The following is a 118,727-nucleotide window of genomic DNA, read 5'->3' as shown; positions in this document are numbered from 1 at the left end:
AAATATTTTAGCATCATCATTTTGGCGCCGTCTGTGGGAACGATGCAAACCAGATCACGTAGCCAACAAGATCCTCCTGAGGCGTCTGCTCGGAGAGAAAAGGACACAGCAAATGACCTCCCACCTCGTGGAGGCTCTGGCTTGCCACCTCCTCCACATCCCATGGATCCGCCTCGCGAGGTTCAGGTGATCCCCCTTGGGGACCAACCACTCGCCGATCCACCGCTCCCTGCTCCTCGAATGGTTCAAATAACCGAGGATGCGCTTCAACGCATGATAGCAGAAACTTCAACTCGCGCTGCCATAGAGGCCGTGACCCAATATATCGCCACGAGGGGAGCAAATGCTCCCAACGCGATACCAGCACCTGCTCCACATGTGGAGCCACCTATGGCACCACCGCCGTCGACTCCCTGGGGGCTTACATATGCCCCCAAAATATTTCACTCGCCAAGGGTTATCGACTCCCTGGGGGCTTACATCTGCCCCCAAAATATTTCGCTCGCCAAGGGTTATCGACTCCCTGGGGGCTTACATCGCCCCCAAAATATTTCGTTCGCCAAGGGTTATCGACTCCCTGGGGGCTTACATCTGCTCCCAAAATATTTCGTTCGCCAAGGGTTATCGACTCCCTGGGGGTCACATCGCCCCAAAACATTTCATTCGTCATAGCAGGAGCCAACGCTCCTCCTCGTGAGGCCCCACTGGGTCCTCAACATGATCAATTTCTACTTACTTCTCGAACGGTTCAGATAACCAAAGAAGACCTTCAGCGTATGATCACGGAAGATTCAACTCGTGCTGCCACTGAATCAGTGGCACCATATATCGCCAAGGTGGGGCATCTCACCCCAGTGGTTCGTGATCGCCTCATCCTAAATGGGGGGCTATCCCATCCTAAAGTTGGGCATCACATCTCAAGGGTGGTACATCCACTTACCTTTCAACCCCAAGGAGTTTCACATCCCATCAAGTGTTTCACGTCCCTACTTCAAAAACAGAAAAAATGGTATGACGCGCACGCGCGAACCAATGGCACAACCATGCGCATCCACCTCAGACCATAGGTCTCGAACGCCTCATCCTACAGTGGGCAGTTATCCCCATCCTAAGGTTGGGCATCACCCTTACCTTTCAACCCTAAGTGGGTTCACATCTCATCTCAAGGAACGAGGATAATCTCCCTACTCAAAAAATAGAACATCCCCAAGGGGGTGCACATCCGATCTCAAGGAACGAGGATAATCTCCCTACTCAAAAAATAGAACATCCCCAAGGGGGTGCACATCCGATCTCAAAGAACGAGGATAATCTCCCTACTCAAAAAATAGAACATCCCCAAGGGGGTGCACATCCGATCTCAAGGAACGAGGATAATCTCCCTACTCAAAAAATAGAACACCCCCAAGGGGATGCACATCCGATCTCAAGGAACGAGGATAATCTCTCTACTCAAAAAATAGAACATCCCCAAGGGGGTGCACATCCGATCTCAAGGAACGAGGATAATCTCCCTACTCAAAAAATAGAACATCCCCAAGGGGGCGCACATCCGATCTCAAGGAACGAGGATAATCTCCCTACTCAAAAAATAGAACATCCCCAAGGGGTGCACATTCCATCTCAAGGAACGAGGGTAATATCCTATTCAAAAAATAAAACATCCCCAAGGAGGTGAATATCAACCAAATAAAAAAAAAAATAGAAGAAAAAAGAAGAGAATGAAAAAAGAGAAGAAGAAAGAAGAAGAAAAAAGACACAAGAAAAAGAAAAAGAAAAAAGAGAAGAAGAAAGAAGAAGAAAAAAGAAGGAGATAAAATAAAATAAAAAAATAAAAAATATATATATATATATATATATATTTTAGCCAAGCCGCGCGCCCCCCGAGCCGGCCAAGCCGCCGCGCGCGCGCCCCTCCAAGCCAGCTGTGCGCGCGCGCACCGAGAGGAAAAAAAAAAAAAAAAAAAAGGAGGCGCGCGTGCACCGCACGCGCGCGTGGCAGACACGCGTGACGCGCGCGCGTGCACAGCACGCGCGCTTCAGCAAAAAAAAAAAAAAAAAAAAAAAAAAAAAAAAAAGAGAAGAGGCGCGCGTGCATCGCACGCGCGCGTGGCCGACACGCGCCTGACGCGCGCGCGTGCACAGCACGCGCGCATAAAAAAAAAAAAAAAAAAAAAAAAAAAAAAAAAAATTGGAGCGCGCGCGCTTTCCAAGGAGCCCTTGGACTGCGTGCTCCCATCAACTCGCGCTCAACTTTCAACGTCATCCACCAAATTGCGCGTAGATTTTGACTCGCTTCTCCAAATCGCACGAGAATTTCAACGCGCTCCACCAAATTGCGCGAGCTCTTTAACGCACCTACCAAATTGCGTTCGCTATCAAATAAAAAAAAAAAAAAAAAAAAAATTATTTCTCCACACCATGCCAACGATTAACGCAAGACTACAACACCGATCTACTCTCGACAAGATCCGGTACCCTTTTCAACGTGGCTCCCACATCCTCTCGAGAGTGGGGGGCTTGCGAGACAACTCCCACGAGGAGCCAACTCGCGCAGTAATACAACCCGCAGCGAGACAACTCCCACGAGGAGACAGCTCGCTCGGTCCTACAACCTCTTACAAGGAAACTCCCACGAGGAGCCAACTCCCTACGAAACCATAGCGAGTTAACTCCCACGAGGAGACTACTCGCTCTGTCCTATAACCCGTTGCGAGGCAACTCCCACGAGGAGCCAACTCCCTCGGGTCTCAACGCCATAGCGAGATAACTCCCACGAGGAGCAAACTCGCTCGGCCCTACACACTCGTTGCGAGACAACTCCCACGAGGAGCCAACTCGCTCGGAACTACAACCCGTAGCGAGACAACTCCCACGAGGAGATAACTCGCTCCGTCCTACAACCCGCAGCGAGACAACTCCCACGAGGAGCCAACTCCCTCGGGTCTACGAAACCATAGCGAGATAACTCCCACGAGGAGATCATTCGCTCCGTCCTATAGCCCGTTGTGGGACAACTCCCACGAGGAGCTAACCCCCTCTAGTCTCAAAACTACAGCGAGACAACTCCCACGAGGAGTCCACTCGCTCAATCCTACAGCCCGTTGCGAGGCAACTCCCACGAGGAGCCAACTCGCTCGGTCCTACGAACTCATAGCGAGATAACTCCTACGAGGAGACCACTCGCTCCATCCTACGACCCGCAGCGGGGAAACTCCCCCGAGGAGCCAACTCGCTCGGTCCTACGAACCCACAGCGAGATAACTCCTACGAGGAGACCACTCGCTCCATCCTACGACCCGCAGCGAGGAAACTCCCACGAGGAGCCAACTCGCTCGGTCCTACGAACCCACAGCGAGATAATTCCTATGAGGAGACCACTCGCTCCATCCTACGATCCGCAGCGAGGAAACTCCCACGAGGAGCCAACTCGCTCGGTCCTACGAACCCACAGCGAGATAACTCCTACGAGGAGACCACTCGCTCCATCCTATGATCCGCAGCGAGATTACTCCCACGAGGAGCCAACTCGCTCGGTACTACAACCTACAGCGAGATAACTCCCACGAGGAGACAACTCGCTCGGTATCCCAACCCGCAGCGGGACAACTCCCACGAGGAGCTAACTCGCTCGATATTACAAATCCGTTGCAAGGCAACTCCCACGTACAACCACCTCGCTCGATAATAAGACTCGCTGCGAAACAACTCCCACGAGGAGACAACTCGCTCAGAGCAACCTCAATCCACACGCGCCTAAATCGCGCATCATCCAATGCTCCTACAACTTCGCTCAAGACAACTCCCATGAGGAGACAACTCGCCCGAAATTCACCATATAATCGCAAGCTCAAGTTAGCACGATTACAATCCTAGAAGCACTTAGAGATATTATGAGAATCTATATAGCCTGGCCAGCTTGATTACTCAAATTTATCTACTTGTTTTCGATGGGTCATTCATTAAAACGTGGCCACGGTCCAAACATACTTAAGACCCACGAGGTCTAACAAGGGGCACGACCCCCATATAAAAAAAAAAAAATCTTGAGAGCCTGATCCCCTCCTCAAGTACATCACGCAGAAAGCTATATGTAAACACATACAAGCAACGCGTCAAAACATTGAAAATGTCGAAAAATAACAACTCCCACGAGGAGAATACTAGCTCCGTGCTACTACATTATCGTGAGACAACTTCCACGAAGACGTAACTCGATCAACTCGATTACCCCAGAGACAACTCGCACGAGGAGATTACTTGATCCGTGCTACTACATTATCGCGAGACAACTCCCACGAGGAGATAACTCGATCAACACTATTACCCCGCGACAAGATAGCTCCCACGAGGAGATAAATCGCTACTACATCGTCGCGGGACAAAACCGACGACTCGATTAATTTATATTGCGGCAACTTTGTCGCGCTATGCGCCAACGCGCATTCACACCCCTCCGACACACGCTCCAACGCGTTTTCGCATACCATTAGGCCATACGCCAATGATCGACTTCTCCAATTTTTACTCTCGACACGATTTGAGACCCATCACAACATGGCCCCCACATCGACTCGAGAGTGGGGGGCTTAATGATATGCCTAATTGGGCCAACCCAATGGGCCTACAATTTCTTTACCTACTGGGCTACGAGTCCAATATCGAAGACTAATATCACCGAGGCCCAAACACCTTCAAGTAAGGCTTGGGCCCAACAAAGCAAACCCAACCCAATAAACGACATATAAATAGAGGTTTTCCTCATTTTATTAAGGTATGTCCTATTAACTGAGCAATACAAAAACGCGTATTCTCTGGACTATTTCTATGATCAGCACGTCTGACTTGAGCGTCGGAGGGGTTTCCGCCGGATCAACCCCCGGCTTAGTTCATGTGTTCTATGATCGCAGGTACCTCAGGATCATCAAGTTGTCAAGCTACTGATCTGCTTTGCTCTCCCAGTTCATTTTCTACACAACCCCAGGTGATAAATATTTTAGCATCATCAATCGGAAGTTTCGAAATTAATTCGGATCAGATCCAATCCAAAAAAAAATTGAAAAAAATTGGAAATCGGAATTCTGGAAATCATAATACTTTTTTTTTCCAAAATTGGGAATTTTCGGTTCGGAACTGGCGGAAATCGAAAATTTCATCCAACTTTCAGCCCTAACCATTTATAAAATTAAATAATTTACTAGATAACTATTAATAAAAAAAGGTACCCGAAGTGGAAATCAAGCCAATTTTTTTTTTATAATTAAAGTGAAAAATTAAGCTTAATTTCGTTCAGAAAAAAATAAAAACCCAAAATTCAGAAATCAGAATTATTTTTTGAAAATGGGGATTCATTCGAAAATCCATAATAACATTGATATTATTTCATTTTTTTAAATTGCGTTCGTAATTATGTTTGGAAATAAAAATGTATCCGAAATATAAATCTCTTATATATTCCAATTTCGATTTAAAAAACAAATATTGGAATTCTCAGAATTGGATTTTTTTGTTGCATTTTCCACCTACTATTACCAAAGTTCTTTAATTGGCTCATGGAAGCAAGTTTCTCTAATACCCCCTAACTTCCTCAATACCTCCAAACTAACCCCTAAGTTATCCATTTTGCCATTTTGCCCCTATCACCCACTCTTCGAAGGTCTAATAAGCCCAAAGTCTCAGTGAAGACCAGCCACACTACATACGGGTACTGCTTCACTCTTCGACCACCCACAAATTCCTACAATGGCAGCCCCGAAATCCGTCGCAGTTTTCTTCGCCGTGCTGAATCTGATCTCAATTCTGCCGTTTATCGCGTTCTCCTTCTCCCCCGATCAACCGACGGATCGCAAAATTCTGGTTCTGCTCGACGATCTATCCCTCAAATCGTCGCATTCCATTTTCTTCGCCACGCTCCAATCACGCGGATTCGACCTAGATTTCAAGCTCGCCGACGATCCCTCCATCGCCGTCAAGCGATACGGCCAGTACTTGTACGATGGCCTCGTTCTCTTCTCTCCTTCTGCCGATCGTAAGTTAATTTTATTAAATTTATGTTTTTTTTAAAGCGTTTATGCGGAATCTGAATTAATCATTAGGTGATTTTACTTTGAAATCCGTCAATTTTTTTTTATTTTTTTTTAATTGATGGTTGAGAGATTTGTCTAGGGTTTGGTGGGTCGTTGAATATTGAGGGGGTTTTGGATTTCGTTGACTCGGGGCATGACTTGATTTTGGCCGGGGATTCAAATGCATCTGATTTGATCCGTAACATTGCTGCTGAATGCGGCGTCGAATTTGATGAGGTTGGTTACATTTTTTTTCATTCATTTTTTTCTGATTATTCTCCTCTCAGATGTCATTTCATTTTCTTATTGAAGATGAATCCTATTTTAAGAAATTGAGGCTTTGAGATTGAAATGTTGCCTTCCAGTGTAAAATTTCTTTCGGAAAAATTGCAATTTTTTGTGAATATAGTAAATGCTGTGAGGTTTAGATATAGATAATCCGTACGCGCGCTCCCAAGTTCATGAGGGGAAACTTCACAAGATTGGTTTTTTCTTGTGACCAGTTTATTGTTCGAAGACCAATCAATACTCAATAGTTCATAATCTGTTTTGTTTATCTACTTTTTAATGGCAGCATTCCATTTGTTATGCAGTAAATTTGGTTACTTATTACTCTTTTGAAGCTGTACTTTTTCGTGGAATGAATGATTTGTTCTCTCTGTCGCCATAATCGGCAAGTGGCAACAAACAGAGTCAGACGGCACAGAAACAACACTGTTAAATTGCTCAGTTAAAAAAATGTCTGTATGTTTATAAGTGGATATATATATATATCTCCTTCTAGAGCCAGTGTAAAATAACAAAAGCTCTGTAATTGATTCCTCGTAGTTATAAAAAATTCCTTCATAGATTTCTTTGATAGTTATCCAGTTTTGATGCCCTATCTTTTGGCACTTGCTTTTTCCATCAATATATTTTGACGACGTTTTCTGTTTTGCAGGATACCTCTGCAATGGTCATTGATCATGCTGGTTATGCTGTCTCAGAAACTGAGGGAGACCATACATTGATTGCTTCCGATGAGTTTATTCAATCTGATGTTATCCTGGGAAGTAAAAAGCTCGAGGTATGTCATGGATAAGTGTATTATACAAATAATATTGCATATGTTTGGGATCATGTTTGATTCATCATGTAGATTCATGTGTCTCAACATTGATAAAAATATTGTATTCCATGATTTGGCACGGCGAGGGTAAAAAAATCACTTTTTTTTGTGAATTTTACATTGGCATCAGACTTAACAAACTTACTTCTGTTAGTGATGCAACCTTGTTGTTTGTTAAACAGGCCCCTGTGCTTTTCAAAGGAATTGGGCATTCATTGAACCCCGAAAATAGCTTGGTAATGTGCAAGATAATAATATTACTGCTGTAGCTTTTCTACGCAACAAGGCGTGGATACTTTTGCATGATGCTGTCTTTATTGTCTTATTTTTTCCCTTTCTTCTTCTCTTTCTGATTTGTAGGTCTTGAAGGTTCTTTCTGCATCTTCATCTGCTTATTCTGCTAATCCAACTTCAAAGTTGTCGAACCCACCATCCCTTACTGGCACATCTATCTCATTAGTTTCAGTCGTACAGGTTTGTGGTTGTTTTCATTCACTGCTGTTCTACATGTATTCTCGTAAATTATCAACTACTTTGACTTTCAGATTCCAATAGATACCTAGAGGATTATATACTTTCCACTTTTGGAAAAGGATTTGCATAGGTTTCAGTTGGCTGTCTTAGAAATTGAAACAGAGTATAAATGATTAGTCAGTGAATTAATAGTAAAAAAATATAATCCTACAATTTGAATTTGCTATGACTACATTGAAATTAAAGTAGTTTGAAGGGGCAGGTTGTCAATTGTAATAACTGACGTCTGCTTTTGATCCACTTTTAGAAGCCTAAGGTTCCGAACTATTTGCCATATCTTTCACATTCTATTCAGGCCGAACCTTTTTCTCTCACAAAAAAATGAATAATATTACATACTTTTCATGTTCTTATTAAACATTGTGAATTATGTTACATCCATCGGTGCCATTAACTTTGTAGCCAGTCAGTGCAATATCTTCTGGTTAAACTGTATCAAAGTATGATATCTATTTGCTTTGTCATTTATTCCAGATTTGGTTGAATATTACGGTGATAATGAAATGCTTTCTGTGACAATCATGTTTTGATGATATTAGTATATCTTATCATTTTAAGAGTGTCGAGTGACAATCCCTATAATTCCTGTTATGTGTTGATGACATTGTTATAAATCGCAGGCTAGGAATAATGCAAGAATTATGATCTCTGGATCGTTGGGCCTGTTTAGCAACAGGTACGCTGTGGCTGAGAAAGCTTATTTTATTAATATTTCCTGGTCAAATCTTTTAGGAAATGACTCCTTACACCACTTGACACCAGAAAAGAGAACTTTCTTACCATAGTGCTTGTTTGTTTTTCTTCACCAGGTTATTCAGATCAGGAGTGCAGAAGATTGGGAGCCTGAATAAGTGAGTGGATATATACGACAAATGTCATTTAGCACGCATTCCATTTATTAAACTGAATTGTTGTTTCCTGTTGAGTTATCATTGTTTTTTCGTTTACAAGGAAAGGATAATATGCTGTTAGTAGCTCAGAGTAATATTATCTTTTTTGTGTGTATGAAAGTACTGTGCTTACATCACAGATCCAATCATTTTACTTAGGTGAATTCGTTTTGCTTTTTTTCTTTGGGTTAGATAGTAACGGGCCATATTAAATGTGTGCACAGATATGAAAAATCTGGCAATGAGCAATTTGTCACTGAACTTAGCAAATGGATCTTCCATGAAAGAGGTCATCTGAAGGTGATCTATTTCTTTTAGTGTTTCTTCAACTTGTTTATTATTTTCTCTATTCTTCAAATGCTTGAATTAATAGATTATTTAATTTCTTAGGCTGTCCACCTGAAACACAACAAGGTTGGCGAAACAGAAGAGCCTTCAATTTACAGGATCAACGATGACCTGGTAATCCCTCCGCCCATACACACACACACACAAATGGAAAGAAAGAAATCATATATATGAAAATACGAGCGAAATAGAGCGTCCGTTTCTTTTTTCTTCTGAAACCATGATATAATTGCAGGAATTTTCTGTGGAAATATTTGAATGGTCTGGCACTAGTTGGGTACCATATGTTGCGAATGACGTTCAAGTGCAATTCTACATGATGAGCCCCTATGTCTTGAAAACGTTATCAACCAATCAAAAGGTGTTGTTTCATTTCTATGTGCATTGAACATTTATTTATCGACACCTGGCTCCTCACTTCCATGTATGTGTTTTTTGAATTTGCTAGGGGCTTTATCACACTTCATTTAAGGTACCAGATGTTTACGGGGTTTTCCAGTTTAAGGTCGAGTATCAGAGGCTCGGATACACTACCTTATCTCTGTCAAAACAGGTAAACATTCATTCCTGTGTTAGTTTTCACAAATTTTGTTAGCCGAGCCAATGGATAATACTATTCTTGCTCGATTTATAATGTTTTCCCAGTGATATTTTGGGTAAAAAACACGTTTGCATATAAACATGCGTCGTTCCTAAAAGGAAGTTCGAATGTAGAGAACAGACTTTCCTTGGTACAAAATGAGAAGGGAATATTAGTCTAAAAGAAGTTGTTGTATGATCTTGTTGCAGATTCCCGTACGACCCTTCAAACACAATGAATATGAGAGATTTATAACAACGGCTTTCCCTTATTATGGAGCTTCATTCTCTACGGTATTCTCTCTCTCTCTCTCTCTCTCTCTCTCTCTCTCTCTCGGGAATAATGCTGACATCATGGCCATAAGTTTGAATCTAATCACAAGAATTCATGATTGTCTTTGCAGATGGCTGGATTCTTCATCTTCAGCATTGTTTACCTATACAACAAGTGAAAATTAGACTCGTGAAGGAACAAACTGATCGATTGGAACACCATTTTTACCGTTTTGCCTTGCTCATTTTTGTCAGGATTTCTCTCACATTTACTCGGTTTTTAACTTAATAGATATGATTCCTGCATAAGTTGACTATGGCTGTAATTGGAACAGACAGTTTTGAATGGTAAAGAATTAGACAATTACAATTATGTCCAAAAAAGTTGGATAGTTTTCAGTATGAATATTATGTACAATATTGTTTCTCTCTCATGCTTGAATTTGTGAAGTTCAATGCAGACGAGACGACAACAATCCCGACTTACCCGAATGTTCTTTACAATTTTTTTACAGGCCGGGTTTTCTTTTCTTTTTTTTTTTTTTTTTTTTTTTGGGTGGCGGTCGAGAAATTGGTTGCCAAAGTACCATCCACTGTCACGAATACGAAACTTGCTCTGCTTACGAAACATTTGTAGGATCTTTTCGAAATCTTACACTTCTAATTTGTAACTTTTTAGACAAAGTTAATCTCCCAGTTTAAATTAAAAAAAAAAAGATGAAAAAAAAAGAAATGAAGCTTTGTTCTATCCAAGTGGTGGAAATTTGATAGCAATTAGTCGTTATATTTGATCTTTCTGAAAGTTTGAAAGTTGACAAAGCGTGGATGTTGAATGGAATTAAATTATTGAATTTTATTTTTCTCAAAATCATATCTGGTTGAATAGAAAATCAATGCAATAATACAGCAATAATAAATTATTTAAAATGATTAAATATGGAAAATTAAGTGGTGAAAAATCTACCATAAAAATATGGGCATAAAAATTATGGGGGTGTCAAGTTCAACCGAAACACATGCAAACTCTATAAATTAAATGTATTTTACAATATAATCTACCTTTTGAATAAAATTATTTGTGAATATTTTCTTCCGTATTCTTCTTGGAGAGTTCAAATCGCAATTGGAGTCTTCGTCGTTATCGATATTTGTGTTGCTAATTGTTATAGAAATGTAAGCACTATTGCAGGACATATTATATTATTTTAATAGAAAATAAAAAATAGTCGAATACTTCCTCGATTATTTTACAGTAAAATCATCGTTCGTCATTATACACCGGGAAACAACACTTAAGCAAGCTACTCCATGTTGCACCGCCGGTTATTACTGAAACCTATCCCGGAAATTTGGAATAAAGAAAATAAATTATAATAATAATAATAATATTAATATGAAATGTGCCTTCAATACCTAACTATTAAGATGGTCCATAATTTCAACAATAGGAATTTGTTAGGCACATGTAATAATAATATTATAAGGTGAAATGTAGATAATATAGTTGAATACTAGTCATCTTTTAAATTGAAGACCAAAAATTGGAAGTCGACGAAACTCAATTTTTTTTTCTTCCCAAACCCTACTTCAACTCAATTGTAGTGATTACTCGTGCAGTCATACCTTGAAAATACTACAAGCCTACAACAATAAAATTATTAAAAGAAATTAATTGCACTTTGCCCCCTCACTGTTTCTGCAATTCGAGAGAATACCCCTATTTATTTCTTATCATTCTTTTATTTCTAATTCAATTCGATTTATATCTTCTTCTTCTTTTGGGTCTGAAATAGCAACCAACCTCACAGAATAGCAACTAATTTATGTTCTACCAAAATCAATAATGTGGTTGGTAAGAGCTTTTAAGGAGTAAAAGAGATGTATGTAATATTTTTTTTTTCCTTTTTCTTTTTCTTGTCTTTATTGTAGTCCTTCAAGGGCATAATAATCAAAATAATAAAAAAAAAAATTAAAAAGTAAAAAAAAAAAAAAAAAAAAAAAAAAAAAAAAACAGTATTCCAAGCATTATGACAAAATTAAAAAAGACCTTAAAATGAGAACAATAAAAAGAGAGTGGGTGTACTTTCTTAATTGGATAGAGTAAATGGTACAAAATGGAATTAAAAGAAAAGGTGAAGTGTTGAAAGGAGCTCCTCCTCTAACTTGCAAGAAAATTGGCCAAAACCATGACTTAGTGATATAAGAAGAATGCCAACGTGTTCTGCAAGTGGTGATCCAACGGTTGTAGCAACTGAGTCTGTATCAATTAACTCGGATTTAAATTCTCTTGTCAACGATCGTTAGATGACGCTTGTCACATATGATTAATCTAGAGTGATTTACGTACCTCTCGTGTAATTCATCTGCTATTAAACAATATTGTGATTTAATTATTGACAAAAAACAATATGCATATTGATGACTATTTCACACACTAATGTCAACCAAAATCCGGCCAGTTGTTAGTAATAAGTAATAACTAATAAGTAATCAAATCACAAACCCATTAATTTAATTAATTAAAATTTTCATTTATATTTATTGTTTTTTGTCAAAAAAAAAAAAAAAGATTCCCTTAATTAAGTGCATGACATCAGCACGTGAATCAGCATAGAACTGTTTTCATTACCCCAATTAAACAACACTCTTCATCCTTAGTTTCTCACTCCTCTCTCTCTCTCTCTCCTACTTTCTCTCTCTAACTCAAAAAAACACACACACACACACACACACACAGTGATTTACAGTGCATACTTTCCGGCAAGAATGAGCCTCCTCAGCCCTATTACAACATGGTCACAAACAAAACCCTCAAAAAATGTCAACATCACCAAATCCAAATCGGCCCCCTTTGCGCCGCCCCCCAATTCTTTCTTTTTCTCGAAACCCCCCGCCGCCAAACAGCCCCTTAGTTTCTCAATCTCGGCCGCCATTGCCACCAGAGAACACAAGGAGGAGGAAGAAGACGATCTCAGGAAAACCACCTTCTCTCCGCCGTTCAATTTCAAGAAATACATGCTCGCGAAGGCGGCCGCCGTCAACGCCGCGCTGGAAGCCGCAGTGTTCATGAGGGATCCCGTCAGAATCCACGAGTCGATGCGGTACTCCCTCCTCGCCGGAGGGAAACGGGTCCGGCCGATGCTCTGCATCGCCGCCTGCGAGCTCGTCGGGGGTTCCGAATCCGCCGCGATGCCGGCGGCTTGCGCCGTCGAGATGATCCACACGATGTCGCTCATCCACGACGACCTCCCCTGTATGGACAACGACGACCTCCGCCGTGGGAAGCCCACCAACCACAAGGTCTACGGCGAGGACGTGGCCGTACTCGCCGGCGACGCGCTTCTGGCATTCGCCTTCGAACACATAGTCGCCGCCACGAAAGGCGTGCCGCCGGAGAAAATTATCAGGGTCGTCGGAGAATTAGCCAAGTGCGTCGGCTCGGAGGGGCTCGTGGCCGGACAGGTGGTGGATATCTCGTCGGAGGGGTCGTCGGAGGTGGGGTTGGATCTTCTGGAGTATATCCATATCCATAAAACCGGCGTCCTTTTGGAGGGGGCGGTGGTTATGGGGGCGGTTATCGGCGGTGCCGGAGACGAAGATGTGGAAAGATTAAGGAAGTTTGCGAGGTGTATCGGGCTGTTGTTTCAGGTCGTTGACGATATTCTTGACGTCACGAAGTCGTCGGAGGAGCTCGGGAAAACCGCCGGAAAAGATTTGGTGGCGGATAAAACGACTTATCCGAAGCTTCTTGGACTCGAGAAATCGAGAGAGATGGCGGAGAGATTGAACACGGAGGCGAAAGAGCAGCTTTTCGGATTTGATCCGATTAAATCTGCTCCCTTGATTGCTCTTGCTAATTACATTGCTTACAGGGAGAATTGAAAATTTGAATTTTTTTTAGTTTTATTATAAAGTTTATACTGTATATACTAATTAAATTCAAGAAAATCATGATTCTTGAATGCACAACAATGTTTGAATTATCTAGATGAAAAGCTCTGTTTTGGGCCTTTTGGCCCCCTCCAGACACACTTCATTTTAGTATAAAATTGAGAAATTGTTCGTATTTTGTTGTAGGGCAAATTTCACTTTTCCCTCATTGTAGTGAAGGGGTGGAGTTTTTGTAATTTCAGATCTTCGACCAAACGGGTTAAAGTCATAGGTTTGAGATTTTCAAGTGCACAACGGGAAATTGATGCGATCGAGAATAAAAATAGTGAAATGACATCGAGCCAAAGTAAAGGGGAAAATTGGAATTTGTATTATGTTTATGTTTTTTAATTGGGTTAATTAGTAGAAAAAAAGTAGTGTACCGAATTTCTTCTGTTTAATTTTGCACTACCCTATTTTGTCAAAATTAAGGGTTTACTCCCACTTAAATTGGAAAAGCAAACAAAAATTCCTTGCAAAGTTAGGAAGAAAAACAAGAAGGTCAATTAGGTTAGTTTTATTTGTTTATTATGTCTGAGAAAGGGGTGATGTAGTTTTCTTGTCCTTTTCGTTCCTTTCCCTTTTCTTGTGTGAATATTATATAGGCTATATTAGGAGATAAGACTAAATTATGACATAGCTCCTCTTGGTTGTTAATGTATATCTTTTAATAGAATTGGTAATAGGTTTTAAGGGTAAATTATTATCAAGGTCTGTCAGATGAGTTAAATTATGAAAAAATCTCTTATCATTGGATAATTATAACCACAATTTTCAGCTATGAATCTTTTTATACGTCTATCATTGCGGTGTCAAATCTAGTAGAACTTTTTAGATTATGTGGAATATTCTTTAACATGTATCCGTTTATCCCATTCAAGCTCCACATTTTGAAATAAGATAATAATTGGCTTGTAAATATCAGATTGTGGTGCATCATAAACAATATTTTAGCACAAAACGAGTACAAATTAGAGATTATTCTACGGAATCTAGAAAATTATATTGAATTTGACACCATAAGAGTGGACATGTAAGAAAATTTATAGTTAGAAGCGACTCTAATTACCAAAAAATGAGGATTTTTATCCGTAATTTAGTAGTTTATGCCAAGTCTATGGAGCTGCATTTTTGGTCAAAAAATTGGCAGCTAGTCTACCTACATAACTAAGTTTGATTCTCCAGCCATCGGTATTACCTTCAATAATAATTTTTTTTTAATGTCAATTGTAACTTGTAAGCATGTATTAATTGTAATCAAAAGGAAGAGTTCGACGTAAGGAATCCAATGGTGTTTGAATCGTCGAATTTCGCTCATCAGATCTAAAGTTACGCCTTCAAGAAGCAAAATCGCCCCAAGACGTTTTATAAAAAAATGGTAGTCAACTATAAACATTGGGTAGTCAACTAAAATTTGCTCGATGAAATGTGACGGTCAACTATAAGTTTTTCATCAATTAATGTTATTGTTTTCAGTTTAACATCGAGATTACGGTGTTGCTAAATGGAATCCCAAGGACATGACGATTCCACTAAATTTGACAAATAAATTCAAATCTGAAATTACTTAGTAGCTCAACAATGAATATCTACGCGAATATTCTGCTAAAGATTCCGATCAAACGCATATCTGCTTCTTCTTCAACCTTACTTCATCCCCCAAATCACAGCTTCATCAAATCATTCTTCATTTCAAATCACACAGTAACGGTATCTCGATTCAGTTCACACTCTTCCGCCTCCAATCGTCAAACAAATGGATTCGATTTCAAGGCGTACATGCTCGAAAAGGTAACCGCCGTTAACCAGGCTCTGGATTCGGCACTTCCACTCGCAAACCCCATCGGAATCCACGAAGCGATGCGGTACTCCCTCTTGTCCGGCGGCAAACGGATCTGCCCCATCGTCTGCCTGGCGGCGTGCCGCCTCGTCAGCGGCGACGAATCCGCCGCGATGCCGTCCGCCTGCGCCCTCGAGATGATCCACGCCATGTCTCTGATGCACGACGACCTCCCCTGTATGGACGACGACGGCCTCCGCCGCGGCCGCCCCTCCTGCCACGTCGTCTTCGGCGAACGCGCCGCCGTTCTCGCCGGGTACGCGCTACTCGCCCGCGCGTTCGAGCACATCGCCACCGCCACGCAGGGGACGGCGCCGCCGGGGAGAATCGTCCGTGTCGTCGGCGAAATAGCGCGGCTGATCGGACCGGAGGGGGTCGTCGGCGGACAGGTCGCCGACTTGAAATGCGGCGGCGGAGGCGTGGAGCAGCTGGAGTACATCCACCTGCACAAGACGGCGGCGTCGGTGGAGGCGTCGGCGGTGGCGGGGGCGGTGCTGGGCGGCGCGTGCGAGGAGGAGATCGATAGGCTGAGGAAGTACTCGAGATGTACAGGGCTGATGTTTCAGGTGGTGGACGATATTCTAGATCTGACGAAAAGTTCAGAGGAATTGGGGAAGACGAGTGGGAAGGATAAAGTGGCGGATAAAATGACTTATCCGAAGCTGATTGGGATTGATAAATCGAGGGATTATGCTCACAAGTTGAATAAAGAGGCTCAAGAACAACTCCTAGGGTTTAATCCTGAAAAGGCTGCTCCATTGATTGAGCTAGCCAATTACATTGTTCACAGGCAAAACTGATCGGCCTTCATCTTCTCCCCCTAATTTTTTTTTTTTTTAATATAATCATTGTGTTTTAACTTAATTAGAATCGCATAAAACAAATGTTTAATAATAAAAATGTTCTCAAAATAGTAAGATTAATTGTTGATATGTAATACAAAGAAGTAGAAAATATTAAAAAAAAAAAACCTATTTTGTAGGGTGTAAAAGATGAAATAAGATCTTGAATTTGGTCCATATAATCGGTCTGATCCATATAATCGGTCTTATTGTGTTTGATACCAACCGTCCAAAATGCGTGTAACCCATCCAATCTGCAAAATAGATGGGCCGGGCCGGCTTCCAGCTTAGTAACAATGTTTATTTATTCGATTTGGGCCTTTTAACTATAAGCAGTGTCAAAGGACTTGGGTTTTGAATCAGCAACCCACTTCGGTAAATTTCAAATTAATTGTACCCATAAATTAAAAAAAATAATCGCCGTTGCCGGGGATCGAACCCGGGTCACCCGCGTGACAGGCGGGAATACTTACCACTATACTACAACGACTTTGTTGATAAATTTCTTTCATTAACTTATATTATATCCGTTTTTGAAGAAACAAGAAAATGCATTGAAGGCTAGAGTATTTTTACATGTGTTAATGGACTTTGTTGAACCCCCAGTCCAATTTTTCTAGTTCCAAAGCCCCAAGAGTTGATATAATAAACTTCAATTCTTAGATGGTTAGTTCCAAGTTCATACTGCCAGTCAATGTTACGAAAAATTAAAAAGAATTGACTGGAAAATTTGAATTTCTATTTGAAAATATTTGATTTACTTGAAACCATCGTAGTTAATTTTTACGATTACGATACAATAATTCATAAACCAATGAAATTAAGCTAGAAACGGAGACTATTAAACTCTAAAGTTGACCACAAGTGAACACATAATGCGGCGGTCAAATGTCATAGCAGAATAAACAAAGTCTTTGAGAGCAACGAATGAATTTAATAATACTATGAATTATGATGATTCAGTTTTGAAGTTATATTTAATTATGCACATGGGATGGTTAATTTGAAATTAATATTATTGGTCAATGTTCTCTCACAAACCAATATATACAAGGTCCAAACAAGAATCACGTGCACATATTAATAAAGATAGAACTCCAATACTTGGACGGTTGGACCAAGTTAGTGCCTTCATTCGATAATACCGTACCAAACAACGGTACTGGAATTTCATGTTTTCCAAATATTTGTATCGTTCAGTTACTAGACATCAATGCCATATACTGTATCAAATATTGGAATGAATACCAAATCAAATTTTGACACGTATTGAATTTTGAATTCGATTCGAACGATTTACAAGAAACCAGTCCACATTTGCCCCATCCTCGAACGTGAAACACCGTCACCGTCCATAACACCAACCTCAAAATATAGCTTAGCTTAAAGCACACATTTTTTTCATTTTATTTTTCTTTTCCCACACACCATTATTTCAATATTATTGAACACCTACCTACCACTACCAAAAATCAATCACACCCCACATCATTCCCACTAACTATAAATATACTATATATGTTTACCATCTTTTTCCCCACACAATTATTACACACACACATACATTCTCAAATAGTGTCTGCATAATTCCCACACCTTTTATAAATTACAACTCTTGCCACTCAAAGTAGCATCATCAAGAACTCAAAAAAGATAAATCAAGAATCAATGGCTACTTCATCAGCATCCGCCATTTTCAAGGCCAGTCGTCTTTCTACTTCTTCCGCCAAGCTACCGCCGTCCACCACCACCGCCGCCGCCGTGGCCCAGAAGCTGCTTTCTTTCCGACCACTCGTAAAAAACCCTCTCATTCCTCAACCTCTTAAATTCTCCGCCGCTCAAAGATCTCATTTCTCCTGCAAGAGCGCCCAGATCACCGACCCATCAGACACAAGATCCTGTATGTATATATATTTCTTGTTCGATCTAATCTATGTTAATTAAATTTGTCTTAGAATTGTTTAATTGGGTTTCAGCTAAAATTCAAGAACTGAATGTATATGAAATCAACGAGCGTGATCGTGGCAGCCCGGCTTATCTCCGGTTGAGCCAGAAAACCGTCAATTCCCTCGGCGATCTTGTCCCTTTCAGCAATAAGGTAAGCTGACAATTTATAAAAAAAAAAAAAAAAAAAAAAAAAAAAAAAAACTGATTTTTTTTATTTTTTATTACAGGTGTACACAGGGGACATGAAGAAACGGGCCGGAATAACCGCCGGAATATGCGTTCTGATAAAGAACGAGCCGGAGAAGAAGGGCGACCGTTACGAGGCGATCTACAGCTTCTACTTCGGAGACTACGGCCACATCGCCGTGCAGGGGCCGTACCTCACGTACGAGGACACGTGTCTGGCGGTGACAGGTGGATCTGGAATATTCGAGGGGGCGTACGGACAGGTGAAGCTGCAGCAGATTATCTTCCCTTTCAAGCTGTTCTACACTTTCTACTTGAAGGGGATACCTGACCTTCCGTCGGAGCTTCTGGGAGAGCCCGTGCCGCCGTCTCCGGCGGTGGAGCCGTCGCCTGCGGCAAAGGCGTGTGAGCCCGGAGCCACACTCGCGAATTTTACCGATTAGGAAAATTGAATTTAATTTGGTTGTGGGGGAAAGAGTTGATAATGATACGCACTCTACCTCTTTTGGTTGTGTAATAAAAGTTTTTGTGGGGGTTGATAGTGATGACTTGTGATAATAACTAATTAATAGGGAAAATTGCACATCACTTCTATAAATTTCTAGTTTTTGCGCTTTACCCCTAATTTTTTTAAAGTGAATGTCCCTCTTCAAAATGTTATTATTGTTTGCACATTAACCCGATAGCAAAAATCCGATGGATTATTTATTGAGATTTAAATTCCAATTAAAATCCAATTTTATGATTATAACTCTAATTAGCCCAAATTTTATTTCTTCCGACAGATCAACCACATTGACCTCCTAGTCTTGGACGTTGACTTAAAAAAAACATTTTTTTAACTCTTTACGGTAATGTTATTGTGTCAATATTATTAATACTGTCTCACACAATAATATTGTAGGCTGAGACAATAATATTACTGCCTCATACAGGAAAACTACTATGTTGATTGTTAAAAAAATGAAGAAAAAAATTAACGCCGGAGACCGAGAAAATATAACATTGGAAAAACAAATATATTTTCAGAAAATTGTCAAAATATTGGTTAATGTGATATCTTTGTTAAAATTTGGGGTCAATGTGCATTATTTGTTAAGTTGAGACACTGTGAATGAAATTAATGTAAATTATATTGTAAGAGATATTTTGAAGGGAATTGCTTTTTGCGGTTTGAAAATTGCTATTTGCGGTTTCTAACAAAACCCCAAAAAAAAAAACACTTTATTTCACTAAAACCTCAAAACTGCTCAAAAAAATCCAAAAACACCCCCAAAACGCGTAAAAGCCCAACTTGGGCGTCCATTCATGCAGTGCACGCCCAAGTTGGGCGTGCAAGCTGCATTTGGGCGCCCGAGTTGGGCGTCCGGTGCAAAAAAAAAGTTTTTTTTTTTTTTGCGTTCGTACACGCCTTGGGCGCCCATCTTGGGCGTTCGAACATCTTTTTGCGAAAAAAAAAAAAGCCCTACAAATCGATTTGTAGGGCTTTTTAACATGAAATTGGTTCCGTAATCGACCTACCCAATGCATATTACACATAAAAGAGTCGAAATTACATCAAAAAATCGAAGCCCAACCCTTCTTCAAGCTTGATTTCGAATTTTCGATTTTTTTTTTTTTTTTTTGCTATTTGCAGTTTTGGGGGATTTTTTGATATTTTTAAAAGTTTTGAGGGATTTTGTTATAAACCGCGAATAGCAATTTTGTGACCGCAAATAGCATTTCATTATTTTGAATTAGAGACATGGGGATAAACTATGAGTGCAAATAAGTCCTCTTCTTTGGGATTATATGAAATATGCCCCAATTAATTTCCATCTAATGTAAAACTCCAAAGTCAAACTTCAACCGTACCTTTCTTCCACCCTTTGTCTTCTCTTCTTCAAACCCAGAAACCCCTCTCTCTCTCTCTCTCTAAAACCGCCGGAAAATCCGTTTCCGGCGAACGATTAGACACTATTCTAATTCCAAATCCAAATTCCCTTATTCCAAATTTGGATTCCAATTGATTATGTCAACATCTTCTTCCCCATTATTCGAAGCCTATCAGCTCAGCCTCCCCAAACCCCTCCACACTCCATCCCCACAAATCTCCTCCTTTCTCTACGACCCCTTCTCCGCCACCCTAGCCCTCCGTCACACCGACTCTTCTTTCTCTCTCTACCCTTCTTTTTCTCCCCTTTCTCTCTCCTCTCTTCCGCCCCCCAAATCCCTAGTTCCCTCCCCCACCTCCTCCGCCGCCTTCCTTCACCTCCGGACAACCTCCAATTCCTCCGCCGCCACCACCACTCTCTTCCTAACCTCCTCCCCTCTCCTCCGCCCCACCTCCTCCACCCTCATCCGCTTCTACATTCTGCGCGACGGCCGTTTCGGCAAAATCAGAGTTGTTTCCAATCACAGGGACTTGGAGTTTGATCGGAGCAAGTGCGGGGTTGTTTTCAAGGTTAATCATGGGGTTTATATGGCGTTGTCGGGGGGAATTAACGTGTTCACGTTGTACTCGGTTTCGAGTTCCAAAATTTGGTTGTTTGCAGCGAGATTGATTGCCGATGATGAGGGTGGCGGAGGAGAAGCTTTGAAGCTCATGAAGTGTGCGGTGATCGATTGTTGTTCGCCGGTATTTACAATTAGGGTTATGTTTCGTGTTCTGATTCTCGGTGAAGAGAATGGGGTTAGGATTTTCCCAATGCAGCCGCTGGTTAAAGGTAGTCATAGGAAGGAGAAGAAAAATAACGGCAAACGATACAATTCGAAAAATGTGTTACCTAAGGGTGAAAAAACTGAAAAGCATTCTGATTCTGGTGAGTTGTGAGTTGTATGATGCGCTTAAATTTGTTTCAAATGTCTTATTTTAATGAAGAGAGTATGTTTGTTCAAATACATATGTTTAGTTCATATTGTCAAGATTAATTACATGTAAACAACGTATATATGAAATTCCTTTATCGTATGCACACATTTGTTTTAAGCAATTAGAGAACTGACAATAATCCTTTAACCGTAGGAATCTGTTAATGCTTATGGAAGCTGATGATTTTCTAGATTTACTAGACACGTAAACCCTTGGGCGCATATTTTCTTTTCCTGACATTGAAACATTTATTACAGCCCTTCTGCCTCTTCGACGTGTGTTATTCTATTTTTGAAATCTCTGAAAATGGTTACTTTGCGATTTGCTACAGCTGTTGATTGTGCATTCTAACTTGCAGAGAAATCGAGGTCCGTGAAATTGAGACAAGATTCCAGAGATGTGGGTGCATATTATGTGTCTTTCGAGGATAATAAGGATGAAGAAAGGATTGGGAGGTCGGTGAAGGCAATTTCTATCGAGGCATTATCTTCAAACTGCTTTGCAGTCTTGGACAATGTTGGAGATGTACACCTTTTGTCCCTTTCTTATTCTGTCCAAGGATTAAATAACCGTTGCCTTATGAAGCGGTCAACTCAGACCATGAAAGTTCTAAAGCTGTCGGTTTTTCACGATGCTTCTACAGGTAAATATTCTATTGAAAATTTTGATAGTTCAACTCACCAATTTACTGTCTATAAGATTAAGTTTCCTAATTTTGCCTCCAATTTGCAGTGACACAAACTATTTGGATGTCAGATGGATGCCATAGTGTGCACTTGATGATGGTCTCTGACATGGATACTTCCCCTGATAAAACTGAAAAGAAAGACACCACGGAAAAACTTATACAAACTTCAGGTTCGTACCGTTCTCCATAGAGTTTGAGTCTTGATTGCATGCAGAATATGTTAGTGTCCTTGAAATAGAAATTTGTTTCAGGAAGGATTAATTGTTTTTATGGCCTCGTTTTTTGTATCTTGGCGATGCATTCTGGTTGTAACTTGATTTATTTTCGGCTCTTGTTCAGTGGACAATGGGTGGTTATACAAAGTCTGATCCATTTGTTGGAACTTATGGGTTGTATCCGCACTAAACTCTTTAATTTTGTGAAACCAACACGCAGCCAATCAAAAACTCATTTAAGTAGTATGATACTTTCTCATGTCTCTGTTATATGTTAATGAAACAATTGAGACTTTGTGAATAAACGTAATCTTATGCTTAGTTAGGCCTGATCCCTTATTCCAACGTGCATAGTGTTCCTACTGTTTATTTGCAACTGTAATTGCATCTATCGAATTGAAAGTTTCTTTAAAAAGGTCGCTGATCCTTCTATGCAAACGCAAACACTGTATGAGATTGATTTTTTCGTAATACCTGTAAGAAACAAACTAGATTTGGATTTTTGTCTCTTAGTTTCTTCCTCTTATGTTGGATGAATAGTTATTGCAGTTGCAGCTTCTAAATCCAAATCTAGTTCCTTACCTTATTATTTCTCCGACATCGCCTTTTGTAACTGGTTATATTTGATGCTCTGCTTTATAACCTGAATTTAAGTGGTTCACACTCTTGGAGGTCAAGAGACGATGATGATCATCAGACAATTTTGCTAAAACTCGTCTTATGTTTCTCAAGGGCGTTATATTGTTTCTCTACCGAATTAATTTGATTATTCTGCTTCTATTATTTGTGTTTTACACACTCAACCTAAATACTGTTGCTCCATTTTTCTGTGTAGTCACACAAGCAATTTTTGCCAGTGAAAAGATCCAAGATATTGTACCTTTGGCTGCTAATGCTGTACTGATTCTCGGACAAGGTATGCTAGTCCTGATTTATTTGATTCCTGTAAGTAAATTTTTGCATGACACGTACTGATGAGTTCCCACTGAAATCACTAATATCCCCTTCCTCTCTGAGAAGATAATACTTCGGGTTCTTTATAAACAAGATTTTATTTAATTTGCTATAATTATTAGTATGAAATCTTTTGTTCCATTTCTGTGACAAATATTCTGCTTCTCTTTTGCAGGAAGCATGTTCGCTTACACGATTTCATAAAACTACTTGATGTTTCTTTTTTCGAAATTGGGTAAGTTTGTTGCATTTGAAAGTTCTTTGAAAATGGCAATTGCATCATTCTTGCCAATACACATTAAAATAGTTTGCGCATATGCTATGCATAATCACTAACTGAGAAGTTTGTTTTTCCATAGGTCAAATTTTGTTCTGGAACCCGATTAAATGGTGTATGCCACTTAAACTGGTCCTCAACAAATTTCCCTGTGGCAAAAGTAAGTTTATTTTTTCTCTAATATCTATAAAATTTTCATCTCCGATGTCGTCTGCTCATTCAGAAATGGTGTTAGTTCTTTTAGGATTCGTTTACTTTGATAGACGTTTTAACTAGATGAGGTCAAGTTTTGCAATTTTTAGTGATTGTGTTGTATCATTAATTTCTTTTGCAGGCATCTGATACATCTTACTTTGGTTCGATCGAAGAACACTACGCTCCGATGTAAGAAATCTTTTGTTAATGAATTTTGGGTGGAATCTGAAATATCGGGTCCTCTAAAAGATCAAGTCAATTGTTTTACAACCCGAAATCTGCTGCATGGGCCCGTTTTGCAAATGCCGGTGTGAAACTATACATGGAAGTCCATGTGTGGGCCCTTTGCTTACCGGTTTGTAATGTATCCCCGTTCTGCAACTATCGAGCTTATGTTGAACTTTTAGTTCTAAATGCAGCGAAGTTCAATCAGCCTGAAGGTCAATAGGTCTATCGCAGATTTGTTAAATGTGACAAGTTAATGCGGAGGATCTCCGTTTTTCGTTCCAAGCTAAATGAGATATAATAGGAAGTTGTGTGGAGGTGTTCTCTATATTTTGTGGGAGGAGATAAGGAATATGCAGAAAGGAACATATATATATATATATATATATATATATATATATATATATATATATATATATATATATATATATATATATATTATCAAAATCATGTTCTGAAAATTATGTATCACAAAGCAGGATTTGTTCGACCCTACACCCGGTGAAAAACACCGGGTGGGTCTTCTGCTGCCACGTGTCTCTTTTTTGTATTTTATAATAGATTTCCCGCTAGGGTTTACCTTTAGGGGTTTTAGAAAAATAAAAAAAAGAACACGTGGCAGCAGAAGACCCATCCGGTGTTTTTCACCGGGTGTAGGGTCGAAGGAACCCACAAAGCAGTACTCCTAGAGGAAAATACTTGTGATTTTTAATAAATATATTTCTATTTATTCGTTCTATATATAAGAGTTTTTATGAGACCCCCACTTTGTTAGGTAATATATATGTGGGCCTGCAACTCATTTTAAAAGGGTATATATGTAATATGTTGTTACTCATATTCAAAATCTGCCATTTATTACACAACACACAGAAACAATATAATTAATTATTAGGGGCTAAAACATGAGACAAAAGACATAAAAGTACTGGATATCAGTATTCAATACAAACAAACTTTGCAATGCACAAGGACCACTCTACATAAATTTGAAACTATAGGGTACATAATTACTTCTTATTTTTTACCGTAATAATCCATATCGTATAGTAACAAAACGGGTGCTTGTTATATAGTGTACGCATTAATTCTCTCTTACAATTACGAACGTTGAACATTCGTACGTCTTGAATATCAATTACTATTATTAATAATATATAAAGAGTACATAAAGTTATTTGGGGGCTCTTACAAAAATCGGGGTTTCTAGGCGACCGCCTCTCTCGCCTTTCAGAATCGGACATGGGTTGGTGAAATTGTTGATGGTGATGCATTGTGGCATTTGAAATTGAATTAGAAAAAAAAGAAAAAAGAAAAAAAAAACATTCCCTCTCTCCATAGTATCTGCTGCATGCATGCATGCATGTCCAGTAATTGTCCTCATGCCCCCACACATTATATTGTCTTCAATTAAACCCCAGCTTCAAATTAATTTGCCCATTCATTACTGCCTGATGGGTACCTATCACATTCACCAACTTGTATTTTATATTTTCTCCTTTTTCTTTCTTTTTCTTATTTTTTTTTTTTAATTCTAAAAGATAATGCGGTAATGTTTGTCTTGTTTTGTCTCGTCGTAGGACATATTTCTGTCATAACAATAATAATAATAATAATAATAATAATAATAATAATAAAAATAATAATAATAATAATAATAATAATAATAATAATAATAATAATAATAATAATAATAATAATAATAATAATAATAATAATAATAATAATAATAATAATAATAATAAATAATAATAATTAAAGTCTCCCCTGATTCAGTATATGCCAATGGGACCATTGAATAATAAAGAAAATGTCAGCATAAAAAGTTAATGAAAAAAGAATATGCAGTCAGTATTTTAAAGTTTGAATTATTCAATCTTTTTTCCTTCACAAAAAAACAGCTTTCAACCATCTTTCTGCTGACTCTGCAAAATCACTCAAAATTCAAATTTTTCCCTCCCACCCCTATATATATATATATATATATATATATATATATATATATAGCATAGCCAAAATGAAGCTACAATGTTAAAAATAAAATAATATATTTATATATATACACACACACACACACTGAACATATAATTTCACATCACAATAATGAATACCACGGACGAGCAATCCTCTCTCGATTCGGGCCTGAAAGCTGGTGGATGGTCCCTCAAGGCCCGAATAAGCCGCGAAAACACGAATTCAAGAAGATTTTCATCGTCGAGCTTGAAGACCTCGAACATAATAGCCATTTCCAGCACTGCTTCTTCTCCTGGCTACACATTTAGAGGTATAACTACTAATCAATCAATTAACACAACACACACACACACACAGTCAAGGTGTTCTAGAAAAAGTTTTAATTTTTTTTCACGAAATATTCTTGCAGATGAAATAGACCCTTCAACATATTCATTCACCACTGCCCTTAAAGGTAAAGAATTTTAATATTATTACATCAAAAAAAAAAAAGTGATCTTGTTTTTTTCGATTTCTTGGTGCAAATTGAATATTCTCTTGTTTTTTTATTTTTTGGGCACGTGCAGCATTGCAGGCGAAAACTGTGTACACGTGGGAATACTTATCATCGGATGGAGGATTAACACTAAACTCAAAGTGGAACGAAGCAGAGAAATACATATGTAACCCTCTCTCAGGGGAAGTTCCATTGGAGTGTTTATCAGCAAAAACACTTAGTGGCAGATCCGTAATTAACAACAACAATATTATTACTACAAGCAGAATTACTATGTCTGCTCCACTCATAATATATCCTCCTCCTCATTTATTTCACCCCAAATCTCCAATCGCTTCTAAACATCATCATGAAAATCAAGTCAAATTCACAATCCAAGGTACACATTTAATTTATTCATATATACATATATATGTATATGTATATGTAATATGTGTAATTTTTTTTTCCTGAATAATGTAGAAGAAAAGAGGAGAGCAACTAGAGATGTGGGAATTCAGAGCACGCCGCCGCGGCCGGCTGAGAAAATGAGCTCCGGCGGCGGCGGCAGCCCTAGTCCAGCTCCGGCGACACCCTCGATCGAAGAAAGATCGATGAAGCGAAATACCAAGAGTACAGAAACTGAAGAAGATTCATCGTCACCTGCTTCCAGTGAAAAACAGAAATCATCCCTGCAGGCAGAGGTAATTCTTTTTTTTTTTTTGATTTAAAATGTTGATTAAATAATCCACAAGTTATATTTGAGGCCACGTGAGAAGAGCACGTGTACGTTCGTTCATGTGACGTCACCTCGCTGTGTTGATGAATGATGCTGTAATTAAGGTGTTGTTCTTTTCCTCCATGCACAGAGCAATATTCAGTTATGTGTATTAATATCGGATATGGGAGAAAGAGGAGAGAGAGAAAGAAGAGAAGAAAGAGGAGAGAGAAAAAGAAACGAAGAGAGAGGAGAGAGAAAGAAAGGAGGGATGATTATTATTTGCTGCATGTGGAGCCGACGACGATGTCGTCGAGGATGCCTATCATCGTTCAAGGGTTTGTGGCAGCAGAAATCAAAACAAAACAACAACACCAATAATAATAATAATAATAATAATAATAATCCCTCGTCACCTACATTTCTACGCCATTTTAATGCTTGCTATAAACAATAAAATAGAAAGTTTATTTTCTCCATTTTGATGTGTTATGGATATTGTACCACATTTTTTTTTCCTTTTCGAATTAATTAACACTTTTGAAAAGAACACATTTTTCAGAAGTGAATAACTAATTGCAATTTTGCTCCGTGAAAAATTGGAAAAAAATGAAAATCGAAATGTAAAAAGTTGGAAGGAAAAACTTGTTCCAAAATCATAAATACTGGAATTTGACCAAATTCAAAATTTATGCTTTGTTTTTAGGGTAAATTCCACTTTACCCCTCGTACTCTGCCTAAGAATCACTTTATCCCCTTGTACTCTCAATTTCATCGATTTACCCCCTTGTACTTGTACAATTTCCCAATACAACCCTCTCCTTCAACTTTTGTCGATTTTGACTCTGATGCCGTTTGGTCAACTCTGTAAATTACAAAATTGTCACTGCCTATAATGCGTCGTTTCTTCTCCGTCAATATTGTGGTTTCTTCTTCTCCCACCACTTCCCTTCCAAGATATCCCCAAATTGAAGCTCTAACTTAGCAAAAATCAAGACCCAAAAATTGATCGATTTCACCCAGTGCAAAGAAAAAAATATATGAATGTGTAAAACTTTCTATTTTCTAAACTCGAGAGTCAAAATAAAAAAAAGTCAATATTTACGTCAATATTTTGACTTTTGACCAAACAACGTCAGAGTCAAAATCGAAAAAAAATTGACGGAGAGGGATGTATTGGGAAATTGTATAAGTACAAGGGGGTAAATCGGTGAAATTGAGAGTACGAGGGGGTAAAGTGATTCTCGGGCAGAGTATGAGGGAGTAAAGTGGAATTTACCATTGTTTTTAATGAACCTATATAATATATCTATTCGGCCCGCCACAATAAAAAATAATATGTATAATTGGGCCAACCCAATGAGCTTATAATTTATTTATCTACACGAGCCCAATATTGAAGATGACTATCATCGAGGCCCAATCACCTTCAAATAAGGTTTGGGCCCAACAATCTCATCTAAGATATAAATAACGATATAATTCATTTATTAAAGGAACGCCTTATTATCTAAATAAGACTACGAGTCATATTCTCTCAACTATTTTTACTATCCGCACGTCTGACTTGAGCGTCGGAGGGATTTCTGTCGGATCAACCCCCGACCTAGTTTACGTGTTCTATGATCGCATGTATCTCAAGGTCATCAAACTCGTGAGCCAGTGATCCACTATGTTCTTCCAGCTCATCATACATCAACTATCAAAGGTAATCTATTTTTAACATCAACATTTTGGCGTCGTTTGTGGGAAGGCATACATAATCACGTAGCGCGCATGATGGCCTTGAGACATTTGCCCAGGTGGAGTGTGACACTGCTAACGACCTCCCATCTCGTGAAGGCTCGGGATCCACCACGAGACCTTCATCGGGTGTCCCACTAGATCCTCCACAAGACCTTCTACTTGCTCCTCGAACGGTTCAGATAACCGATTAGGATCTTCAGCATATGACCGCGGAAAGCTTCAACTCGTGCTACCACTGAAGCAGTGGCACAACTCGTGGAATCCACCTTAGACCATAGGTCTCAAATTTAACAACCCACCCCAGGATGGACATCTCATCCCAAAGGTTCGTGATCGCCTCATGCTAAATTGGTGGTTATCCCACCCCAAGCTTGGATATCTCATCCCAAGGGTTCGTGATCGCCTCATTCTAAGGTGAGGGGTTATCCCACCCCAAGGTTGGACATCTCATCCCAAGGGTTCGTGATCGTCTCATCTTAAGTTGGAGGCCTATCCCACCCCAAGGTTGGGCATCTCACCCTAAGGGTTCGTGTTCTTGATCGCCTCATCCTAAGTTGGGGGCTATCCCACCCCAAGGTTGGACATCTCATCCCAATGGATTGTGATCGTCTCATCCAAAGTTGGGGGTTATCCCACCTTAAGGTTGGGCATCTCATCCTAATGGTTGAAAATCACCCTTACTTTTTAACCCCAAGGGGGTTCACATCTCATCTCAAGAGTCGGATATGGTCTCCCTACTAAAAAATTAGAACATCTCCCAAGGGGTGGACATCAACCACCTAAAAAAAAAAACAAAGAAAAACGCAAGGCAATAGAACACACCAATCGCGCGTTCCCTCGGTTCGCGCTCCCAGGCAAAAGAAAAAAAAAGAAACAAAACAGAGAAAAACACGAGGCAATAGAACACGCCAATCGCGTGTTCCCTCGGTTCGCGCTCGCAGGCAAAAGAAAAAAAAAAGAAAAGGAAAAAAAATTTGGAAACGCACGGAAAATCACGGGCGCGTAGAGGGCACGCGCCGATAGCGAGGCCCCTCGGTCCACGCGCGCAGAAAACACAAAAAAAAAAAACTCTGAAAAACACGCACGTGGTGGCCACGCGCCCACCGTTTAGCGTGCTGCCTCTCTTCTTCGTGCGTGTTGTGCACGCGCCCGCGGACCCTTCCCCCGCGTGCTGATCACACGCCCCGCGTCTACCTCGAAAGTTAAATCGTGTGGTCACTCACCCCCTCCCCTCCATCAATCACGCGGATCATCTCATCCCCCAACCCCCCATCAATCAAATCGCAAGGGTCACCCACCCTTGTCCCCTCCATCAATCAATCGCGCGGTAAACCCCCCTCCCCTCCATCAGTCGCGCGTTCAGCCCCCACCTCCCTCCATCCGTGCGCGAATTCCACCATGTTCTACCAAATCGCGCGCATATTTCATTTCGCTTCACCAAATCGCTCGAAAATTTCAATGCGCTCCACCAAATTGCTCAATCTCTCCGATGTGCGCCAAATCGCACGCGCTCTTAAACGGATAAATAAAAATTATTATTTTTTCACGCCACGCCAACGATTAACGGAACACTACAACATCGATCTACTCTTGACACGATTCGGTACCCTTCTCGACTTATCTCCCACATTGAATCGAGAGTTGGGGGCTTGCGAGACAACTCCCACGAGGAGACAATTCGCTCGGTCCTACGAATCCGTTGCGAGAGAACTCCCACGAGGAGCCAACTCCCTCAGTACTACGAACCCGCAGCTAGACAAGTCCCACGAGGAGCCAACTCGCTCGGTTCTATAACCCGTTGCGAGAGCCAACTCCCTCGGTACTACGGACCCGTAGCGAGACAACTCCCACAAGGAGCCGAGACAACTCCCACGAGGAGCCAACTCCCTCGGTACTGCGAACCCGTAGCGAGACAACTCCCACGAGGAGCCACGATTAACGGAACACTACAACATCGATCTACTCTCGACACGATTCGGTACCCTTCTCGACTTATCTCCCACATTGAATCGAGAGTTGGGGGCTTGCGAGACAACTCCCACGAGGAGACAATTCGCTCGGTCCTACGAATCCGTTGCGAGAGAACTCCCATGAGGAGCCAACTCCCTCAGTACTACGAACCCGCAGCTAGACAAGTCCCACGAGGAGCCAACTCGCTCGGTTCTATAACCCGTTGCGAGAGCCAACTCCCTCGGTACTACGGACCCGTAGTGAGACAAATCCCACAAGGAACCGAGACAACTCCCACGAGGAGCCAACTCCCTCGGTACTGCGAACCCGTAGCGAGACAACTCCCACGAGGAGCCAACTCGCTCGGTACTACAACCCATTGCGAGGCAACTCCCACGAGGAGCCAACTCCCTCGGTACTATGACCCGCAGCGAGACAACTCCACGATGAGCCAACTCGCTCGACACTACAAATTCGTAACAAGGGGCACGATCCAACGAGGAGCCACCTCGCTCGGTAATAAGACTCGCCGCGAGACAACTCCAACGAGGAGACTACTCGCTCAGAGCGACCTCAATCCGCACACTTCTCAGTCTCGCGTCATCCAACGCTCCTACAACTTCGCTGCGAGACAACTCTCTTGAGGAGACAACTCGCTCGCAATTCACTACACAATCACAAGCTCAAGTTAGCACAATTACAACCTTATAAACACTTAGAGATATTAAGAGAGTCTATATAGCCTGGCCAGCTTGATTACTCAAATTTCTTTACTTGTTTTCGACGGGTCCTTCATTATAATGTGGCCACGGTCCAAACATACTTACGACCCACGAGGTCTAACAAGGGGCACGATCCCCATCAAAAAAAATCTTGAGAGCCTGATCCACTCATCAAGTACATCACGCACAAGGCTATATGAAAACACATACAAGCAACGCGTCAAAACATTGACAACGTCAATAAATAACTACTCCCACGAGGAGATAACAACACCGACGACTCAAGTAACTTACATCGTGACAACTTGGTCGCGCTACGCGCCAACGCGCCTTCACGCCGCTCCGACACACGCTCCATCGCGTTTTCGCCCATACGCCAACGAGCTACTACGACAATTTTTACTCTTTACACGATCTGTCACCCATTTCAACATGGCCCCCACATCGACTCGAGAGTGGGGGGCTTAATGACATGCCTAATTGGGCCAACCCAATGGGCTTACAATTTATTTACCTACTGGGTCACGAGCCCAATATTGAAGACCACTATCACCGATGCCCAATCACCTTCAAATAAGGTTCGGGCCCAACAATCTCCTCTAAGGTATAAATAACGATATAATTCATTTATTAAAGGGACGCTTTATTATCTAAATAAAATTACGAGTCACATTCTCTCAACTATTTCTACTATCCGCACGTCTGACTTGAGCATCGGAGGAGTTTCCGCCGGATCAACCCCCGACCTAGTTTACTTGTTCTATGATCGCAAGTATCTCAAAGTCATCAAGCTCGTGAGCCAGTGATCCACTCTACTCTTCCAGCTCATCCTACATCAACAATCAAAGGTGATCTATTTTTAAAAACAAACAATTCGTCATATTTGGTAAGATGTAAACAAGGTGAGCTCGCTAGAATTTTCGAACTTGATGAGCTCGAATTCATTGGGTTGCTAAGCTCGAGCTCAAAATCGAGTCGAATCTGTTGAGCTCGAGCTCAACTCGCGTTTTTAATATGATTATCAAAAATTTAAAACTAATTTTAAAAATTTTGTATGTATTTATTTAATTTTTTTTATTAATTATCATGCATATTATTTATATTGAAAACAAATATAGCTTGCGAGTCGGCTAGTAAGCTCACGAACATTTAAAAATGTGCTTGAGCTCGGCTTTTGTCGAGTCAACTCATCGAGCACACAATATCAATGAAAAAATTGCATCAACGTCTGTGAAATCGTTGGATCGAAACAATGTGATGTCATCGTTCAGCAAAAAATTACTAACCAACATATTGATGTGAAGAAGACATGGCTTACGGCCTCGCAATCTGCATAGGTGGCCATTGATTTGCTCTTATGTAAAATGGCTTTAGAAACAAAGGAAGGAACTTGTCGCCGACGACAAGAAAATAAGAAGAACACGATTATGGCAATTACGAAAGAGAAGAACAACGACGTTCAATGGCATGCCAGTATAAGTACATTTGTCATATGTAATATTTCAAGATTCATTCAAACAATTGGACAACTTTTTCGACTTTTGAGACCCTGCACCTGCACCTGACGAATGTGAATACGATTACGTAAATAAATATGTGGACGCGTGTAAGAGTGAGTGATTACAAAACACATTGTGGTGAAATTACACATGATAAGCCCACCTTTTTCTTTGCTACAATCAAAACTAATTTGTTTTTCATAAAAGATGCGATTAAATCAGAGACTAATTTTTTTTGTAATAAATAACCAAAAAAGAAAAAAAAAAAAAAAAAAGTTAGAAGAGAACACAAGGGCCACGTCATCATTAAAGATTATTGCAGGTTGAGTGGCCATAGTTACTTCCCCCTTCCCTCCAATCTCCCAACTGACACTACACCAATCATCTCCTTTCCCCAATTCACACACTTGATTACCAGACGGCGGCAGTAACCAATGAAATCGACGGCGGCGATGGTGGGAGGAGACCTAGTTCTCCGGTCACCGTTTTCTAGCGCTTCCGGCTGTACCTGTATTCTCTCTCTCAAACGACAGTCGTTAGCTTCTCTAGGGTCTCTCCGACCCAATTCCTGCACAAACTTTGCCCCCAACCGTCACGCTCCATGTTTGCCAATAACCCATCTTAAAAATCGCATCCATAAGCTCAGCAGACTCGTCCCCCGCGCCGCCGAGTCAACTCAGCCGTCCTCCATCGCCGCCACATCTGCCGACAAGCCCACCGTCCCCGACAACGAGTTCTCGCTCGCCAAAGTACGAATTCCTTCTATTCGAAACATTCTCTGGTTTTTGTATATTTGTGGGATTTTGTTAATCTACATCTGATCTAGGTTTTCTTTTTTTAATTTTTTTTTTTAATTTACTGTGTTGGGATTTTTTACCTTAATTAGTTAACACAAATGTTTTTAATAAAGGGAAAAATACAGTTTTGGTCCCTGAGTTTGCATCAATTACAGAGTTGGTCCATCTTCACAAAAAACACATTTTGGTGCCTCGTATTTAAAAAAATTCAACACTTTTTGCCGTTTCCGTCAAATTTCCGTTATTACTGACGAAATCGAGCGTTAGCCCATTGCTGTCAGTTCTTAACTGACAGAGTAACGGTAAATTGACGAAAATGACAAGAAGTGTTCAACTGTTGAAACATGAGGGACCAAATGTGTTTTTTTGTGAACATGGAGGACCAAATGTGAAATCAGTGCAAACTTGAGGGATGAAAACTGTAATTTTCCCTTTTAAGAAACATAGGACTTTGAGATGATGTTCTCTCCTTGTTTATTTTAGTGCTAATGTTATATTTAAGATTTTTTTATGCAATACAAAAAAAAAAAAAAAAAAAAAAAAAAAAACTGAGATTTTAACCAATTTATGTTCATAATTACTGATATTTGATGAATTATCCAGGTTTCGTTCGGCGTCATTGGATTAAGTGTCGGCGTCTCACTTCTCTCGTAAGTGTGTGCGTATATATATGTATATATATACCTTGTGTTATTCATGATCTTTTTGCACTATTTAGAAGGTTTAATGAATATGGATCGTATCTACAGTATCAACCGTATTTACAAAAAAACCAGTTTCTATGTTGTAGTAATTTTTCGTGTGTTCGGTCAATAGATTTCATAATGTGCTTGTGTTGATGAAACAGTCAAATGTGTGACTCGATTATCAAACTAGACCAAAATTTCAAATATCGCTTGTATTTTTACAGGTATGGTTTCGGAGCTTATTTCAATATTCTCCCGGGATCTGAATGGTCAGCATTGATGTTGACCTATGGATTTCCTCTAGCAATTATCGGCATGGCTCTCAAGGTTAGAAGATATACCGGCTAATCATTAAAAAAAAAAAAAAAAAACTATTATTATTATTCGATGATTGTTTATTATATCCTCGATTGTGATGCGTTCATCTTTGTTTCGTTTTTTCTAGTATGCAGAACTTAAGCCTGTACCCTGCTTGACCTATTCAGATGCCGAGGCCCTCAGAGAAAAATGTTCGACTCCAATTCTTACACAGGTACATTTCATGTTTACGCCTCGTATTTATCTTGCACAATATTTCGACGTTTGGTTCAATGCTGCTGCATAGGTTTTTATTTATAAACTAATTATGGTTTTTGACATTTTTCATCTTGTTTGTTAGGTCAGAAATGATGTCACGAGATACCGTTACGGAGACGAGCAGCACTTGGAGGAAGCCCTAAAGCGAATATTCCAATATGGCCTGGTATATTCCAATATCGACTTAAATCCATGAATAAATAAATAAATAAAAAATATGTATTGAAAACTTAATTTTATATTCAACTACGTAGGGTGGAGGTATTCCGCGAAGGAGTGCTCCTATGCTTCAAAGGATTCGCGAAGAAGTATAATCCTTTTTTTTTTTTCTTTTTCTATAATATTGTGTTATATTTATCTATGTGGAAAGATTATGAATATTTATTTGTATTTATTAAGGTTACGGAGGATGGTAAATACTCTGTGGTGTTGGTGTTTGAGGCAAAAGCTCTCGAGTTTTCCGATTTCAAACGAAGAGAGGTCAGACTACTCAATTTTTAACACTTTCAATGGATCAATTACCTATAATCAATTACGTAATTCTATGAATGTTTTTTTTTTTACATTTGTAGGCGAAATTTACGTCTTTCTTTGGGCCGGGGATCACTGCAGAAATCGGCAAGTCTTCGATAATTTGAGCGCAGAGTTGAGTTGTGACTTTTTTGATTCTATATGTCGAAGCTAGTATTTCAGACTAACATTGTTTGAATGTGTTTTTTTATATGCAGCGGAGGGAGAAAAGAACATATACGAGGTCAAGCTAATTTCGAATACAACGCTGTAGGCACGTAATTTATCTACAAGGCTTTATGTGGCCGAAAATCGAATAGCATATACATATGTAAAATATATCCATGTGTTTTTGTGACTCAAAATTGTATAGTCGAAACAGTTTTGTTTGTTTTTTCTTTTTTTCGGGTGCGTAATGAAGGGCCTGCAACCAACCATATAGGTGCATTGGGTAAGCCTCTATTCTCGTATAATAGCTTGTAAATCATACGAGAACCGTAAACCACACTAGACTAACCATGTATGACGCATGTTTACTTGCTTCAACCGTTAGGTCATCCTTTGTGAAACACAGTTTTTATTCTTCATTACAGCAGCATCATCAGATGTCTTATAACTTGCGATTATAAACATCAAATTTACTCATTTAGGAATTAAGAGTGTTCCTTCATTAAAATAGAAATTTCGGTATGCCAAAATCTCATAATGTTAAAAGTTCATCCAAATTTTTCGAAGATTTGTAGAAAATTAACGGTGATTTTTTAAAAATTTGTATTAAACTTCTTGAAAATGATTTTTTATAAAACAAAATATGGTAATGATCAATGAAATTTTGAAAATTAGCAGAAAAGTTCGATATGGTAAACTCAAAGCCTCGTGCATACCTCGTACTATCCACATGACGCGCCAGGATTATTCCAGTATTTTTATCTATACTATATATATATATATATATATATATATATATATATATATATATATATATATATATATATATATATATATCTTATATATAAAAGAAAGAAACGATGGGCAACCCTAAAAAATTCTAATGGTATTTCTGTAATTATTTAATTTTAATATTTTTTCTGTACTAATTTTTAACAATTATCAATCTCCTATTTTTCATCAATATATATCAAATCTTAATAGATAAAGATAGAAATTCGATTTGTTAAATCTAAACCTATATATTTGGATTATAAATCTTAATATGTAAGATTTCAAAAAACTAATGTTATATAAAATATGAATAATACTACATTATAAAATTTTACTATGTTAATGTACTATATTTTCTTATTATGTATTAAATTAATTTTTTTTTACTTTTGAAATAATATCCCGTGCATCGCACGGGGGAAAATGCTAGTATATATAAAATGATGAAAAGGGTGGTGATTTCTTCCCTTTTATATAGTGACTATTATACCCTTATGTTACTCAATTGTATTACTAAATGACTATGGTCAATTGAGTGATTAACAATTCAAATAATAAATAGATCAAATTACATTTATTATTCTCTACAAAGAAAACATTAAAGAAGTTCATTTAATTTAGTCAATTTATTAATACGAAAATTTTATTTACTAAAAAATAATCATCATAATATAAATTATGTAGTACTTAATAACACGTATGGATTTCATGATTAAACTCGAAGCTTAACTAATTACAATTGTTATTTTTTATCTTTTAAGCCAAATAAAAAATAAAACAAATATTTTATTAACGATAGAATGTAGTTTCTTTTACCCTTTTTTTAATATGTTGATTTAAGTTATTTCATTTTTAACTTTCTAGCCAAAAAAGAAAAAAAATTTATGAAATAAAATGTAATTTCATTTTCCATTTTTTTATTAAAAAAAATCCATCACTAGATAGAATGTAATTTCATTTTCCTTTTATTTAAATATATTAATCCAAAACAATCAAGATTCAATGTTAATTTCATTTTTATTTACTTCTCATACTTGGGGCCTGAATAATTAAAATTATTATTTATAATATTAATATCATATGTTTATATATATATATATATATATATATATATATATATATATATATATATATATATATATATATATATATATATATATATATATATATATATATATATATATATATATATATATATGCATAGTAACTTAAGAGAATAAAGAAAAAATACTATAAACATATATTGAAATTCAGAAAATATTCGGTAATTATTATTCAATTTATTTTTATTTGTGATATAGTAAATTTTCTACTTACTATACTCGATTTTTTTTTATATTCAATTGTTCATTAAAAATCTCATTGCATTCTAAACGTAAGGTTCTATATTATTTTAAATATATTAACTACATTATTTATAAAAAAAAATTGAAACAATTTTAAAATAATTATCTCTAAAAGGGTGAAATATTTTTGAGAACTCTACATACAGATTTAAAACCGTTTAAATTAGAATGGATATTTGGGTCATTTTTCACCGCTAAAAAACTATTTTGTTTGACGCCTTATTCTGTTATAATCTATTTAACTTTTATCAGCAATGATTTTTTATTCCCCAAATGTTCCACATGTTTCAGTTTAATTTCTTGTAATATATTATTTAACTTTATGGAAAATTGAGATTTTTGAATTATTTTTTACATTACACCCGAATCAAAATAAGAAGTTTTTGAAATTATATATTTTTTTTTACTGTACTATAAAACACATACATAAATCATCAATTGTGTTTTGAAATTTTTAATACAAATAAAATAATTAAAAAATGTGAAGTAGAAAATAAAATATAAATAAGAAAAGATATTTTTTTAAAGTTAAAATATCTTACTACATTGATTTTTTGGTTAAAGTCTCACACAACATTATGTAGGGTGCATGCATTCTGCTGTGATGTATGCAATTTGTGGGTGAACTTTGTTAATTTTAAAAATTTTGAGTTCAAAATGTCAATTAGTTTCCGTTTTGATGTGCAAAACGCAATTCACTCCACTATAAAGAAGAAATGCATAAAATATATAATGAGTTCCAATAAAATAAATGCCAAAAACATAACTAAGAAGCAAGTAAATGTCATTCAAATTTTTGATAACAAAAATGATGAGTAAAAATTGTAATAATTGCACGAAAAGGTAAGAAAATAACAGGGTCATAAATATACATAGGCAAAACCGTATGAAATTATTTATTTATTTTACTATTAATGAATAAATAAATTTGAATTATATTCTATTCCAAATAATTATCAATGTCACAAAATATTACTCTAATAACAATATAACTATCATATATAGATTATGGTTGATGGAAAAAAAAAAAAAAAAAAAACGACGTGTGCAACTCACGCGAACTTTTCTAGTTTAGTATAAAATTTTGGAGCAACTTTATAAAGCGAATGAATCGATCAACATTTATCGACAATGATAAATCAGATATCTATCTTTACTGCTAATAAAAGTTACACCTAATGTAATTACACTTTTAGCCAATTTCTTAAAAAAAATGTGAAAAAAAAAAGATAATAAAATCTTAAGAAAACATACAAAGTTTACTTAGCAACCTCAATAAAAAAAAAAAAAAAAAAAAAAAAAAAGGTATCGAGAAATTTAGCTAGTTGCATTTTTTTCTTTCAAATCATATGCGACAAACTCGATCTATAATGTATTGACAGTACGTACGATTGGAATTCTGGCCATTTAACTTCATGCTCTCCATCAAATAGGTTATTTGATATATTTTTTAGAAAAAAATGTAAATAGTAAAAAAAATTAAAAAAAAATAAAAAATAAAAAAAGAAAAAGAAAAAAAGAGGATAACTAAAATTTAATCATGGACCAGTAGAAGTGGTCCAGGATTTCACGTCCGGATTCCATGGGCCCAATTTAAAATCAACGTAAGAGAAAAAAACAATGGTCGTTCTTCCTCCTTCATATGTACACGTGTCAATCTAGGAGTGGGACAACGAGGATAAGGTACAATGGCAAGAGCAAGAGAGCAGCAGTGCGTCTCTTTAAACGGAGTAGGAGTAGTACCAACTGGATTGGAAGCTTACATTTATTAATGGAAGTACAACCCAAAGCTGCACACTTTGTCCTCAGCTCTACTTTCACTTGTCTTCTTCTTCTTCTTCTATAGACAAAGGTACAAAGGTGGGGGCTTACTGTAATTGCTAACTCTTAATTGCTTACTGTAGCAATAATATATTGTCTAGACTTTTGTTTATTTTTTATTTGGAGGTTGACTAGGTGTTTGATGAAATGCCTCAATGAACTTATATGATTAAATTCGGTGTGATTTACATTGTATGATGAAATGGTGTTTTCTTGTTAGAGTTTTGGCTGGAGTGTTGTTGGTGTACCTTATATGTAGTGTATTGACTGACTGTATGTTATTTCGAATTCGTAGTCACTCTCTTGCTGGAAAGTGAAAGTTCTATTCGACCGAAAACAATAAAATAGAAAGTTTTGTTCTTTCTAGGTTGTTTGTAAGAGTACTTGTAGTTTGGGTTAGTCAGAATTTATATAGATATTTTTAATAAGGTTGTCTTCGACTTCGACTAAAAACTCATTTGTGTGCTGAATTCATTGTTTTTCGTAGTAATCGAGGTGGAGAGAAAATTTAGGTTGCGATTATTGTCTTATAAGATTCGATGACTTCTGTTTTCTGATTCTAATTTTCTCGCTAATTCACCTTAATAATTGATAGCAATTGAATTATATACTTTTAGTGTCGTTATCTGGACGTAGTACGTATATTTGTAACTTCAACAGCTTAATGCTTCTTCATGCTGTGTTCGTTCCAGGTACACATGGCGACAGTTGCAAGCAGCCATAAATTGATCTGCACAGGTAATAAATAATCTCGTAATTACGAGGCGTATCAAAAGAAACAAGACGAGCTTATCTCCGACTTTTGACCACACTCACCTTAAATCAATGATTTGTTTTTTTCTCAACTTGTCAGGCAAGAGAGAGCACGTATCGTCATATCACGCAATCACCTCTTTTAACCGGAGCCCGCAAAAGGGAAAACTTTGCATGATTGCCAAAACAACGAACTCGACTGAGAAACATCTGAATTCTTTAAATTCTTATCTCGTAAAACTCCGTAACGATGCCAAGCAGCGTTCGTCCAAGATTCTAAACCAGCGGACAGAATCGATTGATGAAAATGATCTAGCCAAAGTAGATAATGGTCTGAGATCTCTAGAGAATTATCTTGACAAAGTTAAAGGTATTCACAAATATTATCATTAAAAATAAAAATAATGCCGACTCTTGATCTTGATCTATCTGACGACATTTTTCTTCCCTTGATTTCAGTTGCGGAGTCGGAAAAATACATTGAAAAAGATTTACTGGCATCAATAAACACTTCAGCTGAAAAGGACCAAGGAAGTGGAAGGGAGAGATCGTCTGAAAATTATTATATGGAGTTAAAACCCGAGGTTGCCGAGGAAAATAAATCTGCTGAAGAATCCTCGGATTTCTACTTAATGTAATAACTTCTCTTTTTGAATACATTTCTGTTTTACTTAAAGTAAATAAGGCTTATTCAACTTATGTTTTCTATTGTTGATTCTGTTGCAGAGGTGTATTGGCTTCTATAAACATAGCAGTTTTTTTGTTCGAGATAGCTACTCCAGTGAAGAACACTAATTTGGAGCTATTTTCACTCCCTATGCTTTACGGAGCAAAGATAAATAACTTGATTCTAACGGGAGAATGGTGGAGGCTAGTCACACCTATGTTTCTGGTACAAGATCAGTCACTCTGGTTCGTACTTCAATACCGTAATTAGGGAATGCAGGACATCCTTTTTTCTGCAAATTAAAAATAAAAAATAAAAAATTATATTGTTTTATGAAGGGCAATACTGAATACTGGTAAAAAGGATTTCTTTTGTTATTTATGTCAAGGCTGGGGTTTGAAATTTCTAAATGCTTGAAATAAAACAAGTGCAAATACGTAAGCATATAGGTTGCTGTTTATCTTTTATCTTTGTCTTTTCAGTATATAGCATGAGTTTGTGTAAATTAGTTACACGAAACATATGAACTTGTGTGTACTCATTAAGCTTTTTTTTTCTCGTTTGGTTACAGCATTCGGGGGTGTTTCACATAGCCCTAGGTAGCTGGATTCTCTTCACTTTTGGGCATCAAGTATCTCGACAGTATGGCTCGTTCACTTTTCTATTGATATATATTCTCGGTGGCATTTCTGGTAATTTGATCAGCTTCCTCCACACCCCTGACCCAACTGTTGGTGGCACGGTATGCTTTACTGACCTATTAAACAAGACAATGTCGACAGATAATATTATTTTTTTTCTTTTTATCGATTCATTATTGCAACATACATCCTTGTGAATTGAGAATCTTATATGTGTGATCGACCGATGAATTAATCTGTCATTGGTCGAACGATAGGTTCTTATTGATGTACTTGTTATTAATTCAGGGACCGGTGTTTGCAATAATTGGTGCTTGGCTTATCTACCAAGTTCAAAACAAAGATGTTATTGCAAGAGACGATTCCTCGGAAAGAATGTTTCAGAATGCAATCATCGCAACAGCTCTGAGCTTCGTTCTCAGCACTTTCGGTCCAATCGATGACTGGTAATTAGTTATAACTAAGAAGCGAGCGTAGCCATTCCCCCTTTAATTTGGTCAATTGAATTTTACGTTCGTGCAATTATATCAAATCTAAATCTTGTGATTGCATTTTCTCCACTGACTATATGGTGTATATTTCTTTTTCAGGGCCCACTTTGCCTCGGCTTTTACCGGTGTAGCCTATGGATTTGTGACGTGTCCAACCCTACAAGTGAAGGATGCATCTCAAGAAACGGGTCGAGAAGAAAGAATCACGCTCGTTAGACGATACACAGATCCATGCAAGTCACTAATGTACTTCTTTCTCTTCCTCTTAGTATTGAGCTCTTTGCTTTTTGTTATTGAACCTCCAATTGATCTGTGAGAGTATATGGAGTCGGTGTTTTTTCTTCTTTTGTTCGTTTACACACATCCATGTGGGTGTGTGTGACAAATGAAGAGTGATCCATCCACTAAGTGGTGTATATAGGTAACTAGCCATCACAATAATCAGGAGATAGTAATTGTATGTTTTATATTGAATGCATTATTATTGTTATATAATAATATATATCATATTTTTGCTATTTTTATTTTATTTTGAAATTTGAAGTATATTTCTGTCATAATCAATGATGTCAAGATCTGTTTGGGAATTGCCATATCAATTTATTTAATATTGTCATATCAATCGTTTAGTGTTGCTTGATTGAGTTAGGTTCAAACATTCTAAAAATAGTGCCAAGTGACACTAATGCACGTACATATCCATACGAGGTTTTGTAGATGTTACACCCGATGAAATATAAATATAACGAGTAATTTTGTACCATAGATCTACACATATAACACACACACACACACCTATGTGGATGTGTGTTTAGTAGGTGGTTATTTGTAGATTTATGGTGTAACACTACCCAGTACTTTTCATCAGGTGTAGCATCTCATAGACCCGTAAGATGTATATTCGCTACAAACTTTCGCCATAGGTGTTAGGGAATAATATATTGAACAATTAATGTTACAACTGATTATTTACATCAATCGTAAATATGATTCACGTAATCATCCACTAAGCACATGTACATAAGAGTGTGTGATTATGTGTAGATCACCTGTTCGAAGGAATTCACCAATGAATGTAAATAACCAGGCTATGTTGGGGTTTATTTGAAATTAGGTTAAATTTGAAAATAAAATTAGATTTGTGAATCGGGTAATATAAAATGATGATGACATGGCAAGCTAACCGTTGAACCAACACCTGTATGGGTTAAGTCTACTACAAGCAACCACGTACACCAACTATTTCATTCATATAATTGCCACCCCATCACACACACACACACACACACACACACACACACACACACACACATACCTATACATACATAAATCATGATACGAATGTAGAGAGAGAAAGTGAAAAGGCATAAATATTGCAGAGAGATGAAATGAGGACAATTAATTAATTATATATACAGTACATTAACACACAGTCGCAAACAACACGCACCGCACACACACACACAGAGAGAGAGAGGGAGAGAGAGAGAGAGGGGAGAGAGAGAGAGAGAGAGAGAGAGAGAGAGAGAGAGAGAGAGAGAGAGAGAGATTTGTAGAGAAAGTTATAATTATATGAGCGATTGATAAATAAAGCGAGAGATGGGAAATGGAAGGGGAGGAAGAAGGCTGATGGGACCACTGCTGGCGGTGAACTCGGTGGTTTATCTGATACTACTCGGCCTCTCCGCTTGGTCTCTCGACAAATATATCGACGGCCACCAAAATCATCCTCGTACCTACTCTCTCTCTCTCTCTCTCTCTCTAAATTTTAGTAATTCTTACTTTTGCTTTTGCAAATAAATAATCAGCTTTAAGCCAAAATATAAAATATGAGTTTTTTTTTTTTCTCATAATCTATTTTTAAGTGTTTGTGAAATGAACTTTTGATTTTGCTTTATTTTTTCTTAAAGTAAGCAATTTTATAATTTGTTAAACAGCCGTGAATATGCTTTTTCTATTTAAGTTTATTTTACGATAAATTTGCAAACACCCCCAACTTTTATAAATAAACTTTTATAAATAAGCGCTTACAGTCAACTTTACTCACAATTTATAATTTTTGCTTTTAAATAAGCTTTTGCAAACACCACTAAATTATATATATCACTATTTTTATATTCGTTTTATTAATTAAGACTTTTAAATCTAAAATTAATTAATTTATCGAATTTATTTTGACCAAATTTTAAATTGTTAGGGTCTAATTAATTTATATAAGTTGCTTCTTTGAGTCATTCCGGTGGATTTAATTTCATATTGTATGATTGATTTGAATTTCAATTTTCTTTTTCAAAATCTTCTTAATTAGCTCATGAAAATCAAGGATATGTACTACGTTTCTTCATACATATAGACAAATTCATGTTAAAATCATAACACCACAAAAAAGGATTATAATTGCTATTCTCTTCGCAAAATTTCTTGCGAAAAAGTGAAGGATAAAACACGTTGAAAGTTCGTAGTGGGACCTTGGGGAGATTGCTTAACGATGACAAAAGTTTGTGTAGATGAAGTGCTGTACACTAGTGTTTTATTCTAATTATTATTGTAAACTTATAAATAAATATGCTACAACATATGTAAGTTGATGATATTATCTTTATACACGTCGTCGCGCGCGTGCATTGATGATTTTGAAACATAACCGTGGTCGTCTCTCTTGTTTGTAAAATTCAGCATGCATGTACTTTTATATATAGATGTAATTATTAATAGAAATAGATTAATTATTCATAATAGTTATGTTATGAATTATTATGACACTCTCTATTTAATTTACACCAGATTTGGGCGGAAACCCGTCGACGGTCTTCCTACTCGTATACGCACTGATTGCGGGGATAATAGGTCTTTGCTCTGTGATTTTGGGTTTCGCCCATCTTCGTGTATGGAATAATACGACTCTTGCTAGTGCTGCCACGTCAGCAATTATTTCATGGGCTGTAACTGCACTTGCTTTCGGGTACTTGCAATTTCCCAACTTTTCTTTTTTGTCCCTCGTCATTTAATCAAATCTTTCATGATATATATCTATCCTCGATACAGGCTTGTTTGCAAGCAGATCACAATGGGAGGACATAGGGGCAAACGATTGGTAATTAGACATACATTGCAATACTATTTTATTTATTTTTTCGTATTTAGTATCTACGAATGAATAGTGTAAAAAAACATTGCAGCAAACATTGGAGGCATTTATCGCAATATCGGGAGTGAGCCAGCTGTTGTATTTGCTGCTTCTGCACGCCGGCATTTTTAGCAGCAGATACGGACCAACTTATAATGGCTAGTAGCATTTCAAACTAGACAATCACTTGTCAAACTTAATTTTCTTTTTCTTTTTTTCGGGTTTTTTCTTTTTCTTTTTCTTTTGTGGCTCAAGTCATAATATATATACTCGGTGAAATTGGCACTTTTTGCGTGTGTAAATTCAAGGACGACTTCTCATAAACAAAAAAAAAATCGAGGATATTTTGCTGCCTAGCTATAAAGTCATGAATGTCGATTCTGTCACATGCTCCAAATGATTTCTCGGAACGATATACATGTGTGTGTGTGTAGATGAAGTGGATAAGATTTTACTAAAAGTTCGAAAATTTAACGTAAGAAAAGTTCGAAAGTTACAAACTGCAATCCTCAGTTTGCTTAGTCTAAATTAACATTCAGACAGACACTTGCAAGAGAACATAAACAACATAAGCTAACTACTTGGAAAATGAATCCAAGTCCCTCCAACCTTTGATTTTTCTAGAGGGCTGCTTTCGTTGTCCAAAGTTTATAAGAGCTGCTCCGATTCATGACCACGCCATTCCATAACCGCCAATGTATGGCGGCCCCCACACGCAACGAGCGTAGAGCACCAACGCCCTTCTGCAGCGCTGCTTTCAGTAAAATCCTTTGGAGGTGGGATGTTTATGGGCACTTCTGCTGGATGACCCGTCGTCTGCTTTCTTCCATACCCTAAACGACCATGGTCCCCTCTTCCAAACTACCAAAAATATTTAAACAATTCGATAGAAATAAAAATGAAAATCTCGAGAATATAAAAAATATATGGTCGGTGGTTCTTATGTGTTACTTTTTGGATTCACATAAAAGTTCCGAAAAACTTGACGAAATAGTTTTAAAAAAAATAAACATACAGAAGCATGGAAACGGTTGCAAAATATAACGAGGAAAGACCATTTATCAATGTTGTTAGATCCGGACCGAACCGGCCGGTCGGACCAGTTCGACCGTGACCCGGAAAAAACACGGTGGTCCGGTCTGACATCTAAAACCGGAAAAATTGAAAACCGGGGTCAAATGACCAAAATTCGGTTCGACCGGGTAAAACCCGAGAACCGACGAGTCAGTCAAGGAACCCGGTTTTCGGCCGAAACGTCTCGAATCACCGCTGAGTTGGTTATTTGTGGCTAAATTCGAGCGAACATTCACAAACTTAGGAGTGGATGTCCGGATTTAGTCATGAGTGGTCGAAAGATTGTCGGATATGATCATGGGTGATTGAATAGGGGTGGCCGATTGCCGGATTTGAAGAACAAAAAATGGAAAAATATAGAGTATAAACAGTAAAATATAGTAAAAAGTGAGTTGAAATAGATAAAAGTGAAAATAATAAGTGAGAGATTAAAAATATAAAGAAAATAATATTTTTAAAATATTAAAATTAATAAAATAATGACATATTAGGAAAAATCAAAAACCCGGTTGAACCGGTTCGACCCTATAAACCCATGACCCAAATTGTCGTCCGGTTCTATAGCCGATCCGGTTCTGAAAACATTGCCATTTATTCTTAGTGTATGTTCAATTTGAGAGAGAGAGAGAGAGAGAGAGAGAGAGAGAGGAAAAGTTCCGAAAAACTTGACGAAATAGTTTTAAAAAAGTTAAACATACAGAAGCATGGAAACGGTTGCAAAATATAACGAGGAAAGACCATTTATTCTTATAGTGTATGTTCAATTTGAGAGAGAGAGAGAGAGAGAGAGAGAGAGAGAGAGAGAGAGAGAGAGAGAGAGAGAGAGAGAGAGAGAGAGAGAGAGAGAGAGAGAGAGAGAGAGAGAGAGAGAGAGAGAGCACTCACCGAGTATATGCGGCCATCTCGTGTTAATGCAACGGAGTGAGTGCCTCCACAAGAAACCTGCACACGAATAAGAGAAACTATAACTGGACTCGTCTTTCACATTTACCAGAAATTCGTAATTGCTAGTCATAAACGACCAACGGCTAGAAAGAATAATCGAGAGGATGGAAAGCATCAATAGAAGTGGAAACGACAAAGTTCATCACATAACAGCTACAAAATATTATAAATATTTAACAGGAATTATTTGCTCGCTATTTTTTACGGGATTTTATTACCACCGGATGGATACATTCAATGAACTTGAATTCTTGTCTGGAAAATTAAGGGAAGCTCTATGTTTTACGCAGTGTTGAGGTTTGTTGTGAGTAACTAATGTAATAAGAAATTCATGCAACAGCGACGAAATACGCTTGTATGAGAATAGTGAATTAAATAAATATAGCACACCTGCACGATTTCCTCGCCTACAAGAAGTTGAACCCTTTGAGGAACCATTTTGCTGCTCTTGTCGTCTCCAAATCCAAGCCTGCCATGCTCACCTCTGCCCCAGCCATACACCTTAAAAGGAAGATACGAATATCAATATAGAATCACATTATATATATATATATATATATATATATATATATATATATATATATATATATATATATATATATATATATATATATATATATATATATATATATATATATATTAACAAAAATACAATGCCAATTATATCTTCCCGAAATATAAAGTGTGTAAAACTCCAGTGCAACAAGCAAACTGAAAATATCACACCTTTTCAAGAATTATATATATTATGATGGAAATCCTAAACTGAAATAAAAGGGACAAGATCAGGTTGTAATAAGATAGGATTTCTCGACCAAATTAAATTTAGGTAAAAAAGATACACATTTCAGTCATTGCATATCCGAAGAGAAGATACAAAATCATTCTTCGGAAAAATGGAAGATACGGAGGAGCTTAAATAGGCACAACAGCATATAATTAGAGCAGTGCAAAAACCTAAAATTTCAATAATGACACTAAAAAGGCCCTACTTGTTTCTGACGTAACAAATATATTAGGTAACATAGAATATTGAAATGAAGTTGATGTAAAATTTCTCATTTAAAAATTACGAACATGTAACAAGACTGATAATGGATAAATAAACTGCGTTTGACTTTGAAACGCATCCAAATCATTGCTAAATACAGTTCTTTGCATAAATAAAATCCCAAGTTCGTGTTTGAATAACATAAGAGCGATTGAAGACGAGAAATTATTTTAAATAATAAATACCTCCCCGTCATCAGTCAGAGCAGTAGAATGCCATCCTCCTGCAGCAATATCAACCTGCACATAATAGTTGTTCAGGATTCTACACAGTGAATCTTTGCATGTTTTCTGTCATTTACAACGAGCTAAATATGCATACACGTACCACATAAATCACGGGGCAGTACTTTTCTAATCAAACAATCAATAAAGGAAGGAGATAAATAAATTGCTCGGATTGAAAACCAACATTTTGCAACAGGAAAATTAATACAAGATAATATGTCATAAAAGGCGAAGACAAACCAAATTAAGATCAGAAAGCCCCTGAACAGCAATAGGTTGTGAGCGAGGCTGTGTATCACCGGTTCCAAGTTGGCCATACTCGTTGCTTCCCCATGCCATAACAGTTCCATCATCGAGAAGTGCCAAATTGTGAAAAGCTCCAACTGCAATCACTTTTACCCTATCAAGACCTTGCACTCGAACTGGAGTTGAAATTTGCTTTCTGTAACAAAAATAAAATACGTGTACAAGATATAAGCAACCGGCGTCACCTACTAAAAGGTGATCGATAAGTATAATATTTCAGACATCAATCCGTACGAACATACATGTCCCCAGGTGGCCATGGTTGACCCCATGTCCAAACGTGTCCTTCCCGAGTTAGAACAACCGAGTGTGTGCCACCAGCAGCTACCTATAATAGTGTTAGAAAGTTATAAAAAGATGCATGTGCAATATTAAATTAAAAGAGACGAGGAGACTTATGAAATGATGCTACTTCCTCGTTGACTATATTCAGTTCTTAACCATGATCGAACTAAATTTAGTTTTGTGTACATGCAAGTTCAAGAACTTGAATTTTCAAGAAACTTAATTACCCGAAATCCCATCAAAGAGGAAAAGAAGTTTTTAATGCACATGGTAGTTCTCGTCTGAATACCTGACGAACTGTAAGTTTTGGCACACATCTCTGTGGAATGGCAATATCTCTTCTAACCGGTCTGCTTGAATCATCTTTACGCTCAGGCTCTTCGCCGCACTGCCCATACTCATTTCCACCTGCACCACGATACGTCTCATTCTTCGTAAACATTTATAACCTCGTTGAGTTTTTTTTTTAACAACTAACCAAAATCAAGTCCAAGGTTTCCACATATTGTTTACAAAATAATTCGTCTTGTAAGAAGTTAATTTTTATTCCAATTTATTTACGAATTTACCCCACGCATAGGCACGGCCTTGATCATCAACAGCCAAGCAATGCCAACCACCAATTGCAGCCTGGGATTAGAACAAAGATAATAAAAGATGGCAACAAACAAAACTTATTCTTACACCAACTTCTAGATAAAAACGGAATCTTTCAAAAGCCGAAAAAATCGAATACCTGGACAATTTTGACATTGGCAAGAGCCTTAACTTGACTAGGAACATTTTCGGTTTTGGTTTCCGGCGGGTGCCCTAGTGTCCCTCTTTGATTCCATCCCCATGTAAACAGCTAAATTTCAAAAAACAAAATTAACAATAATAATAATAATAAACAAACACAAAATTATAAACCAAGAACAAATGTAGTTAAGATTGATAAAAAAAAAAATTGGGAAAAAAAAGGTGAAAACCTTGCCGTCATCACAAATGGCGAGGGAATTGCGGCTGCCGGCGACGACGGAACGGACGTTTTCAGAGCGGAGGGCGGTGATTGTGCAGACCCATTCTCTCTCTTCATTGTTCCCAATCCCTAGTTGCCCATCTTCCCCTGAACCCCTGAAAAACCAGTGAGAGCACAGAGTTTAAAATTAAAAAAAAAAAATTAAAAAAAAAATCAGAGTATGATTAGCAGTGTGAGTGAGTGAGATGAGTGTTGACGGAGGAGACCATGCAATAACGGCGGTCTTGGAGGCCATTAACACTCAACAGTAGTAGGGGGGGTGATTCTGCCGCCACTGTTTTTGCTGCTACTGCAATTTTATTTAATCAGTCGGAAAAAAAGAAAAAGTGAGGTTAATTAATAATATCAATATGGATATATATAAAGTATAAATTAATTAATTAATTAATTATATGTTTGTTTAGTATAATAATTAGTGGTTTTAAAAGGTGAAGAGATGGTGCGAATCTGATTCGAAATAAAGTTTGGTGTATCAGCCCATTTCATTATGTATGTGTTGTGTTGATTTTTGGGTATGCTGTCAACAAAATCAAATATTGCAAACGGGCCTAGTTGCTCATTTTCTAATTACGTTTTTATATACTCCGTGTGTTTTGACTTCGAATCTGATTTTGACATGTTTTTATTTTGATTTTGGCGAAATTTGAAACACGAAAACTCTAGTCGTTTGGGTTAGTTTTCTAATTCAACTTAAATCCGCTAGATTGGATGCCGTGTGACAAAGTTATGCATGAATGAGTCACATTTTGAATTTTAGATAACACAGTATTAAAGTTGTGGGCAGCATCCATTGATTCATGTATATCTTTCTCGTCCGACATCCAATTTTGGTGATTCAAGTTGGATTAGAAAACTAACTCAGAATACTACAAATTCTATTTTTCAGGTTCGGCAAAATTTAGAATAAAAAATGATTAAAATCACATTTAAAGTCGAAACGGTATTATTAAAGCTCGGAAGACGTTTATCACATCCCTTTACGAAATTTTATATATAAAAGGGGTTTTTTGCAAAAACCACCCTTGTGTAATCTCAAATTGCTGAAAAACACCTTGTGTTAACAAAATTAGCAAATACCCCCCTATGAAAATTAGTCAAAGGCAATAAAGCCCATGCTAGCCGAATGTGTGTAGCACGCGCGAAATGTGCGAATGGGTATGTATTTTTTGACGTGAAAAGACTCAAATACCCTTTAAATTAGAAATTTAAAAAATTATAAATTTACCCCATAATTTTAATCAGATCCAAAATGAAGTTTTCAAAATTTTCAATTCAATCCCCAATATTTCTAAAAAGCCATCTTCTCCAATCAACCCAAAACCACACCCCAAAACCTGAATTTCCTTCTCCACCACACACCTACAGCCATCAATAGGTTCTCCCACCATCAAATAATCCATTACGAATCAACAAACAAAAGAAAAGTTGAAATTCAATTCAAGCAAAAAATGAAATGCATTTGCAATTCCATTACGGACCGTATATTTGTGTGTGTGTAAGACCCACCATTAGAGCACGTGGAGGGGAGCTTGAACAGACAAGATAAACTTCTTCAGCCTCCTAACTCTAAACAATGGCCTCTTCCCTCCGTCAGATCCACCAGTTTTTTTCTTTTCTTTTTTTTTTCTTTTTTTTTTCTTTTCCACAATACAAAGAGGCCAAATGAAATTTAACAACTAGAATTTTTTTTTCAAAACGAACAAGAGTTATCTTTTCTTTGTTCTTTGTTCCTGAGGTGGTCTGTCATCTTCAACTCCATTGCTGCCCCCAAAGTGCATTTTTTTCAAACTTTTCTTTTTTCTTTCCCCGATTTTTTGTGTTCTAGTGTGGGAGTATTTGGTTTGTTCTAACTAGGGGTGGTTTCGTCATTACATGTAAGTCAACACTCAATTTAAATGTAAGGGGCAGTGTACTTTGCAAAACAAAATATAGGGAGATTTTTGCTAATTTTTTTAACACACGGGTCTTTTTGGTCATTCGAAATTACACAGGGGGTTATATGCAATTAGCTCTATATAAAAGTAATAAAACGCTAAATCAATCTAAGAAATTTCTATTGGTATTTTCTTAATTTTTCTTTTCTCTACCAATTTGTTAAAATTAAATTATCCACTACCTAAGAGGCAATTTTCTTTTTTCTTCTAATTTATGTTTCTTATCAATAGCATTCACAAAATCCGTATATATGTATTAATGTATATGTATATGCAAAATATGTATAGATCTATACGACAGAGCTAGCATAGAACAAACTGCAGTAGATTAGGCATACAAAAGAGACGAAGTGATAAATTAGAGATGATATTATTATTATCCATTTCAATATAAGGTGAGCACACCCCCATTCTTAAATAAAATAAATAGAAAACAACATGAGATTTCGAACATCACACCTCTCGTGAGTCGTGAAACGAAACATTTTTTTATCGCCACTCCACGCTTTCTAACGGGCAGCAATCACACACTTTTAAGGAATAATAAACGATAATAAATAGTCCGAAACCGTAAAAAAAAAGAAGAATCACCACATTCGTTCGTACCAATCAAATCTTTGCCTAAGACGACTTATATATTGAAACAACAAAACGAAGAGCACATTTGCTAGAATACAAATTCATCATTGTCGTCACTCGCCTTTGGAGGTTTCCTTAATCTCGTCGCCACCATCATCCTAGGACCAAATCAAAACGACCAACATAATTAACAGTTAGAAACGGTGAAATTGTGTCTAAAATAGAAAAGGAATGTAATTTACGGGTTTAAAAGAATACAATGCGAAATAGAAAACGATACCAATCGTCACGTGGAACCAAAAACACAAGCAGCAATTAAATGCAAGTCTAGTTTTAGATATAATACCGCTATGTCAGAAGTCCAGAGAGTTAAATTGTCTCGGAGAAGTTGCATGATCAATGTGCTGTCCTTGTATGATTCCTCACCCAACGTATCTAGCTCAGAGATGGCCTCGTCGAAAGCCTGAAAAGGTGCACCCAGTTCCATAAGTGAAGAAATGCAAGACGAGCCCAAACAACGAAAAAATTAACCGAAATTCTCGACATGGAAAATAAGAAAAAAGAAGCCATTCAATACGTAAAGCTTTTATATCATACAAATATCAACATTGTCGAATTCTAGCAAGGTACAACTCGACATTCAACTCTTGAGAAAGTGTGAAATCATAAGATCTAAAATAAAACAGCCAAATATGAAGCCACGTTGAAAAAATAAAGAGCTAATATCTTGATCAAGTTTTGGGTCATAAAACTTACAATTGTATCAGCTCGTATTCTACGATTTATCTTAACAACACATGTAAAAATGCCATAGGCTCTAGCTAGAAAATAGGAAAAAATGCATGCTTTTGAAACTTGAACTCTTAATTCATAAGACCAAAAAACATGCTCAAAACAAAATCAGTAAACCAAGACAATAGATGACAGGAAAGATCAAAGTAGACAAAACTGGAAACTAACAACATCAACGGGTGTAAATAGGACTAGAGAATCAGCTCAAAAAGAAAATAAAACACAAAGATAAGATCCTTAACATACCTGCTTTGCAAGGGCACAAGCTCGATCGGGCGAGTTAAGGATTTCATAATAGAAAACTGAAAAGTTGAGCGCAAGTCCAAGCCTAATCGGGTGAGTGGGTGCCAATTCAGCCAACGCAATATCCTGCATTTTTTTAAAAAAAGGCAGAGACAACTCAGAAGACACAATAACGAACACGTGCCCTAAATAAATATCCAAAAAATTCAAAATCGACACTGACCTGCGCAGACTTGTAAGCAAGCAAAGTGCTCTCAGCAGCTTCCTTCCTCTCAGCTCCGGTCTTGAACTCAGCCAAGTACCTATAGTAATCACCCTTCATCTTCAAATAAAACACCTTCGACTCGGCAGAAGCCGCAGAAGGAACAAGATGACTGTTGAGAAGGCTCAAAATCCCGTCGCAGATCTTGCTGAGCTCAGCCTCGATCTTGCCTCGGTACTCCTTGATAATGTTCACGTGATCCTCGTTCCCACGGCTCTCTTCCTTCTGCTCGATGGAAGAGATTATCCTCCACGAAGCCCTCCTTGCACCAATCACATTCTTGTACGCCACGGAGAGGAGGTTCCTCTCTTCGACTGTTAGCTCGTCACCGTGAATTGTCTTTACGACCTTCTCCATAAACTCGACCATTTCCTCGTACCGTTCGGCCTGCTCAGACAGCTTTGCCAGGTAGACATTTTCCTCGCGCGATGGGTCAGCTGATGGAGACATGCTTTTATGTGATTAATAAGATTTAACCTGCAATGATAAAACCATTATTTTACGATGTTACTATCTTCGAGCTTAAATCGATCCACACATTACATTCTGGGTACAAACAACGATTTTAAGATTCGATTATTTTACGATTAAATATAAGCAAAACGAAACAGATAATGTACAGTTCAAAAACAAAAAAAAAAGAAGTCTTTAATCCTTCAATCTCTCTAGTTTCCATAACTCTTCTATTTCCATACTTCGATCTTTAAAAAATACTAAAAAAAAAAATTAAAAAAAAAATTTATAACTGCATAACAAAAGCAGAGACTACAGATATAATCAATCATTAACTAAAAGGAATCCATTCCCAACTAAATATGCTTAGATCTACGATTTAAAATCCACCAAAAATCAACAACAGAAACTGAAAAAATAGTAGTCATAGTTAGCAGATCTAAATCCAAGTTCCAAACGCTATGCTAAAAATTAAATTAAATTAAATAAGAAAAAAAAAAAAGTCGTCCAGCTTCGAAATTGATGAAAGAGAGAGAGAGAGAGAGTTACCTGGTTTGGAGTTGAATTATGAGTTGGGAGAAAATGGCTTTTGAAAGTGAAGAGGGAGAGAGAGAGAGAGAGAGAGAGGGGTTTAAATAAATAAATAATGGGGGAAGAAGGAAGTGCTGCCGGCCAATGGGGATGTGAGAAGTGGTGGGTTTGTGGCGGAGAAAATCAATGGTGACACGCTGGCACTGACTCCTCCAAGCCCTTTTTCGTCATTTCACTACCTCCTGTATCGATGTGCCTCCTCCACTATTCATCACTCCATACTTGGGTCAATAATTATTATTAATTCCCCTCCCATTTCATTTTTCAATTTTATTTTCATTTAATTTCTAAAGCATCACCAAAACTTTAATTTATCGACTATGTTTTGTGTTTGATATTCGAGTACACGTCTTCATGGGTCATTTTGCATTTTTTAAAAGTTCGATTGAATATCGAATTTTTAATTACAATTTTGGTCCCTATATTATACACATTTTTTATTTTGGTCCTGAAACTTTTTCTTGCACGAAATTGGTTCTCAAATAACCAATTTTTTTACAATTTTCGACCACCGTTTGAAAGTGTTGTTAATTTGGACGGAAAAGTCACATGCGAGACATGTAATCATGCACTTTTACCCGTTGTCTTACCTATATTTTTTATTTAGCTTCAATTTAACTTCATTATTATAAATTCGTCCAAAAAAATCAAATCCTAAAAAAATTGTTCCGAATGCCCCAGCCCCGCCCCGCCCCGTCTCCCCTTTTCACATTCGCCGTCGAGCCATCAACTATACATACGTGTCAATTTTTTTTTTTTATTGAAATGAATTTTAGTTGATTTATTTTTTGGCAATTTAATTTATAATTGAAATAGAATTAAAATTTTATTAGAGAATAATAAAATTACAATAAAAACTATATGATTAGAAAGATCGATTTTCTTGTATTAACGACTAAAAACAATATTTTTGAAATTATAATACATGTTTAATTATTTTTTACATATTAATAATTAAAAATAATGAAATAAAATATATTTATAAAATATGAAAAACTCTTTAATAAAATTTGGTATAATCAAATTAGTTATAGTGTTTTCGATTAAAAAAAATTAAAATAAAGAAATAAATAATATTTGCGAAGAAAATATAATGTGCTAATTCCTAGAAACCCTCACGTGGTATTTTTGTCATTGCGCATTTTTAGTACATTTCTCGAAATTAATTTTATTTGGACGAAATTGTAAAAATAAAGTGACATTAAGATTAAATTAACAATATAGATTTAGAGAAGGGGTTAATGTGCATTGTCACGTGTCCCCCACATGATGATTTTTTCCTCCAAACTAACCGCAATTTCAATCGGTGGACGAAAATTGTAAAGAAAAAAACTGGTTACTCAAGGACTAATTTTGTGCCAGAATAAAGTTTATGGACCGAATATGGTGTATAATATAAGGACCAAAACAGTAATTATCTCGGATTTAAGAAATGTTAGGAGAGTCGTGTCACCACCTAACTATATGTTGTGTGCACCACTGTCTGAAACTAATAGTCCGTTAGAACACTAACATAATAATTACCGATACTACAAGGACCTTAAAGTTATTTTAGCATACCTTGGGGGTATAAATGTAATTTACCCTATAAAAAAAGACCGCAGAGACTTGAAATGCACGCGCCCGCAGTACAGTACGCTTCTGGTTGAAGGAGAGAGTGGAAGAAAAATTGTACTCCGTATTGAGCAAACTACTGTACTATATAGGCCAAAATACACACACACAAGTGTGAGTGAAGGGTTTAGAGAATCGAACTGTGAATCCGCAAAATGGGATACGTACAAGAAGCCAGAGAGAATCACGTCAAGAAGAAGGTCGAAGAAGGTAAAAATGTTTTCGATTAAATTCAAATTCCCAAAACCCCCATTAAACCCTATTTATTCATTGTGTTTCATCGGCTTAAATTAATTATGCTTATTATATGTATGGGTGCATTGCTGACTGAATCACAATCGCTTTATCTTTTGTTCTCATCGTTAAATCATGTACTCTAGACATAAATCTCAATTCTAAGAAAGCAATTGGGGAAGAATGTGATGCGTTTTGATCGAAAGGTGCCCTAAATTGCTGCGAATTTCATCTAATTTATTACTGGTATTTGGGTATTCATTGGCAAGAAAAATGATTTTTTTTGATTGTTTTTCGGTTTTTTTAATGTTTGAGACTGCATGTAAGGAAATGTTTCAGTCAAATGTGGCAATGAACCTTTTCAATTTGTTTTCGATTGCCTGAATCTGTATCAAATTCGAAATATTTTATGTACTTGGTCTGTATAATAATGTAATACCATTGAAAAAGAATTGTCTGTGTATAATATTGCTATTTACTATTTGAATCTTTATTTTCTTTTATAATCTTCTTGAGAAGTATTACAGTCTAACATCTCGATTGAGGTGGAGAGAACTTAATTAAAAGACTCTCTCTCTCTCTCTCTCTCTCTCTCTCTCTCTCTCTCTCTCTCTCTCTCTCTCTCTCTCTCTCTCTCTCTCTCTCTCTCTCTCTCTCTCTCTCTCTCTCTCTCTCTCTCTCTCTCTCTCTCTCTCTCTTGCCCTTGTTGAGATGCGACACTTGTAGGTTCTTTCGTGCTTATGCTTTATTAGTATTTTTCTTTGGAGTTCTGCTTTCGTTCTTCATCATATTATCTACTTCTTATCCATACAGTAGTTTTTTCGGCTATGTCTTCTGTTAATGAGAATCGAATTATAGTTTATGCTAAGGGTAGAGATGGCAAAGATCAGATATTTTGATAGTTTATGCAATTGTTTGGGGCGTTTTGAATTTACTAATTTTAGGATGCTAATAATTGTTCATCAAAATATCAGCTTTGCGCAGTAAAATGAAGCATAAGGCTTTGAAAGAATGTGAGTACTACACGACCAGATATGCCGAATGTGCTATGGGCAGAACACTCTCTGTTGTTTGGAAATGTCGCAAACAAGCTAATGAACTGAATGAGTGCCTCCATCAATTGTAAGTTTTCATCTTATTACTTTCTTTCAGTTTACTTTCTTCAGATTTTACTCCGTTCATAATAAGCCTTACATTTTCTGTCCCAATGTTTGATCTAATTACTTGCTTAAGTTTTTTTATTTTTTGTATTTTTTTTTGCTTTTCGTTTTTATGGGTCGGGGGAGGGAGGTACAACACTCGGATGCTCATCGAAATGTTCTGAGAAAATCCGTTTTGTTATATTCTTATTTGATATCCATGAATGAAAAATATTTTCCCAAATTCCCCAACTCAGTAGCTAAGGGAGCGAAAATTGGTATATTTCTGTGCCCGTTTCCAAGTCGTCTCTTTTCCAAATGAAAAATAAAGTAGTGAATGGAAAAAAATACAACTTACCTCAACTTATTGAAAAGATCTTATAAACTCCTATATCTTGTAAAATGTTAATTCGTAAGTGTTTGGAGATAATAAGATCACAGACCTCGTATTAGAAATGACAATTTTGTGGTCAAAATTATGAAAAAGGAGTTTATTAAGACCTTAAAAGTAAGAAAATAAAATTAAATCTTTCACACAGCTTATGGTTTTCAAGATCTGCGCAGTTTTAAAAAATGTGTATCTCTCACAGGCAAAATTAGCAATACTGTTAGGTCATGATTTTACGAAACCATTCAGTGAAGCTAATATGAATTAAATATCACAGCCGATTTGTTCTGCAGATGCGTACACACCTATAGATTTACAAACCCTATATTCCCTGGTTCTTATAAAGAATGCAATTGAATATATATGATACAGTTAGTTACTTCTAAGTTCCTTTAATCCCACCCGAACAAAGGTAACTTAAAAAAGCAAATTTAAATAATTAATAGGTGAAAAAAAAGATAAGAATGATATAAAATGCTGGCACGGGTAGCTCTCTTATTTATATGGTAATTCGTCAATGCGGCAATTGTTGAGCTGCTAACCTTCTTATTACAAATTATAAATGGGTTAATAGCATTTCGCCACCTGGACTTTGCTCGTTTTTGCACTTTGCCACCTTAACTAAAAAAAGTTGCAAGTGCCCACCCAAACTCAGTTTTTTGACGCACATAACCACCTAAGGGGAATATTCCGGCGAATATTCTCATTTTTCAAGGCACGCGCGATGCACATGCGAAAGTACAAGGGTTTTTTCGTCTTTTCACCAGAAAATATCATAAGGGGGTGAAATTGAAAGTACCATGGACTCAATTGAATTTAATTTGAAACTTTCACAAATTTGAAATTAATTGAAGCTTTGTGGCTTCATCTTCCATGGGATAAAAACACCCTTTTCCGCCGGCGGCGCTGATAAAGGAAAACACCACCGTTGTTGACAAGTATTCTGATCATCACACAATGAAAACAAATTACCGGTGGTTGGGCCGCTCCTTTTTCACCTTTCCTTCCTCTTTTTCCTGTTGCAAATGATTACCGTCGGAGCTCAGACGCGTCCGCCGCCGACCGACCAGTACCCTTACGCGGCGAGGTTCAGCCCTTCCATGGCGATCATCATAGTCGTCCTGATAGCCGCCCTCTTCTTCATGGGATTCTTCTCAATCTATATCCGCCACTGCTCAGACTCCTCCGGCGCCGGGGGGAGCGTCCGCCGCGCCATCTCCATGCGTGCCCGCAGGACTGCGGCGGCGCGTGGCTTGGACCGCTCTGTCATCGTCACCTTCCCAACTTTCTCCTACTCTGAGGTGAAAGACCACAAGATCGGGAAATCCGACTCTGCCCTTTGATCAAATCAGATTGTCTTCTTCAAAAAAAATCCCCAATTCGTAACCCAGAAAATGAAATTGAAAATGGTAGCCGTTGCCTCCATAGCCAATTCGTTGAAGAATCTAAAGCTTCAAAACACAACTCCACATTTGTTCAGATTCCAGAGCATTCGAACCCTCCTTCTGCAGTCAGCAGCTTCCGAGTCTGTCAAACTGCACCAACTCACCGATTCAATTAAATTTCAAATTTGTTAAAGTTTCAAATTAAGTTCAATTGAGTCCCTGGTACTTTCAATTTCACCCTCTTATGATATTTTGAGGTGAAAAGACGAAAAAACCCTTGTACTTTCGCTGTGCATCGCGCGTGCGTTGAAAAATGAGAATATTCGCCGGAATATTCCCCTTAGGTGGTTATGTGCGTCAAAAAACTGAGTTTGGGTGGGCACTTGCAACTTTTTTTAGTTAAGGTGGCAAAGTGCAAAAACGGGCAAAGTCCAGGTGGCGAAATGCTATTAACCCAATTATAAATAGTATTTAGTTTCGATTTAATTATATATCCACTGATAATTGGAATGTGTGTAATATTGTATATGGGATGTTTGAAAAGTTCAGCTCTTGTGGTGAGTGATCTGTTAATTTATTCTGCGGCCAATTCAATGTTCTTGTATATGAAAAACGTGTAGAAATATTTCTAGGGTTTGTTTGATGGGAAACTTATGGTTGCATTGGATATGTGTTTAGCCTATCTCTAAACTTGTTTTCTCTTCTTCCTTTTTTTTTTTTTTTTTTTGTAGCACAAACGACTCGGTATTGGAGAAGATGAAGAAAGAATACATGCTTCAAGAGGAAGGAAAAGGGTCGTCTTTAAGCCTTTGAGTTCATTCTTCGGGATGAATGCGTGAAGAAAAATGTGCAAAATAAATGCGAGAAAATCGGGAATATGTCGTGTTATTTTGTGGCGTAAATGTTTTAGTAGATCAATTTTTATTGCGATTCGGCATCACAAAATGTTCTTACTAGTTTTATTAACAGCCTCAATCTTGTGCTTATTATATCTTCAATGCCTTATTAAGAGAAAATGATGGATGTCAATTATTATGGATATTATAACTTTGTCTTTCCTTTCATGGTTATTTTACTCAATATTGTGCAACTTTTCATTTTAGCCTTGTTTTTCTTTCATTTTGTTTGTAATGTATTTTTTATTTTATCTAATATCTTTGGATTTACTAATTCAATGAAAATTTGTTAAATTAAAAAGGTGGGGATTGCCCATATATGTATACAATATCATATTATTTATTTTAATATTAAATTAATGTCAAAAAATCAAGCAATATTTATTTACTTTTTTTTTATTATATATATATTTTTTTATTTTTATCTGAAGTTTCATTTAAACTTATAAATCTATAATTTTGGGCAAAAGTGATTTTTGTTGGGGTTTTTCGTTTCGGTTTCGGTTTCGATTTTAATTTAGATTTATAGCCGCTTTAGTGTTTGATTTTAAAGGAAAATGGTCAAATAATAGGAGTGAAACTATTCCAACCAATTTAAGCATTTATTTTGTGTCCTTGTTACCAAACACCACCGCTCCGCTCAGATCCCCACTAAAATAAAACCACCACCAGTGACCACCGCCAATTCCGAGTAACCGGACTTGCCATTTCTACACCCACGGCCGTACACTTGCTCGGAAAAAAAATGGCGAGGAACTTCGTTAGAGAGAACGTGCAATTGTCGAGATTCGGCGTGCTGGTGGCGCAACTCGAATCAATCGTGGCTTCCGCCGCTCACAAGCCGCCGGACCCACTTCTCTGCTTCGACCTTCTATCTGATCTCATCTCCGCCATTCAAGAGGAGCCCAAGGTATTGAAATTTGCGTGTTTTCTCTCTCTCCTCTGTCTCACTCACTCATGTTCAGTTATTCTATAACGAATGTCGCGGCGGCAGAGGTTTTGTTTTGGTTTATATGGTGATCTTCGTGAATGGTCGGGCTTAACCATGCCTTTCAACGAACTTCATTTTACTGTTTGGTATCTATATAGTTTAAGTTTCATGCCTGATATTAATTGCAGAGGGAAATTTGGCAACATTCTGATTCTCAATTTGAAGTTCATTTTGATGATTCCTGGGAAATTGTTTTAGTTTTAATTGGTTCAAAAGAAAGTAAAAGATCCACACAGTCCAGTTTTCGTCATTCGGTCGTTCGGCATTGGTTTCTGTATAACGACATCTAGGATGTTAGTTGGAGCATTTATTTGGGAATGCGAGTTGTGCAATTTTTTTCTGGATGATGTTGGCGATGCTGCTGTAATTTTTATTATCTTCATTTGGATTATGGTCTTTTACTGGAGTAACTAGTAATAATTTCCATTTTCTTCTGTATGACGAATTATTGTTCGGTCCATTTACTTTGCCGAGTTTTCCTTTCTTTCTGGTATGTCGGAAAAATGTAAAAAAATTCTGATCACAAGTTTACGAATTTTAGGACTCCATTCTGCTGTGGCAAAGAAAATGTGAGGATACACTCTATTCTTTACTGGTGCTTGGAGCTCGTAGGCCTGTGCGTCATTTAGCATCAGTTGCAATGGCAAAACTTATATTGAAGGGTGATGGGATTTCGATATACTCTAGAGCAAGCAGCCTTCAGGGGTTCCTTTCTGATGGCAAGAAGAGTGAGGCTCAGAAAGTTGCCGGTTCGTACACGTATAGTATCTTACAGACTGTCGATATTATTTACTGTTAATTGTTCCAAGTATCTTTGAGATTGTTTTTGTTCAATGAGGCTTTAGATGTTTCTTGGAGCAATTAACATCTGTCAATCTGGTTTCATTAGGTTAATTATTGTTCTTCTACAGTTGCTGCTTTCACTAGTGTTTGTCCATTGAATGACACTCTGCCACTTTCTACCATATATCATAGGCTGCTTAAAGATGGCTTGTTTCTTTTTAATTGTATAAGTCTATACAGGGTAACATCTTATACTTGACTATTTTGGATTCTGATGTATTATCAAGGGTGAGGATAATACTGTCATTTGTTGCATGATTACTCTCTTCTATTATTTTCGTCAGGAGTACGGTGTACTTCCCTCACAATTACAATTATGCTTATTTGTTGAACAATATATGTGTGTATACAGATAAAATCTTCCTTTAGCTCTTGATAACTGAAATTTGAGAATAAGGGGAAAGGACCCGAAGAAACTTCACTCAGAATTGTGCCAAAACTTGATACAGAACATGTAATTAGAAATATACTTGGTGTAGGATAGCAAAACTGATTAGTTTTCTTTATAAAGTGAAAGGAGGGATGGTGAATACTACACACAGGGCTTGTGAAACTTAAAAGGGAAAGCATCTTCATAGGTATAATATATGAGAATTTGATTAATTGCTTTGGCGAGGATGAACTGCAGTTACTGTTCTATGAGCTTTCCAATAGAACATATATCAAATCGAGTATAAAGGGTTTTCCTTTCATGAGAAATTTCCTTCTTAATCTGATTTCTAGATGCCTCAAAATTTTGTAGATGTTATGATAGATTAATAACTGAGAATTTAAAGTTCACATTTCCTGGAAGCCACACACGAAACGGATTATTTAGCCTATAGAGTGGCTTCCGGAAAAGGAAAAAAAAAAGAAAAAAAAAATCTATAATGTGCTATGCGTTGAGTTGGCTGATGTATTTTCCAACCTGATGTCCTGGATTTCGAATCTGAAAGAAACCCAATACTCCCCTATAAAAATAATTATGGTTGCCTACAAAATAATTATGGTTGCCTACAAAATATTTATGGTTGCCTATAAGCATAGATTTCATAATCATTAGCAAGCTGCTTTTTCTATCTTGCAAACTAATTTTCTAAAAACAAGGCACCTTATAGCTTCTTTCTTCTCTGCATGTGTGCTTGTTGAGGGTTTAAAGTCATTGGCAACAATTGACTTTATCCTTTTGCTGCTTGCGCAGGTGCTGCTCAATGTTTGGGAGAATTGTATCGATATTTTGGGAGACGAATTGTTTCTGGATTACTTGAAACAACTAATATTGTTGGGAAGCTACTCAAATTTACTGAGGTATTCAAATTCCTATATCATCGTGTATTTACTCAATTTTCTCCCCTTTGACACATTATTCTTTTATTCTAGTAGATTACCCCCAGTTTATCTCTTATGTTAAATGATTGAGGCCACGAGAATGAATATCTAATGATTTAACAGAAGACTGGGATCATAAAATTCTAAAAAAGATCTGGTAAATTAGTATAATTTTGTGTAAGCTTGGAGGTTACCTTTCGCATATGAAGTATATCAGGTTGTTTTCTTTTTCATCCCATTAGTGAAAGTTGGTTTAACAACGCGATACAAATCAAAATGTCCCCCTCAAATCATAGATCCTTTATATGTGACTGCTCTATTGGCTGATAATGCAGTTCATAAAGTCTATTAAGGGAATATTGTGCATTCAGATTTCTGTTAACAAAATGTTGTAAACAGAGCTCGACATAAATTTCACCCCTCTGATTATTCTCAAAATGAATTTATGAAGATGTACACACACACACACACACACACACACACACATATCAAATATGTATATATCCTAGTCTAATGACCAGTTGCCTTAGGATTTTGTGAGACAAGAGGCTTTGCACATGCTTTGCAATGCTTTGGAGGGTTCTGAAGGGAGTGCTGCTTCTGCAGCATATGTGGAGGCGTTCCGCATAATCATGCGAACAGGAGTTGGAGATAAATCTTTGAGTGTCAGAATAGCTGCTGCAAGATGTCTGAAGGCATTTGCAAATATTGGAGGGCCAGGCTTAGGGATTGGAGAACTAGAGAGTTGCTTGTCTTATTGTGTCAAGGTTCTTAAGTTTTCATGTTCCATCTGTGCTTCTAGGTATCACCAAAACCCTCCTATTGTAGATATTAATAGTTATCGTTCAAATTATTCTGTCACAGGTCCTTGAAGACCCAGTTAAATCTGTGAGGGATGCTTTTGCTGAAGCTTTAGGAGCAATGCTGGCTCTTGGAATGAATCCTGAGGCACAGGTATGATTTTATCTTTTCAAGTCGCTGTAATCTATGCTATGTTAATCTGAAGCTTTATCATCATGTATTAGGTCCAACCAAAGGGAAAAGGTCATGCTACTCCTAAGAAGCTAGAAGGGGGTCTGCAGAAGCACTTTGCTAACCCATTTACAAAAGGTGCAATTAAGTGCAAAATCAGGCATTTTGCTACTATTAGCTTGTTAGTATACGTGTTTGATAATAAAAATTAGAGATGACTGTTTGTCGTTTTTATAAACTATGCAGCGAATTTCCTCACATTCTGCATATTTTAACGGATACTGTAGCTGGTGTTGAAGTGGATCATGATTCCCTAGACATCAGGTGTTACGCCAGTGAATTTTCGCATTTAATGTTAGGAAAATAAGTCAACATGTTACAGATCAATTAGGAAATATGTGGAATATGAACCGAGTGAAGGTGTAAAGAACAATGAACAAGAAAGGTCTTAAATGATGCTTAAAGTAAGAAAAGAACTCATGAGTTTTTATTGTTTTGTTAAAATAAAATTGAAGCCTGATAAATATGATGTGAGAACTTAGAACCATAAAATTTAAAATAGACCTACATAGATACGTAGTTCAGAAGAGAATGAATCCATCTAGCATAAAAACAGGTCTCGAGGTTATTCATGGAAAATTAATGTAAAAGATTTGGAGCAGATTAGAGGTATAGGAATTATTAGACTTTTGTCCTTTTCCCCTAATTTGCTGGTTTAGTGTATTGGTATTCAATTGGTCATCAGAAATTTAGGTGGTTTAAACCTTTATGTTTTGCTACCTTTTCACATTGCTAAGTTTTATTTCAGCCCATACTTCTGATCAGTGGTTAACTTGCAGTTGGCGGACCTCGTTTGAAGGACAGGAGGGTTGGCATCTCCTTGTCATGGGTCTGCTTTTTACAGGTAGTGAACAAGTTGAACATGATTCATGTTTTCTCTTTCCACGAATAGAAAAGGATATACCTAGTCGTAATGAGATGTTTTGGTATTAACTATTAACAGTGACATGTTTGATTTGTTTCACGCTCGATGAATTTGTTGTATTATTAAATATAGAGAGATGGAAAGATATTTGTTCTTGAACTCGTTTCTGCAGTTAGTTGTTGGGTCTCCGTAATTTCCTTCTTTTTTGTTCTGGACAAAAAAAATCCCTTTTTCCTTTTCCTTTTCTCATATAATAGTCACCATGACAAGCTACCTGTGGTGCAACAGTAGGGTTGTCCACTCAGTCCAAAATGCTGAAACTTCTCAGTTTCTGCAAGCTATGGCAGTGTAACAGGACTTTTCTTCCATGGGCGATTATGAAGTCATGTATGAAAATTTATGACACTCTGTTGAGTGAGAAAATAAAAGATATGCCCACGACTCCTCACTCTCTGTTGATATGTCAAACACATTTTGACCACAAATATGCTCCTTTCTGTTTTATCAAATATATCAGCCTCTGCTGATATGTTGACGCCTTTTGATTACAAATATAACCCCTTATGTTTTTTCAAATATATTTACTTTCCACTACGAAACACGAGCAAAAAATAAAGTCCAAGATTGAAATACAATAGATGTAAGAATTGGTGCAAAACTATTAAAAATAAAAAAAAATTGTATGAAAAAGTGATTTCAGTGATGTTTTTTACCTTGTAATTAATTATTGACTAGTGAATTATTAAACTTAATTTCTGTGTCCTAATTGTTTATTTTAACTTTTCATTTTTGATTATTTTCACATCATGTATCTGCAGGCTATGTGTTTAAAGTATCTCCATCCAGATATCGAACTGCAAAACTACGCTTTACAAGTTATGGACATGCTTCGGTCAGATACATTGGTTGATGCTCAAGCACTGGTATTTTCTTTTAACTCATGTAGTTCTTGTGATGCTAGTTTTGGCATTACAATTAGTGAACATAGCTTTTCACTCTGCTTATAGTTACATTCTATTTCCTTACAATCAGGTATAGAGTCTCAACTTGAATAGATAAGCGAAAAAGAATATCATGCAAAAAAGATTAGCAAATGAAACCTGGCTCTGTGGTCTAAGAATTGCTCACACGCGGCTTGATATAGAGTAACAAATGAACTGTAGTGGTTTTTCATATATAACCCCCCCCCCCCCCCCCCCCCCCCCCCCCCCCCCCAAAAAAAAACAAAAAAAAAACAAAAAAGAAAGAAAAAGGAGAAAAGCTAAAAAATAACGCATGAGTACCGTATCACATAACAAGTGGTTCTGAGTGAACTATACCTATTAACCCTGAAACTATAAACATAAATAAACAATGAGCAACTGTTTAAGTATTTGTCTGGAAGTACACGCGTTAATCAAATTTATTTGCAAAAACCAAAATACTCCTTGGGTGCACTGAATTCATCCATTTCTCTTAATGTGAAAGTAATCTATATATGTGAGCAAAGTAGGTTACGCATATTAAGCATGAGTGGTTTCGAATTTGGCTTGACAATTACTCACCTCTAAGCTCTGGGACTTCTTTGGTAGATATGAAGTAACAAATGAACTTAATATCATATCACGGTACGACTTTAAGCAATATCGGAACTCATGAGGATCTATTAATTATCCAGTTGTAAACACTGATGGTCCTGTTCTGTAGAAACTTCTTTTCCAATGGGTGGAAGTTAAACATTTTCTTATAACGTAATCACCAATCACTACAGAAGATTCTATATGATTTATTGGAAGAGCTGAGTTTGTAGGTTTCAATGTTTCTCAATTATGTAATCCAGTCTAATGATGGAATTCTTGGTATTCATCTACAAATTTAGCTATTATTGTCTTATGAGTAAGTGTTTTCTTGTACATCTGCCGGCATCTACGAAATTAAGCTCCTGATATGTTTCTTCTCCCTCGTTTGAAGGCCTGTGTACTATATATCTTGCGAGTTGGTATAACTGATCAAATGAGTGAACCAACTCAGAGAGGCTTTTCGGTTTTTCTTGCGAAGCAGGTATGGTACACGGTCCAACCAAGGTTTAATATCTTAATTGGCTGTTTCATTATTGGTGACTTAAGATTAACAATTTCTGCAGCTTGTATCTTCTGATTCCACCCCTTCCATGCAAGTAGCTGCTTTACGAACTCTTTCATATGTTTTGAGAACACTTGGAGAGGTGATTTTGCTTATATTGCTTTACATAGTTTCACGATGGTTCACTTGTATGTTCAGGCTTGTTACTCATTGGTCAAAGCTAAATAATTACATAGTTTCTGGGATTGCGTTGCTTAAAATGGATTTCATTGCAAATATACCTTACACGAATAATGCTTCAATTTTTCAACTACAGGTTCCACTTGAATTCAAGGAAGTCGTTGATGACACAGTTGTTGCGGCACTTTCTCATCATTCGCCACTAGTAAACTTTTTACAGAATTATTTTACTTTTAATTTTTAGAATGATTATGTTATAGCCATACAACTAGTTAGCAGAGCATGCAAAACTTTGTTACTTCACCACGGGCTATAGATAGTGTGGCAAAATTTGAGAAATTTTAACCATCATTACTCATTCAATATATATATCAACTATTATAACCATGCTACTGGGCTCCATTTATTTGGTGACTTCGAGATATTCATTTCTGGGATGTCAAAGTGTTTGTTTGAGTTATCACATCTTGATTAAGGTTTGGAAATATGTATGTTATGTAGGATTTAAGTGTCAGCTTCGTGTGATCTTTAGCTGCCTGGATGTCTCTCAATGTTATGGGCCCTAGCTGTTTTGTTCTTGTTGCTCTGGCTGTAGAAGCGCTTGAACAGACTAAGGATAATTTTTCACTGGAGTTTGTGTTGAAACTACTTCCTCTTGGCCAAGAAGAGATGTAGTTAATGGTGCCAGTGTATTTAATAGGGTTAGGTTCACTCTACCGCCTTTAATGGGGTTTGTGTTAGGTTCTTTCCAATAGCTAGACAACATGTCGCATTATATTTCTTTGCGAGCCCCTTCCATGGATAACAAGGGAAAACAATTTGTTAGGCAAAGTTTTTGCAAAGCAATGGGAATAGTTTCTAAGAAGATAATAGTTAAAATTCAGCTTAGCAACTTTAAGTGCTCTTTCTGATGTATCCAATTCTTCATATTCATACTCGGTCTCTTCCCTTGTGAACCATGAAGTGCAATTTTTGGTTAGGTAAGAGTTGAAGCCGCCTTGACACTTCGTGCATTGGGTGAGATTGATCCCTCCCGTGTTGGTGGCCTGATTTCTTATGCAGTCACAATGCTTAGTGCTGCAAAAGAAAATGTTTCATTTGAGAAGGTAAACTTAGCACATTGACCCGGACACTTTCTTGTTCCTTTTACATATTTTTTTGTTATGATTTCACCTTCTACACGTGCAAGTGAATGTAAGCAAACGTGGTTGTGTGTGGTGTATGTGTGTGTTGGGAGTTGTGGGGGGGGGGGGGGGGTGCGCTTAATTAGAAGGCCGCTTATATTAAAAATAGCACTGTTGAGTAAGTGCTCCATAGTTATTTAATTTAATGGAGAATCGTAACTGTGTCGAAGTTGAACAGATGAAGTTAAACTTTCAGTAGGTTGAAGACAAACTAATGTCAACACTTAGTAAAATGTGATCTGCAGTTCTCGACGGGGGCCATAAATCATTTCTCCTTGCTTTCTCCCCTTCCCAAGTTGATGGATACACCCCACTTGTTGCATTTGAGTGGCCATATACGTTCATGATCAAATTGGAAGTCCTAAACATCATGTTTTCTTTTTTCTCATATATATTGAACATGGTCAGATTAAAACATTACTCAGTAACAATTTCTTGATAAGTTGACCCTACCAATACATTTCAACTAAACTAAGGAAAAATTGAAACCTTTTAGGAGATCCTGATATTCGGTGCCATGTTCCATGTTCAATTTAAAAGAAGAAGGTTCATTCAATCAGGAGGCAAAAATTATTTGTTGCATCATTTTTTGTAACACCTAAGTAAGAGGGATTCATTTATTTAAACTAAAATTTTGATGTTAACAAACTTCTGTTATTGCTGGTCATTTTGAATTCTTGAAGGAGATGGCTAATACACCACTGCATTTTTATCTTATCTTCTGATGTCATTTTCGTAAAAAGTAATTTTATTTTTTCTTGTACTTTTAATAATCAATTAAAAGAAGCATATAGAATGATGCATAAATTACTTAGAATTTTATCCTTTCTCGTTTGCTCAGTACATTATCTTCCTTTGTTTCCTGTGGGTGGTTAGTATTATTGGTTATGATTAAGTACATGTATGTAGTTTTCTCGAACTTGAAAAATAGCGAATGCATGGTAAATTTGTGTGCTGTAATTTATATGTATAAATCAGTCATGAAATCTTCTCTTCTGGAAGTCATTTTTACGTTTTAGATATCCAGGGATCTAATTTTAAAAGAGAGCTTGAATCTCTACATGGGCAAGCAGCAGTTTTGGCTTCACTAGTTTCTATATCACGGAAGTTACCTCTTGGATATCCAACCAGGTAGGGTGCTTATCTTCTATTTTCAGCGTCTTGTGCTTTATCATAATTATTACTGTTGTGAAGCGCACCATTTGCGGAAACATATGTTTCCCCAAGTGTAACCTCATAATGTTACATAAAGGCATGTTTGCATTCAATGTGAAAATGAAATCAAGTTAGCAGCAAAGGTTCTCCGTTCCTTTCTAAAATTCTAGTGTTTATTGCAACCTTCATTGATTTCCTGTATGTGTTGGGTGCAGATTGCCCAAATCTATGCTTGATGTTTGCAAGAACCTGTTGACGGAATATAGCAGGAACACCGCAGCAGCTGCTGTAGAAAAAGAAGCTGGATGGAACCTTCTGTCTTCACTGTTGACTTCTGTGTCAAAGGAGGTAAATGTTTATTGTTCTATAGTTAGTGGTTGATTTCCATCACGGTTTCTCAGGAGTTAGTTTTGATGCTTGCAGGAGCTCAACGACCAAGTTTTTGATATTCTTGCTTTATGGGCTTCCACATTTAGTGGGCATCCGAAACACCATATAGATCAAGCACAAGATCTCACATCAGAAATATGGTTAGTTGAGTGATGTTCATTTTAACTCCATCTTCTACATTTGAACTGCAATTTTTTGGCTTCCAACTATTCAATGTACTGCAGTTCCACATTTAGAGAAAAATCTGCCAGATATTTGTATTTCAAGTGGAGATAACTTGCAACTTGGTGAGTGTAATTGGGCGATCAACTATATTTTCAAAACAAAGAAAAGTAAAAGAAACACACAGCAAAACAAAAAAGTGGAAGTGATACTGTGAAGAGTTAATAAAGTCTACGAGAAGGCTTTACATACCTTGTATCATAAATTATTTATTCATGTCAACACCTTGAACCCAGTATTTCAATTGTTTTTTGGTGTATTTATTAATTCATAACTTAACCTGAGAGTGGACACGGTATTTATATTCTAGCCAATTCGCAACCTACAGATTCAGATGTCCTTTAATAAGAGGGAAACGGAGAAATAATTACAGTAGTCTGCAAACGTCATGACAAAACTTAGACTGTTATGGGTGATTTGCAGCTATTCTTGTTTTCGAGAGAAGAAAAAAGCAGTTGATGCAGGAATGGGTAGTGGAAAGATGAAAGATGAAGCTGCTTGAGAGGATGAGGTGTTATAGCTGTATAAAGGGTGATGGGGTGGAGGCTCAGAGTCGGTGGTTGAGGTTGCCTTTGGGGGTGCTGATAGACCCATCAGTGAATTTGGCAGGAAGGAGTGTGCCTTGAAGTTTTGGGTGGCAGTAGGGGGAGAGTGAGGAAATGGGAGGTGTGTTTCTTTTCCTAACCTATTAGAGAACAGATTACCTTAGAGACCGGTCTGTGAGGATTTGGCTTGGCTTGGCTTGGCGCATAATGATTTCCAACAGTAGTTTGGTTTTTCTGTCTGGGTAGAGTTGAGATGTTGAAGGGATACATCATTTCTTTTAGGATTTTGTGGGGCCTCTGATCCCGGTCCTATTGTTGTAGGAAACAAAAAGGTATCATTGACTCAAGCAAAGTGGCAGCCATGATTTTTGCTCCTTTTATTACCCATTAGGGTGCATATTCTTTTACAAGTACAACAGAATAATAATTTAGTTCCTGTTCACCTTTATGCTATTTTCGTGCTTAAATGTTCTGAAAAGAAACTAATCAATCACCAGCTATAGTATATACTCTATAAGTAAGTAGTTTCATGCATCATATGTAGAATGGAGAAGTAATGTTTCACCATTATAACTTCTAAGTTGCATTTTCGTTGAGTTTTTGTTTCTTCTTTATCACAACATCACTTTCTATATCGATTAGTAGCTGCAACTACTGATTTTGTTACCCTTATTCATTTTCTGGATTGCTCAAAGCTCTCATATGGTATCAATTTTACTTACGATATTAATTTTTCTTCTGTAGCGTATGGTCTGCTGCCATTGATGCGCTTACTTCATATGTAAAATGTTTTGTTTCTTCTGACTCGGTGAACAGAGGAATCTTGCTGCAGCCAGTTCTTTTTTACCTGAACAGGTAAAAATATTTCCTTATGTTTTCTGTATTTTGGCTTTGAAAATTCTATTAGGTTATAGTTTCTTTTCCCTTCCATCTAGAGTAGGCTTGTTGATATTTTTAAATTTCAATTTGTATGAACTAGGGCTCTGTCCTATATATCACAACTAGCAGGCAAAGAACAAGCTGGAGTAAAGTCTTCAAAGGACTTATTTGTCATCCGGGTGTTGTTAGCATATGAAGCGCTTTCAGACCCATCATTGTACAAAAGTGACCATGCGCTGATTATTCAGATATGCAGTACTCCTTTTAGGTAAGCATTGAAATGCCTGTATTGTGTGTAGTTGTGCACGTGTTTTCAAGAAAACTGAACTTCTACTGCATGTAAGATACGATGTTGTACACATTCTTTTCTTTCTTTTATGAACTTAGTTCATGTTGTTTTAAACTTTATGACAGGGAAGCTTCATGTAAGATACGATGTTGTACACATTCTTTTCTTTCTTCTATGAACTTAGTTCATGTTGTTTTAAACTTTATGACAGGGAAGCTTCCAGATGTGAAGAAAGCTCTTGTCTAAGGATGTTGTTAGACAAGAGAGATGCCTGGTTAGGTCCTTGGATTCCTGGAAGGTGTAGTCTTTTTACTCATCCCGTTTCTTGTCAAGTGATTGTTCATACTCTTGTCTGTAAAACATATTCCATTCTCAGTTGCCATTAGCCTCATTCCTGATTGTAGTTAAAGGGTCATTTCTTAATCTTCTCCTTTGCAATTCTAATTCTATATGATTGTGTAGGGATTGGTTTGAAGATGAACTTCGCTCTTTTCAAGGGGGAACCGATGGTGTGTTGACATGTGTATGGGAAAATGAGCCTCCTAGTTTTCCTCAGGTAAAGTGCATTACCATGCCTTAACGGAGTTTACATTCCACTTTGGCTAGTAACCTGTCAAAACTTGCATTTTGTTAATTCTGACATTAATGCATGTAATTAATAATGAAGCCTGAAACTATAAGCAAGATGCTGGTAAATCAGATGCTCCTCTTCTTTGGAACTATGTTTGCTTCTCAGGTAGGTGATGTTATTAGTGTATGTCATGCAAATTTTGGTTGCTGGTTGACATAGAAGGGTCTGAATGTTTCAGCTCATTTTCTATGTTCTCCCAGGATAGTCGTGGGATGCTTTCATTTCTTGGCATGACTGATCAGTGTCTAAAAGCTGGAAAAAAACAAGCTTGGCATGCAGCCAGTGTTACCAATATATGTGTGGGGTTACTAGCCGGGCTGAAGGTTAGGTTTTAATTAATTTTCAGTTATGCTACCGAGAATTTCCGCTCTAACAATTCACATCACTCGGTGTTTCTTCCAGACTTTACTTGCTCAACGTCCTGAACGCCTGGGAATGGAGATACTAAGTGCTGCTCAGGCAATTTTCCAGGTTCTGAGCTGCTTTTATTATTAAATTTGTCAAAAATCTGACCCGCCCTTTCTTTTTCTTCCTGAACGCTAAATCTTGTGATCATGACAGAGTATTTTGGCTGAAGGAGACATTTGTGCATCACAACGTAGAGCATCATCAGAAGGGCTTGGTTTATTAGCAAGGCTGGGAAATGATACATTTACAGCCAGATTGGTTAGTGGTTTGATATTCTTCTATTTATTAACTGTGGTTTGCTTTTCCCCCCTTTTCCCCTTATTAAGGAGCTACGGGGTAGGGATCTAATTCTTGTAAAGAAATTTGATTCTAACTTTAGTTTTCCTTGGTGCAAGTACTTCAGATATTCTGCCTGAATTCCTTCGCAGACTAGTCTTTTTATATTTCTACTGCTATTCTTTGCCCTTCTTTACTGCACATGTATGTTGAAGTGGAAACTTAGTTGAAAAACTGCTTTAGGCGGCAAAACTCCCTGTTCTTTCCTTATTCTTTTATTAAGAAATAAATAAAATTATCCTAATAAATGACCTACAAGACTCGAACCCAATGAGAATTGAACCCTTTACCTAATACTACCCTCCCCACCCCAATGCCTCTCAGGCAAGGCCTTTACAGTTGCTTTTTCCTTATTCCTTGGGAAATCTCTGTTATCATTTTGACTGATTCTTTGTGCACAGACAAGACAATTTCTTGGTGATGTAACTGGCGCTACAGATTCCAACTATGCTGGATCAATTGCTCTTGCTCTTGGCTGCATTCATTGCAGGTAACCTTGAGACTTGCAATTGACATGTAACTGAAATGCAGCTTGAGCATGCAAAATTTCTCTCTCACTCACAGACACACACACCCAGACGCATGCATAATAATATAATATGCTTCTGAGGTCGGTTGTATTGCATAAACAAATTCATATGTACCAATTTACACCAAATTTCAAGTCATTTTTCGAGTATAAGAATCCTGTTGTAGTCTAGGAGCTGTTGTTGGGTTGCCCCTCCTTCCCTTACACTTTTAAAATAGTTTCATAACAAGCAACTAAAGAATGGGGTGTCAGTATATGACCCAACAATTTAACAGAATCTGCGTTTTTTACGTTCAACAACTTCAAATGATTCTATTTTATATGGTCCTCTCTCATTGTGGCTTATGCAAGTCGGTCTCTTCTCTATTTTCTTACTCTACATGTTGATTATCTTCATTGTTCTTCTGTAGAAGTACTCAATCATCTTATACTTGCTAATGTTTAAAAGATGTTTGATTGATTTGGCTATAGATTTACAACCAGTCAGATTTCTAAGCAACCTATGCATCACTAATTAGCTACCACGGGAAATCATAAATGATAATTGACTATTACAAAGTCATAAATCGATAATTTGTGACGTATTTAATACACTATGTATTCTAAAACAGCTATTTTATCCTGGCTTCAGAAAGTTCATTTTTTCCTATTAGTACTACATTTGTCTTCCACCTCAACAAAATGGGTTCTTCTACTTTTCAAGAGCTAGTGATTGATCTCGATGGTGTCCCCTCAGTGATTTATGTAGAGTTTTCTTTTCTGTATATTGTCTGCAGTGCAGGAGGAATGGCGTTGTCAAGCTTAGTTCCTAATACAGTAAATGCTGTATCTTCGCTTGCTAAAAGTTCGATATCGAATTTACAGATTTGGTCCTTGCATGGACTTCTTTTGACCATTGAAGCGGCAGGCTTGTCTTATGTATCTCAAGTTCAGGTATTGATGGGCTTGCAGCCCCTTGTAAATAAGTTTTTTGTTTAACTTTCAGTAATTTTCATAGTTCCTGTAAGTTAGATGATTTAAATGTCTAATCTGATGGAATAGCAAAGATGTATTTCAGAGAGATTTAAAATTTTCCTTAGGTTAAAATTGTAGAAATATTTATGTTGTTGCCATATATGCTTTTGGTTTTCTTCATGTTGCGAGTTTAAGATGCATCCTTATAGATTGTGCAAATTCCTGGTGGTTTTTTATGAATGATTTATGGTTTTCAAATACAAGAGCAGATGGTGTGAAGTTCCGTCATATATTTTTGAAATATATATATAAATTGGAGAGAGAGAGAGTGTCTTTACTAATTCAGATCTTTCATGTGTAGCCTCTTCGTGAAATCATATTAAGTTGTTTCTGTGTGCCGTTCTTTGGAGCCCATATTCTGTAGTTGTGTGCTTAGTTGCATAGTATTTCTACTTAGTTCTCTTGGATTGGAAGTACTCTATGATAATTACGTTGCGCGTTAAATTACTAAACATACCCTTGAGGCTTGTTTTTATTTACTAACTCCTCCCCTAAGTAGTTGCAGATCGAAATTGAGGCAATGTTAGGGGATATTACTATTAGTCACTTACAAACTTAATTGGTTCTTTTCACCAATAGTTCAAATCTCAAGGTTAATTTTGAATTTTACCCTTTTTATGAAGTTAAGTATGTTATGCTTTCTGTTATTGCAGGCAACACTTGGACTGGTAATGGAAATCATCATGTCAGAAGAGAGTGGTTTGGTTGACATGCAGCAGGCAGTGGGCCGCCTTATTAATGCTATTGTTGCTATTATAGGTCCTGAACTTTCCCCTGGGAGCATTTTTTTCTCGCGCTGCAAGGTTTGGTTCTTCCCTTTTTCTGCTATTTTCAGATGATTGTAACAATAGTGTGGAAATGTTGAACATATAGGATTGAAAAATACTATTCTGATATCTGTCCACAGTGTTTTGATGATTTTATGATTTTGTGAAGAGGTGTATATATTTGTCCTTTGTAAACAATGTGAACTATCTCAATTGCTATTTTTAAGCTATTTGAGTACACTGAAAGATATTTTTCAAAGACTTGATTTCAATAAATGATTTTTTATTGAATAATCGTAGTTCTAGTACGCGAATTCGATGAGACTCTATATCGACTCTAAGTGATATTTGAAAAATAGGTTAAACAAACTCATTTTTTGGTGATTTAATATAGCAGAGAATGTAGAAGTAGAAAATAAAAATATAGCCACTACAACAGTTAGTTTCGGAGTTGCTTTTCCTCTGTAATAATATTTTTAACTGTTCTGTTATTATCATTCAAAACATCATTTAAGCCAAACCATTTCTGATTCTATCTGTAGGCATGTTTCTAGCTCTCATTCTAGTCTGTTGCCTAATTTGTTGAATGTTGCCTAATTGATGCCATTTATGTGTAGTCGGCTGTTGCAGAGATCAGCTCGTGCCAAGAAACAGCAACCCTTCTCGAGTATGTAGATTCTATAATATATTTACGTTACTTTCTGTTTGTAGGCATAGGAACTGCATGTTTATGTTTTTCTAGTGGATTGTTTTTTAGTGTTGCCTGAAGCTGATTGTTTTTATATTACAGCTGGTATATCAACTGTAACAAAATTGCATGAGTTTACTTTTTGCTTGTCATTTTGATAGGAGTGCGCGCTTTACACAACAGCTTGTTCTTTTTGCACCACAAGCAGTTACTGTGCATTCTCATGTGCTAACTCTCCTCCCCACTCTTTTCTCAAGACAGGTATGCTTTTACAGTTTGATATATTGGTCGTAGATAAGTTTTATGGTTTCTATAACAGGTTCGGTTTTATTTGTGTCAGCCGAGTCTGAGGCATCTTGCTCTGTCCACTTTGCGACACCTTATAGAAAAAGATCCGGTTAGTACCTATGAAGCGTCATTTTTCTGAACAGTCTATTTTTGGTATATGTATATATATTCTGTTACTGTAAGCAATGTGATGGAGGACACTTCTGAGCATTGTTTAATTAATTTGATATTTAAAACCTCTTTTCATGGAATAATCGAAAAGGTTGAAAAGTCACTTAAGAACATCTGATGGCAGCATATCTACATATATCTACCTGTCCAGAATTTCTGTGGTGAATATTTATATTAACGTGTCAAACACTCAAATTGCAAAAAAGGAGTAGAGAAGCTGTGTGTGTATGTATGTGCTACATTATACTAAATACTCGGTGAATAATTCTTTTATTTTTTGTCAAGAGTTTTGAAATCCAATGTAGTTGCATATGAGGACTTCTCATCCTCCTTTTCCTGGCGTCCCTTATTATCTTAGAGCAAGTTCATGATTTATATACGATCTCCTAGTAGCATATGCTGATGATGAAATTACAGGTTCCCATTATTGATGAAGAAATAGAAGAAACCTTGTTCCACATGTTGGATGAGGAAACTGATACAGAGTAAGTTATTTGTAATGCTGGTTTTATTCTTTGAATGAAAGTGTTGCAATGAAAGGCTTTTCATGCATCTTATCATTTTCATGTAATACACTTAGGAATTAATTATTTCTTAATGTAGGAACATTATTAGTAAGTTATTTGGTGTGTTCTCGGTAGCAAGTTAATTAGGTCAGAGAGTTTCTAATCCTTGGAACTTCATTAAATGCAGTTTTTGATTATGTCGTATGTTTAAGAATTAGTTGGAACATCTCTTGTTATTGATTTCACTCAAATATGAATTCACCTTGTTATTATTGTAGGCATTAAGCAAATTCAAAAATTCCACTTCATTTTTCCAATAAATTCTAAATATTTATGGGTTCTATAATTTAATGGTGAATCTCAAATATGGGGTTTCGGATATATACTGTTTGGGAGGTTTCATCACTTTGATTTTACAAAACATTGCCTTATGATAGCACATAATATCTTTGACTCTTACATGTTTTCTCAGGATTGGCAATTTAGCACGAACCACGATTGTGAGATTGCTTTATGCATCATGCCCTTCACATCCATCCCATTGGCTGTCGATATGCCGCAATATGGTAACTTTCTTACCTGCCTAATACAATATGGATCTGTAATATAGTATTTGTAATTATTTCCAACCTTCTTTCACATGGCTTCTCAATATTCACGGGCTGCAAAATTGGCCAGTAGTTGAATAGTTATCATTAGATTCAGAGAGGAATTGGGTTGAGCTTACTTGCATATCCTTTAGTCCACTGGTTGAACATGTTTTATATACATCTACATGTAGGGTCAATGGGATTCTTCTTTAAAATTGACAGGGCAGTTGCATCTTACTTGACTTCCTATTTGCAATTTCCGTATTGGCATGGGATTTTCAGCCTAAAATTTTAGTTTGCTAGGACTATTGTTATATCACACAGATGTGATCTGTATGTGATTATTTTGGTTGCTGATTTATATGAAAAATGTTTAGATTCTTTCTACATCATCAAGACTTAATGCAAGCAAGAGTAATAATATTGTGAGTGATTCTTCAAATGGTCTGGATGGTGAAAAAAGATTGGATATTGAGGAAGATGATGAGAATATGGTCTCTAGCTCCAAAAGTTCGGCAATCCGCAGTCATACGCTTGACTACTCCAGTCCTAACATTTCAAGGGATAAGCACCTTAGATATCGAACAAGAGTTTTTGCTGCTGAGTATGTACCTTACTTTTTACAGTTCAGCTAAGTTAATTCATTTTATTCACTTATATGTTCTTTCCATAATTGTTGCTACTCCTTTCTGCAAGCAGGTTCAGTTATTATCTTCTATATCCATATATTTTCTTTCGTCTAAACTATTGCTTGTACTTCTAGTTATTAATTAAGCTTGTAGAGATTAAATTATGAGTTTGTTAGTGTATTTCTATCTTTTGAGACTGACTATATCCTTAAGTGGGTTAAATAATTTTTTTAGAGGTTGGCAATGAGATTAAAACTCAGGAGCTCTTGTTTGTCCTGGCTCTGATTCAACACCATGTTGAATGACCAGTTCATCCAAAAGCTTAAGCTTACGTTAATGATGTTTATCATTTAATATTTAGTAATTTTTAAAATGAGTTGCAATTGTCTCATGAGTTATGTAACCGTAGCTTACTAGGTCAAGGAAAATATCCCTTTCCGTATGCTGCAATAAGTATGACTAAAATGTGATTGAAATCTAGGTGCTTGAAGCATCTTCCTGAAGCTGTTGGGGACAGTCTTGCTCACTTTGACCTCTCATTGGCAAGGGAACGACCTGCTAAGGGGCATCTTTCTGGAGACTGGCTGGTTCTTCAATTGCAAGAGCTTATTTCTCTTGCTTATCAGGTGTTGAATATAGAATAACAATCTTTTTATAGAAAGTTCTTTTCTTTTTTAATCAAGAAATAACGCAAGATTTCTAATATTTTCATGTCATATCTTGTAGATAAGCACCATTCAGTTTGAAAAAATGCAGCCAATTGGTGTTTCACTTCTATGTACTATTATGGACAAGGTACATCTCCGACACTTCAACATTTATGTAATCAAACTGAGCTTCGAATCTTGACTAGTGAAAAGTGCATAAAACTTATTAGTTTGCACTGTGTTTTGTCAGAAGTTTTAACCTGAAGTGTTATGTATTTTGTTCTATGTATTATTAGTTTGCAGCAATTCCGGATCCCGAGCTTCCTGATCACCTCCTTCTGGAACAGTATCAGGTTTGCTACCATACTTGCTTTAACTTTTGTCTCTCATGCAAACTTTGTCACATGTATATCCGTTTGATGGTTATATTATTCTCTTTTGAAAATCGTAATGCCTCATTGCAATATATATTGTTATTAGTAGTCAACTTATTGTGGATTTTGAATTTACTCAATCTAGGCCCAACTGGTGTCCGCTGTCCGAAGTGCATTGGACTCATTTTCAGGCCCAATTTTGCTGGAAGCAGGCCTGCAGCTAGCCACTAAAGTAAATAATGCATGCAGATATTTGGTTTTGTTTTTCTAATGTGAATTGACATTTATTACTTCAGATGTTCTGACATAATGGAATTGTAGATGCTGACTAGTGGGATCATCAGTCGAGATCAAGCTGCAGTCAAGAGAATATTTTCATTGATTTCACGTCCACTAGATGACTTCAATGGCCTTTACTATCCATCATATGCCGAATGGGTCTCATGCAAGGTGAATTTGCGTTTGAGCAAATTATATAGTTGTGTCATAGAAATGGTTACTTTAAATGGGTTCCCTGCTTAGTATGAAGAACAAAATGCTAAAAAGTATTTTATGCAAAAACTCTCAAGTAAAATTCTTCTATCTAGAAAGTCCTAAAATCAAAATATTCATACCAATTTGTCCAATTACTCTACTTCCAAATTTATTTTTTGCTTGTGAGATTAAAATACTTTTTATTAAATGTAATTAAGATACTATAATTGGATATTTTCCTTAAATGAAGACTATTCTAATTAAGATTCGAATAATTTATTGTGGTCTTTTTCGAAATATATACAAGAAATTAATCTCGTGTTTATAAAATGTAAATATTATCATAGTCTTCTTACTTGGTTCTTACTATATTGAATATTCTCCATCTAAAGGATTTCCCTTTTTTTGTTTTTTTTTTCAATGTATTGGATAATTTAGTATGATTCTAAGACGTTTTGGTTAAAAGAATTTTATTTGGGGTTTTTTGGATACTAATTATTTTCCACTAGGACTTTTTGGTCTTCCCCCGTAATATTAATTGATTTTATATCAGTAGTGATGAAATCTAGAAGCAGCTTCAAATGGCCCATATTTTCATCTTTTGGTAATTGCAGATCAAAGTTAGGCTTCTCACTGTTCATGCTTCTCTCAAGTGTTATATATTTGCTATCTTAAGGCGGGAAAGTGATGATATTCCTGATGAGTATCAGGCTCTACTGCCATTGTTTGCTAAGAGTTCAAGAATTCTGGGGACGTATTGGATCTCATTTCTGAAGGACTACAGCATTCTTCGATTCCACCAACATTTGGGAAATGTGAGCTTGACATTCTCTTTCTTCATTCCATGATACCTTCTTCAACTGAAAGTGTATCAATCGCAAGGGAAAAATTGTAGCCTTGATTGCTAAACATTTGCTTCTTTTTTTTGTGTGACATACAGTGGAAACCATTTCTTGATGGAATTCAATCATCGGTAATTTCAGTTGAATTGCAGCCATGTCTAGAAGAAGCTTGGCCTGTGATTCTGCAAGCACTTGTGTTGGATGCAGTACCTAATAATTCTGATGTAAATGAATCTTCTCCAACAGACAGATCAAAAAATATTCCTACTTCTGGATACAGCATGGTGGAGTTGCGATTAGATGATTTTCAGTTCCTATGGGGTTTTTTCCTTCTGGTACTATTTCAGGAGCAAGATATTGCTCTCAGTGAACATATTATACCAGTGTGTTGCATCAAATCCAAGTTCAGTAACGAAATTCCAGTTGACGATTTGAATTCCTCATCTTTTAAGTTATACAACATTTTCTTCCCCGTGTTTCAATTTATGTCCACCAAAAGATTCTTCACTTCTGGATTTCTTACTTTGGATGCCTGCAGAGAACTACTGCAGGTACGTATGAATACATGATTCATGTCTTGCAGTAGAGTTATTAGAGTATTACACCAGGCAATGTTTGGGGCATATTTTCATTTGTTTGAGAAAGATGTTTTGGGGGAAGAATTTCTTTATTCATTCATTTTTTATTGTGGATGCAGGTCTTTTCATACTTAATTTTCAGAGAAGATACATGGGATTATCTTGCAGTCTATTTTCTATCCCAGGTAATGATCGTGATACTTAATTGTTTGAACTAATCCAGCCTTTCATATGAACCAATGATGTATAATGCTTAGAAAATGAATTCTATTGAAAAAGTATCTAGCTTGTAATAATGCCAAAAAAATTGGCATGCCACAAAACGATGGTGAAACTATGTGTTGATTATTGGATTATGTAAAAGGACATTCTCTTATCTAATCTACTCTGTTCTTCTCGTCAGTTAAAAACCAATTCTTCGGCTTGAGAGCTTAATTTTGAGAGGTTTTAATATAAATTGTTCACAGATACTTGAAATTACGGTTGAAACTTTGGACTAGAAACTGGAACCTGATTGAAGGGTTATACTGTTTATTCTGATTTCTGATGTCAAACAGGATGCAGCCACAGATGTTTGAATTTTTTTGGTTCTTCGGTTTCAGGGGATTTTATTATGCATCTGGTTTTGATCACTAATTTCTTAGCTGTACCAGCAGGTTGTTCAGAACTGTCCAAATGATTTCCTCGAGGTGGAGAAGTTTGCATATTTGACAACGGAACTGTGTTTGACTTCTCTTTTCAAACTTCTATCAAGGTACCTTTATATTTCATTATAATCTTTTCAAGTTCTCGGAGAATTAATGGCTTGAAATAATTGACTTTGCTTGGAATTCAGTGGCAGCGTGAATTCTCAACATCCTTCAGGCGGGGAAAAGATTATTTCCGTGGCACTTACCGCTGCTTCAACACTGTTGCAACGCTTTGAATCTCAGGTAGATAAGCTCATTTGTGATGATCAAAGTGTACCTAAACTAGTATTTGGGTCATTATAGTTCTTGCACTTCCGTTTACATATACGTCAATGCACTGAAAGCCACCATCTTGTGTTGTGCTTCTTACCTTTCTGTCACATTCTCATTATAAACTCCGGTTGATGCAGATGCAGCTAAAGTTCTCGTTGCCTTTTCTGTTGATTGGTTACAAGTACGTTGGAGAAGCATCAACTGAGATATCCCTTTCAGAAATAAATGTCTTTGTTCAATCTATTGCTTCTTTGTTAGAGAGACTTGGTAAGTACTTCAAGAACATTTTGAAAAACACTCTCCACCTCTTGTATTTCCTTGTTTGCTTGTTCATCTACTCCCCAAAACTCCAGTATCTGCATTATAATTTCTTCTTTCCTTCTAGTCATTATAGGAGGGCAAGTCATCCGATTAATAACCTCCCCTGATACTATATTAACCTACACAAGGTGTACATTGCATAAACATGTAATATAAAAATCCAAATAGCTTAATTTCGAGGTTGGAGTATGTCGAGTATAATATGCCAGAAGTTTTCTGTATTGAGACTACGAAGAGATTACTTATGTTAGAAATTATAATAAAAGATCAAACCTCTGCCTCAAGTGAATTTTGATTGGACCCACCGAAAATAAAGAAACTCTGGTATCATGGTTATATTTTGAAAAATCTCTTTACATTCTTTCAGTATGTAGATGAACGTGTAATATTTGTTCTCCCATAATCGAGCAAGTATTGGTCTTCTAAATAGTTTGAACTAGGCTCTGTCTAGATTCTGTATCTGCCTTAATATGACCATCCTGCTAACTATGTTATGGGGTTCGATATGCAATTTTTACATAGTATGCATCAGGGTGATGGTTGCTTTTATTACAGGAAATGTTGGACTTGGAGCTGATGGCGCTACCCAATTGGTATCAACAACCAGAGCTTGCCTAAATGCAACAACTAGTCTGACTAATGATTGCGTCCAGGCAATTCATCAACTGAGTGATAAGAAGTCCAACTTGCTCAAGATACTGCTCCTAAAACTTGCCTACTCTATTGAACAACTCTTTTCATATGCTACTCTAGCTTTTGCATTTGAAGGTCCTGGAGAGAGCCAAGAAAGTAATCCCGTTTTATATAAAGTGTTGCATCTTAGCATTCAGTGTATCCAAGCTGTGCTTACTGATTCCAACCTACAGGTGACCATTTGCTAAAATCTCTCCATCTTGAGTATACATATAAAAATAAATAAAGGAAAAAAAAAAAGAGTGTACATATTCAGAAAAGTAAGAAGAAGTTTATGTGCAGATTCAAGCAGTTGCCTTGCAAGTTCTGAAAGTCAGGCTACAAAAAGGAATTGGTACAGAATCTCTTCCGTTCTTAATTTTTTATGTTGGGGAGCTTGTTGAAGATTTGTTCATGATAGTCCAGAATAATTTAGAGGTAACAGTTGACATAGTAAATAATTTAGAGGTAACAGTTGACATAGTAAATCTCCCCCCCAAAACTCTCACTGAAATCACATCCTAAATGCTGCTACGTGATTTTGATTACAGAACCCCATTAGCAGAGAAGCAGTTGCTATTATTGGGGAATGTCTAAAAATTTTGATGCTTCTGCTAACATTGTCGAAAGGAAATGATCATCAGAAGGGGCTAATACATCTGCTTTTGGAAGCTATTCTCATGATTTTTTTGATGTCTGATGGTTCTCTTTCTCAAGTAATGCCGACACTATAGTTATCAAGCTGTTTTCTATTTGTATTCTTAACATATACTAACTGTTAAGTTTAATTGCAGGCAGCTAACGATTTACAAAGCATTGCTGTAAAGTTTGTTTCTCAACTTGTTCAAATTCCTAGCGCAGCAGCTTCTGTCAAGGATATTCTATTAGCCATGCCAGCTACACAAAGACAGCAGCTTCAGGTTCTTTTGTTTCCTCTCATTTAAAATTTGCTGGTGAATTAATCAAAGATTCAAGTTTTATGATCAGTCCATGAACCAGAATTACTATTATGATGGTGTCTGCAAATTTGTTCTTTTTTTAAAGTAAGTGACCTCAGTAATCGCAACTATTTTGTACTTGGCTGGACACAATGTTCTAAGTGCTATAAAGCTTTTTCATGCTTCTTACCTTTAATGAAGTTTTCAATCTTTTATACCTAACACAAACACAGTATTATTGGTCGCAAAGCCACAAAACCTTTGAAATAGATATATCTAGATAATTGGCATAATCACCCTTGTTATTGTTTTTAGTCTTACTATTGTTGCTTATTGTTATTATTATTGTTTTTTGGTTTCACACTTGTCTTGTTCTTAGCACTATCATTCTAGTTCCTATCATTCTGTTTCGATCTTTGTTTACATAGTACATTTGATTTACTGAGTTGCTTGATGCAAAACGATTGAATATTCCTTTTCAGCAACTAGGAACTTGAGATTTGATTTCCCGTTTTCAATTTTCATGCTTTCAGGACATAATCCGCGCTTCAGTAGTTCAAGACAAGAACCCAAAACTAATGTCATCCTCTGGACCAGCCTTAGTGATAAAGTTACCTTCGCAGACAGACGAGATCCGAGAGAAAAATACCCTTCCATTAGAACCTCCAAACAAGCCTAACAACACTATTGAAGAAGAAGAAGAAGACGAAGAAGAAGAAGAGGAGGAAGATGATTGGGACACTTTCCAGTCTTTTCCAGCCTCGGGAAACGAAACTGCCCCACCTCCAGATAATAGTAGCTGTGACAATAATGACAAAGAACACTCTTCTTCCCCACCTCTTAGCAATAAGGAAAGTACAAGGATTGAAAGCCACGAGCTCGGTGAAGGTGCTCACATGGTTTCAGGCCTTGAAGAGGACGAGTTATTTTCCGATACTCAGTCAGATCAGTTTGCGAAAGAAGAACACATTGAACCTTTCGACAACTATTTAAAGCAAAAAGAGATGGTATCAAACGATGAGAATAACGAGTCTCTGTCAGATGTTCAACATTTACCCAGCACAGAAGTAGATAATGGCCAATCATCTGATGCGAATGACACTGGAACTTCTGATGACTTTGAGCAAAGGTTAGAAGTTTCTGCCGAGTATGCCGAGTCACCTAAAGAGCAGCACAATAGTGAAGGTACAGATATTATTAACCATGGCAATATCTTAGAAGACAATGAAAAAGAAAGGCCTTTGGTGTCAACAAATGATGCTGAAGTGACCTCCATCAGCGAGGATTCTGATTTGGGAAGAACTGGCAATAGACCCGAGCAATCCAGTTTGTCCAGTACAGTTGATTTAGAAAACGAGAAAAAAAATATTCCAGGCAATGCCAATACTGATGAATTAGAAGATGATAACAAAAAGTCGCCCGACAATTAGTATACATAATCAGTACCAGATTTTTCTGAAATCACAAGTTTGGTTGTGGCTAATGGCATAATGATGTGGTAAGTTTGTATGGTTAATATACTGGTGATAGTGAACTGACTCTATGATATCGAAAAAAGTTCAGATGTTCAGAATTTGGAGTGCATTTTTTCTAGCTTTTCTCTTATTCTGCTAGAGGGAGGAGGTACTCTTTTAAGGGAGGAAGTAATGGCCTTAGATGCTCTGTATTTTCCCCGACTCGTTTTTTGGCTGATGGTAGTGCAATTTGTGACTGGTATTTGCAAGATAATTTGTGAGGTGAATTGTCTATGCTAGAAATTTGCGTCATATGTATAAATTATCGAGCTTGGTTGAAAAGTTCTCCTGAATGGCTCGTTTTTTTTCTTCTTTTTTAGTTGAGTGTGGAATCACAATTGTGTATCTATTTGGTATTTATGCATGTAGACAGGTCGTCATATGTATAAATTATCGAGCTTGGTTGAAAAGTTCTCCTGAATGGCTCGTTTTTTTTCTTCTTTTTTAGTTGAGTGTGGAATCACAATTGTTTATCTATTTGGTATTTATGCATGTAGACGGGTCGACTTCAATTTGTTTGTAGAAGTTTTTGAGCATTTTATTTTCTAAAAAAATCGACTTAAGTAGCAATAAAATGGAATTTTGTACACATAACTATCTAATTCAAAAAGTCGATCAAAAAAGTCGGTTAGCTAAAAACTGTAAAAGTTGAGGCAACGTCATATTTCACCATTTTATGAAGTCAATTTGTGTTTCACTTTGGATGGCCAAGGTATAAAACCAATCTGAGAGTGTAACAAAAACTGCAGGAATCTTGCAACTGGCTAAACTAATGCAAGTCCAACCATTAAAAAATGTACGCTACACTGCGTTCTGTAACGAAAACCAATCAAAACGAGAAATACTTTTAAGGAGAAAGTGTATTGTATATTTTTCAAAAACTATATCTCATGTTAAAAATGATAATTTTTTGGAAGGCAAAATATATTATATATTTGACATTATAAAACCGAGAAAAGTTAAATTGCAAGTATTAAAGTAGATGTTGCTTCAGTCGTCAAACTCGTGCATATGATCTAATAGGTAGTTGGCAGCAAGCTCCTCATTCTTGTTGCATGCGAAGAATACTTCCAATACCAAAGCTCGGTCGAAACCCATTGCTTCAAGCTGCAAGTTAAAATACAGTGTTATTGATTTAGGCATAATTCACTTTATAATCTCTGTTATGTTATGTACTGCTTGACCTAAATGTTGCCAAAATCAAATAGCTACATGCAAATTGGAAAACGAACAATCTTAGAAATGGTTATATAGTGAAAACTTTTCATGGTATTCCGGAGACTTATATCAAATTAATGAAATATACTATGAAATGAGGTTTTCTTTTTCTTTCCCCTTGCCAACTCCGCATTTCATACACGACATGAGGCCATTTTACATTAATTTTGGTTGCTATGTTCGCATATTGCTGAGTTTTCTGATAACTCTTATGGCATGTAAGAGTTGCTAATTAGTATACGATGGGGCATAACTTAATTATCAAATTCATTACCATATTCAATTTTCATAGACAAGAAATGGGCAATATGGGGCAAACGAAACACTTACTCGCTCGATTGCTTCTCGCTCTTCCGCTGTAACAGCAACAGACTGTGGCATTGCTTCAGCAAGTTGACCTAATACGTTCCTAGAGATATCACGGTGGTCAGAAGATTTATAGAGAGATGAGCTTGGAAAAAACCAACAAAATAAGATGCAGATAATCCAAATTTCTCACCCATCCCCCTCGACAGGTTCGTTTATGAGCCGTAGGAAGTCAGCCTGATGGTCTTGAATCAATCGTACTAGTTGTGGATTTTGCTTTCCCAACTCTTGAAGCATAGGCTGCAAATATGAAAAAATGTCAATATTACAAGCAAAGATTAGTTGGCACACTCCTTAGAGATACAAAAATAAATTGCATGGTGAATTAAGTACCTGCAAGATTTGAGGATTGGCTTGCACCACGGCACGCAGTGCTTGAAACTGATGAAGAACATTTTATCTAATTAACAAATAAAATAAGATATCAAACCAATATAATTTCTTATAGGAAACACGTGTTTAGAACCTGTTGACTATTGCGAAGAAAGTCTAAGTTGTTGCCGCCACCTGCATTGGATCCCATGCTTGGTAGACCCTGGCCCGAGAAAGATACGAAAATTAAAATTGCATATTTTTCACAACGAATATTTTTTTTATTCTTTAACAAAGTGATTGATATCATAGACGAAATTCCCACCTGTGGAAAAAGATCTAAAGGATTAGAATTGGGTCCACCAGAAGGTACTGCTGGCTGTGTATCCTGGACTGGAGTCGTCGCAGGCTGCCCACCTGGAGGAGGTTGAGCCACAGGAGGGACTTCTGCTTGTTCTGGAATACCCTGAAAAATTAAACCCTTCACTTATAAACTAATGCTATAATTTTAGCTATATCTCAAAATTATCAAATTTAAACTTGCAAGTCATATGTTTCAGCTCTTTGGAAATTGAAAGTGCAGCAAAAGTACTCAGGCAAAATTCGGCAAAGATTATCACAGATGTTGGAGGCTCACAGAATAGAGATATTCAACAGCTCTCTCTGGGTTGTTAAATGCAGCCCGTAGAGCTCGAACAACTGTATCTCGATCCCAACTTCCTCCACCCATATCTATAATCTGTTGAATTGTCCCCTCCAAGTTAGTTCCAGCAACAAGATTTGACGCGGCTTCGCTGTACACATCTGTTGAGCTGTTTGAACAAAAATAAATCGACATATGAATATATTATAATATGCAGTGGAAGGGTAAATACTCCTGTCCGCATCACAGATAATAAACTGATAAAGTATACTAACGCAGTAAGAGTAGGCACAGGAACTGGAGCAGATGGAGCAGGTTGTGGGCTGCAAATGCAATAAATAAAAATTATAGATAATAAGAACAAACAAGTGAGGGAAGAATCTCATAACCACAAGCCAAAAACTATGCAATAAGATGAGCTCACATTGTAATAGTTGATCCAGGTGCCGAAACAGCTGCTGCTACTGGCTGTGCTGGCAGAGGTGTATCGTTTGCAGGTTGGATCTACAAAATTAAATAAACCAATACACATAATTTACAATATAAATCTCAAGATCAATATCTTACACCTAATCTACTAATCCTAAAAGAAACATTTATACACAGATGCCAATTTGAAAGCACACATACAATGATTGGATAAAGTTTAGCTTCTGATGGCAATCAAATAGAAGTTAATGAATCCTTTAGAAAATAATTTTTTGAGATCTAACAGTAAAAGAGGTCTATATTCATAAAATACGCCTTCTCGTCAAGGAAAAAAAATTAATTATATGCTGCAAAGTCCTCCAAGCAGCTTTCATCATGTGCAACCATAGCTGGTTTAGTTAAGTACAAAAGCGAACGGGCACACACTGCATCCACATATTGTACTTTGCCAAGACTAAAGTAGATGTATATAATAATGCAATAAGTAAGCCAGCATAGAAAGAACTGCCTCACTGAAACTGAATGTATGACATATAATCATTGCCATCGAGAAAATTATCAGAATCAGGAAGTAGAACTTTTGGGAATAAATATGCTTCGGACATACATAGTATACCTAAGGCTTTATTACAATTTGATAAACGGCAGGACTTCCCATTTTTTCTTCTTCTTTCCTAATTTATTTCTCTAATTTTGTTTGCCTGAACTGAGATTGTTACAAGCATATCAAAAGGGCTCACCTTACTCGATGGTGCAGCCGATGCAGTTCCACTTGACGAGGCTTTGTTCTACAAGAGTTTCACAATGCAGACACAGTCAGCAACATAAAAATATGCTGGATCTACATTATGTTTTTTTTTTTTGGTCAGTGTAAGAAACATTTATCTGCTTGAGGATGGACATAAGCCAAGGAATGATAAAGCAAGTCGGGATTATATACTATTTCACATCAGGTGATATAGGTATTTTCCTGCCATCATATATTTCTGTTAATGTGAGGCACATTTTAACACCTTGTCCAAATTGCAAATCATTATCGACAAAATCTTCATTCAATAAAAAATCACTTAGAAGAAAATGGTAGGAGAAGCACATTTTCAAGATGACAAGACAGCATATTACCTTGGACAACATAACCACGACAAAACTTTTTTCGGCGACTTTGTTCTCCTCAAGAGTGGTTTCATCCTTCAGAACTTTCCCTTGATGGATAAGCATCTGTTGAGCAGCTGGGTAAACATCAGATCCCTGAACAGTTTCTACATTCTTCTTCACATCTGCAACCTAAAATAATCAAGATAGATGATGAGAGTACTTAAAATAATATATATTTGAATTAGATATAAAATAATGGCAGATAGATGAAAATGGAATCTTGCTGACTACTCCTCTTCAAGAGAGCTTGTAAGTAGTTCTGCACAAATCCACGGGCAGGCAAATATAAATGAACTACATGCAGACTATTTATTTGATACAAGGGACCAAATTCCCATGCAAGTATGGATAAGAGTTGAAACACGAAGTTTCTGGTATCTTTATTTTTTACCTGCCAATAATATTGTCGTGATTCAGTGGTGTCAATTTATGATTTGGATTAATCGTTACAAAAGTAAGATACTGCTTTGAGCAATCCGTAACGAAAACAGAAGTATTTAATTGGGGATGAAAAATTACATTTAAAAATGGCTAAAGAACATCAAATAGAAAAGATATCTTCCAGGAAAACAAAATTGAATTAAATGAGACTGGTGCATTCACAGGCCAGATTTACGGGTTCCGAAATGCAATAAGAAAATGAGTCAAGTATCATACAAGATCCATAAAGATTTTTTCGTTGAAGCAATCTGCAAATATTGCGGTTAAGATTATCAAAAAGTAAGTCTATGAAACAAACATTTTAACTATGGAATTGGTGAAGTATACGATAATTTCTTCCAAACGTTATCTATGATATATTTTTGGGACTAATGAAATATTTCAAACCTAACACTATGACTAGGGTGCAAAGCTACTACCGATTTTGATTTTAGACGCACCTCTTCATCATCTCATACCCTATCTTTTATTTTTATTTTTTATTGCATGCTTGTGAAATCAACAATCTACGAATGATACGGCAAAAGAATTATAGTTAACCAAAGACCGAAAGCAGTCGGCACCAGTTTCTCCCTCATTCTTACTCTTCAGAAATTCAAGAACTAATATCAATTGCTTTAAAGTTTGGACAATATACAAGAAATTTTAAGCAGCACTAAATGGTATAATAACTCCAACATATGATACATACATTCTACACTATCTACCAATTAGAAAATTTCACATTCAAATTCCCAGGCAGAATGAAATTGCCTTTCTGAAAGGAAAAAATTAACTCCAATTGGTATAATAACAAATTCGAGAGAGAGAGAGAGAGAGAGAGAGAGAGAGAGAGAGAGAGAGAAATCTCAACGAACACCGAAAACGGGACAATTGATAAACCCTAATCACACTCCATTCACTACGTTTAAGCAATCCAATTCAAACACATGAGAAAAAAAACAAATGCAGATAAGATGTACAGAGAGAGTGAAAAAAAAGGTGAAATGGGGAATCCTTACGGTGTCTTCGGGTTTCACTTCGATCTCGAAGTGCGTGCCCTTCAGAGTCTTCACGAAAATCTTCATACTATTGCTTGATATTGTGCTTCTTTTGGTCCGTAATTTTCCACCGGAAAAACGCGTGTCCGATCTCCGGCCGCCGCCGACGGTGTGTGTGGGATGTGAAGAAGAAAAGTGACAACAGAGCCAGCTAGCCTGTCGCCGTTTATATAGGTTAGAGACACGTAATAATTAGGTAACAAATCACAACCAATAAACATTAGACACGTATGCAAATATTTGTTTTTAAGTGGGGTTAAATACATATTGCACTATTGTACTATCAATGTCACATATACCCCTGGATTATAAAATACGACAAATTGACCCCTCAACTTAACCGTAAACCCTCAGATCTCTAGCACCGTTAGTTTATGCAGCGTAGTTACTATTTTACTCTTACATTTATATGTTATATATAGTATTTTTGAATTTATTACTTCACCATTTTTTTTTAGTAGCTGCACACCGGTTGCATCGACAAGTGATTCTTGAAAACTATGCCGTGTAGTGTTTGTATGTAAAAAATGAAATACATGAATTTTGAGTTATAACTACGGAAACGTTTGAAATCGACAATTTATGAGCTGAAAATGAAATTATAAAATTTCAAAAATTTAAAAAGAATTTAAAATGCCATTTATAATAAAAGAAATTCATAAACTTTGGGTGATATTGGGAACAAAATTGCAAAATTTTATAAATTTAAAAGGAAATTATAAATAATTTTCATGATATAATATTTTCTTCCATAAAATTTGAGTGAAATTTTTAGGTTGTCGAAAATAAAATTAGAAAATAAACATGAAAATAATTGGGAGTAAATTGAGTACAAGAGAGAAAAGAAAAAGAAATAGAGGCACACCTTTTATAAACAATCACGAGGGTATTTTAATTCGAAATTATCCAACATGATCAGTCAACTTTGAAAATGGACTGATTCTTTAACATGACTTAACGGCATTGAACCACTTTATCGCATTTTGTATTAATTATGCGACGTTTGGTATGTATTAATTACAAATATTCGAACATGATAAAGAAAATTGCGCATTCCATCTTTCATTAAGAATATTTGTGTATTTAATTGCAACATATAAGTCAAAATTCATGTTTATTGTCGTGGATTTTTTTTAATCTTCATATTAAATGAAAATTTGATTGTTGATCAATACACTTATATGAGTCAACGTATAAATTTTATTTTTTAGATTATGTAGCTTAAATAATAAATTAAGTCAAATTTGATTTATTTTTTCCATAGAATATTTAAATATCATTAAATATAACAATTTGCGAAATAATTGAAACTATTAGTAGATTCTGTTCACTTGGATTTACTAAAATGGGGTGGTCGACCAAAACGACCAAATTCTCAATATTGACATTTATCGTCAATGACGTTCTATCTTCTTCAATTAGTATCTTTTACCGTCGAACAAGCCTTTAGTATGGGTAGCAACATCTTCAATGAAATGAGATCGTTACTACATGCGGAGATCCCCTTTTTTTTTTTTTTTTTTTTTTTTTAGTTTTTAAAAGTATAACTAATTCCTTCAAAAAGTAAAAAAATATTTTTTTTAAGTATTTTTAAAAATTGACTTAAAAAATAAGTATTTTCAAGTGTCTACAATAATTTTCTCAAAATTTTTTGCAAGTGTTTAAAAGTTTTCAAGTGTTTTTTTCAGTACCTCCTAAACCCGAACGGATCAAGTGGTTTGAAACCGGACCAGAACCGAATCGTGACCATGTCTAGGAATGAACAACTAGAAATACAAAACTATTGTAATGGGATTTAAGGTGAATAATAAAAGTAAAATGAATTAAGTGACAAAATTATCCTCCTTAAACTTTTAATATTTACCAAAAAAAATATATTGGGGCAATGTGCAATGACATTTATATTTTGAAGGGGTGATGTGATCTCCTTTTTCATATTTATAGGGGGTTTAGTGCAAAACCTTAATTCGTAGAGGGAGTGAGGTGCTATTATGCCAAGTAAAATTCTTCGTCTCTCCCCGATCCCCATCCCCGACTCTCTTTGGCAGTGGTAGTTACCCTCCGCCGCCCTCCGCCGACGATGCCTCAATCCACCGGAGGAACCAAGAGAGGATAAGCCTGCGGCTTCCGCAACAACCACCAGCTCAACCACAGCCGCACCGGAGAAATCAACCACCGCGGCGCCGCCGCACCGCTTCACCCAATTCCCCCCCCCCCCCCCCCCCCATAACGCCGCCGCATACCGTGGCCAATCGCTACGAGTGCAGTGTATTCGGTAGCCGGTAATTCCTTGCCAAGAAACTGTCTTTTCACAAATAATTTTACTGACCGGTTAATCTTATGAACCAATCACCCATGTGATTCTGGAATTACTTTGATTTCATTTTCCTTTACATTTTCATTTTTCTCGTTTCAAAATCCAGGAACCAAACGGAGCCTTACTGCAAATAACAATGGAGAACAGGAAGAAGAAGAAGATCGGCCCAAACAATCCAACAAAAACTGTATCTAAACCGGAACCCGAACCCGAACCAAACGCCGATATATGGTCATTCATCACCGAAAGAAGCACGAAATCATGGTTCCTGTGCATAAGCCTCTTCGCCGTTTTGATTCGCCTCGCAGTTTCGCTCCACCCCTACTCCGGCGCCCAAACGCCGCCGAAATTCGGGGATTACGAGGCGCAGCGCCATTGGATGGAGATTACGGTCAACCTTCCGGTCAAGGAATGGTATCGCAACAGCAGCTCAAATGATCTCGGATACTGGGGCCTCGATTACCCCCCTCTGACTGGGTACCAGAGTTATCTCCATGGAACTTTATTGAAATTCTTCGATCCTGCATCGGTTGCGCTCTTCACTTCTCGTGGATATGAGTCCTACCTTGGGTATGCTGATTATTCGAGTATTCACCTAATTTTGTGCTCCTTGATTGAAATGTGGATCATTATTGAGCGTTATACTGTATTTTTTTTAGAATTATCTTTTGTCGTGACGATTGAAGCGTCTGTTCACCATACTCTCCAAATTTAAGATTGTTTTTCAATTGCCCGAACTTAGCAGCTTGCGTAGGCATATCTACCTGAAATGATTCAATGAGCTGATGCAATATATTGGAATGTCGTGAGATTTTGTCCTTGCTACCAAAGAAATACGAATTGTATTTGAATATTTAGGGACTTCAAATTTCTCAATTCATCGGGAGCTCAAGAAACAATGTATACCTAATTGCTCTCCATTTTGTGATCTTTTCGTGTAGGAAGCTGTTGATGAGGTGGACGGTTCTGATGTCTGATTTGATGATATTTTTTCCTGCAGTGCTTTATTTTGTAACCGTGTATTACTCTGGGAAACCCGCTGGGGACAGAAGCAGCATGGCCTGGCACACTATAATGATTTTGTTGAACCCGTGTCTCATTTTGATTGATCATGGTCATTTTCAGGTATACAATGACTTGTACAATGAATTTTGTTATTTTGTCGAACTTATGATTTATTAATGTTTTTTTTTTCGTTTCTTTCTTTTATGGCGCTCTTTTGATTTCTCCTTTGTTTTGTTGTCAGTACAATTGCATTAGTTTGGGGTTAACCGTTGCAGCTGTTGCTGCAATTTTATCAGATAGAGACCTTGTTGGCTCCCTTCTGTTCTGCCTTGCTCTTAACCACAAACAGGTACTTTTCTATCCATGATGTCGTATTTTGTTCTATTATTGTGTGAAATAAAATTTTGCTGTACAATGGGATTATGAACTTTCTTAACGCGTAACTTGTCTCAACTGCTGGACCCCAAATCATAAACCATAGGAACGAGCATTATGCTCGCATCATTATCAGGTGTCTTAAAAGTTAAAAATAATATTTTGTCAATTAATTAAGGGATGATTCTGAAACACCTGAACATGAAGCAACCATGTCTCATATCTCAACCAGCAACTTACATAATGTAGACCGCTGACTTTTGCTCAAGCGGGATACATCTTAATTTATGATATTTTTTTTCAATATTTTGTTTATTATTTAGGTCACGTCGCTAAAAAATAGTTCCATTTAATTTAGTGTTGTATGGTGCGTACATCATTTCCTTTTCTTCTTTGCCTTTCAGATGAGTGCGTATTATGCACCTGCTTTTTTTGCCTATCTTTTCGGCAAGTGTCTGAGGCGCCAAAATCCGATCCTTGAGGTCTCGAAACTAGGTTTGGTGGTATTAGGGACCTTTGCTCTAGTTTGGTGGCCATATCTTCATTCCGTGGATGGTGTTTTGGAGGTACGTAGCTAATGTGTGCTCCATTGTTCCTTTTCCTATTCTTTAATCTTCAGTGCACTATAAAATTTACTGCAGAATGTAAAATTAGCTCTTCATTTTTTCAGTTTCGTTGGCGTATATACCCCTCGGATTCAGTTGTTAATGATCAGTCTCAATTGTATTAATTAGGAGATTTCTTTGCTTTGGCAACTTACATGGAGGTGATAAACATTATGTTTTAGGTTGTCAGTTACACCGTTGAAATATATGATGGGTATGGCCTATTGTTTGGCTTTTAAGATGGGAAGATGTTACGGAAGGACTTCCATTTTACAATCTTTAATGAATTTTTTTAGCTGATGTTAAATGGAATGCAACTATGCAAGTCGTGTCAGATTTCTTTAGATTGACGAGTTTCATTTTTCCCTTTCTTAAAATATTTGCGCGTGTTTGGCGAATCAGTTCTCAAATTGATTCTTGGAACAGGTTCTTTCTCGCTTAGCTCCATTCGAGAGAGGTATATACGAGGATTACGTGGCAAATTTTTGGTGCACCACTTCAATCGCCGTGAAGTGGAAGAGACTGTTCACCACGCAGTCGATGAAGCTTCTCAGCCTTACTGCAACCGTCTCCACTTGTCTTCCTTCTATGATTCAACTTATTCGGTCACCCACCAGACGTGGTTTTCTGCTTGGATTGATTAACTGCTCTTTATCATTTTATCTATTCTCATTCCAAGGTATTATAAACTACTAGCATCTTCAACTAAATCCGTCGTTTTTTCCTCCTTTTTTTTATTTTAATTCTCTGCAAATTGTGTTTAAATTTTACAGTTCACGAGAAATCGATCCTGCTTCCCATTCTGCCGGCGAGCTTATTAGCCTTCGAAGAACCGTTTGTTTTCCAGTGGCTGATATATTATGCTTTGCTATCAATGTTCCCTCTCTTAAGGCGTGACGATTTGGTACTTCCATATGCTGCTCTATACGCCCTTTTCGTACTTCTGTACTATGCGCCCCGTGGAAGAAAGGATGATGCGAAAAAGACTCTTTCCTTTTATTCCATTTTACAAGTAGTTGCTTTTGCCTGCTCTCTTTTCCTACATATCATCTACTTAAATATCACCCCTCCCGATAAATATCCTTTCCTCTTCGAAGCGGTGATTATGATTTTCTGCTTCTCTCAGTTTGTACTGATATCGATATATCTAAATACGAGACAGTGGGCACTAACTAAAAATTCCAGTCGACCGGACACCAAAAAGAAGAGACTCTGACTAGGGCCGGATTATTTTTCTAACTTTATTTCCGGTAATATTGTTATGATCTGAGTAATGGTAGGAAAAAAAGATTGTACTCATTTATGATCTTTTTCATGATATGCATGAATTAGTTACATGTGAGCTCATGCTTTGCTCGGTTATGTTGACTTAATGACGACTTAGTTTTTTTTTCCGGTTTCTTTTTTCTTTTCTTTTTTGTTTTTTTTGGGGATTTTCTTGTGTACACTTTCGACCGGTCAATTTGCTCGACATCTGATTGGCAAAATATTATGCATTGGGGGTGAGGACTGAGGAGTGCATCTTTTTCTAACAGTTAATTTTCAGTATGGGAAGTTATTATGAAGCCAAACCACATTGTTTATTACACATGTTAAGATCTCACCGTACATGTGTATTAAATTTCGCAGAGTTTATTTCGATATCTTATAAGTTTTTTCAAGATACAAATATTCTTTTCGGGTTTTATAAGTTTCTTTCTTTCTTTCTTTTTTTTTTTTTTTTAAATATCGCGAAGACTTCATAAATTTAACAATTGGAGAAAGATCACTAAGATGAAATGCTATATCTTATTACAACACTCATCATAGTCGACAAAATAAACTCAAGCTCGAGCTCGAGCCTGCAAAAACAGGCGAGCTCGGTTCGAGCTCGACTCGTTCACAGCCGTACGCATGATTGTATATATTCATTTAATTAGGGTTAAACATTGGAAGTTTGTAAAAAAAGGGTTAGAACACAATTATAGTGATGCCATCTTTATCTTTGATTTTTCAAATTTTATTTTAATTTTCGGTCACGTAGAGTAGTTGGGAGTTGGAAAATTGGCACACCTCCATATTTATTAAATAAATCAACTTCACATTAAATTGCAATAGAGAGTTGGTGCCGTGTTATTGATGACCACTCAATTCATATGCAAATCGATCATCAACTTGCTCACAAACAATTGTACCTTGGGTTAATTTTTATATATACTAAAAAATATCACTTGAAAACATTTCTTTTTAATTTCCTTTTAGTGTTAACAAACAATTTAATTATGTGGTCCAATTGTCATTTACGCGTGTTAGTTAGGCTAATCACTAATATAAACACAAGCACATGCATGTATACATGCAGTAAATTCACACTGTCGAACCACATATATAATTGTTCATTACATTTTTTTTTTTTGTACAAATGGGACTCGTACTTGAAAGGGAGATTGTGACTTTAGACTCTATATTCACCACTATCATTTTCATCAATAAAATGATGATTTAATTCGTTCGGAAAAAAAAAATATATACACGTACACACACACACTCGAAACATTACAAATATATATGTATGTATATATACACGTGTAGTTGGGTGAGTAACTTTTGTTTGTTCTTTAATGACTGAGTCATTATTTTTTATTATGCAACTATATATATTTAGATGGTGGTGTGATAAACTCTAATTATGCGTGGTCAGTGGCGCGCGGAGCCAGCATAAGGGCAGAAGGACTGTCGCCTCCTAACAGTTCTCGAATTTCTATTTTTTTATATAAAAATTTTAAAATACATCCGTGTATAATTAGTAGCATTGATATCCCTTACAAAAAAAAAAAAAAAAAATTCCTTCGGCCCCGCGAACTTAAAATTCGGCCAATAATAGTATGTGCGGTTGGTCTTAAAGTGGGAAACATCACAACATTTGATATATGTAAATTGAGACCACACAATTTTTTTATTTTTTTTTTGTTTTTTTTTTTGGGCAATGTAATTTTTGGAAATATGTAATTTAATTTTCCGGTGGGTGGGGTCGGGAATTTATAGGAATTATTTATTAGTCACCACTTAACTAACAACCACCCCAACCCGACGGGCTAAACCATTCCATGGAGTTTGTTTACAACTCTCTTTCTCGTGAGCAATAAATTTGATATAATCCAACTTAAAAGAAAAAAAAAAAAAACTTTAAAAAAATAAAAAGAAACTAAATAATTTTCAATTACCCAAATTTTGATTCAATTTTCTATATATTAATATGGAGCAATTTTATTTTGGAATCAAAGAAATATAAATAATAATAATAATAATAATAATAATAATAATAATAATAATAATAATAATAATAATAATAATAATAATAATAATAATAATAATAATAATAATAATAATAATAATAATAATAATAATAATAATAATAATAATAATAATAATAAAGTCACATGACAACGATACAATTATACAAACTTATATCTTTCAAAAGAAAAAAAAAAAAAAAAAAAGATTTCCAAAACAATTTGAAAAGTACAATCAATTGGAATATGAATTGATTTTTAAGTATAGAAGCTCGGGGTTTATTGCATTTGGCACCAATGTGCATGTATTGTATATCAAATTGCCAAAAGTATTTTCAATGTTACTAATATTTGCAGAAACGGTCTTATTTTTGAACTACATCATGCATTTGGAAACTCATCAAAATACACGATTTATACAAATGTCTAATGATTTATTGAGGTTCTATTATTAGTGAGAACCCCCCAATACATTAGGATATATTATAATGGATCCGCTGCCTTTTTCAATAATAGTGAAACCCCCCTTAATTGTTTAATTAAATTAATATTTATATAATTATTACGTGTTATACCTGTATTATCCTTAATTAACACATAAAACCCTAACCACATCCTTTTTACCCAACATCCGTTGTATCGTCAAATATTATCTCCATCTCTTCTTCTCTTCTTCTCTAACTAGAAGTCTGCAGCGTCGGAGGCGGCGACAAGGAGAGGAAGAAGGCGGCACCACATCTCGACAACGATGAGGGAAGAACCCCACAACAGCACTGCCGCCGCTATTCCTCCATAACACCTCCGCCTGACTTCCACTCCTCCAATTCAGATCTGCACTGTCGTTGTCATCTCATATCTTCCATGCCCGCGATTTTAGGATTTCGTTTGGTTGAAGATTGGATTAACATGTTTTTTTATTCGTTCTAGGATTTCTCTCCATTGTCCAGTTCCAGGGATGATGTGAGGAGGGCCATTCTAATTGATTTTGCGGCAATGATTCGTCTTGATCTAATGCTTGGATCTTGTTAATTGAGGAGCAATTTTCTGAATTTTTTATTTGACGATTTTTTATGTTGGGTATGTTACACAACAATATAGTTGTTTTCGTTATTCTGCTATTTTGTTTATAGTTGTTTTCGAGAGTTTTTAGTTGATTTCGACATTTTTAGTTGATTTTTGGTTTTTTTGGTAGTTGATTTTAATTTTTTATTGCTTTTTTCAATAATATGATCTGCTGGAAAAATAAAATCGAAAAAAATTGAATTAGAAAAATGAAAAAAAAATTGTACTTCATTTATTTTTAGTTGTTTTCGACGATTTTTAGTTGATTTCAATTTTTATAGTTGTTTTCAATAATATGTAGTAATTTGTCGATTTGGTAAATCAGTTGGGAAAAAAAACCGAAAAAATGAATTAGAAAAATTGAAAAAATAATAGTTGATTTTGCAAATAATTTAGTTGTTTACGGAAATATTATATTTGATTAGGGAAATAAACGAACAAAAAAAGTAATATTTTCAGTAATTTGTAGTTGATTATGGAAATAGTTGATTTCGGAAATAGTTGATTTCAGAAATAGTTGATTTAAAAAAAATATAATTATTTTCAGAAATTTTATAATCGATTTCAAATAAAAAAACTGAAAAAAATTCAAAATTGAAATAAAAAATAAAATTAAAATAAATATTTTTAAATAAATAAACGAATATTATAATTAAAAAAAAAATAGGCATTAAAGTAATTGAGAGTGAATAATAAGGAATGAATGGTAAATTTGACAATAAAAAAAAAAGTTGGATCTATCACTAATAAAAGAAAAGGGGTTGGACCCAATGGAGTTATTAAATGAGTTATCAAATCTCTTAACTACCACTTGACTCCTAAAATTTAAAACAATTGTTCCCCAAAGGGATTATTAAAATGGGTTTGTATTTTGATTATTCACCACTTTGAATCTAAAAATACTTCCTGCAGATTGAGTTATCAAAACAATAATCACTTAACCAACCAATCACAAATTGACATGTGGCGATTACATATAAAATTATCAAAAAACTTCCAATTGATAATAAAATTTGATTACCATGGTTGGAGTATATGAGTTTTAAATGTATTTTAAAATATTATCTTAAATATCAAATGAGCATTTGATAATCCAATTTTGATATTTAGCATTGGAGTTGCTCTAACTATAAACAATTTGAAATCATGAGGCTAATGTGCATGTCTATTTTGACCAAATTATATAGTATTTGGAGCAAAGAGGTTCTCACGAGACCAAGAAAATTAGGCAACACAAAAAAAAAAACGATCTCTTGATAATTTCTTTTAGAAATATGTAGGAAGATTTATATAATATTCATAAAAAACTCTCTATTGTAATTGTACTGACCATATTTATTCACACCACCATAATTAAGGAGATGGTAAAGTATAATATGAGTAAGATTCCGATTAGAGTAAAAAAACACTTTGCCCCTAAATCATGATTTATTTTGCACTTTAGCCCAAACAATTTTTTTTTTTTTTTTTTTTTTTTACATTTTTACCTAAAACTTGTTTTTTTTGCATGGTGCCCTAAAAATGGTATTTTCCAGCAATTTTTACCGGAATCTTACACACATGCCACTCACGTTAGTTTAGCAGGGCTCATACTATAAAAGATAAAGTTTAATGTGATCGAGATAAGACTAACTAAGATGATACGTTATCAACAAAATGAAAAAGAAAAAGAAAAAGAAAAGTATAAATAGAGCCTCGTCCGATCACAATACCCCTTGACAATGCTTCGCAGTCAATTGTTTGAATTAAAACATTCATACCGGTGCAAATTTCCTATCGAAATTTAGCATTTTGATTTAATAGTAAGGTATAACTATAACTTGGAAGAAATGGATCAACGATAAGGTATTGGACGATATTTATATATACTTACATGACTAATCAACAAAGTTCATAAACTAGAATTAGAATTACCAATATATATATATATATATATTGCATTCAGCACATACAAGCACGCACGATATTTGATTGTAGGCCGCCCATATACGGGACTCCCAACATGAACAATTGATGCTAAAATTATAATTATATAATCTTTTAAATCAAACTCTTCATCAGTTCCATAGCATATGGAAGTGGACTATTATGTTTTAAAAAACTCTGGTATTATTTATTATTATTTTAATTAAAGAAATTAACATAAAGTGGTATGGAGGTTAGCATTAAGCACAAAAACAACTCCAGCTAAGAGAGCGTTGTGTGACGTGGACTTTCTCATTAAATCTTCTCACCTGCCTTCATTAATTCATTTCTCCTCACATTTCACTCTTTAAATCCCTTCACTTTCTCCGCCATCTCCCTCTCTATTCCTCCACCACCACATCACCACCGCCCGCCGCCGCAAATAAAATAAAAAATGCCAGAAACAACGGCGGCACCACCACCACCACTAAAGCTCAAGTACGTAAAACTCGTGTACCAATATCTGGTCAACCACATTCTCACCCTTGCGTTAATCCCACTCCTCCTCTCACTCCTCCGGGTGGGCCCCACCGAGATCCTCTCTCTCTACAACTCCCTCCACCTCAACCCGGTCCAGATCCTCTGCTCCGCGTTCCTCGCCGTGTTAATCTCGACCGTCTATTTCATGTCCAAACCCCGATCAATCTACCTCGTCGATTACTCCTGCTACAAACCCCCGGTCACGTGCCGCGTGCCCTTCTCAACCTTCATGGAACATTCCAGACTCATCCTCAACCAAAACCCTAAGAGCGTCGACTTCCAGATGCGCATTCTAGAACGCTCCGGCCTCGGCGAGGAAACCTGCCTCCCTCCGGCCATCCACTACATCCCTCCCACCCCCACCATGGAGGCGGCGCGTGGCGAAGCCGAGCTCGTCATCTTCTCCTCCATCGATTCCCTAATGCACAAGACCGGAATCAAACCCAAAGACATCGACATACTTATAGTCAACTGCAGCCTGTTTTCTCCCACGCCGTCGCTCTCCGCCATGGTGGTTAATAAGTACAAACTCAGGAGCAATATCAAGAGCTACAATCTCTCCGGCATGGGCTGCAGCGCCGGCTTAATCTCCATCGATTTAGCTCGGGATTTGCTCCAGGTTCACCCGAATTCGAACGCGCTGGTTGTCAGTACAGAAATCATCACCCCGAATTACTACCAGGGTTCCGAGAGGGCAATGCTTCTGCCGAACTGTTTGTTCCGGATGGGCGGCGCCGCCGTACTCCTCTCCAACAAACGCCGCGACGCCGCCAGGGCGAAGTACAGGCTCGTCCACGTGGTCCGCACGCACAAGGGCGCCGACGACAAGGCGTACACGTGCGTGTACGAGCAGGAGGATCCGCAGGGGAAGGTCGGGATAAACCTGTCCAAGGATCTGATGGTGATCGCCGGAGAAGCGCTGAAGTCGAACATCACCACCATAGGGCCGCTGGTCCTGCCGGCGTCGGAGCAGCTCCTGTTCCTGCTAACCCTAATCGGGCGGAAGATATTCAACCCCAAGTGGAAGGCCTACATACCGGACTTCAAGCTGGCGTTCGAGCACTTCTGCATACACGCCGGAGGGAGGGCGGTGATCGACGAGCTGCAGAGGAACCTCCAGCTGTCGGCGGAGCACGTCGAAGCTTCCCGAATGACGCTCCACCGCTTCGGGAACACGTCGTCCTCTTCGCTGTGGTATGAATTAGGGTATATAGAGGCGAAGGGGAGGATGAAGAAGGGAGATAGGGTTTGGCAGATTGCTTTCGGGAGTGGGTTTAAGTGTAACAGCGCCGTGTGGAAGTGCAACCGGACGATCAAAACTCCGGCCGACGGACCCTGGACCGACTGCATTCATAGGTATCCGGTGCATATTCCTGAAATTGTCAAGCTCTGATATATATATACAATATATATAGATACATATAAATGTATGTATTATAAGTTCAGCAAAAGATGCAGCGGCGCGTGAATTACATGGAGGGTGGCCGGTTAATTAGTTAATTTCAAGAACTTGTGTATATTGTTTTGTTAATCATGAGGAATTTGACTGATGTGAGATAAAACTGTAATTATATATATATATATATATATATATATATATATATATATATATATATATATATATATATATATATATATATGAAAAAGAGGCTGAACCAACCAAGGAAGCAATATATATATATATATATATATATATAGTATCGGTCAAAATCAAGAATGAAAGAATGAAGAGTAGGTTTTACTGTTGTTGTTGGAATTGAAGGCAGTAGTTGGATTATTTGTTTGTGTAAATGTATTCTTTTGAGGTTAAATACTATGTGCTTGTAATAAATATAAATAAATGAAAGCTCTAGAAGTTGCTGCAGTGGTTGTGGGCTTGTAGTACTCTTGTCTTTGAATATTTATTAATTTGTGCATTAATTAATTAATTAGCAAACTAAAATATTTTTTTAATTAATTAGATGATTAGATCTCAACCATAGATCCAGCTACATATAATTACACATACACCCTTGTGTATATATGTATTGTATTTAGTGGGTAGTTATTTAATAAAATCTATGTACGATTCAAATCCACTCGGTGTAAATAACCAGATGTAGCATCTAATCTCTCGCCTTTAAGTGATGATTTACATTTTTTGTGATCTCTCCCATTTATTGCATGGTATAAAGTCTAATTTATTGTTAAGATATGTATTTATAAGGTGGGATAAGCTATAATTTTTATATGAATACATAGGTAGTAGAAAAAAAAAAATATTATGGGGGGCACAAACCCCCCATCTTGCCCTTGAAACCGTGCGCCGCTGTGAATCGATGAACCGTGAGATATCAGTAACTTTTAATATAATCTTATATCAGTCAAATTCCTCTTAATTAATTTATGCCAGCCTAGGAGTAAATCAATGCACACAAACCAATTAAGTGGACTGGTATTCTTTCTTTTTATCCTTCTAATTTTAAAGTGGAGTTTCGTGATTAGATATTTCATGATAATTAAACATCATTATATATAAATGACTATAGGAATTCTCATTATTAATTTGGCATGAAATAAAGAATAATATTGATATTATAAATACAATTTTCGATAAAGAATTTTTGGACTTAAGTTTCGCAAAATCGGATCGAAAAATTGGAATCTCATAAAATTAATTAGTGCATGCTGGGAAATGTGCCATGACTTTTATAGTGCATTTAACACGTACAAGCTTTCACGACATGTGATCGTCGTCGGATACCTTAATCCGAGACTCTGCACTGGGATAAATAGAGCGAAACATCCGGCTGAAAATCTCCTTCTCAACAATTGCACATATAAATGGTATTTTGGAGGTTGTTGCTTTTAATTTTCATACTACTTTATTTAATTCAATGGGCTGTCTGTGTGTTTGAAGTCTCAACTAGCCCAAGTTAGGATTATTTCAATATTATTGATCATCAATACTTATTGGGCCTCAGGTAACAGTCTTAAGAATCAAAATGTGCAACGAGTAGTCCATTTCGGTCGCATGGGTATTTTGTTTCGAAAGAATATATATCCGCAACGATCGTTGTCATTTTCGTTGCACTAAAAAAATGTTTCTTATCTGCTGCGACGAATGGGATTATTTCACAGCAAGTTTTTCGACAATCGGTTTACGAAATCATCGAGATACCATCTATCTCTTGTGACGATTTTGTCAAATTAATATTGATTCCATTCTTTAATTGATCTTAAGTACCATGATTAGTCCAAATCTTTTTTTTTTTTTTTTTTTATTACTAATAAGTATCATACTTTTATTTTGTTTATTTGAATAAAGTGTCAATTCATGGCTTTCAACTTTTATCTTCCTCATGAAAGATTTTGTCATTACAAAATCTTTTTTTCCTTTTTTCTTTTTTCTCAAAGACTTATGGGACTTTGCCTTTCCAAAATTAAAGGATCTTGATTTTGTAAGCCATTAATGGCGCTTAATTCTTTATCAACTCTATCTTTATTTTTCATGATTATTTTAGATGCCCTTAATAAATAAGTTATATGATTCTTAATCAATTAGGAACAATAGGTAAATTTACGCTGCTCGTATAATAGTTTGCAAACTGCATGAGAGACGTAAAACCACGCTAGGCTAACCATGTGTGACAAGATCGATCTAGCGACCGTTGTAATGAGATTCGAACTTAGGCCAATTGACACAATTCTTAATAAAAATACAAATAAAAGATTCACTAATAAGATTTTAGGGTAAATAAAGAACTCCAAATTGTAATTTTTGGAATGCAATGCCTCAAATGTTGAAAAGGCAACACCTATTTTTATTATTAATTTTTTTTTTTTTATGGTGAAAAAGATTAATATGAAAATGCGTGTTACCATTTTTTCATATTAATGGAAAACATATGCGATTGAATATGTATTATTTTCAATTTTAATCGAGTGTGTGTCTAAACACCGCTACATATATTAATGGCCGGTGACTGATTTTTCACCTATTATTTTTTAATAACTAAATATTGTAAATTAACTATTAATTTCTCATTCATAAAAAAAAATTAAAAAAAAAAAAATCAATCTTATATATAAAACGAAGATATTTTGACCTGTAACCCTAAAACCTAAACCTAAGGGCATTTTAGTCATTTTCCTATTTTAATAGTTTGTTTTTAAAATTATTCTCAATAAAGAAAATAAAAAAAGTAACCATCCACTTTGTAAAGAACTAAGTTCAATACACGGCCAAAGTAAAAAAAAAAAAAAAAAAAAATCCTTATTTCATGGGCTATGGATACCAAAGTAAATTGAATAACCACATGATAAACAAATAAATAAATTGCAAAAAAAAAAAAAAAAAACTAAAAGTTAAAAGGTAATTATTTCTTTAAACTTTTCTCCAGTAAAAACTAAAATCACGATGTTTCTTCTCCTCTTTAACTACCCACTAACTCATCATCACACCATGATCTTAACCCATTATCAATTTCATTGCTCTATTTAAACCGCCGAGAACTCCACAAAAAATCACAATTTTTTTTTGCCAAACCTCTTCTTCTTGCTCATTTAAAATTTTGTTCTTCTTCTTCCTCAAAAATTATTTTCAACGTAGCCAATTGTTTTCTACATGTAAACAATACAATATTTGTTATTTAGATTTATTTATATCAGATTTTTAAATTTCACATCACCAATAGTTGCTAAAGATTTTGATTTTTTTTTTGTACAACTCATGCATAATTTCCGTGCATCATGACTCCCGTATGACAGTCATATGCCTTCACATAATCTTCATCTCTTTTATTATTTGGTTGACCATGGTATTTTTGGTTTCATTAAATTTGTGCCATTTATTTTTTTATTTTATAAACTCATTATCTTTTATCACTTCAGGGGTTACCGTCTGTTAACGTTGGAATTATTGCAACATTGGTCGCATTGCTTGGCAAGGTGTTCCAACGTCTTCGCGGGAGACCTTGAGTTGAAACAGATTTCACTACAGTACAATCTACTAATGTATTTGTGAAAGAAGAATCTGATTCAAATTTCTCACGGAATCGGTCAGATTGTAAGGAAATCTCAGTGAACAAGTTTTTTTTAAGCTGCATATATTGTGACCACTGTTTGGAGCGTGCCAGAACGTATGAGTTGGTGCGTTGCACGCATTGCAATCTCACCGCAATGCACCCACAATGTGTAAAAACAATGGTGGCGGGTCCAGTACTTGATTTTGATAATCCCGATTGGAGATGGGTCTGTAAAATTTGCGCAGTTAGATTTGCTCTTTTGTATCAATTGTTTTCTACTGGAACACACAATTGAAGTGTTTTTTTATTATTGTTATGAAATGTGTTTTTTTATTATTATATTTTCATCACCGATGTAAATAGTTTGAGTAATGCAATTTTAATGTTTTCTTAGACAACAAACATCAGATATCCGTTTTCTTTTCTCCATTTATTATTGTCCAGCGACTTATTATTTACATAATTTTATTATTTTTTTTCTTTTTCCTTTTAATTACATATTTATTAGATAAAAATTCGAAGAGTTCTCTTAATAATTTTATATGCATATTACTATATAGGCATATAAATTCTGATGTTACATAATATAATATAATTTGATTAATATAATATATTTAATTTCGTTAATATAATATATTAACTCCGCTAATTCATCTTCCATTATTACTAAGAATTTTATAAATAAAATGTATACGAGTTATCGGGGTCCGAAGAATGCATTCTAAACATGAACAACTTTAATTTTTAAGAAATTAAAATTTTCATGAATTTTGAAAAATCAAATAAAAAACCTTTATAGTTACAAAAAAAAAAAATTACGGGTGTTTATAATTAAATAAGAGTTAATTTTTAAGAAATCAAATACTGACATTTTAAATAAACTTCTATATTCTGACGATAACTCCTATTCTTAATAAAATTTGATTTCTTAAAAAATAAAGTTCGGTAATCTAATTTTGAAAAAAACAGATTAAATAGGTTTATAATTAAAAAAAAAATTAGTGTCATAAAAATAAGTTGCCGTACATAAATTAAATTTGATGTCCAATTGTAACTACCCATACCCCCACTATAGCACACGTAACCTCCATAGCACCCCACTACTTCACTATATGGTGATTTTCATTAATTTACATAAATTAAATTTGATGCCCAATTGTAACTACCCATACCCTCCACTATAGCATACGTAACCTCTACAGCACCCCACTAATTCACTATATGGTGGTTTTTATTAATTTATTTATTCGGATAATTATATTTGCATAGTTGTTTTTTAGAGAATAAATTTACTATCCACTCTCCCACTACTTAGGTAGTTACCATGTGTAAAACAACCGAAACATTGGCTTTTTCTATATATATGCATACATATTTCATTCTCACACTGTCATTCACTTTTTAATCTGTATATCCTGAAACTTTTGTAGGATTTCTATAATGGCTCCGATCCCAATATCACAAACATTGTTGACCTTAGTCCCACTACAATGGCTTGGAGAGTTATTGTACGAGTAATGTTGTTGTGGTTTGTTCCGCATTATGACAACAAAGATGTAATTGTTAATTAGTCTTGATATGCTGTTCATGGATTCCAAGGTTATATGCAAAACGTTTTTTTTAATGTATTTATTTATTTTAATTACGACTACAAAATATTGTATATTGTTGATAATTTATATATAAATTATATATACTTATGGTAGGGCGGCAAGGTATATGCCAGCATTAAAAAGCAACATATGAATACGTTCAAAGCTATACTGAAGGAAGGAAAAACATATATGTTTTGTAACTTCATCGTTAGTCCAAACAGCGGGAACACTCGAATCACTGGCCATCGCTACAAAATTACAAGCATTGGATCAACCACCATCACATCATTCGGTGCAGAAGAAATTCCTAACGTTAGCTTTGACTTTATGGAGTTTAAACAAATTCAGAACAACAACAAAGATGATTGGTTAATAGGTAAAATTGTAATTTTCAGTCTCTTATTTATTTTCACTCGGTTACAGTGAAATCAATCAATGTACTGTTTCTTAGATGTAATTGGGCATGTGGTTGAGACAAATCCCACAAAGGAGATAGCCATCAACGGAAGGACCAATAAATTACTTGATGTAGTTCTTCAAGACTTGGAGTAAGAATGATTGTATAATTCATTATATATAATTGTAATAGTTTTATCTAAAAGCAAATTTTCTAACCAACTTCATCATTCGTCTTTTAATTATATGTTGAATTTTATTCTTCTTTGTTTTTACGTGGGCAGTGACAACAAAATTAATTGTGCTTTGTGCAACTCATATGCTGATAAATTGGATGGTTTCTTCGTCAATCACGACCCACAAAGTCCCGTTATCATTATATTGCAACTTTGCAAAATAAAGAGTTTTAAAGGTAGATATAGTTATTTGGTCCAAGTAGGTTTCGCCTTTACGTCTTACTTATTTTCATAATAAACATGTCAATATAATATATATTAAATTATACCACAGGTAAAAAGAATATTTCTTCTCACTATCACGGATCAAATCTGCTCATAAACCCAAACTTGAAAGAGGCTCTTAACTATAGGGACAGGTAGTTTGTTTCTCCTTTCTTTTTCACCAATTATATTTAATATGTAATTTCGTCTAATATCATAATTATTATTGTTTTCATCTTCAACATACATATAGACTTTTGCAAGGAGATGAATCTCTCACTCAAACAGTATCTCAAATTTCAAGTGAACACTCAGTGTCCGTGAATGACGAGTTTCTTTCCGTTGAGAAATTGAGTATTGCCGAACTGGTAGATACACTGGATGTAAGTCGTTTAATATATGCTAACATTATATTTGTTCAACGATTCATATAACATATGGATACAAAATTAATTTATATTATTATTTTAGGATTGTACCGTGGTTTTACTTGCCACAATCTTCGAAATCGATTTGGAAAAGAAATGGTGGTATATTTCGTGCAAAAATTGTATGAAGAAAGTCATACCAAATGGTTCCAAATATTTCTGTGAGAGGTGTGATACGGATATGCCTACTATACCTCGGTAAATTATAATATATTTAGGCTGTAAATTTATTTTTTTATTATTAATCTATGTATATTAATAAAATTGAAGGAAAATCTTACGTGTTTGTATTCAGATATAGGATTGAGGTTACCATCGTTGATAGCACATCATCTACTTCTTTAGTGCTATTTGATGGAATGGTCAAACAATTTATCGGCAAAAGTGTAAGCGAGTTAGTTGGAAATATGAAAAAGGTGATAATTTTCTATCATACATTAAATATTTACCATCGTTTTTCAAATTATTTATATTTTGATCATTAAATTATTATTGGATCATTTTGTAGGAACAACTGAGCAACACGCTTCCTGTTGAGTTTCAGATGTTGGTTAATAAAGAATTTTTATTTAAAATACAAATCAGTGAAATGAATGTCAAGAAGAATTGGTCGCTTTACACCGTTAAGACGATGACAAACGATGAAGAAAAGATACAAAAATTTAAGAGTGGAATGAAGGTGGGTAAGAAAAAATATACATCCCATTTTTTTACAATCTACAATTATATTATTAATCTATTTTTGTTGCAGGCACTCGACGAAGAAGATGATCAAGTTATTGGAAATTTTATTCAGCAGGAAGATGAAAATTCAAGTGTATTACTCTATCTAAAATTTTGTTATATAAATATACACATAAGCTTTTGTTTATTTGTCTCCCTCTGTGATATATATTATAAGTCATGTTTTCCGTTGTCGGCGAGCATAAATTCCTCACATTTGTGGCAGCATTGTGAAGTTTTAATATTAACAAAAAATATGAGACTTTCTTCAACAAGTTCTAAAATTGAGGAACTGAAGAACTTCTCAAATTGGGTGTTAAGTATAGGCGATGGTACTAATGGTGATGACAATGATGGAGTTATGGACATTGAGATACCTGATGATTTGCTCATACAATCATCAGGTAACCATTTAGCGTCTATTGCTGAAGAAACTTACCCAAATTTGCTTGATAATATCATGTATTCTGAATACTTACAACAGCGAGCTATATTGGCACCTACTAATGAAATTGTTGAGAAGGTTAACGATTACATGCTGTCTTTGGTTCCGGAAGAGGAAAAAGTTTATCTTAGTTTCGATAGTCCATGTACGGCGAATGAGAGTGTCGACTCACATCATGACATTCATACTCCAGAGTTTTTGAATACTATTACATCTTCAGGTCTGTCAAACCATGAATTAAAGCTGAAAAGAGGTGTTCCTGTTATGTTATTGAGGAATATAGACCAGTCCAATGGGTTTTGTAATGGTACAAAATTGACCATAACTCGGTTGGGAAATCGCTTTTTGGAAGCAAAAATAATATCAGGCTCTAATATCGGACAAAAGGTCTTCATTCCAAGATTGTCGTTAACACCGTCAGACAGTAGGATTCCGTTTCACTTTCAGATGAGACAATTTCCCATTGTTCTTTCCTTCGCTATGACAATAAATAAAAGCCAAGGTCAATCCCTCCAAAATGTTGGTCTATATCTTGAAAAGTCTGTTTTCTCTCACGAACAACTATATGTAGCTATTTCGAGGGTTACCAGTCGAAAATGTTTGAAGATACTTATAGTTGACAAAGAAGGAAATACTTCAAAAAATACAACAAACGTTGTTTATAAAGAAGTATTTCAAAATTTAAGGTATTTTTTATTTACAGTTTCTCACATTAGTTCTTATGTAAGCCTTACATTCTACTGTGCATAATGTGTTCTTATTATTTCGCAGAGTGTGAAGATGCAATATCATAAAAATGAATGCATTGCCACAAAGAATGAGCTGTCACACAACATCAAAGGTTATTGTTTTCCATACATTTGTTTCACATTTTTTCTTTCAATAATTTTTTTGTGTTATTTGAACTCATATATGATGCTATTGGGAATTGTTAATCTATAGTAATGACTTGGGTACCGGTGAAGTGCACGCATCTTCTGAGCGGTTAAAGTGCGATTTTTAAGGGTTTTTTTACATGAATATTTTTAAGTGTAAAACAGCAAATGTATATTATATTTGTGACAATTTGTGGTTTATTGCTCCGATTTAATAACTGTGTTGTTATTGTGTCATTTCATTGAAATATATAACCCCGTGCAACGCACGGGTTCGGTTACTAGTTAACATAAATAGTCGATTAAAATATGGAGACTGTGGAACTGTAGCATAGAAATAACCCGATTGGACAGCGTGAATTGGGCTTATTACAATTTTTGACTGAAATGTGACAAAGTCAAAAGTACATATTGGTAGAGAAATTTGTATGACAAGCCGCATGAATCAAGCACGTTTCTTTCCTTTTTTTTTTCTAAAAGCGTGAGACAATTATGATTCAAGATTTTGAAGAATGATTTAGGAGCTTTTGATAATTATGGTCCTCACTTCTCACTACTTTTGAACTTTGACGCGATCAATTTAACACATTTTTTCGTTTAATAATTTATAAGTTTAGCTCGAGCTCGAATTCGATTGGAAAATAATAATATAATATGTATATTAAAAAAAATTCAAACTACTAGAGCTCAATTAATGTTCGACTCGATAAAAGCTTGTTCAAGTTCGACGACTTAAATGTGTATCGAAATCAATGTGAAACTCAGTACAAATTCAAACTAAGTTGAACAAACATATATTCATTTTAGATTTTCTTTGTTAAACACATGTATGAATAGTATAACATTTCAAAATAATTAGAATCCAATTCAAAGAAACCAACCAAAATAGTGTTACTAAATACTATATATATTATTCCCCCCCTAGGATCTTACTAGAAACAATTTTAAAGGAACTGTAGTTAATTTAAAAAAATCACGGATTGTTGAGTTACCATACCAAACTCTACTAAAATCATTTGCTTACCAAATAAATTAAATTGTAAATAAATTTACCTTCCATAAATACACACTCTCTCTGATTTTATTTTTGGTAACGAAGGAACCCGTAGCCAATCGTATAAGTGCACTGAGTAAACCTACATCCTCATATACTAACGTCCAAATTATACGAGATGCGTAAACAACACTAGGCGAACCATATGTGGCAAGTTTTACCTAGCGCGTTGATAATAGGATTCGAAGTTAGCCAATTAACACAAGTTCACTTCCTCGAGCAGCTAATTAAATAGTAGTATTTTAAGTATATATGAATATAAATAGTGATTTTTATCTTCCCGAGTCATAGAATGAAGAATTAGGTGAACCTCATATTGTGCTGCCATTAACTCATTAACCCCTTGCCTTACACTAAAGGCCACGTTCTGTTCTTGCACTGCTTAATAAAAATTAAAAAATTAGAAAACAAAATCAAAATTGCAGATTTTTATTTCATCCTTATTATTATATTTTAATTTTGTCGAATTTCAAAAGAGAAACATAGTAAAAAAGAAGATTTCCTTTAACTGCTGGTACTTTTCATTTCAAATAAATGCAATTGTTAGTGTTGGAAAGAAGTAATTAATGCTAATTAATTAATTGTCACATAATTAATTAAAAAAATTAATTAGGAAATCCAACCTTCTCATCATGGGTTGGCGCACACAGTAAATTACCACTATAAATATCCCCCCTCTCCCCTTCCCCCACACCCACCACACACACACACACACACACACACACACAATAACACACTATAGTGTGTGTCTTTCATTTTCTCAAAAAAAAAAAAAAAAATAGTAATCACTATACATATATATAGAGACTTACACACATGGAAGTGGTGGTTATGATGATGTCGGTATTGGTGGTGGTGATGTGCGGGGGGGTGGCGTACATGGTGGCGAGAGGCGGGTACGAAACGGTGTGGTGTTACTGGATAACACCGCGGCGGATAAAGAGAATAATGGAGGAGCAAGGTGTGCGTGGGCCGAAACCCCGCTTTTTAGTCGGAAACATTTTGGACATGGCTACATTGGTCGCTAAATCCACCTCTCACGACATGGATTCCGTCAACCACGACGTCGTTTCCCGCCTCCTCCCCCACTTCGTCTCCTGGTCCCAATCCTACGGTAATTAAATTCATTCATTCAATTCATTGTAATTATTAATAATTAATGAAACACCGGAAAGAAGAATTGATGGTGCTACGTACGTACAGGAAAGAGGTTTATATATTGGAACGGAGTTGAGCCGAGGCTGTGCTTGACGGAGACGGAGCTGATAAAAGAGCTTCTGTCAAAGCACAGCGCGATTTCCGGCAAGTCGTGGATGCAGCAGCAGGGGTCAAAGCATTTCATCGGACGTGGACTTTTGATGGCTAACGGCGACGACTGGTATCATCAGAGACACATCGTCGCTCCTGCATTCATGGGCGACAAGCTCAAGGTATTTTTATTTATTTATTTCTCTCTCTCTCTCTCTCTCTCTACTTGTTTCTCTCTCTCTCTACTTGTTTCTCCGTCCATGCACATAATTAATGGTGGTGGGGGGTGGGGGCAGAGTTATGCAGGGTACATGGTGGAATGCACGAGGCAGATGATGGAATCTTTGGGGAAGGCGGTGGAGAAGGGGCAAACGGAGTTCGAGATCGGAGAACACATGACACGTTTGACGGCGGATATTATTTCCAGGACTGAATTTGATTCTAATTACGAAAAGGGGAAGCAGATTTTCCATCTCCTCACTCTTCTTCAGCATCTCTGCGCACGTGCCACCCGCCATTTATGCTTCCCCGGCAGCAGGTATAATTTATTTTTATATATATTTAATTAGTATATATATGTGTGTGTGTGGGAATATTATATATATTGAATATATTTTGTTGAAATTAATAACAGGTTTTTGCCGAGCAAGTACAACAGAGAGATAAAGTCGCTGAAAGGGGAGGTGGAGAGGCTGCTGATGGAGATAATACAGAGCCGCCAGGACTGCGTTGAGATCGGCCGGAGTAGCTCTTACGGCGACGATTTGCTCGGAATGCTGCTCAACGAAATGCAGAAGAAGAAATCCGGCGACGGCTTCAGCTTGAATCTGCAGCTTATTATGGACGAGTGCAAGACTTTCTTCTTCGCCGGCCACGAAACCACCGCCCTTCTGCTGACGTGGACTGTCATGCTCCTCGCCACCAATCCCTCTTGGCAGGACAAAGTCAGGGCGGAGGTCAAACAAGTTTGCGGCGGCGCTCCGCCTTCACCCGATCACCTCTCCAAGCTCACTACGGTAATAATTTTATTTTTTCTTTTTAATATTCAATTTACTATTTTAAATTTATAAATATATTAGTTCCCAAAACTACCGTGTCTTTTTTTTTTCATTTTTGATCCTATATAATTTAGTGTTTATTTATTATTTATATATATACGATTAATGATTTACGTCTAGTTTTATCGTTACACGAAAATGTGTGTGTCGAGATATTTTTAATATTAAAAACACTTCAAATATGAAAATTATAAACTAATTCAACCACTAAGATATTCTCGAAAAATCGAATTTTTTTTTTTTTTTTTTTTTTTTATCGAAATCGAAATGTGAATAAAATAGCCATCGACAGCTCACCTCTTGTTTTTGTTTTCTTGTTCTAATTAATTAAGGGTTTGTTTTGGGGTTTAGATATGAATATAGTTAATGTGACAATAAAGCATCTTGCATACCATGAGCTGGATTTCTATATTATCACTCATTAATTATTATTATTATTATTATTATTATTATTATTTTGTTTAAACTTTTAATTTTAATTTTTAATTTTTAATTTTTGTTAGGTATCATTCACAATTGCATAAAATATTTGAAGTCTATATTTTACAATGATGACTATGAGCACTACTTATCAACACTACTTTGATTGGATTTAACATTTGATATAACTATTACAAAACTCCAATATCATCATAGGGATATTCAATTAGTATCTATCTTTGTACTTTAAGAATATTTAAATTGTCCTAGCACATTTTGTTTTTATATTTTTATTTAATGATAATATGGACCCTACTTGTAAGATGCCCATTGATATATTAATCATCAATTTTTTTTAAAAGTATCTTCTATCAGATGAGCTGGTCATTCAACATAGTACTGATTTAGTGTAGTTTACGCGATTTCCTGAATTTTATAAAATAAAAAAAATTATCATAATTATCTAATTATTATCTTATGCTATTGCAGCTAAATATGGTGATAAATGAGTCACTAAGGCTATATCCACCGGCTTCACTTCTTCCTCGAATGGCATTCGAGGATTTTAAATTGGGCGATCTCCACATTCCAAAGGGTCTCTCAATATGGATACCGGTTCTCGCGATTCACCACAGTGAAGAAATATGGGGCAAAGATGTGAACGAGTTCAACCCGGATCGATTCGGATCCAGATCATCCGGGTCGGGTCGCCATTTTATACCGTTTGCTGCTGGCCCAAGGAACTGCGTGGGCCAGGCATTCGCGCTCATGGAAGCCAAAATTATCTTAGCCATGTTGATATCGAAATTCAGCTTCGAAATCTCCGAAAATTACCGTCATGCCCCCGTGATTGTCCTCACTATGAAGCCCAAGTACGGAGTTCAAATCAGATTGAAACCGTTGGCAAAATAATCCATGATAATTAAAATTTTGGCGAAAATTCGGAAATTTTTGTTTTGATTTTGAAATAGAGGTAGTGATGAGGTTGAGTTTTTCAATCAAGAACTACAAATTAGAGTATAGTAGTTTTGGCTTTTATTTTTTAAATTTTGATTTTCATGGGAAGAGATAGAGATGGGGAGAGGTGATATGACAAAGCCTATATAATATGTACAAGTTCCATAATAAATAAAAATGAGAGTGCACTTTGATTAATTTAATTAGTTTTATGTATATGGTGATTTTGCTTTTTGGGCTTATTATAAACTAGCTAAATTAAATAAAAATAAAATATATCATGATTGAGTTGTCATCATTGTGGATAAGCCCAAAATGCTCACATAAACCATTTAAATATGAAAATTTAATAATAAATATATAAGGTGAAAAATGCCCTCTGTTTTTCCGAGACGAACGAATCGGATTCATCCATACAGGTGAACTGAGTAAATCTACACGTTTGTATAATACTTTTATAATCATACGAGAGACGGAACCGCAATATACTAATAATGTGTAATAAGTTCGACCTAGGGATCGTTGACAACCGAATTCGAATCTGAAATGTTATTTTTTTTATGGTTTTATATCATGCACAATGATTGTTTGATTATTCTATCATTTAATTTTCCCCTCAAACTCCATTTATTAAACAATTTTCTTTGGCTTTGGCTTTCAGTTTGAGGAAGAGGGCAACTAGGCAGCTGGCCTGGCCTATATTATTTAACATTTTCTGAAACCAGGATAAAATTAAAACCTTGGCCTATATTATATTTTACATTTTATTC

The 118,727-nt window shown here is 36.2% G+C and overlaps 18 protein-coding genes and 1 non-coding gene across 24 annotated transcripts; 15 read left to right on the top strand and 4 right to left on the bottom strand.

Annotated features, from left to right (window-relative positions):
* Window positions 1–5,363: 5,363 nt before the first annotated feature.
* DGL1 (dolichyl-diphosphooligosaccharide-protein glycosyltransferase 48kDa subunit family protein) lies at window positions 5,364–10,106 on the top strand. Its single transcript, XM_088821723.1, has 13 exons — window positions 5,364–6,028; window positions 6,166–6,302; window positions 7,006–7,131; window positions 7,356–7,409; window positions 7,534–7,647; window positions 8,328–8,383; window positions 8,517–8,558; window positions 8,822–8,897; window positions 8,988–9,059; window positions 9,181–9,306; window positions 9,394–9,498; window positions 9,735–9,818; window positions 9,929–10,106. Exons 1-13 carry the CDS (start codon window positions 5,743–5,745, stop codon window positions 9,974–9,976), a joined length of 1,326 nt encoding a protein of 441 aa, XP_088677849.1. The 5' UTR covers window positions 5,364–5,742; the 3' UTR covers window positions 9,977–10,106.
* A 2,253-nt stretch (window positions 10,107–12,359) lies between these two features.
* On the top strand, window positions 12,360–13,866 carry LOC105974444 (geranylgeranyl pyrophosphate synthase, chloroplastic). Its single transcript, XM_012999553.2, has one exon. The coding sequence runs from the start codon at window positions 12,564–12,566 to the stop codon at window positions 13,677–13,679; it is 1,116 nt and encodes a 371-aa protein (XP_012855007.1). The 5' UTR covers window positions 12,360–12,563; the 3' UTR covers window positions 13,680–13,866.
* A 1,148-nt stretch (window positions 13,867–15,014) lies between these two features.
* On the top strand, window positions 15,015–16,497 carry LOC105974436 (geranylfarnesyl diphosphate synthase, chloroplastic). The gene has a single exon (XM_012999541.2). It carries the CDS (start codon window positions 15,309–15,311, stop codon window positions 16,365–16,367), a length of 1,059 nt encoding a protein of 352 aa, XP_012854995.2. The 5' UTR covers window positions 15,015–15,308; the 3' UTR covers window positions 16,368–16,497.
* A 330-nt stretch (window positions 16,498–16,827) lies between these two features.
* Window positions 16,828–16,899, bottom strand: TRNAD-GUC (transfer RNA aspartic acid (anticodon GUC)). The gene has a single exon. It is a non-coding gene; the product is annotated as a tRNA-Asp (tRNA).
* A 971-nt stretch (window positions 16,900–17,870) lies between these two features.
* Window positions 17,871–19,197, top strand: LOC105974425 (allene oxide cyclase, chloroplastic). The gene is made up of 3 exons (XM_012999530.2): window positions 17,871–18,309; window positions 18,386–18,507; window positions 18,584–19,197. The coding sequence occupies exons 1-3, from the start codon at window positions 18,078–18,080 to the stop codon at window positions 18,983–18,985; spliced, it is 756 nt and encodes a 251-aa protein (XP_012854984.2). The 5' UTR covers window positions 17,871–18,077; the 3' UTR covers window positions 18,986–19,197.
* Window positions 19,198–20,393: 1,196 nt separating this feature from the next.
* LOC105974374 (uncharacterized) lies at window positions 20,394–23,493 on the top strand. Its single transcript, XM_088821718.1, has 5 exons — window positions 20,394–21,343; window positions 21,752–22,036; window positions 22,126–22,251; window positions 23,132–23,212; window positions 23,426–23,493. Exons 1-5 carry the CDS (start codon window positions 20,554–20,556, stop codon window positions 23,452–23,454), a joined length of 1,311 nt encoding a protein of 436 aa, XP_088677844.1. The 5' UTR covers window positions 20,394–20,553; the 3' UTR covers window positions 23,455–23,493.
* A 2,343-nt stretch (window positions 23,494–25,836) lies between these two features.
* Window positions 25,837–27,592, top strand: LOC105974404 (uncharacterized). Its single transcript, XM_088821093.1, has 5 exons — window positions 25,837–26,231; window positions 26,331–26,375; window positions 26,488–26,796; window positions 26,880–27,100; window positions 27,266–27,592. The coding sequence occupies exons 1-5, from the start codon at window positions 26,051–26,053 to the stop codon at window positions 27,569–27,571; spliced, it is 1,062 nt and encodes a 353-aa protein (XP_088677219.1). The 5' UTR covers window positions 25,837–26,050; the 3' UTR covers window positions 27,572–27,592.
* A 5,677-nt stretch (window positions 27,593–33,269) lies between these two features.
* Window positions 33,270–35,991, top strand: APE1 (acclimation of photosynthesis to environment). The gene is made up of 9 exons (XM_012999517.2): window positions 33,270–33,780; window positions 34,432–34,478; window positions 34,739–34,841; window positions 34,960–35,046; window positions 35,173–35,256; window positions 35,345–35,398; window positions 35,490–35,570; window positions 35,663–35,708; window positions 35,819–35,991. The coding sequence occupies exons 1-9, from the start codon at window positions 33,466–33,468 to the stop codon at window positions 35,872–35,874; spliced, it is 873 nt and encodes a 290-aa protein (XP_012854971.2). The 5' UTR covers window positions 33,270–33,465; the 3' UTR covers window positions 35,875–35,991.
* A 3,568-nt stretch (window positions 35,992–39,559) lies between these two features.
* On the top strand, window positions 39,560–42,779 carry LOC105974390 (Rhomboid-related intramembrane serine protease family protein). 2 transcript variants are annotated; one of them, XM_012999486.2, is made up of 8 exons: window positions 39,560–39,740; window positions 40,402–40,447; window positions 40,563–40,832; window positions 40,922–41,096; window positions 41,189–41,354; window positions 41,701–41,871; window positions 42,059–42,216; window positions 42,361–42,779. In XM_012999486.2, exons 2-8 carry the CDS (start codon window positions 40,408–40,410, stop codon window positions 42,575–42,577), a joined length of 1,197 nt encoding a protein of 398 aa, XP_012854940.2. In that variant the 5' UTR covers window positions 39,560–39,740; window positions 40,402–40,407; the 3' UTR covers window positions 42,578–42,779. The 2 variants fall into 2 exon arrangements, with proteins under 2 accessions (XP_012854940.2, XP_088677843.1); XM_088821717.1 differs by having other exon boundaries at window positions 39,560–39,748.
* A 935-nt stretch (window positions 42,780–43,714) lies between these two features.
* LOC105974365 (membrane protein PM19L) lies at window positions 43,715–45,673 on the top strand. The gene is made up of 4 exons (XM_012999454.2): window positions 43,715–43,993; window positions 45,046–45,223; window positions 45,307–45,355; window positions 45,441–45,673. The coding sequence occupies exons 1-4, from the start codon at window positions 43,861–43,863 to the stop codon at window positions 45,549–45,551; spliced, it is 471 nt and encodes a 156-aa protein (XP_012854908.2). The 5' UTR covers window positions 43,715–43,860; the 3' UTR covers window positions 45,552–45,673.
* Window positions 45,674–45,837: 164 nt separating this feature from the next.
* Window positions 45,838–50,667, bottom strand: LOC105974348 (ultraviolet-B receptor UVR8). The gene is made up of 11 exons (XM_012999434.2): window positions 50,501–50,667; window positions 50,245–50,389; window positions 50,013–50,123; window positions 49,846–49,906; window positions 49,566–49,684; window positions 49,234–49,319; window positions 48,926–49,127; window positions 48,644–48,697; window positions 47,798–47,908; window positions 47,348–47,404; window positions 45,838–46,249 (listed from the first exon to the last, which is right to left on the bottom strand). Exons 1-11 carry the CDS (start codon window positions 50,527–50,529, stop codon window positions 46,037–46,039), a joined length of 1,188 nt encoding a protein of 395 aa, XP_012854888.2. The 5' UTR covers window positions 50,530–50,667; the 3' UTR covers window positions 45,838–46,036.
* A 1,909-nt stretch (window positions 50,668–52,576) lies between these two features.
* On the bottom strand, window positions 52,577–55,402 carry LOC105974329 (14-3-3-like protein A). The gene is made up of 5 exons (XM_012999412.2): window positions 55,107–55,402; window positions 54,066–54,581; window positions 53,846–53,968; window positions 53,154–53,270; window positions 52,577–52,965 (listed from the first exon to the last, which is right to left on the bottom strand). Exons 2-5 carry the CDS (start codon window positions 54,552–54,554, stop codon window positions 52,921–52,923), a joined length of 774 nt encoding a protein of 257 aa, XP_012854866.1. The 5' UTR covers window positions 54,555–54,581; window positions 55,107–55,402; the 3' UTR covers window positions 52,577–52,920.
* Window positions 55,403–56,751: 1,349 nt separating this feature from the next.
* LOC105974339 (Cytochrome c oxidase biogenesis protein Cmc1-like protein) lies at window positions 56,752–61,010 on the top strand. The gene is made up of 3 exons (XM_012999423.2): window positions 56,752–56,972; window positions 57,971–58,118; window positions 60,640–61,010. Exons 1-3 carry the CDS (start codon window positions 56,918–56,920, stop codon window positions 60,719–60,721), a joined length of 285 nt encoding a protein of 94 aa, XP_012854877.1. The 5' UTR covers window positions 56,752–56,917; the 3' UTR covers window positions 60,722–61,010.
* A 273-nt stretch (window positions 61,011–61,283) lies between these two features.
* Window positions 61,284–87,045, top strand: SWEETIE (HEAT repeat-containing protein). The gene is made up of 48 exons (XM_012999399.2): window positions 61,284–61,714; window positions 62,337–62,544; window positions 63,819–63,925; window positions 64,477–64,713; window positions 64,811–64,900; window positions 64,972–65,056; window positions 65,758–65,822; window positions 66,662–66,766; window positions 67,794–67,883; window positions 67,966–68,046; window positions 68,221–68,289; window positions 69,065–69,190; window positions 70,296–70,399; window positions 70,639–70,771; window positions 70,847–70,953; window positions 72,325–72,435; window positions 72,560–72,727; window positions 72,960–73,046; window positions 73,211–73,304; window positions 73,416–73,484; window positions 73,580–73,702; window positions 73,782–73,850; window positions 73,941–74,045; window positions 74,525–74,613; window positions 75,429–75,585; window positions 76,320–76,469; window positions 77,051–77,100; window positions 77,283–77,382; window positions 77,462–77,518; window positions 77,998–78,065; window positions 78,559–78,652; window positions 79,054–79,280; window positions 79,787–79,931; window positions 80,032–80,100; window positions 80,249–80,305; window positions 80,472–80,558; window positions 80,648–80,776; window positions 81,415–81,615; window positions 81,741–82,193; window positions 82,340–82,405; window positions 82,877–82,974; window positions 83,056–83,152; window positions 83,320–83,449; window positions 84,059–84,369; window positions 84,479–84,613; window positions 84,727–84,891; window positions 84,970–85,095; window positions 85,647–87,045. The coding sequence occupies exons 1-48, from the start codon at window positions 61,550–61,552 to the stop codon at window positions 86,541–86,543; spliced, it is 6,756 nt and encodes a 2,251-aa protein (XP_012854853.2). The 5' UTR covers window positions 61,284–61,549; the 3' UTR covers window positions 86,544–87,045.
* Window positions 87,046–87,459: 414 nt separating this feature from the next.
* On the bottom strand, window positions 87,460–92,446 carry LOC105974309 (ubiquitin receptor RAD23c). 4 transcript variants are annotated; one of them, XM_012999379.2, is made up of 12 exons: window positions 92,193–92,446; window positions 90,718–90,879; window positions 90,336–90,383; window positions 89,591–89,670; window positions 89,442–89,489; window positions 89,161–89,335; window positions 88,849–88,989; window positions 88,678–88,746; window positions 88,545–88,592; window positions 88,345–88,451; window positions 88,176–88,254; window positions 87,460–87,734 (listed from the first exon to the last, which is right to left on the bottom strand). In XM_012999379.2, the coding sequence occupies exons 1-12, from the start codon at window positions 92,256–92,258 to the stop codon at window positions 87,618–87,620; spliced, it is 1,140 nt and encodes a 379-aa protein (XP_012854833.1). In that variant the 5' UTR covers window positions 92,259–92,446; the 3' UTR covers window positions 87,460–87,617. The 4 variants fall into 4 exon arrangements, with proteins under 4 accessions (XP_012854833.1, XP_088677842.1, XP_012854841.1 ...); XM_088821716.1 differs by having other exon boundaries at window positions 88,678–88,989; window positions 92,193–92,389; XM_012999387.2 differs by lacking the exon at window positions 90,336–90,383 and having other exon boundaries at window positions 92,193–92,387.
* A 1,555-nt stretch (window positions 92,447–94,001) lies between these two features.
* LOC105974281 (ALG6, ALG8 glycosyltransferase family) lies at window positions 94,002–97,925 on the top strand. 2 transcript variants are annotated; one of them, XM_012999349.2, is made up of 7 exons: window positions 94,002–94,513; window positions 94,655–95,118; window positions 95,490–95,673; window positions 95,795–95,902; window positions 96,333–96,494; window positions 96,960–97,212; window positions 97,307–97,925. In XM_012999349.2, the coding sequence occupies exons 2-7, from the start codon at window positions 94,685–94,687 to the stop codon at window positions 97,747–97,749; spliced, it is 1,584 nt and encodes a 527-aa protein (XP_012854803.2). In that variant the 5' UTR covers window positions 94,002–94,513; window positions 94,655–94,684; the 3' UTR covers window positions 97,750–97,925. The 2 variants fall into 2 exon arrangements, with proteins under 2 accessions (XP_012854803.2, XP_012854810.2); XM_012999356.2 differs by having other exon boundaries at window positions 94,199–94,513; window positions 94,655–95,135; window positions 95,549–95,673.
* A 5,039-nt stretch (window positions 97,926–102,964) lies between these two features.
* LOC105974299 (3-ketoacyl-CoA synthase 6) lies at window positions 102,965–104,874 on the top strand. Its single transcript, XM_012999368.2, has one exon. It carries the CDS (start codon window positions 103,227–103,229, stop codon window positions 104,703–104,705), a length of 1,479 nt encoding a protein of 492 aa, XP_012854822.2. The 5' UTR covers window positions 102,965–103,226; the 3' UTR covers window positions 104,706–104,874.
* Window positions 104,875–108,496: 3,622 nt separating this feature from the next.
* Window positions 108,497–113,123, top strand: LOC105973332 (uncharacterized). Its single transcript, XM_088821105.1, has 11 exons — window positions 108,497–108,544; window positions 109,749–109,846; window positions 110,594–110,721; window positions 110,820–110,904; window positions 111,003–111,132; window positions 111,221–111,375; window positions 111,473–111,593; window positions 111,686–111,856; window positions 111,929–111,994; window positions 112,127–113,031; window positions 113,117–113,123. Exons 1-11 carry the CDS (start codon window positions 108,497–108,499, stop codon window positions 113,121–113,123), a joined length of 1,914 nt encoding a protein of 637 aa, XP_088677231.1.
* Window positions 113,124–114,848: 1,725 nt separating this feature from the next.
* On the top strand, window positions 114,849–118,155 carry LOC105974271 (cytokinin hydroxylase). The gene is made up of 5 exons (XM_012999337.2): window positions 114,849–115,388; window positions 115,478–115,704; window positions 115,819–116,060; window positions 116,157–116,538; window positions 117,490–118,155. Exons 1-5 carry the CDS (start codon window positions 115,091–115,093, stop codon window positions 117,910–117,912), a joined length of 1,572 nt encoding a protein of 523 aa, XP_012854791.2. The 5' UTR covers window positions 114,849–115,090; the 3' UTR covers window positions 117,913–118,155.
* Window positions 118,156–118,727: the final 572 nt, after the last annotated feature.

The sequence above is a fragment of the Erythranthe guttata genome, chromosome 8 (genome assembly GCF_056151865.1).
Source record: "Erythranthe guttata isolate IM_541 chromosome 8, IM_541, whole genome shotgun sequence".
Classification (NCBI taxonomy): Eukaryota; Viridiplantae; Streptophyta; class Magnoliopsida; order Lamiales; family Phrymaceae; genus Erythranthe; species Erythranthe guttata.
This window is presented reverse-complemented; position numbering and strand designations above follow the sequence as displayed.

What these genes read in the sequence shown, in the direction of transcription:
- DGL1 (XM_088821723.1), top strand. Translation starts at nt 5,743, where the DNA reads ATGGCAGCCCCGAAATCCGTCGCAGTTTTCTTCGCCGTGCTGAATCTG. An exon ending in TGGGAAGTAAAAAGCTCGAG is followed by an intron (nt 7,132 to 7,355) that starts GTATGTCATGGA and finishes TTTGTTAAACAG; the next exon opens with GCCCCTGTGCTTTTCAAAGG. An exon ending in CCTTATCTCTGTCAAAACAG is followed by an intron (nt 9,499 to 9,734) that starts GTAAACATTCAT and finishes ATCTTGTTGCAG; the next exon opens with ATTCCCGTACGACCCTTCAA.
- LOC105974444 (XM_012999553.2), top strand. Translation starts at nt 12,564, where the DNA reads ATGAGCCTCCTCAGCCCTATTACAACATGGTCACAAACAAAACCCTCA.
- LOC105974436 (XM_012999541.2), top strand. Translation starts at nt 15,309, where the DNA reads ATGAATATCTACGCGAATATTCTGCTAAAGATTCCGATCAAACGCATA.
- LOC105974425 (XM_012999530.2), top strand. Translation starts at nt 18,078, where the DNA reads ATGGCTACTTCATCAGCATCCGCCATTTTCAAGGCCAGTCGTCTTTCT. An exon ending in CCCATCAGACACAAGATCCT is followed by an intron (nt 18,310 to 18,385) that starts GTATGTATATAT and finishes ATTGGGTTTCAG; the next exon opens with CTAAAATTCAAGAACTGAAT. An exon ending in TTGTCCCTTTCAGCAATAAG is followed by an intron (nt 18,508 to 18,583) that starts GTAAGCTGACAA and finishes TTTTTATTACAG; the next exon opens with GTGTACACAGGGGACATGAA.
- LOC105974374 (XM_088821718.1), top strand. Translation starts at nt 20,554, where the DNA reads ATGTCAACATCTTCTTCCCCATTATTCGAAGCCTATCAGCTCAGCCTC. An exon ending in TGAAAAGCATTCTGATTCTG is followed by an intron (nt 21,344 to 21,751) that starts GTGAGTTGTGAG and finishes TCTAACTTGCAG; the next exon opens with AGAAATCGAGGTCCGTGAAA. An exon ending in TGTACTGATTCTCGGACAAG is followed by an intron (nt 23,213 to 23,425) that starts GTATGCTAGTCC and finishes TCTCTTTTGCAG; the next exon opens with GAAGCATGTTCGCTTACACG.
- LOC105974404 (XM_088821093.1), top strand. Translation starts at nt 26,051, where the DNA reads ATGAATACCACGGACGAGCAATCCTCTCTCGATTCGGGCCTGAAAGCT. An exon ending in TCCTGGCTACACATTTAGAG is followed by an intron (nt 26,232 to 26,330) that starts GTATAACTACTA and finishes ATATTCTTGCAG; the next exon opens with ATGAAATAGACCCTTCAACA. An exon ending in AGTCAAATTCACAATCCAAG is followed by an intron (nt 26,797 to 26,879) that starts GTACACATTTAA and finishes TGAATAATGTAG; the next exon opens with AAGAAAAGAGGAGAGCAACT.
- APE1 (XM_012999517.2), top strand. Translation starts at nt 33,466, where the DNA reads ATGAAATCGACGGCGGCGATGGTGGGAGGAGACCTAGTTCTCCGGTCA. An exon ending in GAATATTCCAATATGGCCTG is followed by an intron (nt 35,257 to 35,344) that starts GTATATTCCAAT and finishes TCAACTACGTAG; the next exon opens with GGTGGAGGTATTCCGCGAAG. An exon ending in GGGGATCACTGCAGAAATCG is followed by an intron (nt 35,709 to 35,818) that starts GCAAGTCTTCGA and finishes TTTTATATGCAG; the next exon opens with CGGAGGGAGAAAAGAACATA.
- LOC105974390 (XM_012999486.2), top strand. Translation starts at nt 40,408, where the DNA reads ATGGCGACAGTTGCAAGCAGCCATAAATTGATCTGCACAG. An exon ending in TCCTCGGATTTCTACTTAAT is followed by an intron (nt 41,097 to 41,188) that starts GTAATAACTTCT and finishes ATTCTGTTGCAG; the next exon opens with AGGTGTATTGGCTTCTATAA. An exon ending in TAGTCACACCTATGTTTCTG is followed by an intron (nt 41,355 to 41,700) that starts GTACAAGATCAG and finishes GTTTGGTTACAG; the next exon opens with CATTCGGGGGTGTTTCACAT.
- LOC105974365 (XM_012999454.2), top strand. Translation starts at nt 43,861, where the DNA reads ATGGGAAATGGAAGGGGAGGAAGAAGGCTGATGGGACCACTGCTGGCG. An exon ending in GTAACTGCACTTGCTTTCGG is followed by an intron (nt 45,224 to 45,306) that starts GTACTTGCAATT and finishes TCCTCGATACAG; the next exon opens with GCTTGTTTGCAAGCAGATCA. An exon ending in GACATAGGGGCAAACGATTG is followed by an intron (nt 45,356 to 45,440) that starts GTAATTAGACAT and finishes AAAACATTGCAG; the next exon opens with CAAACATTGGAGGCATTTAT.
- LOC105974348 (XM_012999434.2), bottom strand. Translation starts at nt 50,529, where the DNA reads ATGGCCTCCAAGACCGCCGTTATTGCATG. An exon ending in TAGGCGAGGAAATCGTGCAG is followed by an intron (nt 47,405 to 47,797) that starts GTGTGCTATATT and finishes ATTCGTGTGCAG; the next exon opens with GTTTCTTGTGGAGGCACTCA. An exon ending in GAGATGGCCGCATATACTCG is followed by an intron (nt 46,250 to 47,347) that starts GTGAGTGCTCTC and finishes TATTTTTGGTAG; the next exon opens with TTTGGAAGAGGGGACCATGG.
- LOC105974329 (XM_012999412.2), bottom strand. Translation starts at nt 54,554, where the DNA reads ATGTCTCCATCAGCTGACCCATCGCGCGAGGAAAATGTCTACCTGGCA. An exon ending in TTGCTTACAAGTCTGCGCAG is followed by an intron (nt 53,969 to 54,065) that starts GTCAGTGTCGAT and finishes AAAAAAATGCAG; the next exon opens with GATATTGCGTTGGCTGAATT. An exon ending in CTTGTGCCCTTGCAAAGCAG is followed by an intron (nt 53,271 to 53,845) that starts GTATGTTAAGGA and finishes GCACCTTTTCAG; the next exon opens with GCTTTCGACGAGGCCATCTC.
- LOC105974339 (XM_012999423.2), top strand. Translation starts at nt 56,918, where the DNA reads ATGGGATACGTACAAGAAGCCAGAGAGAATCACGTCAAGAAGAAGGTC. An exon ending in CAAGAAGAAGGTCGAAGAAG is followed by an intron (nt 56,973 to 57,970) that starts GTAAAAATGTTT and finishes TCAAAATATCAG; the next exon opens with CTTTGCGCAGTAAAATGAAG. An exon ending in AATGAGTGCCTCCATCAATT is followed by an intron (nt 58,119 to 60,639) that starts GTAAGTTTTCAT and finishes TTTTTTTTGTAG; the next exon opens with CACAAACGACTCGGTATTGG.
- SWEETIE (XM_012999399.2), top strand. Translation starts at nt 61,550, where the DNA reads ATGGCGAGGAACTTCGTTAGAGAGAACGTGCAATTGTCGAGATTCGGC. An exon ending in GCTTGTCTTATTGTGTCAAG is followed by an intron (nt 64,714 to 64,810) that starts GTTCTTAAGTTT and finishes ATTCTGTCACAG; the next exon opens with GTCCTTGAAGACCCAGTTAA. An exon ending in TTTCTCATCATTCGCCACTA is followed by an intron (nt 68,290 to 69,064) that starts GTAAACTTTTTA and finishes ATTTTTGGTTAG; the next exon opens with GTAAGAGTTGAAGCCGCCTT.
- LOC105974309 (XM_088821716.1), bottom strand. Translation starts at nt 92,258, where the DNA reads ATGAAGATTTTCGTGAAGACTCTGAAGGGCACGCACTTCGAGATCGAA. An exon ending in CCTGGATCAACTATTACAAT is followed by an intron (nt 89,490 to 89,590) that starts GTGAGCTCATCT and finishes TTGCATTTGCAG; the next exon opens with CCCACAACCTGCTCCATCTG. An exon ending in TTCTTCGCAATAGTCAACAG is followed by an intron (nt 88,593 to 88,677) that starts GTTCTAAACACG and finishes GTTCTTCATCAG; the next exon opens with TTTCAAGCACTGCGTGCCGT.
- LOC105974281 (XM_012999349.2), top strand. Translation starts at nt 94,685, where the DNA reads ATGGAGAACAGGAAGAAGAAGAAGATCGGCCCAAACAATCCAACAAAA. An exon ending in TTGATCATGGTCATTTTCAG is followed by an intron (nt 95,674 to 95,794) that starts GTATACAATGAC and finishes TTTTGTTGTCAG; the next exon opens with TACAATTGCATTAGTTTGGG. An exon ending in TTGCTCTTAACCACAAACAG is followed by an intron (nt 95,903 to 96,332) that starts GTACTTTTCTAT and finishes TTTGCCTTTCAG; the next exon opens with ATGAGTGCGTATTATGCACC.
- LOC105974299 (XM_012999368.2), top strand. Translation starts at nt 103,227, where the DNA reads ATGCCAGAAACAACGGCGGCACCACCACCACCACTAAAGCTCAAGTAC.
- LOC105973332 (XM_088821105.1), top strand. Translation starts at nt 108,497, where the DNA reads ATGGTGGCGGGTCCAGTACTTGATTTTGATAATCCCGATTGGAGATGG. An exon ending in GTACGAGTAATGTTGTTGTG is followed by an intron (nt 109,847 to 110,593) that starts GTTTGTTCCGCA and finishes TTACGTGGGCAG; the next exon opens with TGACAACAAAATTAATTGTG. An exon ending in AACTGGTAGATACACTGGAT is followed by an intron (nt 111,133 to 111,220) that starts GTAAGTCGTTTA and finishes TTATTATTTTAG; the next exon opens with GATTGTACCGTGGTTTTACT.
- LOC105974271 (XM_012999337.2), top strand. Translation starts at nt 115,091, where the DNA reads ATGGAAGTGGTGGTTATGATGATGTCGGTATTGGTGGTGGTGATGTGC. An exon ending in CTCCTGGTCCCAATCCTACG is followed by an intron (nt 115,389 to 115,477) that starts GTAATTAAATTC and finishes ACGTACGTACAG; the next exon opens with GAAAGAGGTTTATATATTGG. An exon ending in ACCTCTCCAAGCTCACTACG is followed by an intron (nt 116,539 to 117,489) that starts GTAATAATTTTA and finishes ATGCTATTGCAG; the next exon opens with CTAAATATGGTGATAAATGA.